Raw genomic sequence first — 144,179 nt, 5'->3', positions numbered from 1 at the left:
AATATCTGCTGCGCTGTTTGCTATCTCCAATCTAAGGATCTTTTCCTCAAATCGAAAACACGTAGTTTGTACATTAATGAAGAACTGGGTTTGTTTTTGTAAATTTCCTAAACACTGTTTTTGAATAAAAAGTCATTTTCATTCCTCTCCTTCATAAAGTGCTCATATAGATAAACAACGGGATAGAGAAACGGTTAAATGCCCATAAATGTCACTCATTTGCTTGGTAAATCATTTATTTTGGGTCAAGTTTACCTCGTGGAACATTATAGCAATTCTTGAAAATGATGTTATCCTATAGACAGACCAATAGTTTAGTTCAGAGATGCAGAATGGAAACAGGCCCTTCAGCCCTTCAAGTCCATGCTGATCATTGATCACCTGTTATCTCAAGCTCTATGTTACTCCAATTTATCATCCACTCCCTACGCACTGGAGATAATTTTACAGTGGCCAATTAACCTGCAACGCCTTTGAAATGTAGGAGAACGCCAGAGCACCTGAAGGAAACCCACGCGGTCCCAGGGAGAGTGTGCAAACTGCACGCAGAAAGCACATGGGCCTCTGTGCTGCGAGGCTCCAGGTCTACCAGCCGTGCCGCCGTGTTTGATGGATTTATTTTCTGCCAAGTGGAGTAATTGTTGACATTTAAGTCATTAGAATTTACCCAGAGAGAAAATTAGACCTTCTAATCCTGGACCACTCTTTTTGAGGCAGTGTTTCTTCTGTCCTTTGGATATTGATAAGATCCCTGTTTTCGCTCATTTCCCACATTCCCATGGTCTCTGCAATCAGTGCGTCAACATTCTCAAGCCTTGCCTGTGGCCTTCATGAAGCACTTGAGACACCAATATATATTCGTCGGGGTTATCATTAAGTGACAAATCTGTGCAAAAACACCACGCCTTGTAATTTAATCTCGAGAGATTGAGTCCAGATGAAGGGTGCCAATCCAAAATGTCATCTGTCCATTTCCCTCCGCAGATGCTGCCTGACCCACTGAATAGCTTCAGAAAATAGTTTGTTGCACCAGTTTTCCATCATCTGCAGTCTCTTTCGTCTCCAGGCAGAATGAATGGTGATTCTTTTCTCCTTCTCTATATCCTCAGAGACAGATCAGAGCTGCTCCTGAGCCCTTCTTGTTTACACCAGCACAGAACCGCGGCAGTGGCCATGGAAGAGAACACATCCCAGCAACCTCTCGTCATCTCCATCTCGAACTCGGCTCAGTTGCTGGGGGAGTTGACGGAGAGTGGGACAAGAAGCCTGAACCCCTTTGACAGCGATGACACTGAAGATGACGAATCCTCTCCAAGCCCATCAGGCACGTTGAGGAGTCAGGCCAGCAGGTCCACCATCTCCTCCAGTACAGGAAGTGAGTACATTTTGAAGCATTCCTATTTCCTGCTGCTTTCATTGCCTGCACCTCTCCATTATTTTTTTTTCTCCGTGCTTGTTCACTTGTTCCTAAAGCATCTGTCCCACTTTCCACCAATGAGAATTCGTGAATAACTCATGAGAATGTGTGAATAACTCGGGAAAGTGGGACAGGCCCTTAATTGGGATGATACAATGGACAATGTCTGGCTCACTCACAGCCCTCCTCAACGTTACCCTGATTGTCGCCTCCAACCTCAAACTCCAGGTATTTTCCAAGCAGGGTGTTGCCAAGCTGGAAAGGGTTCAGAGAATGCGAGGATGTCGCCAGGACTGGAGGGCCTGAGCTATAGGGGGAGGATGAGCAGGCGAGGACTCTATTCCTTGGAGCGCAGGAGAATGAAGAGTGATCTTGAGGAGTGTATAAGATTATGAAAGAACAAGATAGGTTAAATGCAAAGAATCCTTTACCCAGAGTAGGGGAATCAAGAGCCAGAGGATATAGGGTTAAGGTGAGGGTGTAAAGATTTAATAGGAATCTCGGGCAACATTTTTACACAAAGGGTGGTAGGTATATGGAACAAGCTGCCGGGGGAGATGGTTTAGGCAGGTACTATCTAAGGTAAGAGGGGGGAAATTTAATAGGAACTTGACGGACACCTTTTTCACTCAGAGGTTGGAGGATATATGGAATGAGCTACCAGAAGAAATAGTTGAGGCAGTTACTATAGCAACATTTAAAAGACATTTGGAAAGCTAGTTCAAGTTCAAGTTTGCATTTGTTGTCACTTAACCGACTAAGGTGGAATGAAATTTGAGTTGCCATACAGTATTAGTAAGTGAAAATAACACAATACACACATAAAATAAAATTTAACATAAACATCCGCCACGGTGGAATCAACATTCCTCACTGTGATGGAAGGCAATAAAGTTCAGTCATCTTCCTCTTTGTTCACCGTGGTCGGGGCCTTGAACCCTCCACAGTTCGCCGCTGCCGATTGTCCAAAGTCCAGGCCCTCTCGTTGGGATGATCGAAACCCGGTGTCGGGAAGGATTGCAACACTCCGTGGAGCTCCCGAATCGGCCACTTCTTACCGGAGACCGCGGGCTTCACGCTGTTAAAGTCCACAGGCCCCGCGGTTGGAGCTCTTCATCTGGTGACCCTCGGCAAAGGATCACCCGCTCCGCGATGGTAAGTCTGCGCCACGCTACACCAGCGGCTTGAAGCTCTGGACCGTTCTCCGGGAAAAACTGCACCAATCAAAGTTGTTAGGCCGCAAGGGGGGAGGGCAGAGATGCGAAACGGAGAAAATCACATCTCCGTTGAGGTAAGTGACTGAAAAAAAGTTTCCCCCCTAAGCCCCCCCCCCCCCAACCCACATAAACCAAGAAACATTAAAGACATACTTAAAATTAATAAAAACAGAGAAGGGACGCAACAGGCTGTTGGCAAGGCGGCCATTACAGGCGCCACCTGGTGGTCAGCTACATGGATAGGAAAGGTTTGGAGGGATATAGGTCTAACGCATGCAGGTGGGACTAGTGTAGATGAGGCATCTTTGTCGGTATGGTAAGTTGGGCTGAAGGGCTCGTTTCTGTGCTGGATGACGCTATGTCTTCAAATCTCGCAACAATTAAATTCTTACTGCTATAACAGGCCTTCAAATTTTAATTGTCATGTCAGTCGCATTTAGCACAATTAAAACGATTTGAATAAAATACTGCCGGGGGGGGGGGGGGGGGTGCAGCATAAGTAGAGGCAGCTGCCGGAAAGAAGCTGTAAGCAACAGTACACATATGAGAGCAGTCCTTGGCGATGCTGAGCGCCCTACAGCGCTGACACAAAAAGGAACCGGTGACAGTTCAACTAATGCCTTCCGGTCGGACCCCAAATGTGGCAGTGGTAAAATGATGGATCTAATGAACAAAAATTTAATTACTGTCTGTTTCTCTCCAGTCTAACAGCGGAAATACTTGCTCTCCACTTGTGTATCCATACAAAAAACTAGTTAACATGGTCACCAATCAACTCTTGTTGTTAGTTGGACAACTCTTGTCTCTTGTTGAGTTTCTCCAGCATTTTAGAGTACCTTAAACTCTTGTTGTTAATTGAATTCAATGTGGCGAATCCTCAGGGAACCAAACAGCAAAGATCAAACCCGAATGGTGGTGAAATGACAAAGTAATATTGGAATAATTTTGGAATATTCAAAAACTAATGATAAAATACTAATACGTGATGTGTTTCAAAAATGCAACATAATCTTTTGACATGGTGACGCAGGGGTAGAGTTGCTGCTTACAGCGCTATAGATCCAGGTTCAATCCTGACTACTGGTGCTGTCTGCACGGAGTTTGTACATTCTCCTCATGACCGCAGTGGCTTTCTCCGAGATCTTTGGTTTCCTCCCTCACTCCAAAGATGTACAGGTTTGTCGGTTAATTGGCTTGGTATAAATGTAAAATTGTCCCTAGTGTGTGTACGATAGTGCAGGGACCGCTGGTCGGTGCAGACTCAGTGGGCCAAAGGACCTGTTTCCCCGCTGTATCTCAAAACTAAACTAAACTAAACTTTCATGGTAATATTTGTTCCATTAAGGAACTATGAAAGAAAGTCATGCATTTTCTAGGACGTTTAAAATCCTAATCAGAAATTGACTTTCTGACCCAATGAATATCTTTTAAAATGTGATCACAATTGTAATGTTGGAATTGCAACAAGTTTACATAACAAAAAATAAATAAAAGAGGAAAATGACAATGAACCAACTCTTCCTACCTCACCTTAACACATTCTGTTGTTCTAGGTTTATTATTGTCACATGTACCGAGGTACAGTCAAAGCTTTGCTTTGCATGCTATCCATTAAAATAATCCAATCCAGTAGAATAATAATACTATACATAAACACAGGCATAACTGTACCTAAAGTCCGTACTGAACTGGGGAAAAGGGCATTTAGTTATGCTGCTCCCTTTGCATGGAACCAGCTGCAGAATGAACTGATACTTAAGGAGCTGGTTTCTATAAACAGATTTAAATCCCTTCTTAATGATGTTGAAGCGGGCTCTTCTGTCTGTACATGCTTTGTTTGATGATGTTCTGACTGTGACTCTATTTATATGTTCTCTGTTGTTTTAAAATTATTGTCTGTAACTGTGGAACTGTGCTGCTGCCTGTCTTGGCCAGGACTCTCTTGTAAAAGAGATTTTTAATCTCAATGAGACTTCTCCTGGTTAAATAAAGGTTAAATAAATAAAATTAAATACAATTAAATACAAATACAATGGATGGAACAAAGAGAAAGATGCAGTATATAGTTCTCAGCATTGTAGCACACTTGTTCCATAGACAAAGTTCATTGTCTGCAATGGGGTAGAGGTCACATTCTTGTTCATAGTATTCTTCATGACTCAGAGCAATGGTTCATAGTATTGGATGTTAGTCATTAGTAGTCGGTTCATGTGTAGACTGGATGTGGAGAGGATGTTTCCACTAGTTGGGAGAGTCTAGGACCTGAGGCCATAGCCTTGACCCAACCTTGTTATCTCTAGGTGCCCGCTCTACCACTCACCAAATGGCCTGGCAGACATTGACGCAGAGACAACAACCTGTCTGCTCAACATCCGGCTTGAGACCTAATTATTTCTTTGGTTTATGTTTCATTCGCAAGAAGAAGAGGCCATAGCCTCAGATTTTAAAAATGTATCTTTAGAAAGTAGATGAGGAGGAATTTCTTCAGTCAGTGGGTGGTGAATGTGGAATTAATTGCCACAGAAGGCAGTGGAGACCAAGTCAATGGCTATTTTTGAAGGCGGAGATCGATAGATTCTTGATTAGTACAGGTGTCAGTGGTTATGGAGAGAAGGCAGGAGAATAGCATTGAGAGGGAAAGATAAATCAGCCATAATTGAGTTGCGGAGGAGACTTGATGGGCCGAATGGCCTAATTCTGCTCCTATAACTTATGAACTTGTTGTTTTGTTCTGCAGATGAAGAGATGTTGAGCTCAAAGGATTTTGCAACGGAAACAACGAGTTCAGAAGAGGAGGCGGAATCTGATTTTGTTGCCAACCCCAGCACGCTCTGTCAGACGAGGAACAGGGACAGTCCCATGGATGGCCGTGCCATGAGGCGCTCCAGCCGCGGCTCGTTCACCAGAGCCAGCCTGGAGGAACTTCTGAGCATTGATCCTGAAGCCAACCAGAGCTCAATGTGGCTAGGGACGGAAGATGGCTGGTAAGTGATGGCCCATTCATTGGGAGAAGCCACTGCGGCAAATTCACGGCCAAGGAAGAGAGTGGAGTCCATTACATTCCAGGCCATGCTTAACTGAGAGAGCAAAACACAGGTCTCCCCAGCTGATTCTGCACCATTACATCCGAGAGATGCAAGGAAGATTTCCCTGAGATTTAGCCTTCGCTCATGAATCTATGGAAAAGGTTATTACTTCTAATTGCAGTTAATAGTTTGTCACGCAACACATTCTAAGGGCATGGCTTTAAGGTGAGAAGGACAAAGTTTAAAGGAGGGGTGGAGAGCAAATGCTTTTACACCCTGGGCGGAGAGTGCCTGGAACACAGTGCTGGGCGTGAGGGTGGGAGCAGATATGATAGTGGCATTGAAGAGGTTTTTAGATAGCCACATGGATATGTTGGGGATTGAGGGCTGTAGACCATGTGTAGGCAGATGAGATTACCTTATTAGACCATTATGTTAGGCACAGGCATTGTGGGCTGAAGACTGGCCCTGTGCTGTAATTATATGTGTATCCTAAAAACGTTTTCACCCAGAGAGTTGTGAATTTGTAGAATTCCCAGCCACAGTGGAGGCCAAATCACTGGATGGATTTAAGAGAGAGTTAGATAGAGCTCTAGGGGCTAGTTGAATCAAGGGATATGGGGAGAAGGCAGGCACGGGTTATTGATTGGGGATGATCAGCCATGATCACAATGAATGGCGGTGCTGGCTCGAAGGGCCGAATGGCCTCTTCCTTTACCTATTTTCCATGTTTCTATGAGCAGCAGGAAGTGGCATTAAGTGCCATAAGCCAGAGAAGTGTCTGGTATTGTAAGACCAAAGAACCTCAGATGCTGGTTTATACCAAATATACTGTAGGCGCAAAGTGCTGGAGCAACTCAGCAGGTCAAGCAACATATAACCATATAAACCATATAACAATTACAGCACGGAAACAGGCCATCTCGACCCTTCTAGTCCGTGCCGAACACATAATCTCCCCTAGTCCCATATACCTGCACTCAGACCATAACCCTCCATTCCCTTCCCATCCATATAACTATCCAATTTATTTTTAAATGATAAAAACGAACCTGCCTCCACCACCTTCACTGGAAGCTCATTCCACACAGCCACCACTCTCTGAGTAAAGAAGTTCCCCCTCATGTCACCCCTAAACTTCAGTCCCTTAATTCTCAAGTCATGTCCCCTTGTTTGAATCTTCCCTACTCTCAGTGGGAAAAGCTTTTCCACGTCAACTCTGTCTATCCCTCTCATCATTTTAAAAACCTCTATCAAGTCCCCCCTTAACCTTCTGCGCTCCAAAGAATAAAGCCCTAACTTGTTCAACCTTTCTCTGTAACTTAGTTGCTGAAACCCAGGCAACATTCTAGTAAATCTCCTCTGTACTCTCCTCTGTACTCTCTCTATACCTCCTCATTCGTCACCATCCAGGGACCCAGGCAGTCAAAGGTTCATGTGACATCTCTGGAGGAAAAGGATAGGTGACGTTTCGGGTCTGGACCATTCTTCAGACTGAAAGTATGGGGTAGACCCAAGACCCCCCTACTCATCTCCGGCGAACCCATATCCACCACTGACTCATTCAAATTTCTTGGCACTCACATAAGCAATAACTTCAAATGGAAAATCAATTCAGATCACATTTATAAAAAAGCCAACCAAAGACTTTTCTTTCTCCGCCAGCTCAAGAAGTTCAGAGTGAGGAAACATCTCCTAATCTGATTTTACACAGCCATCATCCAAAGCATGCTCACTTCATCGATAACAGTCTGGTACAGCAGTTTAGACACTCACTCCCGTAATAAACTACAGCGCATTGTCAACAAAGCATCCAAAATCACCAGCACTCCCCTCCCATCAATAGAATCACTCAATCTCAAACGGTCCGTGTCAAGGGTGAAGAAAATCATTTCTGATCCCTCCCACCCAGCTCACCGCATCTTCCACCTGCTGCCGTCAGAAAGGCGCTACAGCTCACTGCCCGCCAAAACATCACGATTTAAAAACAGTTTCTATCCACATGCAATTCGAATTCTGAACACTCTATGACAACATCACATAGCCACCTCGTGCATGTACTGTATACTGTGTTTTATGTTATGTTTGACGGGAATCAGCCTATTGTGTAACATCCTGTACTGAACCTGAATTCCACCAGCTTGACTGTGTGGTCATTAAATAATCTAATCTAATCTAATCTAATCTAATCTAGAACAGGGGGATTGCACTTATCCATACGGCCCAAGATGGCCCATCACGGTTGACAAATAACCTGTGGATCTAAGTGCCTGAAGGGTGCCTCTAAAGCAGTTGAACTCAACATGGTGTAATGATGCTGATCAAGGGGTTTCTTATCAGGAACAATATAAATTGTCATTATTGAGTTATAGTCACACGGCATGGAAATAAGCCCCTCGGCCAAACTTGTCCGCATCGACCAAGATTGACCCATTAGACCCATCTAAGCTTGTCTATATTTGGCCTATATCTCTCGAAACCTTTTACATCCATGTACCTGTTCAAATGCTTTTTCATTTTAAATTCTGATATAGTATCTGCCTCAATTACCTACTCTGGCAACTTGTTCCATATAACCCCCGCCCCACCCCTCCCCCTAGGTGAAAAAAGTTGCCCCTCAGATTCATATTAAAACTTGCCCCTCTCACCTTAAACCTATGTTTTTTGATTCCCCTGCTCTGTGGAAAAGTGTGATCGGGTAGTTGAGGGGATGGGAATGTGTATGGCAGTAAATAGAAATACAGTTTTGAGGCATATCTGAAATGAAAGGAAGAAAGCAAGCACAGAGTCATTGTGAATAATCAATCATTGTTCAGCAGCTAAGACTTGGCTTTTTAGTTGTGGACATTGTCGTCAACTCTGCAAAAAGTATATATGGTCAAAGCTTTGGGCAGCACAGTGGTGCAGTGGTAGAGTTGCTGCCTTACAGTGTCAGAGACCCGGGTTAGATCCTGCTGGCTGTACTGAGTTTGCACAGTCTCCTTGTGACCGCATGGGTTTTCTCCAGGTGCTCCGGTTTCCTCCTATACTCCAAGGACGTGCAGATGTACAAGTTTGTAGGTTAATTGGCTTTGGTAAACATTGTAAATTGTCCCGATGTGTGCAGGATAGTGTTAGTGTATGGGGTCATCGCTGGTCCGCGTGGACACAGTGGGCCGAAGGGTCTGTTTCCATGCTGTCTCTCGAATGTAAAGCCTAATGTTTTAATGCCAGTGGTGAATATATGAACTTGCCATGGCCATGCACACAAACCCCCAAAATTATTTTCTCCAGGTCCACCAGTGTCGACTCTGGTGCTGCCTTTGGAAGACCATATTTTCCAAAGACATGGGTTCTCCAAACAAACGTGATTCAAGTTTCAAGCAGTGCTGCAAAAGGAATGTTGCTTTGGGAATCCCAAGAAATCCTGTCTGGGTGCAAGAGAGACTTACCCCTCGAATATCCAGTTGGGTTTCCAGAACAGGTCAATTCATTTGACTCTGCGGGATGGCAATTTTTCAGTTGCACTTTTCTGGCAAAAATTGTGTTGTCCAAATACAACTTTCTAGGCCTATTATCTACAAATTCATTTTGTGATACAGAGAATTATACACTCAACCTCCAATTGACTAAATGTAACATTGCAGCACGATATTCTTGAATATGGAGGGATTTTTAATAGGCTTCAGGCACAGGGGAGTAGTTGCACTTTTCTGGAAAAAATCCTTGTCGAACATATTATAAACTGATAAAACTTAAACAGAAGATAGACACAAAATGCTGGAGTAACTCTGCGGGACAAATAGCATCTCTGGAGACAAGGAAAGGGTGACATTTTGGGTCGAGACCCTTCTTCAGACTTTAATCTGAAGATTCAGGTCTGAAGATTGAAGGTTGAAGTCTGAAGAAGGGTCTCGACCTGAAAAGTTACATTCCTTATCTCCAGAGATGCTGCATTTTGTGTCTTATTGACAATAGACAATAGGTGCAGGAGTAGGCCATTGGGCCCTTCGAATCAGCACCGCCATTCAATGTGATCATGGCTGATCATCCCCAATCATTACCCCGTTCCTGCCTTCTCCCCATATCCCCTGACTCTGCTATTTTTAAGAGCCCTGTCTAGCTCTCTCTTGAAAGCATCCAGATAACCTGCCTCCACCGCCCTCTGGGGCAGAGAATTCCACAGTCTCACCACTCTCTGTGAGAAAAAATGTTTCCTCATCTCCGTACTAAATGGCTTACTCCTTATTCTTAAACTGTGGCCCCTGGTTCTGGACTCCCTCAACATCGGGAACATGTTTCTGGCCTCTAATGTGTCCAAGCCCTAAACAATCTTATATGTTTCAATGAAGGTACCCTCTCATCCTTCTAAACTCCAGAGTGTACAAGCCCAGCTGCTCCATTCTCTCAGCATACGACAGTCCCGCCATCCCGGGAATTAACCTTGTAAACCTATGCTGGTCTCCCTCTTATCTTCGATTTAAACCAGAATCTGCAGTTCTTTCCCACAAACTTAAACAGAACATGGTTAGGTGACGTTTCAGTCTGGAGAAGAGTCCTGACCCAAAATGTCACCTATCCATGTTCTCCAGGGATGTTGCGTGACCTACTGAGTGTCTTTAATTGAAATTGAATTTGTTTATTAGAATGTCTCCATTGTCATCCCCTGAATTTCAGTGCAAATTGAGTTGTGCGGGGGGGTTGGGGTGTCCCACAAAATGTGACAATGTTCTTGATCATCTTGATCTGGGAAATAGTGCTAATTAATCTCAAAGATACGCCAGAATTTTAGATGAAAAGCAGGCCAGAAACTTGGGGGTCTGTAAAAAGGTCAGTGAAGGTTTAATAGAAAAGGGGAAAAGCCAGGCAGCCCTCAGTTTGTGACAGCGTTCTTTCTGTTCCTGAGAATTGTCCATAATCTGATGTTTTCGGAAGTCGGAATTGAACATCAACAATGTGTGGGAGAGGGTCACAAAACCAGTGGAGTCGGGAAAGCGAGCAGGCTCCGGAAAAATGGCCATCTCCTTTTCTGTACCTATTCGTATCTGTAACTGTTCCCATATCTCTAGTTTTCCTCTCCCCTGGCTCTCAGTCTGAAGAAGGATCTCAACATGAAACATCACCTTTTCCTTTTCTCCGTGGATGCTGCCTGACCCGCTGAGTTACTCCAGCATTTTGTGTCTATCTTCGGTGTAAACCAGCATCAGCAAGCTCCTTCCTACTCACTCTAGGAATGGTTAAGGGTGTGTGATTTTTGGCACTAAAGTAACTCATGAAATGGGTGCAGGATGAAGCAGGATTGACGCACGCGCTATCTGCAGCTGTCTGCGAGCTTGTTGGTTTGGTCACCATACTGATGCAAACCCTTTCTCTTTCAGCATTCATGTGTATCAGTCATCTGATAACATCCGCAACCGTAAGAACAGCATGAAGATGCAGCATTCAGCAGCAGTCATGTGCATCCTGTAAGTGCAGAGACAATATTTTCCATTTACTTTTAGCCCGCACCTTTTATTAATTTGTTTACAAGGTCTGGACGTCATTGGCAATGTCCGATGACAGTGGCATAACAATGGGCAACATTATTATTGGCCATTACTAATTACTCCTGAACTGAGGAGACAATTAGAAAGCCACTACATTGGTGGGTGTGCAAGGCCACATAATGCAGTTTAGGTGAGGGTGCTAGATTTATTTCTCTGAAAGATGTTGGGGAGCCTAGATAATCTTCCAACAACACAGAGTCATGATTATTGAGACTTAGATTTAGTTTCAGAGATACAGCATGGAAACAGGTCCTTCAGGCCACCGACTCCGCACCGACCAGGGATCCCCCGTACACTAGTTCTATTCTACACACGAGGGACAATTTACAGAAGCCAATTAACCCACAAGCCTGCACATCTTTGAAATGTGGAATGAAACCGGAGCACCGGCATAAAACCCACGCAGTCACAGGGAGAAAGCACCAACTCTGTACAGAAATCACCCGCAGTCAGGATTGAACCGAGGTCTCATGTGCTGTGGGGCAGCAATTCTCCCGCTTTCCTCAAATCATAAGAAAATTAATAGTTTAAATTCCCTAGCTGTATGGTGGGATTTGAATTGAAGGGGAGAGGGCAGGAGAATGGAGTGACAGTGAGAAGGCAGGAGAATAGGGTTGAGAGGGGAAAATAGATCAGCCCTGATCAAATGGCTGCGGAAAGAATTTAGATCATGCAATGTGCGCCATATTCAGCCTAGTGTTCATATTGCCTTCTGGTTGGTTTCACGCCTGAAATTGCATCCTTCATTAGAATGACAGCAGTCCCCATTTTATGAATAGCTGGGACACTCCTTGCTCAGTGAATTTCCAAGAAATGCTTTAGCACAAAGGAACCAGAAATGACAGGGAAGGGAATTTTAGTGGGTGGTTTAAAACGTCACAAATATAATTGTATGAGTCATTTTCACAAAGTCCTAATGCTTTGAATAATGGCATACACCCACTAAATATAATCATCTCTTTACTCAGTAAAAGGAGTAAATTTAGATTATTATTTTTTCTCTTTGCTCTACCAGCTGTATCTGTGTATGGCTTGACTGTATTCATGTGTATATTATAGAAACATAGAAACATAGAAATTAGGTGCAGGAGTGGGCCATTCGGCCCTTCGAGCCTGCACCGCCATTCAATATGATCATGGCTGATCATCCAACTCAGTATCCTGTTCCGGCCTTCTCTCCATACCCCCTGATCCCCTTAGCCACAAGGGCCACATCTAACTCCCACTTAAATATAGCCAATGAACTGGCATCAACTACCTTCTGCGGCAGAGAATTCCAGAGATTCACCACTCTCTGTGTGAAAAATGTTTTCCTCATCTCGGTCCTAAAAGATTTTCCCCTTATCCTTAAACTGTGATCCCTTGTTCTGGACTTCCCCAACATCGGGAACAATCTTCCCGCATCAAGCAACAATCTTCCTGCATCAAATTCTAATTTAATTCGATAGCAGCCATACAAAAACTTTTCACAGTTTCTTGGTCCACGTGATAATAATGAAACTATTCCAATACCAAAAATGTACACCTTTAAATCCTCGAATCCACCAATATTTTCTTGATAGACACAAAAGGCTGGAGTAACTCAGCGGGACAGGCAGCATCTCTGGAGAGAAGGAATGGGTGACGTTTCGGGCTGAGTTACTACAGCTTTTTGTGTCCAAAACGTCACCCATTCCTTCTCTCCAGAAATGCTGCCTGAGTTACTCCAGCTTTTTGTGTCTTCGGTTTAAACCAGCATCTGCAGTTCCTTCCAACACAATATTTTGATGCCTGCCATTGTAATATGATCAAGAAGGCTCTGATCAAGAAGGCTCATCAGCGTCTCTTCTTCCTGAGGAGACTGAAGAAGGTCCATCTGTCTCCTCAGATCCTGGTGAACTTCTACCGCTGCACCATCGAGAGCATCCTTACCAACTGCATCACAGTATGGTATGGCAACTGCTCTGTTTCCAACCGGAAGGCATTGCAGAGAGTGGTGAAAATTGCCCAACGCATCACCGGTTCCACGCTCCCCTCCATTGAGTCTGTCCAAAGCAAGCGCTGTCTGCGGAGGGCGCTCAGCATCGCCAAGGACTGCTCTCACCCCAACCATGGACTGTTTACCCTCCTACCATCCGGGAGGCGCTACAGGTCTCTCCGTTGCCGAACCAGCAGGTCGAGGAACAGCTTCTTTCCGGCGGCTGTCACTCTACTAAACAACGTACCTCGGTGACTGCCAATCACCACCCCCCCCCCCCCCCCGGACACTTATTATTATTATTTTTTTTTTTAATTCAAATCGTTTGCTATGTCGCTCTTCAAGGGAGATGCTAAATGCATTTCGTTCTCTCTGTACTGTACACTGACAATGACAATTAAAATTGAATCTGAATCTGAATCTGAATAAAACAATTTCCATGTGCTTGCTTAGTGTATGTAACAGTAAAGCAACAAATGTCATGGGCTGTTTCCTTAAATGATGAACGTTGCTGCTGCTACTAATATTGTATGTGAGAATTGAGAGGAGTTTAAAATCAGTGTTCTGTAAATAGCCCAAGTGGGCAGTGGGACTTTGATTAAAAACATTGTGGTTAACCCTTTTATCTTTTGACTCCACTTCCTTTCCATCCCTCACAGATACCTCGACAACAAGGTTTTTGTCTCACTAGCCAATGGCGAGCTGATGGTCTATCAAAGAGATGCAGGTTTGTTCTTCGGCTGATTTTGAACGGGATCTTCACTAAAACAAAATCTATGAGAGAATTGTCTGGAAGGACCATTGGAATCAATATTTACGCTTGTCTCTCCTTGATCGTGTTAAAGATCTATGTTACACATAAATATTGATGTAAACCCTCTAATTCACCAATTGCTGATTTTTGATCACCAATAATCCATGTGCAGGTAAATAAACGCACTTGGTCTTGGCATCATGTACGGCACAGACATTGTGGACCGAAGGGCCTGTTCTTGTGCTGTATTGTTTTACGTTATAAATTTTTCCCACCGGTTACTCATTAACTCTCTCAAAGTACATCCCATTTACAAAACAAGTACCAGGAACTGTGGCACAGTAGAGTTGCTGTTTTACAACACTGGAGACCCAGGTTCGATCCTGACTATGGGTACGGTCTGTATGGAGTTAATACGGTCTCCCTGTGCCCGTGTGAGGTTTTTTACGGGTGCTTCAGTTTCCTCCACACTCCAAAGACATACAGGATTGTAGGTTAATTGGCTTCTGTAATTTGCCCCAGTGTGTCAGATCGTACTAATATATGGGTTGTCGCTGGTTAGCATGGACTCGATGGGCCGAAGAGCCTAAATCCACGCTGTATCTCTAACGTCTAAACAACTAAGTAGCTAAATTGTTATTTTCTCATGTCCATATAACCATATAACAATTACAGCACGGAAACAGGCCATCTCGGCCCTACAAGTCCGTGCCGAACAACTTTTTTCCCCCTTAGTCCCACCTGCCTGCACTCATACTATAACCCTCCATTCCCTTCTCATCCATATGCCTATCCAATTTATTTTTAAATGATACCAACGAACCTGCCGCCACCACTTCCACTGGAAGCTCATTCCACACCGCTACCACTCTCTGAGTAAAGCAGTTCCCCCTCATGTTACCCCTAAACTTCTGTCCCTTAATTCTGAAGTCATGTCCTCTTGTTTGAATCTTCCCTATTCTCAAAGGGAAAAGCTTATCCACGTCAACTCTGTCTATCCCTCTCATCATTTTAAAGACCTCTATCAAGTCCCCCCTTAACCTTCTGCGCTCCAGAGAATAAAGACCTAACTTATTCAACCTATGTCTGTAACTTAGTTGTTGAAACCCAGGCACCATTTTAGTAAATCTCCTCTGTACTCTCTCTATTTTGTTGACATCCTTCCTATAATTGGGCGACCAAAATTGTACACCATACTCCAGATTTGGTCTCACCAATGCCTTGTACAATTTTAACAATGTCCTGAGGATTTTTCCATATGCAACAATCAGCCTGTGGAATGGACCTCTGAATACTCAAGTGGTCATCTGTGTGACCCTTGGTCTGTGTGTTGGAAACACCTTTGAGTGTGAGATGTCCTGTGGCAATTTTGTCAAATTCTATCCCCTCAGTAATGCGGACAAGCAGATTTTCAAACAAGGCCCACTAGATGGCACCATCTTGACCCCCGCTGTGTTACTAAAACACTGCCAACATTAAACCAGCTGCTTCATAGTATGCAGAAAATTATCCACAAACCATCAGTCCATGCAGGCTAACCAAGCCTGTCTTTCCACCCAACTAATTTGACGTGGTTGATTTTGCGGGCCGGTGTAATTGAAGGGATGACGGATACACCACTCTTTGTAACTCTCTGGTATTCCTTTCAAATGTGCTTCAGTGGTCTGGCTCACCCACTTTACACTTTAGCTCAATGTCAGAGCAACCTCCTCTTAGTGACACTCTGCCCTCGATGCTGATTTCATTAGTAAAGGAATTTTATCTGTTAGCACTCAGTCCTTGAATCTGCGGTGCAAAAACGTCTAATTGAATCTTTACCAAAGTGGTTTTAAAAAAAAAAAAATGCCTTTTATCTTGTTACCACGAGTCCACATTTCTCTAAGGACAAAGTTCTCATCTCAGGAACTTAATTCAAAAAAGACTTTGTGGAAATTCCAAAATCTTGATAGTGGTTTCCTGCTGTCAGAATCTTGGCTCTTTTTGAAAGCAGATAGACTGGACACATCATTGCATATTAAACTGTAACCTTCGACACAAACCGCCAACGGAGTCACTTAATTTCCTCAATCACTCAGTAGGGCCTTTAGATCTTTCTGGCCATAAAGATAACGAGCAATGGAAGGTTGATTAGACACTGGAATGATTAAATGCTTCCTCTGCTTGTCAGAACAAATCTCAATGTTTTATTTTTTTTTAATCTATGCCTTTGACACCATGCATTTTTTTTTATTGTCTGTCTTGCACTTTCTCCCCGCACAGGAAGTTTTTGGGATCCGCAGAACGCGCACATGCTGTGCTTGGGATCGCCGGGGAATCCCGTCACCAAAATGGTGCAGGTGGCGGGGAAGCTGTGGTGCGGCTGCCAGAACCGAATCCTTGTCATCAATACAGCCACGCTTTGCCAGGAGGTGAGTGTGCAGTGTGGGCCCAACAGCGCAGTGCAGTACAAAGGTGTAGTCTTGGCAACTCAGCCAGTAAACTACCATCACATTTAATACCAGCCAGCATACAATAGACAATAGACAATAGATGCAGGAAGGAGTAGGCCATTCAGCTCTTCAGGCCAGCACCGCCATTCAATATGATCACGGCTGCTCATCCACAATCAGTACCCTGTTCCTGCCTTCTCCCCATATCCCTTGACTCTGCTATCTTTAAGAGCCCTATCAAGTTATCTCTTGAAAGTATCCAAAGAACCTGCCTCCACCGCCCTCTGAGGCAGAGAATTCCACAAGTCTCTGTGTGAAAAACTGTTTCCTCATCTCCGTTCTAAATGCCTTACCCCTTATTCTTAAACTGTGGCCCCTGGTTCTGGACTCCCCCAAATTCGGGAACATGTTTCCTGCCTCTAGCGTGTCTAAATCCTTATAGTCTGAAGAAGGGTTTCGGCCCGAAACGTTGCCTATTTCCTTCGCTCCATAGATGCTGCTGCACCCGCTGAGTTTCTCCAGCTTTTTTGTGTACCTTAATAATCTTATATGTTTCAATAAGATCCCCTCTCATCCTACTAAATTCCAGAGTATACAAGTCCAGCCGCTCCATTCTCTCAGCATATGACTGTCCCGCCATCCCGGGAATTAACCTTGTGAACTTACGCTGCACTCCCTCAATAGCAAGAATCTCCTTCCTCAAATTAGGGGACCAAAACTGCACACAATACTCCAGGTGTGGTTTCACTAGGGCCCTATACAACTGCAGAAGAACCTCTTTGCTCCTATACTCAACTCCTCTTGTTAGGAAGGCAAACATGCCATTCGCTTTCTTCACTGCCTGCTGTACCTGCATGCTTACTTTCATTGACTGATGAACAAGGACCCCCAGATCCCGTTGTACTTCCCCTTTTCCCAATTTGACACCTGTTAAATAATAATCTGCCTTCCTGTTTTTGCTACCAAAGTGGATAACCTCATATGTATCCACATTAAACTGCATCTGCCGAGCACCTGCCCACTCCCCCAACCTGTCCAAATCACCCTGCATTCTCATAGCATCCTCTTCACAGTTCACACTACCACCCAGCTTTGTGTCATCTGCAAATTTGCTAATGTTACTTTGAATCCCTTCATCTAAATCATTGATGTATATAGTAAATAGCTGCAGTCCCAGCATCAAGCCTTGCAGTACCCCACTATTCTGAAAGAGACCCGTTAATCCCTTCTCTTTGTTTCCTGTCTGCCAACCAATTTTCTATCCATGTCAGCACTCTATCCCCAATACCGTGTGCCCTAATTTTGCCAACTAATCTCCTCTGTGGGATCTTATCAAATGCTTTCTGAAAGTCCAGGTACACTATATCCACTGGCTCTCCCTTGTCCATTTTCCTAGTTACATCCTTAAAAAATTCCAGAAGATTAGTCAAGCATGATTTCCCCTCCGTAAATCCATGCTGACTCGGACCGATCCTGTTACTGCTATCCAAATGTGCCGCTATTTCATCTTTTATGATTGACTCCAGCATCTTCCCCACCACCGATGTCAGGCTAACTGGTCTATAATTCACTGTTTTCTCTCTCCCCCCCCCTTTCTTAAAAAGTGGGATAACATTAGCTACCCTCCAATCCACGGGAACTGGTTCACGATCCATGTTCTCCGAAGCTAGACATGATCCTATCTCCGAAGATAGGAACCATTCCCTTAAGTACCCTGGGATGCAGACCATCAGGCCCTGGGGTTTTATCAGCCGTCAGTCCTATCAGCCTACCCAACACCATTTCCTGCCTAATGTGGATTTCCTTCAATTCTTCCGTCACCCCAGATCCTCTGGTCACTAGTACAGCAGGAAGATTGATTGTGTCCTCCTTAGTGAAGACGGATCCAAAGTACCTGTTCAACTAATCTGCCATTTCCTTGTTCCCCATAATAAATTCACCTTTTTCAGTCTTCAAGGGTCCAACTTTGGTCTTAACTATTTTTTTCCTCTTCACATACCTATTGCCTATTGAATCTAATGACCTATTGCAAATGTTAGACACAAAAAGCTGGAGTAACTCAGCAGGACAAGCAGCCTCTCTCTGGAGAGAAGGAAGGGTGACGTTTCGGGTCGAGATCCTTCTTCAAACTGTTGCCTCAGTTACTTTAGCACTATACCAGGCTTTGTAAGATTGGAAAATCCCCGTTTCAGAAATAAAAAAATATAAAAATTAAATTATAAAAATGTATTGAAAGGACAAAGTGCTGGAGTAACTCAACAGGTCAGGCAGCATCTTCAGAGAACTAAAGGGTCTGAAGAAGGGTCTCGACCCAAAACGTCATCTGTTCGTTTTCTCCAGAGATGCTGCTTGACCCACTGAGTTACTCCAGCCTTTCATGTCTATCTTCGGAGAACATGGATAGGTGACGTTTCAGGTCGAGAAAGCTTTTCACTGTACCTCGGTACACGTGACAATAAACTAAATGGAAACTTCTTCAGACTCCAGAAAGCGAGCTGTCTGCTGTTCGGGAATCTGCAGTGTGACGTTTCCTATGTCGCTCATTGTCGACTTCAGGAGGCACAGCACCGACTTAGTCCCCCTACATATCAACGGCGAGTGTGTGGAGAGGGTCAACACCTTCCGGTTTCTCGGCGTCCATATCGCTGCTGATATCTCCTGGACAGACAACACGACAGCAGTCATCAAGAAGGCTCAGCAGCGGCTGCACTTCCTGAGGGTCCTCAGGAAGCACAACCTGGACTCTAACCTGCTGCTGACCTTCTACCGCTCGTCCATCGAGAGCCTGCTGACATACTGCATTACAGCATGGTACGGCAGCTGCACCATGGCAGACAGGGAGAGGCTTCAGAGGGTAACTAGGACAGCGCAGAAGATCATTGGCTGCCCTCTCCCCTCCCTGATGGACATCTACACCTCCCGCTGCCTTAGCAGGGCAAAGAATATCATCAAAGACAGCTCCCATCCTGCGTTTGGACTGTTCGACCTGCTGCCCTCTGGAAGGCGCTATAGGTGCATCAAATCCAGGACAAATAGACTCAAGAATAGTTGTTTTCCGAAAATTATAACTACTATTAATTCAAATTCACACATGCACTGACTTCACTGCCCAACCCCCGGACTTCCATCTGTATATATGTATATAGCGCCGCAGAATTGTGCACCTATCCCCCCCCCCCCTTCTCCCTTCTGTTTTTGTTGTCTGTTTCTTGTTTTTTGTACTAAATTATATGTATGCACTGAGTACGAGCAGCTTTTAATTTCATTGTACATGTATAGTGACAATAAATGGCATATCATATCATATCATATCATGTCTCTGCCTTTCATGACAGCACATGATTCAGATCGGCCAGGACAGCAACCGGTGTGTGACAAGTATGGTGAGCTCCAGCCTAGGGGTTTGGATTGCAATGCAGAGCAGCGCTCAGGTCAAGCTGTACCATGCAGGCACCTACGAAAACCTGGCCGAGGTCGACGTTGCGCCTGCAGTCCATAAAATGCTCGCAGGTAGGAGGATGTGTTTCACATTGGTACATTGCTCATGTCCTTCAATACAGCTGAAGTGAACGGAATGGATGGGAGCTGTGAAATAGTGAGGAGTCTTCACCTTGGATTAAATTCCAGCTGCCTGACTGATTCTGTGGAATTCATCACCACGGGCACTCTGGGGGCCAATTCACTGGGCATTTTTAAAGCAGAGATTGGCAGATTCTTGATTAGTAAGGGTGTGAAAGATTATAGGGAGAAGGTAAGGGAACGGGGTTGAGAGGAAACCAACAGATCAGCCATGATTGAATGGCAGAGTAGACTCGATGGGCCGAAAATTTGAAAACAAAAAGGTAGAAACTTTCAACAGATCAGGCCCGTCTATGGAGAGATAAACAGTCAGATTAATTACTTGTTTTGAAAAAAGTTATTAATCTGAAAAATTGATTCTGTGTCTGTCTTACCTTTCTTGTAGCATCACTTAACCTAGACTAACCTCAGTCTCTCCCAGCTTATGCCATCTGATCAAGTCAAGAATTATGCTCTTCCTCCACCTTCTCCAATTTGGTTTAGAAAATAGGTGCAGGAGTAGGCCATTCGGCCCTTCGAGCCAGCACCGCCATTCAATATGATCGTGGCTGATCATCCAAGATCACGACCCCGTTCCTGCTTTCTCCCCCTATCCCTTGATTCCGTTAGTCCTAAGAGCTAAATTTAACTCTCTCTTGAAAACATAGAAACATAGAAATCAGGTGCAGGAGTAGGCCATTCGGCCTTTCGAGCCTGCACCGCCATTCAATATGATCATGGCTGATCATCCAACTCAGTATCCCGTACCTGCCTTCTCTCCATACCCTCTGATCCCCTTAGCCACAAGGGCCACATCTAACTCAACATCCAGTGAATTAGCCTTCACTGCCTTCTGTGGCAGAGAATTCCACAGATTCACAACTCTCTGGGTGAAAACATTTTTCCTCATCACAGTCCTAAATGGCCTACCCCTTATTCTTAAACTGGGGTCCCTGGTTCTGGACTAGATACAGGAACATTTTTCCTGCATGTAGCCTATCCAATCTCTTAAGAATTTTATATGTTTCTATAAGATCAATCCATCTAAATTCTGGTGAATATCAGCCCAGTCGATCCATTCTTTGTTCCTTCATGAATGGTAATGTCCATAACTTCCCACTCCGAAGCTGAATCCGGCATCAGGACAAACACAGTGTCCAACAGCCAGGGATGAAGGTAAAGCAGTACAGGCCTTGCAGACTACCAGTCGAAAAGTGGTTGAGAAAATCAGTTAAATCAGCAATTTTAGCAAAAGAATTGTGACAGTAAAACATTTGATACCTTCAGCCCTTCTAATAGTGAGCTGCTGGCAGCAACATTTTGATTGGATGCAAAGAAATGCAGAAGTTGCTCTTTGTTGCAGAATGAGTTGTCAACACACACTAACTGTAACATCACAGCCATGATTCATTGCACCGTACAGTCAGAAGGGAGCAGAGGATGATAAAAAAACCAGAAACAGCATCACTGAACCTTCATTATCTATTTCCACGTGATGTGCTTTTGCGCACTGAATGTTTGACAACATTGTTTGAGGCTGTGTGCCGTCATTCTGTGCTTTGTGCCAGCTCTGTCTTTAGTCAGGTTAGTTTAGAGAATCAGCGTGGAAACAGGCCCTTCGGCCCACCCAGTGCGTGCCGACCAATGATTCCCGCCCACTAACGCTATCCCACACACACTAGGGACAATTTACAATTTTACCCAGCCAATTGGCCTACAAACCTGAACGTCTTTGGAGAGTGGGAGGAAACCGGAGATCCCGGAGAAAGCCCACTCAGGTCACACGGAGAACGTACAAACTCCGTAAAGACAGCACCCTTAGTCGGGATGGAACCCTGGTCTCTGGCGCTGTAAGGCAGCAACTCTACCTCTGCGCCATCTTGCCACCCTTGTTCGACAGGATTGATCGTTAGGAGGTGCTTCAGAATAGCGATACATCTGAGGCCAACATATCTGAGCAGTAATTCGACTGAAAATTTTTGTTTAGATATTTTATTAAATACTTTATATGGACATTTTTGTTCTATTTAATTTGGAAAGAACACTTACCTTTTTTGATGCCTATCTGCTCATAGCTTGGCGCAACTGACAAGCAAGACTTACTGGACATAAACTCAGTGTACACCGTGGTTTGTGTATCTTGCTAAGATTGGAAAATCCTGCCAAGAGATTTTTATCGACATATTTTCAGAGTGAGGCCACTTATTTTGATTCAAAACCTGCTTTATCGAATTCCAGTGTTTCCCTGAGCAGAATCCACAGCTGCTGCCCACCACAACCTGTTTCCCCTCTGTCCTCCAACACCTGTTTAAACTAGGATCAAGATTTAGAAATGGCCTGGCCCTGAGTTCCCTGCCAATGCTGCTGTAACAGCTATTGCCAAGCAGGTAACTTGGCTTTGGAGAGAAAGGAGAGATGGCGCAGGGCTAGAGTTGCTGCCTAATAATGCCCCTGTCCCACTTAGGAAACCTGAACGGAAACCTCTGGAGACTTTGCACCCTACCCAAGGTTTCCGTGCGGTTCCCGGAAGTTGCAGGTGGTGGAAGCTGGTAGGGAGACTGACAAAAACCTCCGGGACAGGGGCACAGTGTGCCAGAGACCCAGAGACCCAGGTTCGATCCTGAGTACAGGCATTATCTGTACAGAGTTTATACGTTCTCCCCGTGACCAGGTTTATACATTCTCCAGGATCTCCGGTTTTCTGCACACTCCAAAGACATACAGGTTTGTAGGTTATTTGGCGGTATAAATATAAAATTGTCCCTAGTGTGTGTAGGATAGGATAGTATAGGTGTGCATGGATCGCTGTTCAGCACAGACTCAGTGGGCCAAAGGCCCTGTTTCCGTGCTGTATCCCTAAACTAAATTAAAGCAAAAAGAAGGCTCCTATTCCATGTGGATGTTCCTCCCCCAATGGAACAGGAGCCATTTTACAACAATAAAACAGCAACTTAGATTGCAAGCAGCACTTACAACATCAAAGGTTCATTATATATTAACAGTAAATTTAAAACGGTTCCCACTCAACTTCCCGTTTATTTATCTGTTAGCAAACTGCAGAGAGGAAGAATACAGAGAGCAAAGCTACGCATGCTTTCTAGATAATGATAGATGATTTGGTATTTTATGCATTGGGAAATTTCACCTTTGCATGCGACTCCATGCAGCAAGTGTGGCCTAAAGCCCGCAGCTGCCTCAACGCCGTACGCACGGAGGTCGAGTGAGTGACGTGAAGTTCAAGCGAAGTCCGACGGGCGTACGGCGTCGAGGGGCCGGTTCGTACGTCATCGAGGAGGCGGGACCAGCTCCGCACAACTCCATACGGCTCCGGCGATCGAAGTGGGACCAGCCCCGCGAGGCCGTACGGCTCAAGCGACCACGTTAGGCCGTGCTTGCCGCATGCAGGCGCATGCTGGTGGGACCAGCCCTTTAGGTCGCGCTTGCCGCATGGAGTCGCATGCTCGTGGGACAGGTCCTTTACCACAGTGCGCCAAACCTCTTGAATTTTGAATAAAGCTCATTCTCTCTTCAACAGGTTCTGACGCCATTATTCGACAGCACAAAGCTGCCTGTTTACGGATTACTGCCCTCCTTGCCTGTAAAGACCTTCTCTGGATTGGGACCAGTGCTGGTGTGGTGTTAACTCTATCCATTCCCCATGTCACTGCCAACACCACGTCGCTCAGGATACCTCTAACGCCCATGGGATCGGCTCACGGACACACGGGACATGTTCGATTCCTCACGTCCATTGAGCTGCCCGAGATCTTTGATCTGACTTTCCAACCAGCAAGGGAGCCAGGCAAGTATATGTAGTTTTGTTTTAAAGATCTTTGCCCAAGTATTAGGGCTGTGGAAAAACCGCACTTTCTTTGTCTTTTTGTACATTCACTGCCTACAACTTTCCATTTCTAAAGCCTCTCTGCCCCAGATGTATGTTGAAGCTAACTCATTGGACGTATTTGAAATGGAGATAGATGATTATTTTTTAAAGATCTGAGAATTGATGATAATAAGGAACTAGCACAGAAGAAGTATTGAGGTCTAGAGCGGTCAGCCATGATTGTATTGTATTGTATTGTATATCTTTATTGTCATTTCCTGAGTATTCGCATACCCAGAGGAAACAAAAAAACGTTGCTCAACCAGTGTCCATTCAGTGTGCATGAAAAAATAAATAGAAATAAAAAAATACATGTCATGAACAAATTTAACACTCTACTAAACATTCAACAGCCGTTCCGACCGGCAGCGGCACAACAGTGGCTCTGCTGCAGTGTGGGGGTTTGTGCGCGATATTTGGCAGGGGGCAAAGTCCATTTAGCAGTCTTATAGCCTGTGGGAAGAAGCTGAGGAGCATCCTGCTGGTTTTGCAGCTAATGCTCCTGTACCTCTTCCCAGATGGGAGGATGGAGAAAATGTCAGGCGATGGGTGGTAAGGATCTTTGATGATGGAGATGGCTCTGTTGATACATCTCTTCCTGTATATGTCCAGCAGGAAGGGGAGTGGAGCACCAATAATCCTGCTTGCGGTCTTCACTATCCTGTCCAGTTGGTGCATATTGAACGGAAGAGCAGGTTCTCATTCGCTTGTGTTGTCATGCCATGAACTATATTCCTAGATCGGTGAAATCTTTATCATCTATCTATCTTTATACTTATAAAACTCTGATCTTGGATGTGTATTTATTTGTATGATGTTCGTGTGCGTTTCACATCTCCTCGAAAACACGATGCGCTAACGGTGACATTTTTACATATTCCGACAGAGTTTTACGCCGTGATGTCAAAAATCGCCTTATTTGAAAATTTGATGCATTATTTCTCGAGTTATTTATGAAAATGTTCAAAACTTTCAAATAACTTGGAAAATAAACGAGATGGTCCCGCTGATGACGTGACAATGGCTCTGCTCCTCGCAGCGTGCTGCCCTATGTTCCATGCGCAGCGAGTGACATCAGTCCCCTCCCCCTCCCCCCATCACCCCTCCCTCCCCGGTTCTTCAAAAGATGCAGAAAGAACGAGCAAGTGGGCTCTGTACTGCAGCTCCCGAGCGTTTCCGAGGGCTTCCGAGGTCCCCTGAAGTCCTGATCGCTCATGAGCACTCCTTAGCGCTCACGAGGGCTTCCGAGGTCACGAGCGCTCACGAGCACTCACGAGCTTCCCGGCTTGCTTTTCCAGAACTTTCTCAACGGTCATTGTATCACTTTGATGAACGAGGTTCAATGCTGACTTCCACATCTCTAAAGATAAGAGTCCAATTGAACTTAATTGTTTTGGTTTAACTTCGAAAATGTTGACTTTTTTGTTCTTTAAAGACTTTCCGGTGTTTCACTTAACTGTACTAATTCTTAAAGATAACATTTAATTTCAAAGACTGTGCTTTTTTAATTTAATAATATATAACTAACATTGCTTTTCCTCGTTTGTTACTTCCCGTTGTTTTTCCGGTACTAATTTCTTTACAATTTTTTCGCGGTTATTTACTCCGCGAATTTTGACAGATTTTTTTACCGCTCCCACCGGGCTCTCTGTCTCCCACTAATCCACCACCCTCTGGGCTCTCTCTCTCCCCCCCCCCCCCCCCCCCCCCCCTCTCTCTCTCTCTCCCCCCCCCCCCCCCTCCCTCCCCCCCCCCCCCCCCCCCCTTTCCCCCCCCCCCCCCCCCCTCCCCCCCCATCCCTCCCCCCCCCCCCCCCTCCTCCCTTTCTCCCCCCCTCCTCTTGCTCCCCTTCCACAAAACCTCTCATTTCTTTTTATGTTCAATGTGTAATGTTAGGTTGCTCAGCAGATGCATTTCTAATTTTGTACATTGACTCTTATTTTCAGAGCAGGATTGGCTTAAAGTACATCTAACATTGTTGATTGAACATTTCTGCACAGCATCTCCTAATGATGTCCGACCATCTACTTACCCTTCCAGGTCGGCCCAGCACAGGTGGGGAAAGGCTAGTCGGTTCACAAAAGCGGGACTCCGCAAGACGCCGATCGTCTGCCATTATTCCCTTGAAAACCAACATGCTAGTGATCAGCGGAGGAGACGGGTATGAAGACTTCCGGCTTACCAACAGTAGTGAGACCGTCGGCCGAGACGATAGCACCAACCATCTGCTTCTGTGGCGCGTTTGAGAGGAATGAAGCAAGGCGTTGGCTACAAGACTACTGTTATTGTTTGTCTGCCAGTGTGCTGTGTCTAATGCTTGGGCATTGAGTCTCTGTGTGCATTGTTTGTCTTTTACTGTACACAAGCAGGACCCCGAATGAATGATCAGCAGTCTTAAGACGTGTCTGCGAGCTACGAGGTGATCCGCCCTGAATTTTGGTTGCGATGTTATTTTCTTTGTCACCCAGTGTGTGTCGTGGATATGAAATGGTAGATGATCACGGGTAACTTTATGAATGAGCAGTGGAACATGCAAGGATAGTCCATCTATCACCATCTCCGTTTATTATGACTACCCATTAATGAAAAAAAAAAAACATCACTGAGTTTGGAACGAATATATGTGGCACAGTGTGTCACATGAGGTTGAGCACATACCAAGGCAGGAGATTGTGGGATTCACACTTTTGTACAGGACGTCTTCATTTGTGACACGAGATCCCAGCGTTATCCCTTACCTTTGTTCCCAAAACTTGGCATCATCTTTGTAGCAGCAATCATGAGGAATCCACTTCATAGCTTCAAGGTGATGGCACTGTGATTATGTTTCAAGTCACCACAAATTAATAATTTCCACTGAGATCTTCGGCTGTGGCAACCTGTATAAAGACAGACTTGATGGTCTGCATGGATATTGTGACAGTGTTGTCGCGCTGGTTGTTTGAAATGAAGAGGCCTTTCAGGTCAGAAGACCTCTGTCAAATGTGTCATATTGATATGAATCACGAAATGGAGTGCATCGTGGGCATACGTGTATGTATTTACACATCTAAGACAAATGTTCGTGAACATCATTCTCAGTGAATCTGTGCATGAGAGAGAATTATGTTTGGACTATTAATCCCTTTTGGACACCACACAAATGTCTATGTGCTTACACTTTCAATCAGAGGACTGATCAACTGCATTGTATGTACCTCAGTGTCTACCAACAGCTACAATGTTCCGTAGAGTGAGTGAGTGAGTGTGTGCGCGTGTGTATGTGTCTCTGTACGTGCACTTGGTTGTGTTCTACTGCCTTCTTTGTAGAATGGAGCCAGTTTATATAGAAACCAGAGCGCGTGTGTAAAATGACAATGTGCAATATGTGGCCAAGACCTGGAGGACCATCAATTTTCAGAAACATTTAACCAGAGGACATTCAAACATTTTGCAGGAAGACCGGTTTAATTAGTGCCACATAAAAACCTCAATCTGCCAAAGGCCGCAATTATAGTCAAAGCTACCTTTTGGAAGGTAGAATCTAGAAGGTGAACTGATATTGGTCCTCCTGTACAGTATTTATGTTTATTTTAACTTAGTTATCTTTCACAGCACTTAATTTATGCATTTATCTTTTTTTTTTTAAATATCTCTAGAAATTTGACAAAGTTTGTTTTACATTTTGTGGCTTAATCTAGTTGTTCATTCCGCGTGGCAAGATTTTGTGAAAGGAAGAGTTTGCTGAACTATGTGGATCTCGACCTTAGTTAACAGAATGTATGATATTTCCCTGGTACTGTACTCCCAGGCCCTCGTGCACTTCATTTCAGCTTCCCACCTTCACTAAACTTGTAATAAAAGAGCAGTTACCTTGCGAGATGTTTGGTCTTAACTCAGCTCAACGCAGGAAATTCAAGAACAATGAATGATTGGGTTGATGAAAAGTGCGTATCCAAAACTTCACAACCCCCCCCCCCCCCCCCCCCCCCCTTTACTGGCGATGGCCCTTTTCTGGCACTGGTGGTTTTTAATTAATAATGCAAAAGGACATGCCACGAAGTCTGTTTCATCTTATGTCATTGTAAGAGGACAACCTTGAGGGTCAGAGATACTGAGATTCCAAGGTGTCGCAAGTAGGCAACTTGACTCCATTGCTGATGTCAACATGCCTTTGGCATTGGCCTAGATTCCTGGCAATCCTTTGCAGGTCTTCACCATGCCAAATACTCATCTGAAACCTCGTCCTTCATTGCAATCACATGAAATTAAATGGACTTCTTTGGTACTTCCCCAACACTAAAGCTTAGCACCTGGGTTGTGAAGACAATAATTTAGCGTAATAGCCGTTTATTTATATTCAGTGAATTGGAAGTTAAGCCGTTCAGATGTGGGGTATGTAATTAGGCGTTTTCACCCAGTAATTATCCCCTCATAGATAAATTGCAAAAGATTAAGGTTAAAATTTGGAAATGGCGACTGTGTTTTTAGTCTGATGCTTCACATCTGTCACCTCCATCCCTTCACCAATAGCTCTTCCACTATTACCCCACCCCTAAACCCTCCCATTTCTTAAGTCCACTGTGTTTACAAAGTACACTTAACCTGTTCTATGTGCTGATGAATGGCACAAGCATGGAGTACACCTTTAAATGCATGCAGCACGTTACAAGGTCCTTGTAAGTGGGGGTCCAATAATCAGTACGTAATTCTTTGTGCTCAACTCCAGTCAGGATACGATAGCTCACTTAAAGTTCGTTACTCCAAAATCATTTCACTGATTAAATGTGATTTTGTTTTCCTTCGTACAAAGTTTTAATTTTGCATCCCAAAAAAATAGTATTGCCTACCAAATGGTCTTACCTGATTCAGAAAAGCCAAAGATTAGAAGACGTGTATGGTACGTAATGAATGTTCTTTTCTCCTCTGTTTACTTTCCAAAGTTATTTTTACAAAAACAGGTCAGGCAGCAAGACACAGGTTTTCAATAGTTAAAATAAATGTTTAAAGCTAAAATACTTTTAATGCTAAGACAAAAACAAAAAAACCTTTTAGGCAGTTCTTGACACCGGGATTAACTCCGCACAAACAGGGTGAGATCACCAGGGATTTTACTTCATTGAAAAATGCAGTTTAAGTGTGAGGTGAAAATTCTTTCCTGCTCACCCTTTCCTTGGTTTCTTATAAATGGGTTGACATCAAACAGTAGGAGAATGCATTGCAATAATATTTAAATAGTGATTGTGGGACCCAGCAGCATTGGAACAGGGGTTCTGGAATGAATGCACCATTTTATACCTGAGATAGTAAAATTGGTTTGATGGCCCTGTGCTACTCAATGTAGACACAGCCAAATTCTAATCAGTACCTACATGGAGTGTGTTCTGCTGTTTGTAGTGCATGCATTGGGCCCAGTTAAATCAGTGGGCTGCCATGTTTAAAACAATATTTTATCCACTTTAGAGGGTTTCAAGAAATTCAGTCTTTTATACGTGCAGATCAAACCATTGAAGTATTGTGACTCTGACTCATGTTGGATTTTAGTCGGTGCTTGGTTGAGTGCACGAGTTGCCAATTCTAAGACGAGTATGCAGTGTCCATTGACCTATTCAGAATTGCATCAAGTCCCCACCACATGCACGGAGCTTCGCCATGAAAAAAAATTGACCTCTGCAATTGGAAATGGTTATTTTAAACCAAGAAATAAAATTGCCTTATGAATATTCTGAGCTTGATAGAAGTCCCCATTGGTTTTGTGGCATTATGTTTGTGAACAGTGGGAATGTTTTGTGCTGCTAATTAAACTAATAGTGTTCTGAATAGGGTGGAATCCTGAATTATATTTACAATCGAAGTCTTAAGATCACACAGCTGGAACATTTTTGAATATGTGTGATGCACAGTCCATGTTGGACCATGGCTGTGTGAATTTGTTTTAGGAGCAGTAGAGGTGGGTAGAAATAAGCATGTTGATAGATTATGTGTTTCACACATTTTGTATCGATGCAACATCATTTCTAGAAATGCAGACAGTTCTCAGCTACAGGATTAACTCCAAACAAACATGGTGGGATCATCGGGGACTTCACATCGCTGAAAAAATGCAGTGTAAGTGTAGCATTATCTACCATAACACTAGCCTACTGATATCCTTTAATCACACAGCATAAAGAATTCCTCACATACCACTCACACAATGGTACAGAAAACTGCTTGACCTTTACTTCTCTTTAAGTTTCTTCCGCCAGTGAAGCAATGTTTGCACAAATGTTTGCTGATGATGCTGATGTTTCCTCCCAGAATGTTTACACATCATGAGGGGGAAAAAAGCTTTTGGCCTATGATGATATCCGGGACTTTTAAAATGTCTTGAGTAGGTTGGGGTGGTGTGGAGCTGGAGTGAGTTCAATAAAGTTAATGTAATGAGATCAAAGGAGACTGCATCAGTCTAAAGTTCTGAAGTCACTGACTTAGTGAAGGCAGAGCTCCAACTGCCTAGTATAAACAGTGAATTATAAAGTGCCTAGACTAATGTTAGATGTGAAATTAAACGGATCAACAAATTAATGGGAATTATGTCAGCTGTAAATTATTTTAAGAGAATCCAGTAATGTAAGCCAGAAAAATGATCTCATGGATTATTTAAAACATATTTTATATGGTGCTGAAGGACTTCGAAGAGAGAACTGATATTTAGATTGGAGAAAAGTTTTCAGTTCAAGTAAAAAATGGAAAGGAAATACTGAGTGGCTGTAAAATTGGAGGGTCAACAGATGTGCCTAAATGTTTGTGGCATGCATCAGAATTAAGAAGTTTGTTGAAATTTATAACAGGAGATTGAATCACTAAAATGTCAATGTCTGTGGTATTTACATTTCTGCTTCTAAAACTTCTATGAAGTTATATCAACCAAGAGGAGAAAGAGGGGTGTTTGGGAAGTCAGTGTGTGGCCTTGTGGATTGTAAAAAATCACACTACAGAAACTCTGTTTTTCAGCAGCAGTTATCAACCACATGCTGAAACCTGTGTAAGAAGGAACTACAGATACAGAAGGTACACAAAATTGCTGGAGAAACTCAGTGGGTGCAGCAGCATCTATGGAGCGAAGGAAATAGGCAACGTTTCGGCCCGAAACGTTGCCTATTTCCTTCGCTCCATAGATGCTGCTGCACCCGCTGAGTTTCTCCAGCAATTTTGTGTACCTTCGATTTTCCAGCATCTGCAGTTCCTTCTTGAACACTACAGATACGGATACTGGTTTAACAACAACAATGGACACAAAATGCTGGAGTAACTCAGCGGCTCAGGCAACATCTCTGGAGAAAAAGAATAGATGACGGTTCAAGTCGAGTCTGATGAAAGGTCTCATCCCGAAACGTCTACTATTCCTTTTCTCCAACGATGCTGCCTGACCCGCTGAGTTACTCCAGCATTTTGTGTCTACATGCTGAAACTTAACTGGCCCATGAAGCACTGCTCTTACAACAATGACATTTCAGTTCATTGAGTGGAGCTTAAATAACACCGTTTTGGGGTGGAGTGGGAGATTCATCAGAACTTAAAGAGGTAAATTGCAACGTTTTGGGGCTTCTATAAACAGTTACGGAAATTGTGGGGTGAGCAAGTTGAGTTGTTTGACTTTCAGCAGTGGAGAATCCAAGCAAAGACAGTGTAGTCTTAAAATTAGAATGAAAGAAAATAAAGATGATCAGATATCTGAAATGCTCTCGCTCTTTGGAGATGAGGCTAAATTTTGGTTTTGTGAGTGAAATAGATAGACTTTTAAAATTTAGCAAGAGATATGCATCAGGGGAGGTTTAATAGTAGAACGGGCTTAGGATTGTAGTCCGTTTCTGATGCCGCCAACTTTAAATGCCCTGGCTGGGCGTGTTCCCAAAATCCATTAGTATGTCTACAGAATGAGAGCAGATTGCTGTGGGTGATGTTTTGCGGTGACTAGTGAAACAGGACCGCAGGTAACAAAGAAACAGTGGGTTGCTATGGGTTAAAAGAATGAACTGTTTATGCTTGTTAATTGGGTAGGGCCTAGAGTTAGAAGGAAAGAACATATAGTATGTACAGTTGCAAAGAAAACATGGCAATGGTCTAAATATAGATCCAGAATGAATTCTGGACATTGAAACCAAATGGATCCTCCAGTTCTAATGCAGTATGGTTCTCCCTGTTTACAGATGGAAGTTCTGAACTAGAATGAAGACTTCAGTGAAGATGGTATTAAATTTTACAAATTAGAATATAGAACGTGAGCATATAGAACATTTGTAAAATTGCAATTTCCCCAATGGAAGGTAACTTAAGAGAGCAGGGAGATCTGAAAGCTATATTAGTCTTTGAGGCGTTCTGACATGTACTAACCTGAAGTATGCTACTACTTAAGGTTTAATTAGAGCTGGAAGAGTTTGTAAGACTTGTTTGTAAGAATAAAATGGCTTGTAGGAATGGGTCAGTGGAAGTGTGGGAAATAGAAGGTGATTCCTTGGTAGCAGAGAGGATAATTTAGGGAAGGCTTGGACTTCCCTTGTGAGGATGTCTCCATAAATAATGAAATACACTTATCTTGAAGGGCTCTTCTGCCCATCACAATCGCAAAAGCTCCTTCACTCCTGACTAAGCAAAGACTGTAGGCAAATCCCAATGATATCGTTGGATTCACATCTGCATATTTAAACCAAGTACAAGTTTGGTGTCTTTGTTGAGATATCCTTGATGTTTTCAATTTTTAAAAGTATTGATTGAATATCATCATCTGAGCCTTGGATTGTACACCCACCCTTTGAACGTACAGTTAAATAATAGTTGCTAGTCCACTGTGTCTCTTCCAGAAGGCCGACGCTGACTTTGTTCACCATGCTCAAAAGTACCATTATTGCTTTCATGCACGCACTGTATTAAGACATATCTGACTAAGTAGCAAATATCACTGCAAAAGAATTAAAAACCTTTAGGTTGAAAAAGGTGTGTAAAAGAAATGCACCAGATTTGAGAAAAAAAAAACACTGAGTAGATGTATTTCTTGTTCCTACGTATGGAGAGCTTACTTTAATATAGTGCCAAACTGCCTGGGGACAGGCTAGGTTCCTACTATGATCAGAAATTGCTTTACAAGTCTCAATTTGGACCCACAGCACACTTCAGTGGCAATTACCTAGAGCTATTGCCAGTGTGGCCACTCATGCACCTCTCATCAGGAAGGTTAGCTTTATTGGTTTCTGAGTAAAGTCAAAGATTGCCATTGTTATACCAAGTGGCAGAGCCCCTTTAGAACCAAATGGACCGGTAAAGTGGAATTCATGAGGCATGAGAAATAATTAGTGTTAAGGGATGGCACTTCTGCTCGAAACACCTCGCTGTATTTCTATTCACGTTCTCTTCATACAGTTGCAAGTCTCTTTTAAGTGTTGATTGAACGAATAAACGTTAACTCTTTCATCAGCCGTTCTATGTTGGCCGATTGTCAAGGGTAGCAGTATCTTCAATGTCGTGTCAATTTGATATTAATTAGGGTATCGCTTTGTAATCATCAGCCTGCACTGAAATTAACAATCCATTCACTCACCCTGCGCTGAGTTCAAGAACTAATAGTAAAACAAACCACGATATAAAATTATACGCCGAAAGAGAAGAAAAGTTTGTTTCTTCAGAGTGCGAATTGCTTGGGCAATGGGAGAAGCCACCTTTTGAGTATTGTAAATAATGGTACATATTTCCTCCTCTGTACATACTGTTCTCAGTCTTTAATTGTTGATATGAATTTAATGGCATATTTTTATATACGTTTAAGTTTCACTGGTACAAATACTGTTGGGCCAGGACATTTAAATTATAACTACTACAGTACTTGGAAAACTTTTATTCTGACCCATTAAAAGTCAAGTGAGGTTGTCATGTTTATCACGTATTCCTGTTACGTTTTGTCACTGTGGGATCTTTGTTATTAAAGTTCACTGGTGTCAGATATTTACATTGTGTAGAAGTGTGCTTTATTTCCGCTGATCTTTTATATAAAAATATAATGTAAAGCGGTAAAATTTCAGGAGAAAACGCATGCAGTTTTTATTTTATGAAACAGTTATCTTTGTTTAATAGCAATTCATTGGCATCACTGGCAAGGCCAGCATTTGATTGACATCCCTAATTCCCCCTGAGAAGACACAGAGTGTTGTAGTACCTCAACAGGTCATGCAGCATCTCAGGAGAACATGGATAGGTGATGTTTCGGGGTCAAACTGGGTCTGAAGAAGTGTTCCGATCCGAAATGCTGCCTATCTGTGTTCTCCTGAAATGCTGCCTGACCCGCTGAGCTACTCCAGCACTCATTTTTAAACCAGCATCTACAGTTCCTTGGTTCTGACCCTAGTTTCGTTGAGGTGTTGCAAGCCTTTTGCATCATTGCAATTTTGGTGTGGAAGGCCCTCCAGCACCATTGTGGAGCAGAGAGTTACAGTATAAGATTGAAGTAGGGGGTGATATATTAATAAGACAGGATGGTCTGAAACTTAGAGAGGCACTTGCAAGTGATGATGTGCCTGTTCCCATGTGCCTGTTGCCCTTGTCCCTGCTCCATACAGCTGTGCTGCTGCATCCTGTGGCACTATGGACAAAATAAAATTGCAAGTTTAGTAAATAGTGATTTATCATTTCGAAATTAATGAAAATTGGTAGATAGATGGAAGATAGAATGCCTTTATTGTCATTCAAACAAACAGAGGTTTGAACAAAATTTTGTTCCCTGCAGTCATAACATAACACACAATTAGCACAGTTTCACAGGGACATCCATCACAGTGACTCTCCAAACACCTCCTCACTGTGATGGAAGACAAAAGTCTTATCTCTTCCCTGTTTGTTCTTCTCCCGCGTTGAGGCGATCGAGGCTCTTGATGTTTAAGCCCCCGGCGGGCGATGGTAAGTCCCGCGGCCGATTAAGCCGCACCGGGCGATGTAAGGCCCTGCAACGGGCTGATTCAAACCCCGCGATTCGGGGCGGGTGAAGTTGCTGTTGCGGGAGCTCCCGAAAATTGGTCTCCCACCAGGGACCTGGGAGCTCCCGATTTTACCGCCCACAGGGACTGCGGCCGAAGCCTCCGAAGCTCCGCAGTCGGGTCGTAGCCGCCGTGCCGATTCTTTACAAAAGTTATGCATTTAACGCTTTTAGTATAGGTTTAGGTTTATTATTAGTATAGATTATTGGCGGCATGGTGGCGCAGTGGTAGAGTTGCTCCCTAGCTGCGCCGGAGATCCGGGTTTATTCCCGACCATGGGTGTTGTCTGTAAGGAATTTGTACGTTCACCCCGTGACCACGTAGGTTTTCTACGAGATCTTCGGTTTCCTCCCACACTCCAAAGACATAGAGGTTTGTAGGTTAATTGGCTTGGTATGTGTAAATTGTCCCTAGTGTATGTAGGGTAGTGTTAATATGCGGGGATTGCTGGTCGGCGTGGGCCAAAGGGCATGTTTCTGCGCTGTATCTCTAAACTAAAACTAAATTATTGTCACGTGTATTGAGGTAAAGTGAAAAGTTTTGATTTATATGCTGTGCAAACTGATCGGATATACTATACATAAACACAATCAAATTAAACTAATTTGCCATTGAAAACAAAAGGGTCACTGCTGGAGTAACTCAGCAGGTCAGGCAGCTTCCCTGGAGGACACGGATAGGTGCCGTTTCGGGTCAGGACTCTTCTTCAGACCTGCTGAGTTACTACGGACAGCGGGTGCTGTCTGTGTGGCATTTGCACGGTCTCCCTGTGACCTTTTTTAGTAAACTAGCATCTTCAGTTCCTTTGCTGTTGATCCTCATGGTGGTTTCATCAGAAATGTTCAAAAGAGGGGCACAGAGAGTGTGGAGCATGAATCGAACTTCATGCTGCAATGTTGGTGAAAGGCATCAGTCGTTCACTATCAGCAGTGGAAAAGCAAGCAGTGTGAAGGATCCTAACCACGCACCCCTTACTCAGTGCAGCAGTGAAGTTAACAGAGATCATCCATTCATGCCCATTTGCTATTTTATTGCTGATGGTGGTGAGATCTTCATGTAATGGGCTAATTGGCGGTCTGCGGTGTTACTATGGTCCTGATGGAATTATGACTCGGCTTTCAGCTAGGATACAACTGCAGTTTCCCCAGTGGGCTGGAACAAGTTGGCAGCAGATGAGAAGGATGATGTGCAGTATAATGCGGATAAATGTGAGGTTATCCACTTTGGTGGCAAAAACAAGAAAGTAGACTATTATCTGAATGGTGGCAGATTAGGAAAAGGGGAGATGCAACGAGACCTGGGTGTCATGGTACACCAGTCATTGAAAGTGGGCATGCAGGTGCAGCAGGCAGTGAAGAAAGCGAATGGTATGTTGGCATTCATAGCAAAAGGATTTGAGTATAGGAGCAGGGAGGTACTACTGCAGTTGTACAGGGTCTTGGTGAGACCACACCTGGAGTATTGGGTACAGTTTTGGTCTCCTAATCTGTGGAAAGACATTCTTGCCATAGAGGGAGTGCAGAGAAGGTTCACCAGACTGATTCCTGGGATGTCAGGACTTTCATATGAAGAAAGACTGGATAGACTTGGCTTGTACTCGCCAGAATTTAGAAGATTGAGCGGGGATCTTATAGAAATGTACAAAATTCTTAAGGGGTTGGACAGGCTTGATGCAGGAAGATTGTTCCCAATGTTGGGGAAGTCCAGATCAAGGGGTCACAGTTTAAGGATAAGGGGGAAATCTTTTAGGACCGAGCTGAGAAAAACATTTTTCACACAGAGAGTGGTGAATCTGTGGAATTCTCTGCCACAGAAGGTAGTTGAGGCCAGTTCATTGGCTATATTTAAGAGTGAGTTAGATGTGGCCCTTGTGGCTAAAGGGATCAGGGGGTATAGAGAGAAGGCAGGTACAGGCACCTATTTTCTATGTTTCTATGAAGAAACCTCCTGCCCCTCTCTGACCACCTTTCAGCCCCCCAACTCTCTTAGACATCCTTCTCAAAAAAGTACATTTACTTTCAAGCCAGGAGCTTACATTCCAGATCGGGGCTGCATTGAAATTGACTCTGGGTATTACAGTTGCATTCAGACCTAACGTTTCAGGCCATTGCCCACCTTGCCTTAACCAGCCTGGCTTTTCCCAGAACTAAAACTGTGAGAGAACACGATTCAGTGAAGGGGGTGTGAGACTGAAGGGGTGGGTGAAAATGGAAAACACAGACTGGAATATCTCAAATAAAAACTGATTTTTTAAATGAAATTCAGTATCTATGGCACAGTGGCACATCTGTAGAGCTGCTGCCTCACAGCACCAAAGACCCGACTTCAAGTCTGACAAAAATAAAAAGATGGGTAAGATAGACTGACAACATATCATAACAGTGTCACAGTAGCCACATTGAAAATCTAACTCTGGCAATAAATATGTGATGTTTGAAAGAATTTTGGTCCAAAGAACAAAATAGCTGATGGTATGTTCTTGTCACCTCCACACTCATATATTCCACTGCATTCCTGATTTACCCTAGAGAGACTTCCATTTATCCAAATCCTGCTGTGTATTTTCTAACCCTCGTCAGGTCCCCGTCATTGATTAACACCGAGCTTACTTATCGGTTCCCAGTCAAACAAAGTCTTTATGTTAAAGGTACACAAAAAAGTTGGAGAAACTCAGCGGGTGCAGCAGCATCTATGGAGCGAAGGAAATAAACTTGTGTTCTGTGCCAGATTCCAGCATCCGCAGTTCCTTGTGTCCTATTCTCTCAGAGATTAGTATAAATGGGTACTTTGAAGGTCAGGTGGATGGGGTTGGGTGGAGGACCTGTTTCTGGACCATATTATGACTCTCTGACTCTTGTTTCGAAATCCTTCCAATGCTTTGCTCCCTTATGCCTCTCAAAAGACCTCCCCCCTTCCAGTCCTCGAAGATAGCTTAGATTAGAAATACAGTGGGGAAACAGGCCCTTTGGCCCACCGAGTCTGCGCCGACCAGTGATCCCCGTACGCTACTACACCATACACCGCCTCATAGATACCCTCCCCAATTTCACAATATCCAACATCATAAGATAAGCATTTTAGTTTTTGTGAATGGTTTTGTCCAAATTTTATTCAAATCAATGTGGACTTTACATAACAGAAAAGAGAGTTGAGTACATCACAGACAGATTGGCTCACTTTTGTTAACAGGAAAATTCAAGTCGTCATCCTCATAAGTTTGTGATGTTAATTGTTGGCTGGATATTTCTGGATCTCTGTAAGAATCCTGCACCAAATAGCAAGACTACTTGGCAATGGTGCAAAATAGATCACAGCTTTGATGCCATTTCCAGGCAGTGGTGCCCCCTTCTGGAAGTAGGGGTCATAGTGTTGTAGAGTCATACAGCACAGAGACCCTTCAGCCCACTAAGATCATGCCAGCCCATTTACTTATCTATATTAATCCCAATTGAGGAAATTCAGAGTGTCTCCGAGGATCCTCCAGTGCTTCTACTCAGCGGCTGTGGAAAGTATCTTGTCCGGAAATATTACCATCCGGTTTGGGAATTGCTCTGCCCAGGACAAGAAGGCTCTGCAGAGAGTAGTGCGTTCGGCCGAACGCACTATGGGAACTTCACTCGCCCCCCTGCAGGGACTATACATCAGGAGGTGCAACTCTAGAGCCAATAAAATCATGGGAGGCCCCTTCCACCCCTGCAACGGACTGTTCCAGCTGCTGCGGTCAGGCAAACGCCTCCGTTGCCATGCTGTGAGAACGGAGAGGTTGAGAAGGAGTTTCTTCCCAGAGGCCATTCGGACTGTAAACTCCTATCTCACCAGGGACTAACTTTACTGAACGCTTTTCCTTCCGCCCACAATATTTAATATGTAAAAGAATATGTGATTCTGTTTGTAGTTTGTTTGGTTGTTTGGTTGTTTGTCTTTTTGCACAAAGTCCGCGAGCATTGCCTCTTTTCATTTTACTGCACATCTTGTATGTGTATGTGACAAAGAAACTTGACTTGTCTTGACTTGACTTAACTTACCAGCACTTGATCTGTACACTTTAATGCCCTTGTTAATTATGTCGTCAGGAAGGTGACCATCATTTGGGTAAAAATAATTATTTTTTCTCTGGAGTGTAACAGGTTGAGATGTGAGCTTATGGAGGTTTATAAAATCATGAGAGACAAATAATAGGTGAATAGGCATTGTCCTTTCGCCAGGGTAGGTGAATCCGGAATTAGAGTGCGTGGGTTTAAGGTTAGAGGGGAAGGATTTAAAAGGGACGTGAGAGGCTTAACATAGAGGGTGGCGCATAATGGAACGAGCTGTCAGAGTAAGTGGTGGAGGCAGATACAATTAGAAACATTCAAAAGACAAGTACATGGATGGGAAGATTTGGTGGGATTCGGGCCAGGCACAGGGAAGCAGGACTAGCTCAGTTAGGCAACTTGATCGGCATGGGTGAGTAGTGCTAAAGGGCCTGTTTTCATGCTGCATAGCTACATAATTATGTGACTCTAATTTTCATTTCACCTCATTGATTGTGTAGAAGATTGATGCGAGTAAATGAATTGTTATATAATCTACAAGTGCAATTGTGAATGAGATAAAATAGTTCCTTTTCCAGGACTCATTTTGTACTGCTCTATTTTGCCACTTGAGGGCAACAGTAGATGATCTAAAATTCATTGTCTGGAAATATGCATCCATTTGTACCCATTTTTCAAATGCAGACCATGTATGAAGTGATTTAACTTGGGTTAGATCACACTTACGACCAGCTCAAATTAACCTCATTTAATCAATGCAACCAGATTCAGATTCAGATTCAGATTCAAGATTCAATTTTAATTGTCATTGTCAGTGTACAGTACAGAGACAACGAAATGCATTTAGCATCTCCCTGGAAGAGCGACATAGCAAATAATTTGAATAAATAATAATAAGTGTCCGGGGGGCGTGGTGATTGACAGTCACCGAGGTACGTTGTTGAGTAGAGTGACAGCCGCCGGGAAGAAGCTGTTCCTCGACCTGCTGGTTTGGCAACGGAGAGACCTGTAGCGCCTCCCGGATGGTAGGAGGGTAAACAGTCCATGGTTGGGGTGAGAGCAGTCCTTGGCGATGCTGAGCGCCCTCCGCAGACAACCAGTTGACCTAGGTAGCATATTAGTACATGAGAATGACTCAACCAGCCCAGCTCAAACTACACTATACACTTCATGAGTACATGGACCCAAGGTCAATCCGGGAGAGCTAACCTACAGTCTTACCTTTAGTATTAGACAATACAACTTGCTTTCCAGCACTGGCTGCGGTCTGTGCCAATGGTGTAGAGTTGAGAAACCATAGGAGCCCTGAATTTAATGCCATCACGTCAAATCAGGTGAAGGAAACCAGCAGATTATCATTTCCCACCCCACCATACCTGCCGAACCAAAACTCTTTTATGGTGAATCTTGACTGGGAGTACTGGTGGGCGACATTACCAAGAGTGGGTCAGTAGCACTGAAAATATGGTTTTCTTTGCTACTATCCCTCCCCGTTAGATTGCAACCTTGTCGTGGTCGGGGGACTTGGGTGTCTCAGTGACCCCCTAGAGCTATGCCAGCGGGAGATTCATCTCCTGTTAGGGTCTCCCATGCTGGACAGGTCGAAGGGTAGAGGCCAGACGAAGAGCGATCCACTGGTCCTCCAGGTTGGAGGTTGAGCTCAGGGCTAACAACCCTGTCTTGTAAAACAAATACGTCACGGAAACAGCAACTGAAGGAATCAATAAGGACCTTTGTTACTGCCCTACATGCCAGGAGGCATAATAGGCAGTAAGTAAGTTTGTTACTATCCAGCAAATTGGACTTGTTACCAATCCATTTGCTTGTTGCTGAAAGTAAAGGCAGACTTCCATCCATCAAGCGGATGTTGGGCGTATGGAACGAGCTGCCAGAGGAGGTAGTTGAGGCTGGGACTATCCCATCGTTTAAGAAACAGTTGGGCAGGTACATGGATCGGACAGGTTTGGAGGGTAATGGACCAAGCGCAGGCAAATGGGACTAGGGGAGCTGGGACATTGTTCGCTGAAGGGCCAGTTTCCACTTTGTATTAATCTATGACTGTGACTCTAAGTCCTCTAGTTTTCCACCCTGTCTCCCATCCTGTATCCCCTCCTTTTAAGAGCTTCCCTAAAAAGCACAACAATCATTAAAAAATTTATCACTGCTCACATATCGTCTTCCTTGGCATTAATGTTGTGTAGATTAGAAGTGGTTGGAGTTATAATTTTTACAAGAAATTACAAAATGGGCTAAACTTCTAACAGCCTAAGTAGAATTGAATGGGCAAACAGGGCAAACAAACTTGGACATAAATATTCCCTGGAATGAAACTATCCAAGAGCAGTTAACTGGTAGGAAGCCATGTGTGAAATTTGTATCAGGTGCACTGTGTGAAGCTGGTAGAGTGCAGTGAAGATGTACAAGGGAGTTGCCAAACTCAAAGACCTGAACAATAGGGAGAGACTGGGCAAGGTAGGACTTCATTCCTTGGAGTGCAGGAAGCTAAGGGATGATCTTATAGAGGAGCGTAAAATCAAGAGGGGAATAGTTAGGGTGAATGCACAATCTTTTACCCAGCGCATGGGAATCACAAATTAGAGGACATGGGTTTAAGTGAGAGGGGAAAGTTTTAATAGGAATCTGAGCGGCAACTTTTTCACTCAGAGGGTGGTGGTTATATGGAATGAGCTGCCAGAGGAGGTAGATGAGGCATGTATTATACCATTTAAAAGACACTTAGAAAAGTACATGACTATGGGCCAAATGCAGGCAAGTAGGACTAGCTTAGATGGGGCATCATGGTCGGTATAGGTGAGTTGGGCTGAAGGGCTTGTTTCTGTGCTGTGTGACTATGATTATCTGAATGCTCTTCTGCATTGTGATACGGCCATGTTTCTGGCACAAGCGCTGAGGTCCAATTTAACCTCCAATAGAGCCCACCAGTGGCGGGACAATCAGCTCACTGTTACTGCCGGCCATGGTCCTTCGTACAGAATAGACCAAAGCTGATTCAGATGACTAAGCCACTGGTTTTGGATAATAGTCAACTAAAGGGCCTGTCTCACTAGGGCGTCGTTTGCGCGTCACGCAGATGGCAGGCGAAGATTTTGTACATCCCAATATCCTGGGACGTGTTTCACTGCCTACGTCACCAAACTCCATGCGTGCGTAATCAATCAATCAATCAATCAATCAACCTTTATTGTCATCTTGCAAGCAACAGTTGTTACAGTGCAAAATGAAAAGACGTTTCCCAGTGAATAGCGGAGCATCGCACATGAAATTTAAAACACTTCACACATAATAACACTAAGAAACAATCCAGTCCCTGATGGAACAGTATAAATAGTTAAAAGCAGGTAAAAAAAACACAAATACAGTTAAAATACAATAAACCAATCATAAAAAATGTCCGGGGCCGCTGATTTGAGTGGCCAGTGCCAGTTATTAAAGTGTCCGTGCCAGCCGCAGAGTCAAGTCAAGTGACTGTGGGTGCAGAGTGACTGTTTAGCAGCCTCACAGCCTGTGGTAGGAAGCTGTTTAGCAGCCTCGTAGTCCGGGCTTTGATGCTTCGATATCTCTTGCCTGATGGCAGGAGATCCAGGTGTGTGTGGAGGGGGTGCAGTTTGTCCTTGGCAATTCTCTGTGCTTTCTTCAGACAGCGGCTCTGGAACAGTTCTTGTACCGAGGGTAGGGAGACGCCAATGATCCTCTCTGCTCCCCTCACTACCCTCTGCAGAGCCTTCCTGTCCGAGCAGTTGCAGGTGCAGTACCACGTATTTATGCAGTACGTGAGTACAGACTCCACCGTGCCCCTGTAGAAAGTCCTGAGGATGTTGGTGGGGAGTGAGGCCTGTTTTAGTTTCCTCAGGAAGTGCAGTCGCTGATGGGCCCGTTTGACGGTCCCAGTGGTGTTCCTGGACCAGGTGAGGCTGTCCGTTATTTGCACACCGAGGAACTTTATGCTCTCCACTCTCTCCACTGCAGTGCCACTGATGTTGAGCGGTGTATGCTTTGGCTGCGCCCTCCTGAAGTCGACAACCATCTCCTTAGTTTTGTCGACATTCAATTCTAGGTTATTTTTGCCGCACCAGTCCACCAGTTGTTCTACTTCCTCCCTGTACCTTGTTTCGTCATCTCCACTGATGAGTCCCACCACTGTAGTGTCGTCCGCGAATTTTATGATTTTATTTTCCCTGAATCTGGCAGCACAGTCATGTGTGAGCAGAGTGAACAACAGCGGGCTGAGCACACAGCCTTGAGGGGAGCCGGTGCTCAGCGTGATCGAGCCTGAAGTGTTCTTGCCAACACGGACTGACTGCGGTCTCTCTGTCAGAAAGTCCAAGATCCAGTGACACAGTGTGGTGTTGAGGCCCAGCAGGGTTAGTTTCTCCACAAGTCTCTGTGGGATGATGGTGTTAAACGCTGAGCTGAAGTCAATGTACAAGATTCTGGCGTATGTGTTCTTGTGTTCCAGATGCGCGATTACTGTGTGCAGCGTGGTAGAGATGGCATCCTCTGTAGAGCGGTTGGGGCGATAGGCAAACTGTAGGGGGTCTAACGATGAGGGGAGGCTGGCAGTAATGTGGGGTTTCACCAGGCATTCAAAACACTTCATTATTATTGGGGTCAGGGTGACAGGGCGGTAGTCATTTAGGCAGGCAACCACTGGTTTCTTCGCTATGGGGATTATCGTGGAAGTTTTGAGGCATGTGGGGACAATGGCCTGACTAAGGGAGATGTTAAAGATGTCTGTTAGCACATCTGCTAACTCCTCAGCACATTCCTTGAGCACACGTCCTGGGATGTTGTCGGGTCCGACTGCTTTCCACGGGTTGACCTTAGGCAGGATTCTCCGTGTGTCCATTGAGTCTATGGTCAGGACTGGCTGGTCGGTTTGTAGGCAGGGGCTGGCTCTCCCCTTGGGTGTGGTGTTTGCTGCATCAAAACGTGCAAAGGAGTTGTTCAGTTTATCTGGGAGAGAAGTGTCCGTGTCGGTTACCTGCTGCCTTGCCTTGCACCCCGTCAGTGTTTCGATTCCCTTCCACATCCTCCTGGTGTCTCCTGTGTCGCAGAGGTGTCCCTGGATTTTCCCCGCGAAGGCACGTTTCGCTGCCCTGATTCCTTTTTCCAGTGCAGTCCTGGTGGATCGGAGAGCGGCTGTGTTACCGGCTCTGTAGGCTGCATCACGAGCCCTCAGCAGCGAGCGCACCTCTGCTGTAATGCGCACCATGCGTTGTGAGTCGTGACGCGTAAATGATGTTGCATAAATGACACGCAAATGACACCCAAGTGAGACAGGCCCTTAAGGAAGAAGAAGTGGATTCCATTAAAACACAACTGCAACATTCCACAACTGAGCTGGTATGGTTCCTCTCAGCTAAATTAAAATTACTTGTATATTTGGTAGAGTTAGTGAGGCAAAGGTTGTAATATCAGGCGGGTAGTAAGTTTAATATGCCAGGGTACTTAATATCTCCATAACCAAAGGTCTTGGGCCCTATATCAAATGTGCATCACTGGTCGATCTCAAGTTATTTTAAGCTGCAAGGCCACAAATGGGCCCCGACCTCGGGTGTTTCACAGAGGAAGAGGACCTTCTGGTGCCTTTCCCCACAGTGGAAATTTTTGATTCTGCTGTGGGGGGACGTTTGTGTTGAACTCTATAATGTGTTGTGTTAATTTTCTTTATTTTTTAACCTTTTTCTATGGTTTGTATGGAAACTTATTATCTATTTTATGTAAAGCAACTTTGGTGTCAATGCGAGTTGACTTGAAATGTGCTATATAAATAAAACTTACTTACTTACTTATAACCATATAATAACCATATAACAATTACAGCACGGAAACAGGCCATCTCGGCCCTACAAGTCCGTGCCGAACAAATTTTTTTTCCCCTTAGTCCCACCTGCCTGCACTCATACCATAACCCTCCATTCCCTTCTCATCCATATGCCTATCCAATTTATTTTTAAATGATACCAATGAACCTGCCTCCACCACTTCCACTGGAAGCTCATTCCACACCGCTACCACTCTCTGAGTAAAGAAGTTCCCCCTCATGTTACCCCTAAACTTCTGTCCCTTAATTCTGAAGTCATGTCCTCTGTGTTGAATCTTCCCTATTCTCAAAGGGAAAAGCTTGTCCACATCAACTCTGTCTATCCCTCTCATCATTTTAAAGACCTCTATCAAGTCCCCCCTTAACCTTCTGCGCTCCAGAGAATAAAGACCTAATTTATTCAACCTATCTCTGTAACTTAGTTGTTGAAACCCAGGCAACATTCTAGTAAATCTCCTCTGTATTCTCTCTATTTTGTTGACATCCTTCCTATAATTGGGCGACCAAAATTGTACACCATACTCCAGATTTGGTCTCACCAATGCCTTGAACAATTTTAACATTACATCCCAGCTTCTATACTCAATGCTCTGATTTATAAAGGCTAGCATACCAAAAGCTTTCTTTACCACCCTATCTATATGAGATTCCACCTTCAAGGAACTATGCACGGTTATACCCAGATCCCTCTGTTCAACTGTATTCTTCAATTCCCTACCATTTACCATGTACGTCCTATTTTGATTTGTCCTGCCAAGGTGTAGCACCTCACATTTATCAGCATTAAACTCCATCTGCCATCTTTCAGCCCATTTTTCCAAATGGCCTAAATCACTCTGTAGACTTTGGAAATCCTCTTCATTATCCACAACACCCCCTATCTTGGTATCATCTGCATACTTACTAATCCAATTTACCACACCTTCATCCAGATCATTGATGTACATGACAAACAACAAAGGACCCAACACAGATCCCTGAGGCACCCCACTAGTCACCTGCTTCCAACCCGATAAACAGCCATCCACCATTACCCTCTGGCTTCTCCCATTCAGCCACTGTTGAATCCATCTTGCTATTCCTGCATTTATACCCAACAGTTGAACCTTCTTAACCAACCTTCCATGAGGAACCTTGTCAAAGGCCTTACTAAAGTCCATATAGACAACATCCACTGCCTTACCCTCGTCAATTTTCCTAGTAACCTCTTCAAAAAATTCAAGAAGATTAGTCAAACATGACCTTCCAGGCACAAATCCATGTTGACTGTTCCTAATCAGACCCTGTTTATCTAGATGCTTATATATATTATCTCTAAGTATCTTTTCCATTAATTTGCCCACCACTGAAGTCAAACTAACAGGTCTATAATTGCTAGGTTTACTCTTAGAACCCTTTTTAAACAATGGAACAACATGCGCAGTACACCAATCCTCGGGGACTATTCCCGTTTCTAATGACATTTGAAATATTTCTGTCATAGCCCCAGCTATTTCTACACTAACTTCCCTCAATGTCCCAGGGAATATCCTAGAATACTTATCTGAAGTAGATAGAGTTATAGAGCATGGGAACATGCCATTTGGCCCAACCATGCCAACCAGGATTAGTCCCATTTGTCCACATTTAGCCGATGTCTCTCAAAACCTTTCCTATCCATGTACCTGCCCAAATGTCATTTAAATGTCATTATTAAATATAAAGTAGGTTTACTTTCAATTGAAGGAGTAGAGAAGACTGTAGCTATTACTTGGCAACACTACATTCCATTAATTTAACACATTTCAGTGGTTTCTTAAAATAATTAAATTTGGCCTGTGTCACCCACCTTCCTCAGTGGCAAGATGACCAGTGTATACTCCTGAGTGGCACCAGCAGTAGACTTTTAACTAAATGGCTCATGTCCTGTGGGATAACAATTTAGGGACTCTATTGGTTCATAAATAGGAGTTTTGTCCTGGTTTTTATATAATTTGTATCCTTACCACCACTGCAACTAGTAACATTGTTTTAGAGTGAAGAAAGGTCTCATTCATCTGAACACTGGGAGCTTATTTGAATTGTCTCTGCTGCAGAAATTGTTACTTTTGTTGTTACTTTTCTAAATGAATGAATAGGTAAAAGTGCTTTGTGATTTCCCTGTTTAGTTGCTGACAAGTAATTGTGGCTGAGAGTTAAACTGAGAGCATCAAACTTTCTTTACCTTGAAAGAATCATTAAATATATCCAATTTATGTCCAAATAACTCTGACAAAGATAGTGTTAAAAGTATGTTTATGAGAATTTGTAATTGCTGGATACAAGATAAGCAAGTACAATGGTGTTGGAATAGAATTTTATAGGGCAGACTAGACTAAGTGGGACCCGTTGGGTCCCTGTCACACAGGAGCTCTGGTCCCCCAACGCAATATTCCACCACTCACCGGTTCCCCAACGCAGCCCGTTCCCCCAACGCAGCCCGTTCCCCCAACGCAATATTCCGCCACTCACCCATAGCCCAAAACTGCCAGGCGCGGCTCATCTCCCCTCATCCCCAAGCACTCCCTCCCCCTCCTCTTCATGTGTGAGAGAGGAGGAGGGGAGGGGGGTAGGGAAGTGGGGTGTGTGGTGGAGGAGTGTGGGGTGGGAGGGGTGTATGTGGACGGGGAGGTGTAGGGGGGGGAGTGGGTGATGTGGGGGAGGGGGGAGTGTGGGGGAGGGGGGTGTGTGGTGTGTGGGGTGGAGGTGTGTATGTGGGTGTGAGGATTTGTGGGAGGGGGGTGTGTGGCGGAGGGTTTGTGTGTGTGTGGGGAGGGATATGTGAGTGGGGGGAGTAGTGTCCTGAGCGGGGGGAGTAGTGTGTGAGCGGGGGTTGGTGTGGGGGCGGGGGGGTTGGGGCACGGGAGAGTTGTGGAGGCGTGGAGGGTAGTGTGGGGGGAATTGTTGTGGGGGCAGAGGGGGGGGTTGTGGGCAGGGGGGATTATGGGGGCAGGGAGGGTGTGGGGAGGGGGGTGTGGGGGGAGGGGTGTGTGTGGGCAGGGGAGAATTGTGGGGGGAGTTGTGGGGGGAGAGGGGTGTGTGGGTGGGGGGGAGAGAGCTCAGGGGAAAAGACGGGGGTAAGAGCCATGGGGGAGAGGGGGGCATCACGGTGGAGGGGGGGCGTAGCCAGCGAGAGTCCCTCCGAAAGTCTGGTTGGAAACCTCCGCCGGCCATCCTTGGCTCCAGTAAAGATGTGATGTCGCAGGAAGGGGCGGACCGTTTCGGGGAATGACGGGAAGAGACTAATCGATGCGCCACTGACTGGCAGGAGAAGAGGTCGATCTGCGCACGTGCGGTTTTTAAGATTTTTAAGCCTCGCTAACTTTTACGATATTCAACCGATCAAAACAAAGCTTGGTGCACTCGTAGCACTGGAGAATGGTGAGTGAACTGGCATAAAATCGTTATGCTATCGCAAACTGTTTTTGCACGAATAGAAAGACCACCAAACCGGAAGTTAACAAGATCAGTTTTAAAAATAGATAGATAGATAGATAGATAGATAGATAGATAGATAGATAGATAGATAGATAGATAGATAGATAGATAGATAGATAGATAGATAGATAGATAGATAGATAGATAGATAGATAGATAGATAGAGATGTATAATGGATGAAGAATCAAACCAGTCTACTGAAAGTTATCAAATGAAAAAAGTATGGAAGATGTAACAAAAGTAGACAAAAAAAAAGACAGTGTAGAACACAGGGATGATTATCCAACTGACCATATAACCATATAACAATTACAGCACGGAAACAGGCCATCTCGACCCTTCTAGTCCGTGCCGAACACATATTCTCCCCTAGTCCTATATACCTGCGCTCAGACCATAACCCTCCAACTGAACCGAAATAAAACTGCAGATGCTGGAAGTCTGACACAACTAACAGAAAATATCCGAAACAGATCAGGCGGCAACTGTGGGGAAAGAAACTGAATCAACTTTTCAGGTAAAGAACCCTGTGTCATCATGTAACCCTGTGTCATCATGTAACCCTGTGTCATCATGTAGAAACAAAGCAGGTGCTGGTTTACCAAGGAAAGACACTTCCAGCTTTCTTTTCTTCCACACTTGTAATCAGTCTGAAGAAGTGTCCCAACCCGAAACATTGCCTATCCATGTTCCAGGAAGCTGCCTGACCCGTAGAGTTGAGGGCTTGTCCCACTTGGGCGACCTAATCGGCAAGTTAAAAAGAGCGTCTTCGACCTTCCAGCTTGAGGGCACTCGCCTGGAAAGCCACGAGCTGGATTGACCTGGGAGAAGGGGGGGGGGGGGGAGGTAGGAGAAGGGGGGGAGGAGGGGGGGGGGAGAAGAAGGGGGGGGAGAGGGGGGAGGAGAAGGGCGGGGAGGAAAGGGGGGGGGGTGAAGGGGGGAGAAGGGGGGGAGGTGCAGGGGAGGGAGGAGAAGGGGGGGAGGGGGGGGGGGAGAAGAAGGGGGGGAGGAGGGTGGAGGGGGGGGGGGGGGGGGGGGGGAGTTTAGCAGGCATTTTGCTGCCGGTAAGTCTTCCTTGGTCCTGAAAACTCCAGTGCCCTCGAGTGCCTGTAACTAAATAGCAACCCCACTCCACTGCACTACGAGTTAAAAACAAACATGCTGACCAAATTTTACTCGCGGAGAATTTTTCAATATGCTGAAAAAGATTCCCGCGACCTAGCTGAGGCCGCGAATATTCGGGAACTTCCCTCGAGCATGAAGGAGAGTTCCAGCGACCTCACAGGACCTCCTAGGACCTCGTGTCGACCATGCTGCGAGTTTGAGTCGAGGGCAAACTTGTCTAAACTCACAGAATAAGTCGCCCAAGTGGGCAGGCCCTTAACACCAGGATTTTGTGTCAACTCTTTATCACAACTGGAAAAGGGAGAAAGCAAGTGTGATTTTAATAACATAGACTGGGAGAAATAATGTTGTGATAGGGCGGTGACCCAGGTTTCCCTGGCAACTGAATAAATGTCAGTGCCATCAGTGTGAGAGAGATAGACAAAGAACTAAGGAGCATGTTGGTTGGAAATGTGAAACCCATCTGATCAACCGGCATCAGTGGAGAGAGAGATTAAAAATAAATTAATATTAGAAATGGATGAACTTACATGGGAATTAGCCACTCTGACACAAACAGGAAAGACCGAACACCAAAATTTGTGGAATTCAATTTTAATTCTCAAAGGCCAATTATCCTTAAAAGGTTCAGGCCCAGCTTCCCTGTCGTGACTTGTCCCCAGTTCATTTCAGTTAAGATCTCCAGGAAAGAGCTAGAGACTATTAATAAATATTCTGCTGTTCAGCTTGCTACCTGATTATGGCTTAGAAAGTACCTGATTCATGTCTGCACCTTACCCCTTTCATTACATATTGGAACCATGGCAACCATTTATGGAAACTCCACCCATGTTACTGAAAACAATTGATAATTGCTTGGGGAAAAACCTTTTTCTTAGTAGATTGCAAATTATCGCTTCTGCGGTGTTCTCCAGCTGCCCAAGGAAACAAAAGGCAGATAATTGTCTAAATGGTGAAATATTGAACATGAACACAGAAAAATCTAGCTGTTCCAGTGTATGAATCACATAAAAACCTAGCAAGCAAGTCCAACAAGTAGCTAAGCGACAAATAGCTTTTTTGGGACTTTATTTTTAATTGCAAAGGGGTTGTAGTTTAAAAAATAGGGAGTTTTGTTGCACTTGTACAAGGTGTTGATGGGACCACATATGGAATATTGTAGATAGGTTTAGTCCCCTTAGCTAAAAAATAGATATAGTAACATAGGAGGCAGTACAACGTGGATTCAATGTGCTAATTCCTAAGATGTGAGTGTTGTCCATCCAAAAGAGCCAAAATAGTTTGGGCCCGTATCCCGTATGGGGCTTTGAAGAATGAGGGGTGATGTTATTCAAACATATAAGCTCTAAGGAGGCTTGGCATGGTAGAAGAAGGAAAGTACTCGGATATAATTACATCCAGTCATTTAACACCAAGGTACGTAGAAGTTTCTTCTTGCAGAGGGTGGTCAGTCTCAGAAATTCTCTGCCCCAGCTGGTGGTGGAAGTTGGATCTGTGGAGATGGCGGTGGATCAATATTTGATAGCTCAAGGGCTAGCGAGGTATGGAGAAGGAGTTGAGGCCAGCATAGATCAGCCATGATCATTTTGAAAGGTGAATTGAAAGGCTTGACAGCCTACTCCTCAATGGTCAAGGGTGCTTTATTTTCACATGTGAAATTCTTTCTGTGCCTGCAGTTTAGTAAAGTGTTGCCATACCTAAGCACAGTCCCTGATTAGCAAAGTGTACAGAAATAGCCCACTGAGACCGCATGCAGGAGGTGCCAAGATTTGGTACCATTTTCAAAGTCTAGCCCGCACTCTAGGACTTATGAGCGGTGCCCGATCCAGGCGAACCCCAGGCTGCTGCAGGGCCTCCAGCCGTTGTCTTCCTTGGACGTCAGGATCATTCAGTGAACCAACGACCCTCACCTCACCCATCCACCTCAGTCCCTACGGGGGTGCTTCCAACAGACGACCTTGTGGGAGTGGAAAGCCAAGCCTTGGTTCACACTTGTACCGGCTTACCTGTCCCACGAGCTTGCGAGTCCATGCAGCAAGCGCTACCTAACGTGGTCGCTTGAGCCTTACGGCCTCGCGGGGCCGGTCCCACTTCGATCGCTGGAGCCGTATGGAGTTGTGCGGAGCTGGTCCCGACATCGCGCGGGGCTCCGAAAAACTGACCATGTTCAAAAATTCCGCACGGCAACGGCCTGCCGGCCCGCAGCCGCCTCAACGCCGTACACACCGCCTCGACGGGCATGCGCCGCGTCTCGACGCCGTTTGCAGCGTCTTGACGCCGTACATCACGCGCGAACTTCCCGCGGACTTCACTCAAACTTCACGTCACTCACTCGACCTCCGTGTGGCCCCCACTTCCGGTTTGATCGCGCTTGCCGCATGCAGTTGCATGCTGGTGGGACAGGCCCTGTACGGGGATCACTCGACCTCCGCGCGGCCCCCGCTTCTGGTTTGGTCGCGCTTGCCGCATGCAGGTCGCATACTCGTGGGCAGGCCCTTTACTCCTCACTTCTGTCATTGCCACCTCCCTTCTCTCCAGCCTCTGGTCATCAGGAGGGGCCGTCTCAGTGGCTTCCCCCTGCAGGCCGCGGTCTTGTGCATCTATTTTGTTGTGTCCCTGCTCTTGTGCAACCTCAACCCCATCCACCTCTAATTCCACAGCCTTCGGAGCAATGAAAAAAGAAAATGAGGTTAATTTAGGCTAAATATAGGGTATATTCCTTTCCTAATTAAAAGAGGATTCAAGAAAATTCCAGCAGTCTTGAATGACACGTGAAGTCTTTCTACTTCCAGTCACTACCATCTATATCATGGACCTTCCTCGTCTGTCAAGTACCAACACAACTTGCTTTCAAATTATTGGAGATAAACCACATTGAGTGCATGTTTCAATATGTTCAACCCATTGATCACGGTGAAAGGATATTCACTTATGAGTAAAATCGTCATCATGTAGCTGAATGAAATTGGAGACCATATATCATATAATAGGGAGCAGGAGCAGTGAACTTTTCACGTTTGCTGATTCTTTGTTTTACTCTTGTTTAATTTAACTTCTTATTTCGTGGCAGTGGTGGTATGAAAACATAGAAACATAGAAATTAGATGCAGGAGTGGGCCATTCGGCCCTTCGAGCCTGCACCGCCATTCAATATGATCATGGCTGATCATCCAACTCAGTATCCTGTACCTGCCTTCTCTCCATACCCCCTGATCCCTTTAGCCACAAGGGTCACATCTAACTCCCTCTTAAATATAGCCAATGAACTGGCCTCAACTACCTTCTGTGGCAGAGAATTCCAGAGATTCACCGCTCTCTGTGTGAATTTTTTTTTTCTCATCTCGGTCTTAAAAGACTTCCCCCTTATCCTTAAACTGCGATCCCTTGTTCTGGACTTCCCCAACATCGGGAACAATCTTCCTGCATCTAGCCTGTCCAACCCCTTAAGAATTTTGTAAGTTTCTATAAGATCCCCCCTCAGTCTTCTAAATTCTAGCGAATACCAAAGGGTGGACCAAAGGGCCTGTTTCTATGACATATAACTCTGTGACTGTGAAGCATTGGATCAGAAAGTTCATTTGAACACCTTTCTGGTGCCATGCTTCACAGTTTAGTTATTATACTTAACCCACAGTCCACAGAGCATCAGCACCCTACGGGATGTGGCAGACATTCCAGGCAACAGTCCAAGACACAACCAAGCACATCGTAAAGCGGAGAACATGCAAGGAGGTAAGCCGTTGGTGAAATGGCCAAAGTCTTACAGCAAGGAGTGGGAAACCATCAATGCAGATGTGAGCCTAATCTTGTGGAATCAAGGGATCAGCAGAAAAGAAGTTGGAGTAGATGGGTGGTCTAGTCTACAGCTATGGAAAGGAGAAATTTGATGAGAAGGAACAACTCTGCAGCAAAGATAGGCTTCCTCCCCCCAAGTCCCGTCCTCTCGAGGAAATCCAACGACTTGTTAAAGAAAGAAGAGGCCTGAGGAAGGTGTGGTAAAAAAGCAACAGCAGAAGAAAGGGAGGGCATCAACCTCCTTCAAGAGGACCTAAAACAGAGGCAGAGAATTTAAGGAAACAACGTAAAAAGAAGTAAAAAGCAAGAACAGACTTCTACAAAGATCCCTTTAAGTTAGTGAAAGGCATTTTCACAAAAGAGAAAAGCGTATCCCTGCAAGTGTCAAACAAGGAGGTTGAAGGACACATCAGAACCATCCACACTGATGAGTTAAAAGATGAACCGATGTTTGTCCTCGCTGACATCCCACCAATCTCACCCCCACAACATCAATTTGACATCAGCCCTCCCAAGCTGAGTGAGGTAAAATGAGTAGTGAGGATGGCAAGAACGACCTCTGCACCAGGCCCTAATGGTGTTCCATATTGTGTCTACAAGAATGCCGCGGATATTCTGAAATTCCTCTGGCGGAACATGAGGGTTGCGTGGGAAAAGCAAGTTATCCCCAGAGCCTGGCGAAGAGCGGGGGGGAGTGCTGATCCCAAAAGAAAAATAATTGTCCACCATCGAACAGTTTCGGCAAATAAACCTTCTTAGCATAGAAGGCAAGATCTTTTTCAGAGGGGCAAAAAGACTTACAAAGTATCTGAAACAAAACCATTTCATTGATACGTCAATCCCAAAGGCTGGCATAGCAGGTTTCTCGGGATGCCTTGAACATACCAGCGTCATATGGAATTAAATCCAGACTGCTAAAAAAGAACAAAATAATCTGCATGTCATGTTCCTCGACATGGCCAACGCCTATGGATCAGTTCCTCATTCGCTGCTGTGGGCTGCTTTTGAATTCTTTCAGGTGCATGCAATAATAACAAATCTGGTAAAAAACTACTTCCAGCATCTGCAATTTTTCAAAACTCTTTATATTCTGGAGTAGTTCCTGAGGACTGGAGGGTAGCTAATGTAACCCCACTTTTTAAGAAAGGAGGGAGAGAGAAAATGGGGAATTACAGACCAGTTAGTCTAACATCTGTAGTGGGGAAACAGCTAGAGTCAGTTTTTAAAGATGGGATAGCAGCACATTTGGAAAGTGGTGAATTCATTGGACAAAGTCAGCATGGATTTATGAAAGGTAAATCATGTCTGAAGAATCTTATAGAATTTTTCGAGGATGTAACTAGTAGAGTGGATAAGGGAGAACCAGTGGATGTGTTATATCTGGACTTTCAGAAGGCTTTCGACAAGGCCCCACATAAGAGATTAGTATACAAACTTAAAGCACAAGGCATTGGGGGTTCAGTATTGATGTGGATAAAGAAGCAAAAGGGTCCTTTTCAGAATGGCGGGCAGTGACTAGTGGGGTACCGCAAGGCTCAGTGCTTGTACCCCAGCTATTTACAATATATATTAATGATCTGGATGAGGGAATTGAATGCAACATCTCCAAGTTTGCGGATGACACGAAGCTGGGGGGGCAGTGTTAGCTGTGAGGAGGATGATAGGAGGCTGCAAAGTGACTTGGATAGGTTGGGTGAGTGGGCAAATGCATGGCAGATGCAGTATAATGTGGATAAATGTGAGGTTATCCACTTTGGTGGCAAAAACAGGAAAGTAGACTATTATCTGAATGGTGGCCGATTAGGAAAAGGGGAGATGCAACGAGACCTGGGTGTCATGGTACACCAGTCATTGAAAGTAGGAATGCAGGTGCAGCAGGCAGTGAAGAAAGCAAATGGTATGTTAGCATTCAAAGCAAAAGGATTTGAGTATAAGAGCAGGGAGGTTCTACTGCAGTTGTACAGGGTCTTGGTGAGACCACACCTGGAGTATTGCGTACAGTTTTGGTCTCCTAATCTGAGGAAAGACATTCTTGTCATAGAGGGAGTGCAGAGAAGGTTCACCAGACTGATTCCTGGGATGGCAGGACTTTCATATGAAGAAAGACTGGATAGACTCTGCTTGTACACGCTAGAATTTAGAAGATTGAGGGGGGATCTTGTAGAAACTTACAAAATTCTTAAGGGGTTGGACAGGCTAGCTGCAGGAAGATTATTCCCAATATTGGGGAAGTCCTGAACTAGGGGTCACAGTTTAAGGATAAGAGGGAAGTCTTTTAGGACTGAGATGAGAAAATAATTTTTTACACAGAGAGTGGTGAATCTGTGGAATTCTCTGCCACAGAAGGTAGTTGAGGCCAGTTAATTGGCTATATTTAAGAGGGAGTTAGATGTGGCCCTTGTGGCTAAAGGGATCAGGGGGTATGGAGAGAAGGCAGGGATGGGATACTGAGTTGGATGATCATCCATGATCATATCGAATGGCGGTGCAGGCTCGAAGGGCCGAAAGGCCTACTCCTGCACCTATTTTCTATATTTCTATGTTTCTATGTGAAACAGTGTCTTGGACTTCCACAATGCTTAAGTGCTGTCGGACTGTACGGGAGTGGCAAATTGGAATTACCCATTGCAGGATTTGTGGAAGAGTTCAAATGCACTAAAGCAAGGTTGGTCATGACCCTCACTGAATCTGAAGATACTGTTATTCGAACGGCAGCCCCCCGTGTGGCAACAGGGAGAAAGCAGACCCCATCTGAAGCCGTTCAGAGTGCTAAGTCTGCTCTTCATTTCAGGGATGTGGTTGGCCAAGTCCAACACAGGAGAGCTGGGCTTGGGCTCGTCCCAAAAGCTCATCAATGGCACAAGGCAACATGAGTGGCGAAGAGACGGCTCGTGGTGGAGGAGGTGAGAAGAAGGGAGGAGGCAGAGCGACACGCCAAGGTGGTCTCAATGGCCAAGCAGGGGCAATGGACTAACTGGGACAGCCTGGAAAAGAGGAAACTCAGCTGGCATGACATCTGGCAAATGGAGGGATCTCGGCCAAGTTTTGTCATCAGAGCCACTTATGATGTTCTACCATCACCCCAGAACCTGAAGCAGTGGTTCGGAGAAGAACCCGCTTGCTCTCTTTGCCAAGCACCTGCATCACTAAGGCACATTTTAACAGGATGCCCAAGGGCGTTACACTTGGCGGCATAACCAAGTTCTCAGACAGCTGGCATCAATCCTGGAACAGAGGCGTAAGATCACAAATGCTTTCCCACAAACATTTGCAGGAAATGTCCACTTCATAACATTTATAGACAATAGACAATAGACAATAGGTGCAGGAGTAAGTCATTCGGTCCTTCGAGCCAGCACCGCCATTCAATTTGATGATGGCTGATCATACCGTTCCTGCCTTCTCCCCATATCCCGACTCTGTTATTTTTAAGAGCCCTATCTAGCTCTCTCTTGAAAGCATCCAGAGAACCTGTCTCCATCACCCTCTGAGACAATTCCACAGACTCACCACTCTCTGTGAGAAAAATGTTGTTTCCTCATCTCTGTTCTGAATGGCTTACTCATTTGTACCAGAAGGCCAACCTCCAGAGCACCGGATAACATCAAAGGATGCAAGCCTTCTGCAGCCTGCTTGGGATTGGAAAATGGACGTGGACTTGGGGAAAAAACGCTTGTGTTTCCCCCAGACATTGTGGCTGCAACACTCCGGCCAGACATGGTCCTGTGGTCCACAACAGCCAAGTTGGCGTACGTTGTGAAATTGACAGTTCCATGGGAAGATGGTGTTGTAGATGCGAGGAAAAATACCGTGTACTCTGAACTGGCATCACTGAAGCTGCCCAGAATGGCTGGAAGACCAAGATTTTCCCTGGAGAAGTGGGATGCAGGGGATTTGTTGCTACATCCATGACCAGTCTATTGAAGAAAATGGTGGTGAGAGGTCGCTCCCTCCACTATCAAATTCAGCAGAAAAAAGCAGCAATTGGCTTTTGATCAAAAGTGAAAGACACCAATTGGGCTGCAAGAAGAAGACATGAGGGTATGGAACTGAGGGGGGCGTACCTGGGACACCAGGTATCACCGTTGAGCCCTCTGGAGACGTTGTGGGCTTATCAATGAAATGTCAAAGAAGGAGTGTGCCCACCTCATGACCCCAACGATGTACCTACCCCACCTTTCACCACTCCAATCCTACTGCCAATGTCAAGAGTGCCGACCTACTATTGGGATTGAAGCATCAAGTCCTATTAGCTCTACATACTTAACTTCATGGGTAAAGTACAATACTGTGATGATAAGATGCTGACGGCTCTAAAGTGATGAATCTTGGAATAAAACTGAAGGAAAATGAACGGTACTTAGTCTGAACAAGCCCATCTTCATTACCATGAATCAGCACAGCACCATTACCTTTCTAGATTTACCATGTTCTTTGCAGCCAAACCCTTGACAAACGAAGAAAAGGGAAAGGAAATATGGGGAATAAGGAGAAAGACTCAAACTGAATAAATATTAAGACCAGATGACCTCTCTTGCTGGGAATTTCAACTTCAGTGTGTCAGTTGTTAATACAGTATATACATCAACTAATTGAAAAGCAGTATCTTCAGTAACAGGTAATTATAGGAAAATATAATTAAGTGTTAAAACAGGAGAAAATCTGGCATGAAATAATTACAGATGCACCTGGAGAATGACTAGAGAAGTATTTCTGATGTTGCATTGTCGACTTTGAGGCTGGTGCTCATGTTTGTAGCACAACAGAGTGCAGAGTTTAATGGTTAAACCAGCACTGGATCTCTTGTGATGACCAAGCGATTCAAAGCTCGGTAGGTGGTGTGCTTGGTTGCACAGGTGGGCACATTGGCTTGATATGCTCGTCTGGGCCAGCTCTTGCCAGGAGACAAGATTTTTCCTTGTGTTGGAGCGAGAGAGAAATGTCAAAGTTGCTGTTTCTGGTAGCCATAACTTGAAAGTGCACACGTAGCAATGTTTGGGTGAGAACTGAACTGTGGCATTTGACAAAACACCACACTAGAGGGGGATGAAGTCAGCATTGGGAGCAATCCTTACCTCTGAGGCAGAGACAAACACATAACATGACACAGAGACAATAACAGAATATTACACCGGCATCTGTCTAATACTACAGGAGTGTCGCACCATGAAAGGTGCTGCCTTTCAGATGAGACATCAAATCTAGGCTCTATCTGTTGGGATGCAAAGATCGCTTGCAATCATTTAGAGATGGGTACTGTATATGTCATAGAAACATAGAAACATAGAAAATAGGTGCAGGAGTAGGCCATTCGGCCCTTCGAGCCTGCACCGCCATTCAATATGATCATGGCTGATCATCTAACTCAGTATCCTGTACCTGCCTTCTCTCCGTACCCCCTGATCCCTTTAGCCACAAGGGCCACATCTAACTCCCTCTTAAATATAGCCAATGAACTGGCCTCAACTACCTTCTGTGGCAGAGAATTCCAGAGATTCACCACTCTCTGTGTGAAAAATGTTTTTCTCATCTCGGTCCTAAAAGATTTCCCCCTTATCCTTAAATTTCCCCCTTATCCTTAAATTTCCCCCTTATCCTGCCAAACATTTATCCCCTGATGTTTGTAGAACCTCCTGATAGGGAAAAATGGGGAAGAGGTCTCTGACTGTTAAAGAGTGACGTGTACAGTATATAATTTTGCTTTAAATATGCTTTTCTTTGGATCCAATGGCAGTTGCCATGGCATGGAATCTCAGATGGGGCGCATGTGCGTACACACGCTGGGATGTGGAATTCTGTGGAATTCTCTGCCACAGAGGGTGGTTGAGGCCAGTTCATTGGCTATATTTAAGAGGGAGTTAGATGTGGCCCTTGTGGCTAAGGGGATCAGAAGGTATGGAGAGAAGGCAGGTACGGGATACTGAGTTGGATGATCAGCCATGATCATATTGAATGGCGGTGCAGGCTCGAAGGGCCGAATGGCCTACTCCTGCACCTATTTTCTATGTTTCTATGTTTCTATGTATTAATACATAATCGGTATCTTAAATTTCCAGAGCCAGTATACTTTGTGTAAGGAAATTGTTACCATGACTGAATACTAATTGGAGCAAAAAATTTAAAAAAAATTAAAAGCTTGAAGGCACATATGACCAGGTTCAAGATGCCCCGTTATTATCAGACATTATTTATAATCTTGACCAACCCTCGTCCAGTGCTGAAACAGTTATTTTTTACAACCTCTCATATGTTAGGGGTTTGTTGTGATCTTCCAGTCTACCTCATTTTGGCAATTGCACTTTTTTTTATCAGCACGTTCGCTGTAGGTCTATCACTACATTCTGCACTCTAATTATTTTTTCTATTGCACTACCAAATATGACATGTATTGTATGATTTGCCTGGATAGAATGCAAAACAAAGTATTTCTCTATATCTCTGGGGTCAAGGAAATAGCGTTTACGTTACGGCCCTGTTTCCACCAATCTTTGCACCACCATGCACAAGAAGCATAAGAAGCACAAGGCAGACACCATTGTGTGGATGCCGAGAAGTGTAATTCAGTTGAACAACTTCTAATCTTGTATGTGGACTCGATAAGGAGACTATATCTCTGTATATGTGACAATAATAAACCAATGGCAATAACAATTCCAAGAGCATAAAGGGGCTGTCCCACTTGGGTGACCTAATTGCGACTTTAGAAGAGATTAGGAGAGTTTGAAAAAACGTAATGTTGAATCCTCCTTGGACTATGTAGAAGACCTTGTTTGACCTCTTTCAACTATGTTGAAGACTAGCTTCGACTGGCTATGACCAGCTACAACTAACTTCGGTAAAATTGGACACTGAATAGTGGAGAGTGAAGACGGCCTCCTTCGATTTCCTTTGACCTCCACTCGACCTCCTTTCGACTCTGATGAAGACAATCTACGACTACCTTTGACTACCCTCGATTATCTACGACCAACATGACAACCTACTACGGATTACTACGACTAAACTTACGAGTAAAAAAAGTATCAATTTTTTCCATGGCGACCTTTTTTTACTCGCGGGCATTTTTCAACGTGTTTTGGGAATGTGCCAGTTATTTTCAGGAATACACCTGGCTACATTTCTTCATTTTCCCCTCATACTAGTCTCTCTCTCTCGCTCTTGAGAGATGAACTAACTCTGCTGTATCATCACTTCTCATCCATTTTCCCTTACTTAAAGGAACTTACTTAAAGGAGACTACTCTCGAGCATGAAGGAGAGTTACAAAGACCTCCTACGACCTCGTGTCAACCATCCTCTGAGTATGAGTCAAGGGCAAACTCGCCAGAACTGGCGGATTAGGTCGCCCAAGTGGGACAGCCCCTCAAGTCCCTGAAACTATTTTTGTGTAGTGAGAATAGTTCAATTGCCTGATAGCAGCTCCAGCTCCCTTCCCATGCCCCAAATGTATGGATTGGTCTTTAAGTCAGGAAAAATGGATGAGAAGTGATGATACAGCAGAGTTAGTTCATCTCTCAAGAGCGAGAGAGAGACTAGTGTGAGGGGAAAATGAAGAAATGCAGCCAGGTGTATTGCTGAAAATATCTGGCCACATTCCCAAAATGGTCTCATGCTGATCCTTGCCTGCAAAACTGGAACTAAAACTGAACTTCATCTTTGTGCATTCTCTGCAGCTTCTAACTGCTTATTTTACAGAAAACAGATTGAATCCCTAGACTAACACTCCCTGTAGCTGAAATGAAATGAATTATTTTAAAAGAACTATAATTAAGAGCTTTAGCCACAGTGCAGACAAAGATTACAGGGCGAATTTTCCAAAGGATTCAGACGGTCGAACACAGTTGTGGATTCTGGGTTTTTTCCACAACTGTCACTTTTAGCTAATTTTTGTCTGAGTTGTGCATTTAAGGTGCTGAATTGTGGGATTTCAGGATTATAGCTATATTAAAAGAATTGTGTTTTTTTTGGCTGATATCCAAGGGTAATTTGGATTATTACATCTTTCATATTTCAGATTTGTTGGCCATTGCCATTCTTGATGTCTCTAAAACATTTCATGGGAGCATTAGGGATATTCAAGCATTTAGGTTTAGTTTTTAGTTTAGAGATACAGTGCGGAAACAGCTTCTTCAGCCCACCGAGTCCATGCCAACCAGCGATCCCCGCACATCAACACATTCTAGGGACAATTCTAAATTATTCCAAGCCAATTATCCTTCAAACCAGTACGTCATAGAGTCATAGAAACATAGAAACATACACACATAGAAAATAGGTGCAGGAGAAGGCCATTCGGCACTTCGAGCCTGCACCGCCATTCAATATGATCATGGGTGATCATCCAACTCAGTATCCTGTACCTGGAATAGTTACCTCAGGAATAGTTGTTTTCCGAAAATTATAACTACTCTAAATTCACACATGCACTGACTTCACAGCCCAACACCCGGACTTCCATCTGTATATATGTATATAGCGCCGCAGAATTGTGCACCTATCTCCCCCCCCCCCCCTTCTCCCTTCTGTTTTTGTTTTCTGTTTCTTGTTTTTTGTACTAAATTATATGTATGCACTGAGTACGAGCAGCTTTTAATTTCATTGTACATGTATAGTGACAATAAATGGCATATCTATCTATCTATCTATCTATCTATCTATCTATCTATCTATCTATCTATCTATCTATCTATCTATCTATCTATCTATCTATCTATCTATCTATCTATCTATCTATCTGTCTATCTATCTATCTATCTATCTATCTATCTACTCTCCCTTTAGCCACAAGGGCCACATCTAACTCCCTCTTAAATATAGCCAATGAACTGGCCTCAACTGCCTTCTGTGGCAGAGAATTCCACAGATTCACCACTCTCTGTGTGAAAAATGTTCTCCTCATCTCGGTCCTAAAAGATTTCCCCCTTATCCTTAAGCTGTGAACCCTTGTTCTGGACTTCCCCAACATCGGGAACAATCTTCCTGCATCTAGCCTGTCCAACCCCTTAAGAATTTTGTAAGTTTCTATAAGATCCCCCCTCAATCTTCTAAATTCTAGCGAGTGATACAGTCATAGAGTGATACAGTGTGGGAACAGGCCCTTCAGCCCAACTTGCCCACACCAGCTAACATGTCCCAGCTACACTAGTCCCACCTGCCAGCGTTTGGTCCGTATCCCTCCAAACTTATCCCATCCATCTTACGTCTTTGGAGTGTGGGAGGAAATCTGTGATCTGGGAGAAAACCTATGCAGGTCACGGGGAAAAAGTACAAACTCCATACAGGCAAGCACCCATAGTCAGGATCAAACCCAGGTCTCTGATACTGTAAGGCAGCAACTCAACCGCTGCACCACCGTGCCACTCCTCTGGGGGATTCTGAGGGGAATTAACAGGGTCAATGCTGAGGGGGAAGGTACTCCAGCTGGAGAGCCTTAGAGCACCAAGCATTGGCTCAGGATAATTAACCCCCAAGCACTTTGGACTGAAATGAGGGGAAATTGCTTCAAATACTGAGTGTGTACATTTTTGCAATTCTCTCGCTCAGAGGCCTGTGGACATTCATTAATTGAGTGTCTTCAGGTATGGGACGGATAGATTTTGGTACATTAAAGGATTCAGAATAGATTGGATTGGTCAGGAATGACATGAGTTGGGCAGTGATCTCATTGAATGGTGGAGTTGGCTCGAGGGGTTGCTGATCTTCTCCTGGTCCTGTTTATAGATCTCTACGTTAGTTGCAAGCCGCGCATCCTCTTAGGCTTCCATCATTCAATGGCAACTCTTCCCCTTAGGTCCTCATTTTCTCCATGCCCTTGGTAGTTTTACTTCACAATAATCAATTTCACTCTTGTAAGTTTCAGTTGTTTCATATCCATAGGCAGTTCCAATCTTCTACTACATTCTGTGTGAAAGTGGCATTTTCATATCTGGTCCAGTTTTGATTCAGTATCGTCTCCTCAGAATAATGGAGTCGTAAAGCATGGATGTAGCCCACATGTCCACCACACACAGTGGGCACCCCTCTGTAGTATTACCTTCTTCCAGCACTTCAATGACTCATTGACACTACGCCTGTAGCTTGTAGACAAGTTCAGTTCAGTTCAGTTTAGTTTAGTTTATTGTCACGTGTACCGAGGTACAGTGAAATGTTTTTGTTCCCTGCTAGCCAGTCAGCGGAAAGACAATACATGATTCCAATCGAGCCATTTACAGTATTTAGATACATGATTTCACCCAATAAACAGCTAACAATGGTCTAGCTTCTCGTTTTCACCCAACAAACAGCTAACAATGGCCTGTTTCCTTTATCATCATTCCCTTTTTGCATATCTTTTGCATTCATTGTTCTTTATCTCTCTACATCATCGACTATATCTCTCGTTTCCCACGTCCCTAACCAGTCTGAAGGAGGATCTCGACCCAAAACGTCACCCATTCCTTCTCTCCAGAGATGCTAACTGCTCCGCTGAGTTACTCCAGCTTTTTGTGTCTATCTTCGGTTTAACCCAGTATCTGCAGTTCCTTCCTACACATAAGGGAATAGCGTTTAGTGCAAGGTAAAGCCAATAAAGCCCGATCAAAGATAGTCCGAGATTCACCAATGATGTACATAGTAGTTCAGGACTGGTCTCTAGTTGTGATAGGATGATTCAGTTGCCTGATAACTGCTGCTCATGGATAGACACTTCTTAAATGCTGTATTGTTTGTGATTCCGTCCACCACAGTGGTGTCACCTGCAAATTATTAGATGGTGTTGGAACTAAATTTGGCCGTACAGAAATACTGTACAAATTCAAGTAGTCATTCATTCTTCGGTTTTCTTGGAGAAGGGGTAATTGAAGTTCAGGCCTGCCTGTTCATAGTCGACCTTTTCGAATGAGTCAGCAACTCCAATTCAAGAGAAGTCAGATTATCATCTAATTTCCCAATGTTGATCTTATATGTTGACTAAATATATCTATCACAAATAAATGTTTAGTAATGAAATACAATAAAAACAAATAGATCCAATGATATGATATCCTGTGTAGGAAAGAACAGCAGATGCTGCTTTAAATCGAAGGTAGGCACAAAATGCTGGAGTAACTCAACGGGACAGGCAGCATCTCTGGAGAGAGAAATGGGTGACGTTCGGGTCGAGACCCTTCTTCAGACTGATGTCAGGGGAGTAGGCGGGACGGAGATAGAATGTAGTCGCAGACAGTAAGATTGGTGGGAGAACTGGGAAGGAGGAGGGGATGGAGAGAGAGGGAAAGCAAGGGTTATTCGAAGTTAGAGAAATCATTGTTCATACCGCTGGGGTGTAAGCTACCCAAGGGAAATACGAGGTGCTGTTCCTCCAATTTGCGCTGGGCCTCACTCTGGTTTAACCCAGGAGGCTGCAGTTCCTTCCTACACATAAGGGAATAGCGTTTAGTGCAAGGTAAAGCCAATAAAGCCCGATCAAAGATAGTCCGAGATTCACCAATGATGTACATAGTAGTTCAGGACTGGTCTCTAGTTGTGATAGGATGATTCAGTTGCCTGATAACTGCTGCTCATGGATAGACACTTCTTAAATGCTGTATTGTTTGTGATTCCGTCCACCACAGTGGTGTCACCTGCAAATTATTAGATGGTGTTGGAACTAAATTTGGCCGTACAGAAATACTGTACAAATTCAAGTAGTCATTCATTCTTCGGTTTTCTTGGAGAAGGGGTAACCAAGTTCAGGCCCAGCCTGTTCATAGTCGACCTTTTCGATGATGAGTCAGGATCCAATTTAATAGAAGTCAGATTATCATCAATTTCCACAAAGTTGATCTTGGTGACTGGATATATCTATCACAAAGGAATGGTTAGTAATGAACTACACAGCATTTAACACAATAGACCATTGCATGGATAGGATATCCTGTGTAGGAATATGGAACAGCAGATGCTGCTTTAGGTCGAAGGTAGGCACAAAGGACATGGAGTAACTCAACGGGACAGGCAGCATCTCTGGAGCTGAAGGGGTGTCCCATCGGGTCGAGACTCCTTGACTTCAGACTGATGTCAGGGGAGTAGGTCGGGACGGAGATAGAATGTAGTAGTCGCAGACAGTAAGATTGGTGGGAGAACTGGGAAGGAGCTAGGGGATGGAGAGAGAGGGAAAGCACGGGTCAATCGAAGTTAGAGAAATGGTTGTTCATTGGACCTGGGGTGTTAGCTACCCAATTGAATGATAATAGAAACTGTTCCTCCAATTTGAAATTAGGGCCTCAGTAGGACAATGGAGGAGGCCCCTGGACAGAAATTCAATTTGATCATGGCTGATCATCCAACTCAGTATCCCGTCCCTGCCTTCCCTCCATAGCCCCGGATCCCCTTACCCACAAAGGCCACATCTAACTCCCCCCTTAATATAACCCATTAAATTGCCTCAACTACCCTCTGTGGCAGAGAGTTTCCAAGATTCACCACTCTCTGTGTGAAAAAGGTTCTTCTCATCTCGTGGGAAATCCTCAAGGATTTCCCCCTTATCCTTAAGCTGTGACCCTTGTCCCAGAGGACTTCCCTAACATCAGAGGAACAATCTTCCTGCATCTAGCCTGTCCAACCCCTTAAGAATTTTGTAGGAATCTATAAGGGTAACATTCAATCTTCTAAATGGTCTAGAGAGTATAACCAAGTCTAGGAGGTCTTTCCTCATAGGACAGTCCTGACATCCCAGAAACATTTAGACAATTGCATGGATGCACTCCCTCTATGGGATATGGACCTTCCGCAGATTTGGAAACTAGTGCAGAAACTGTACGCAATGCCCCAAGTTGGTCTCACCAAGGCCCTGTACAACTGCAGTAAACCTCCCTGCTCCTATACTCAAATCATTTTGCAATGAAAGCTAACATACTGAATGAAACAATGAAAGCTTTCTTTACTGCCTGCTGCACCTGCATGCCTACCTTCAATGACTGGTGTACCATGACACCCAGGTCTCGCTGCATCTCCCCTTTTCCCAATCGGCCACCATTTAGATAATAGGGATGATGTCATGCCTCAAATCTCCACTCATTATGGCTTTATCGTAATTGATAGGCCACATAATGGCACCAGCATTCAAAATGGCTGCATTTGGAAGCAGCTCTAATGTTGGAGATGTTTTGCTCATATTTTAGCATTTGTTTCTATGTTCCCAAAGTGTCCAAGAGAACTTGGCTTGGCTGTGGAAGCCTTCGATGATCTGACCTAGATCCGAGGCCCAGACATTCTGATCAGTTCTGCAAACGACAGAGAAAATGTCAAGAAATTGGGTCTCAATACATTTTGGTGTGGTAAACGGGCATTACATTCTCTCCAGACAAATTTGGTATGGCCAGATAAATTGCTAATTTGGGTAAGCCATCCTTTTAAGAAACCGCCGTCCAAATGTTCTTGTTTAAAATCAACTTGTGCAGTAAAAGGTAAATGTTGGTGCCAGAGTAAAGGGGCTGTCCCACTGTGGCGACCTAATAGGCAAGTTTAGAAGAATTTAGGAGAAAATGTCATGTTGAAGACCTCCTTCAACTTTGTAGAAGACCTCCTTCGGCCTCCTTCGACTACGTTGAAGACTAGCTTTGACTAGCTACGACTAACTTCAGGAAAATTGGACACCGAATAGTGGAGAGTGAAGATGACCTCCTTCGATCTCCTTCAACCTCCCTTCGACTATGATGAACACTATCTACAACTATCTTCGACTACCTTCGACTACCTTCGACTACACTCGATTACCTACGACTAACATGCCGACCTACTACGACCTACTACGAGTAAACCTACGAGTAAAAAAAGTATCGATTTTTTTCCATGGCGACCTTTTTTTACTCGCGGGCAATTTTCAACATGTTGAAAAATACGCCGCGACCTAGCTGAGGCCTCGAGTACATGGGGACTGCTCTCAAGTGTGAAGGAGAGTTAAGGGCCAGTCCCACTTTCACGACCTCTGCCGAGTTTGCCCTTGACTCAAACTCGCAGCATGGTCGTCACGAGGTCGTAGGAGATCGTAGGTCGGTAGGTCGTAGCAGGCCGTGATGCTAGTCGTAGGTACTCGTGGCATCAAGTAAGTCGGGGCGTTTTTCTAGCCTGATGTAAAATGTCCACGTGTAAATAAGGTGGTGTAAGTGGGACAGGCCCTTTACAAAGACCTCGTAGGACCTCGTGTCGACCATGCTGCGAGTATGAGTAGAGGGAAAACTCGCCAGAACTCGCGGATTAGGTCGCCCAAGTGGGACAGCCCCTTTAGCTCTCTTGATGGCACTGACCTGGATTGCTATGTGATGTATATGGGGGTGAGAAAGTTGAGCATGTAGAAGGGAGGGAAATCAAAGGAATGGATTGGATTGGGGAGAAAGGAAACCAGAGTAAATGTCATAGAAACATAGAAACATAGAAATAAGGTGCAGGAGTAGGCCATTCGGCCCTTCGAGCCTGCACCGCCATTCAATATGATCATGGCTGATCATCCAACACAGTATCCCGTACCTGCCTTCTCTCCATACCCCCTGTTCCCCTTAGCCACAAGGGCCACATCTAACTCCCTCTTAAATATAGCCAATGAACTGGCTTCAACTACCCTCTGTGGCAGAGAGTTCCAGAGATTCACCAATCTCTGTGTGAAAAAGGTTCTTCTCATCTCGGTTTTAAAGGATTTCCCCTTTATCCTTAAGCTGTGACCCCTTGTCCTGGACTTCCCCAACATCGGAACCAATCTTCCTGCATCTAGCCTGTCCACAATAAGAATTTTGTTTTCTATAAGATCCCCTCTCAAAGCTTCTAAATTCTAGAGAGTATCAACAAGTCTATCGACTCTTTGCTTCATATTTCAGTCCTGACATCCCAGGAATCAGTCTGGTGAACCGTCTCTGCACTCCCTCTATGGCAATAATGTCATCTTCCCTCAGATTTGAAGACCAAAACTGGAAGGAATACTCCAACTGTGGTCTCAATTACCCTGTACAACTGCAGTCATGCAATGTTGGAATCCCCACACTAATAAGTCAACTGATTGGGGCAAATCACAGTAATTACTGAGACTTCAGATCATCTAGTGTACAGATGCTGCAATCTTTGTCAGTGCTCTATGTCTGCAAAAAAGAAATTGGAAATATTATGGGAGAGCGGGATAGGAAAAGGAGGGCAAAGTTCAGTGGAGCTTTAGGTATATGGGACTTTACTTTCTCCACATGTGCATTTCTTTCTTTACTCTGGAGGCCCGAGATCACCAGTTCACGACTGCTGCTTGCAATTTCTGTCAGTTATATCAGAAACTGGTTATCACACTCAGGGAGGTGTCATCCCCTAAGTGAAAGAGATGGAAGGAGAACATCCCCAAGGGAGGCCCAGTTGGTAGAGCTGCTGCCTCACAGCACTGGAGACCCAGATTCGATCCTGACCTCGGGTGCTGTCTGCCTGGAGTTTGCATGTTCTCCCTGCGTGGGTCTCCTCCAGATGCTCCGGTTTCCTCCCACATTCCAAAGACGCATTCCTTCTGCAGTTGTACAGAGCCCTAGTGATCCTTCTGCATTTGTACAGAGCCCTAGTGAGACCACACCTGGAGTATTGTGTGCAGTTTTGGTCCCCTAATTTGAGGAAGGATATTCTTGCTATTGAGGGAGTGCAGCGTAGGTTTACAAGGTTAATTCCCGGGATGGCGGGACTATCATATGCTGAGAGAATGAAGCAGCTGGGCTTGTACACTCTGGAGTTTAGAAGGATGAGAGGTTCTCTCGTCTAAACATATAAGATTGTTAAGGCGCTTGGACACGCTAGAGGCAGGAAACATGTTCCCGATGTTGGGGGAGACCAGAACCAAGGGCCACAGTTTAAGAATAAGGAGTAAGCCATTTAGAACGGAGACGAGGAAACACTTTTTCTCACAGAGAGTGGTGAGTCTGTGGAATTCTCTGCCGCAGAGGGCGGTGGAGACATGTTCTCTGGATGCTTTCATGAGAGAGCTAGATAGGGCTCTTAAAAATAGTGGAGTCAGGGGATATGGGGAGAAGGCAGGAACGGGGGACTGATTGGGGATGATCAGCCATAATCACATTGAATGGCGGTGCTGGCTCGAAGGGCTGAATGGCCTGCTCCTGCACTTATTGTCTATTGTTCAGGATTGTAAATTAATTAGCCTCTATAAAGTGCCCTAGTGTGTAGGGAGTGGATGAGAAAGTGAGATAATATAGAACTAGTATGAATGGGTGATCGATGGTCAGCATGGACTCGATGGGCTGAGGGCCTGTTTCCATGCTGCAACTAAACCTGCATTACGATAAGTGGTGAGAGAAGTGTCTAGTCCAAGTTTCTGTGAAGTGGGTTTGACCTTAAACATTAACTCGTTTTCGTTCTCCACTGATGCAGCCTGTGCTGCTGGGTATTTCTGGCATTTTCTTATTTTAATTTTCTATTTAGATTTCCAGCATCTGTCATTTTTTTTTCTTTTTCCAGACTGACAGGATGTTGAGGAGAAATGGGCATAAGTGTTTCATAACAAATACAAAATGCTTTTCAAATCCAGTCTTGATTTTTTTCCATCACTTTCACTGTTGAAAGTTGGCGTTGTATGTAATAATACCCAAGGTAAGTCTATTCTTGCATTGCCAGGTGATATGCTTCTTTAGGAAAGCTGGGATATTCATTCATTTTGGGTTCCCATCAAAACAGCAATAAAAAGATGGCTGGATCACTAACTAGAACCACATAGTTGTAAACACCTTCTGTGAAATAGAAAAGGATAATAATCCATGATTGTTCAATTGTAGCAACTAACTACTCTCCACATGAATGCATGACTTGCTTTCAGTTCTCGTGCGGTTGCATTGCCTGCCAGCTTTGACCAGTATTTGCTGCAATCGCATTTTAACATCAGTATGGTCGGACAGACATAGCCACAAGAGAAGACTACCATGCCTTAAGGCATTTTGGGCAGAGCAGAGAAAAAAACATAGAAACATAGAACGTAGGTGCAGGAGTAGGCCATTCGGTCCTTCGAGCCATTCAATATGATCATGGTTGATCATCCAAATTCAGTGCCCTGTTTGCCAAACCATGCTAACTGATTTACTCACATTGTGTTTAGATGCTGCATCCCATTCACATTTTCCATTCAAAATTGGTATTGGAAGCATATTTGGAAAGACCCAATTAATTGAAGAATTGAAGAAGGATCCCAACCCAAAGCATCACCTGTCAAGTCTGAAGGAGGGTCCCGACCCAAAACATCATGTTCTCCAGGGATGCTGCCAGACCGTGGAGTTACTCCAGCACTTTGTGGCGTCTTGTGTAAACCAGCATCTGCAGTGAGGCTCATGTCGCCGACCTCCCCGTAGTGAGCCCTGTCAACAGTTAGATAGATAGATAGATATAGATAGATAGCCTTTTATTGTCATTCAGACTTAGTCTGAACGAAATTGCAGCAGTCATACATATAATACAATACAATAAAACAACAATAAACACACATTAACATCCACCACAGTGAGTCCACCCAGCATCTCCTCACTGTGATGGAGGCAAAAGTCTTAGGTCGCAGTCTCTTCTCCCTCTGCGCTGGGGCGATACCCCCCCGCCCCCCCCCCCCCCCCCCCGGCGATGTTAATAACAGTCCCACGGCTCAAACACCGCGGCCCGGGGTGGTTGAAGCTGCCGCCCACCAGTCCTGCAGAAACAGCTGCTGGCCCGCGGCCGAACCCCGGACTCAGGCCACCGCCGCCAGAACACCGTCCCAGCCACCCTCACGTGAGTACTGTGCCGTCTTCAGCCTCGGGCTGGGCCGCCCCGACTTGGGCGCCGAACCTCCCCCGGACCGGGCCGCCCCGACTTGGGCGCCGAACCTCCCCCGGACCGGACCGGGCCGCCCCGACTTGGGCGCCGAACCTCCCCCGGACCGGGCCGCCCCGACATGGGCGCCGAACCTCCCTCGGGCTGCCAGCGCCGCACCTTCCCGAGCTCGGCCGCTCCGACGAGAGCCTCGTTCCACCCTCGGGCTGGCCGTCCTCACGGGAGCGTCCCAAACCTCTTCCAGGCCTGAGCCGGACCACCCTCACGGGAGTGAGCTCAGGGCGAGTCCTGACGGTGCTCTGCCTCCGGAGCCTCGAGGTCGTCAGCTCCATTAGGCCTCAGCGCAGACGGAGGCAGAGAAGGGGAATACGACAAAAAGGTCGTATTCCCCCGCAGGGAGAGACTGCAAACCCCGTTTCAACCCCCCCCCCTCCCCAAAACACAAACTAAAACTAAAAAACTAAACTAACCAAACAAATAAACAACATAAAAAACACAAAGACAACGGGACCGCCGGTAAGCCGCTGCAGCCAGAGCCGCGCCGCCACTCCACTGAGTCAGGCGAATGACAACAAACAGAGACACAAGCAGCGCATGCTAAAAGTAAGCCAGGTTATACTCCTGACTACATGCTCCTGACTACACCTTTTCTGAGATTTATTCAAGTAAAATCAGCTATAATTAGATTTGTATAGAAAGGAACTGTGGTTGCTGGATTAAACCGAATGTTTGAAGGGGGGTCTCGACCCGAAATGTCACCCATTCCTTCTCTCCAGAGATCCTGTCCGTTCCGCTGAGTTATTTCAGCATTTTGTGTCTATTTTCAAGTTAAAAGGGATAATGGACTGAGGGAGTGCAACGTAGGTTTACAAGATTAATTCCCGGGATGGCGGGACTGTCGTATGCTGAGAGAATGGAGCAGCTGGGCTTGTACGCTCTGGAGTTTAGAAGGATGAGAGGGTATCTCATTGAAACATATAAGATTGTTCAGGGTTTGGACACGCTAGAGGCAGGAAACATGTTCTCGATGTTGGGGGAGTCCAGAACCAGGGGCCACAGTTTAAGAATAAGGAGTAAGCCATTTAGAACGGAGACGAGGAAAAACATTTTCGCACAGAGAGTGGTGAGTCCGTGGGATTCTCTGCCTCAGAGGGCGGTGGAGGCAGGTTCTCTGGATGCTTTCAAGAGAGAGCTAGATAGGGCTCTTAAAGAAAGCGGAGTCAGGGGATATGGAGAGGAGGCAGGGGTATTGATTGGGGATGATCAGCCATGATCACATTTAATGTCGGTGCTGGCTTGAAGGGCCGAATGGCCTATTCCTGCACCTATTGTCTAATGTCTATTGTCTATGCCAATAAGAAGATACCTCTGTCAGAAAGACAGCCCAATGCACTAATTGGCAGGGAAGAATATCCGCTAGATTTTTTGCTTTCCTAGTTTAACTTGAGTGAAGCTTACTTTATTTTTTATCAATTGGGTGTGTATATTCCTGACAGAATGACTGAATGGCAGTTTTTTTCCCAATTCTCTGATATTTCCACTGACCCATGTAGATGGCATGTTAAATGTTAAATGGCAGCAGTTCTAATGTTACCTCTTCTTAATTCTGTTTGATTTACTCCACAGAGCACCTTTCTTAAATCAGTGCTGTTCTTTTAATGAAGGTACTCCTGTATAATGGTGAGCTGGCAATCAAACATATTGCGTGTGGTATATTTAAATATCAAAATATCTCACTGGTGAAATATTACTTCAAATATTTGTTCTCAATTCTAATGTGATTTTCTATGTATTGCTGTTGTTTGAATTGTATATGTTTTGTACACAAACTCTAGAGGTCAACCTAATTAATGGACCACTTATCAGCTCCTTGAATAAAGTGTGATCTTTCATTTGAATACAACATCTCAAATGCTATTGTTCAAAGAGGAACATGAATAAGGAAAGAAAAAATGTTTACCATGAGCATGCATGTTCCTACTGTTACAAATTACAGTCTACTTCAAATATGTCTTTTTATGGGCCTGTCCCACTTAGGCGATTTTTCAGGCGACTGCAGGAGACTATGCAGTCGCCACATGTTCGCGGGCAGTTGCCGGGGAGTCGCCTTCATGGTCGCGGGGAGTTCCTGCATTCTGGGAACTAGTCGCGGCCTCATTATGGTCGCTGTGAAGGGGCGGCTAGAATGAAGCTGCCGTGGAGAGTAGCGAGAATTCTCGTGCCATACGTGGGTCGCCAGGAGGTCCTAATGGGTTGCCAGGAGGTTGGTTCTCGGAGGTTCTCGTAGGTTGTAGCCGGTGCTGACCGGTGAATTTCATTGACTCATTGGGGAAAAAAGGTAAGCAGTAGTTTTCAGAACCAAGGATAGTCGACCAGTAATGTTAAATCAGTATTGATGTGGATAGAGAACTGGCTGGCAAACAGGAAGCAAAGAGTAGGAGTAAACGGGTCATTTTCACAATGGCAGGCAGTGACTAGTGGGGTACTGCAAGGCTCAGTGCTGGGACCCCAGCTATTTACAATATATATTAATGATCTGGATGAGGGAATTGAAGGCAATATCTCCATGTTTGCGGATGACACTAAGCTGGGGGGCAGTGTTAGCTGTGAGGAGGATGCTAGGAGACTGCAAGGTGACTTGGATAGGCTGGGTGAGTGGGCAAATGTTTGGCAGATGCAGTATAATGTGGATAAATGTGAGGTTATTCATTTTGGTGGCAAAAACGGGAAAGCAGACTATTATCTAAATGGTGGCCGATTGGGAAAGGGGGAGATGCAGCGAGACCTGGGTGTCATAGTACACCAGTCATTGAAGGTAGGCATGCAGGTGCAGCATGCAGTAAAGAAAGCGAATGGTATGTTGGGTTTTCATAGCAAAAGGATTTGAGTATAGGAGCAGGGAGGTTCTACTGCAGTCTACTGCATTTTGTCAACAAAATAGAGAGAGTACAGAGGAGATTTACTAGAATGTTGCCTGGGTTTCAACAACTAAGTTACAGAGATAGGTTGAATAAGTTAGGTCTTTATTCTCTGGAGCGCAGAAGGTTAAGGGGGGACTTGATAGAGGTCTTTAAAATGATGAGAGGGATAGACAGAGTTGATGTGGACAAGCTTTTCCCTTTGAGAATAGGGAAGATTCAACCAAGAAGACATGACTTCAGAATTAAGGGACAGAAGTTTAGGGGTAATATGAGGGGGAACTTCTTTACTCAGAGCGTGGTAGCGGTGTGGAATGAGCTTCCAGTGGAAGTGGTGGAGGCAGGTTCATTGGTATCATTTAAAAATAAATTGGATAGGCATATGGATGAGAAGGGAATGGAGGGTTATGGTATGAGTGCAGGCAGGTGGGACTAAGGGGAAAAAAAGTTGTTCAGCACGGACTTGTAGGGCCGAGATGGCCTGTTTCCGTGCTGTAATTGTTATATGGTTATATGGTTAGTTGTACAGGGTCTTGGTGAGACCACACCTGGAGTATTGCGTACAGTTTTGGTCTCCAAATCTGAGGAAGGACATTATTGCCAATAGATGGGAGTGCAGAGAAGGTTCATCAGACTGATTCCTGGGATGTCAGGACTGTCTTATGAAGAAAGACTGGATAGTCTTGGTTTATACTCTCTAGAATTTAGGAGATTGAGAGGGGATCTTATAGAAACTTACAAAATTCTTAAGGGGTTGGACAGGCTAGATGCAGGAAGATTGTTCCCGATGTTGGGGAAGTCCAGGACAAGGGGTCACAACTTAAGGATAAGGGGGAAATCCTTTAAAACCGAGATGAGGAGAACTTTTTTCACACAGAGAGTGGTGAATCTCTGGAACTCTCTGCCACAGAGGGTAGTTGAGGCCAGTTCATTGGCTATATTTAAGAGGGAGTTAGATGTGGCCCTTGTGGCCAAGGGGATCAGAGGGTATGGAGAGAAGGCAGGTACGGGATACTGAGTTGGATGATCAGCCATGATCATATTGAATGGCGGTGCAGGCTCGAAGGGCCGAATGGCCTACTCCTGCACCTAATTTCTATGTTCTATGTTAATTTTTCTATGTTTCTAAATGTCCGCCGAGCTTCACAGCCGTGTATCTCTGGCTTCTTAAAAGTTGTCTCCACTCCTTCTCCCCCCCCCTCCTTTTTAAAAAGTCTTACCGTACACAGTGCTTTAACTGTCCTAATTACAGCGCCAATCTTCCTGTTCATTGCTGTGTGTGCCTGTCCCACCTTGGCTTTGCTCCCTGTGAATTTTTTACACAACGCTTCCCCCCGCTTGCCCTGTCTCCGCCTGCATAACGGGCTGGTGAAGGAAGCAATGTGTTTGTGTGTGTTCCACTCTGACAGTCGCCGTTCAACTTGACAGTTGCCGGCATTCCGCTGAAAAATCGCCTAAGTGGGACAAGCCCACTCTTTTTTTTCTATCCTGAAGGAAGACTCTGCAATTGTTCTACCTGTCAATGAGTAAATAGAAATGAGTATATTAGCTTAACGCTTAAATCTGCAGATCAGAATTGTTAATTCTTTGACATGAGTTCAAATCTCAAAATGACAGCTGAGGAATTTCAATGTAACTAAATCAATTAAACTTGTTATAATACAGCACTAGAAATATTAATGATGGGATTCAATCTCTTACACATTCAGCTTTATATCTGACTCTAGATTCACTGACTCGTAACTGCCTTCCGAAACAATTAGCACTGGACAATAATTGATGGCCTTGCCAGGAATGCCTGCACCCTATTGATAAAACAAAGCAAGCTGCAATTGATCATTTATCCTTGAGTATTACATCACTCATCATTACTCAGTGCTTTCTTTACTGTAACATTGATTTAAGCATATGCAGGCAATATAGTGATTCCCAGTTAGGGTGTGTTTTGCCATGAATCACCAAAAACACATTGAGGTAATTTTCCACCCAGCACAGCCTGTGAGGTGGTTTTGCTGAGCAGATTGAAATCAGTGACAAGAAAATCAGATTGGATCAACTCCTATTTACATTTAATATCAGGCAGTGTTAATGTAATTACTGATCTTCAATGCCGGCAAAAACAAATCTCCACTAACATGGCTGACAGTCTCTGCTTGATGTGGGTTCAGCTGCAGCACTGAGTCAGATGATTGTGGCTTCTCAGTCCTATTGCAGAGATCTGAGCATGTAATCCAGACCGACATTCTTGTGTAACGCACAAGGAATGTCACAATGTCAGTTGTGAACCTTCAAATTAGTTCTTAAAAATACTGAGGCGATGTCTATTTTTCCAGGTTTACTTTTTAGTTTTAGAGAAGCAGCATGAAAACAGGGCTCTCAGCTAGACCCCCTTCTCTACTCTCTCTATAAATTGTGTACGCCATGTGTGCTCCAGTCTAGACCCCTACCAAATCTACTCTCTCAGAGTATATCCAATCTGATTGAATGTGTACGCCTTAAGGGGTGATTGACATAGCTTTTCAACGGGGACATGACATGAGAATTAAGGGACTGAAGTTTAGGGGTATGAGGGGGAACTTCTTTACTCAGAGCCAACGATTCAAAGGTGGTGGAGGCAGGTAATGATGAGTCAGAGTACAGGAGGGAGATTGAAAATCTGATTGAACGGTTATATGGTGTCAGAACAGTAATCCTGCTCTCAACATAACAAGATCAAGAATCCTTCAAAGCCAAAGATCTACAAACCTATCTTCATCAAAGAGATGGCAGTGGAGAGAGTCAACAGATTCAAGTTCTTGAACATTCATATCTCTGAAGATCTGTTCTGGGCCTAGTACATCGATGCAATCACAAAGAAAGCTCATCAACGCCTCCGCTCCCTTCGAAGACTGAGGAGAGATGGTAGGTTAATGAATACTCCGTTAAAATTCTACGTGTACAATAGAGAACATACTGACTGGTTACATTACAATCTCGTTTGACAATCAAACCCCCAGGAACAAAGAAGGCTACAGAGGGTGGTGGACGCTGCCTGGTCTATCATAGCTACTGACCCTCCCATCATCGAAGGAACTTATAGGAGGTGCTGCCCTGAAAAGGCAACCAATATGATCAAAACCCCACACCACCTTGGCCATGCTCATTGCACAACTCCAATCAGGAAGAAGGTACAGGAGCCTTAAAAACCATGACCACTGGATTCAAGAACAACTTCTTTCCAGAAACCATCACGTTCTAACATCACTAACCTCAGCAATTATAATCTTTGATGAACTGTGTCTTTGGTTACATTACGGAAATTAGTTTTGTACTATTATCTATTATGCCTAGTATCACAATTATTAATATATTGTTTTTCTGATTTGTATATAAAATCTATGTGTTATAGCATATATATATGGGCCTGTTAAGCTCTAACCAGTAGGAATTTCATTGTTCAGTTGTTCGAACAAATGACAAATATACAATCTTGCCTTGATATTATTGTAAGAAGTGAGACTAGAGTCCTCGTCCATTCATTCAACCAGACCAAACACAATACAGAATAAACTAGTTATTTGTGTCATTGCTAATTTTAGACATTAGCTTTGTGAAAATTGTCTGTCATGCTGACACTTTAACACTGACAACACTTCAAAAGTGATTACTTGGCTGCCGGGCATTCAGAATATCCTGAAGTCAGGAAAGGAGATACATACATCTACCTTCCTTTTATATTTTAGCTTCTATTTTTTCTTATAATGGTTGAGCTCATGAGAATCCCACCTAATGAGCTAACAAAGCATCCTGCCCTTGACGCAAATCCAATGCAGACATTTTTTAGATAAATTCCTTCTTAAATGAAGCCATGCAGTGGCTGATGAAACTCAAACTTAATGTATAACAGTTACTTCAACCATAATGGAATAGGAGCTTTCTAAAATTCATTTGTGGACTGACTATAGGGGCGGTGGTACAGCGGTAGAGTTGCTGCCTTACAGCACCAGAGACCCGGATTTGATCTGGACTACGGGTGCTGTCTGCATGCACTTTGTACATTCTACATTGCCACTTTCATTTCACTGCACATCTCGTATGTGTATGTGACAAATAAACTTGACTTGACTTGACTTGACATGTGACTGCGTGGGTTTTCTCCGGGTGCTCGTTTCCTCCCACTCTCCAAAGATGTGTGGGTTTGTAGGTTAATTGGCTTCAGTAAGAATTATAAATTGTCCCTAGTGTGTAGGATAGTGCTAGTGTACAGGGTGAGCGCTGGGCGGCATGGACTCGGTGGGCCGAAGGGCCTGTTTCCACATTGTATCTCTATATTAAACAAAACTATGTTTACCGTATAAAAAATACATTTACAGAGCACACTGTGACAACCATTTTATATCTGCTGCAAGCCTGTTCATTAAGATAAATTGTTCTCAACTTCACCGTATTTGTGAGGCACATTTGTTGTTCTTCAGAGTCGCAGATGGCATGCTTCCATTCCAGTTCCATGGATAGTGACATGCCTGTTGGAGATGATGTGAATCCAGTGGACTCTGCCGTAGATGAGGCAAGAGGTTCTTGATGGGGCAGACAGGTAGATGGAGGTGCAAGCTCCTTCCACTATTTTCACTGGGTTTCTGATTAAGTAATTTGAAGTTCTTGATGTCTTCTGAGTGCTCCTTCACCATTTTGAGCGTCATGGACCAGGGATTTGCAAGAATATGTGGGAATGGTACACTTTTTCTCTATCCTCCTGGCACCATTTTACTGGAATGGAGCTCAGGGTGACGTGCCTACTTTGGGAGTCAGGCCTTGGACATGAGTGTTGAGTTCAGTTGAGGAAGCCCTGATGGTCATAAGGTCAAAAGTTGTAAGAGCAGAATTAGGCCATTCGGCCCATCAAATCTACTCTGCCATTCAATCATGGCTGATCTATCTCTCCCTCCTAACCCCATTCTCCTGCCTTCTCCCCATAACCTTTGACCCCCAGCAGGTAGAGTGATGATTTTGGTTTGCTTCTTCCACCAATGGATTTGGGAGATTTTGTGGAGACAACACTGGTCAACCCTCTGTATAGGTTTCAAGTGTCCATTGTTGATAGACTACTTTACCAAAGCACGCAGAAAGCCAGGGATGATTGCACGCTAGTACACGGTGAGATCGGTGCAAGGTTTGAAGGTTTGATCGTCAAGCAATCTTTCGTCAGATGCCTTAGGCAATGAAGGCAATGGTGACATCACCATCAGTGTTCACCCTCGCTGAGAGGTGTCTCCCAAGAAATGGAAAGTGGTCGACATCCTCCAGGGTCTCAGTGAAGCCATTTATCATTGATGGAGCGGATATTTAGTATAGACAGGGTAGGATTTACGTATAAGCTAGACAAGCTTAAGCGTAGGGCCTCGAGATCTAGGGGGGCCTACTCACCTCGCTGCCTCACCAGACCCGTCAAACCTCGCCGCCCCACCTACCATCCGCCCACCAGGACCTCCTACTCTCTGCCCACTGAACCTGGCCACTCCACCGCCCTCCAGCAGCCCGCAGCCGTCGCCGTTGCCTTACCTGCAGCCAGGCCTGAAGCTTCCACACTGCAGACTCCCACTCCCCTGGGTTTGACTGCACTGGGTCGTAGCGCTATGCCCCCACAACCCTGGTAATCTCAGTGGCTGTTCCACTGGGTCTTCCCCATTCCCCTCAAACCATGTGACCCCAGCTCTTCCCCACCCACACTACAGTCCTCATACCCCCCTACCTCCTGAACACCCACCAACTCTCCACCAGACATTGCCTTGGCCTCAGTCCGCTCAGCTGCCTTCCTCCGGCCCCAACCCCCGTCCTTGCCGTGTGTTCACCGTCCCCCCCTGACCTCAACCTCTCAGATACCGAATGGTCTGTCCTCAGCAGAGGCCTCACCTTTGTTCCCCTCTGTCCCCACCTCAATGAGTTCCGCGCCTGCCACGATTTGGAGCTCTTCTTCCGTCGCCTCTGCGTTCTTCCATGCGAAGGAGTCCTCGCCCCCATTCATGATCCCTTTTCCAGTCTCCAACGGATCCCCTCCTGTTGGACCCCCCCCCTCCCCCATGGCCATTGGTACAATGAAATTTGGGGATCACCATCCGACTTCGGAACTGGAGAACATTCTCAACGGCTTGGAGTTCCGAATCGGCCACTTCCTAACGGAGACTGCGGCTCCCGAAGTCCACAGGCTGAGCTGGGTGGAGATTCACGGTGGCGGCCCTCGGCAAAGGGTTCTCAGGGCTCCGCGATATTAAAATCAGCACAGCCCGAGGCTGGGAGCTCTGCAAACCACAGCTCCATGATGTTGAAGCAGCAGGCCCAACACTCCAGAGCTTCAAACAGCGATCCAGGTAAGGCATCACCCGCTCCGCGGCGAATCCAATATGGATTTTAAAACCAACTGTTTAATGACAACATACAGTAGGATCTAAAAGTGTCACACTGTCACTGTCGGGTTGTCATGGTCCTCTAGTCGTAGGGGCAAGGCATTGGGAGGGGGGGGGCTCACAAATTAAATAGCTTAGGGCCTCTCTTCATTTAAATCCGGCCCTGAGTATAGAGCCCTTTCTCCCATACACTTCACTGATTGAGTCAACCATGACTTGGAGCTTGGCCTCTGAATGCATAGTAGGCCCCCCTCGGTCATGACTGACCATGGGTGATGCATCCTGGTTCGTGGTCAGATGCAAGCCTGGGCGATGTCATATGGAGGACAGGCTGTTGCCCATGCAGCACATACCCCCTCTCCACGTCGCTGATCGATCCAAAGGAACAGCAGGGCCATTACAGTTTGGCACTAGCGCCATCGCAGGAGCTGCCAGAGTGAGGTTGTAGACAACGACGAACTGCCTTAGGGGGGCTCCGACTCCGGATTTTCTTGAGGTTTACTCCTGGAGCCTTTTCCATGACTGGATATGGCCACAAGGCAGTGGAGGTTTTAAATCAGAGTTTTCCCTCTCCAAGATGGACTGCCTTCCCAGGCTGACGAGCCCCATCTGCCCGAGACTCATGGGGGCGGGAGCGTCTACCTTCCCGTGCAGGTCTATAGCACCTGCCCACTGCCCATATGAATGCATGCACATCCACATATCATGTGCAATACCGCAGCTCAATGACTGAGGTTGAAGTGACCTTAGTTCTGGTGTGGAGCGACGTCAATGAAACAATTTCCCATTCATCCTGTAGATTAACACCACTTCAGGGGGTCTAAGCAAACTAAGTAGGCATGTCACAGAGTGGACTTGAAGAGTTGTGTGAGGGATCCTTCAACATTTTGCAACGTGAAATTCAAACTTTGATTGCATATTACCCTGTGCTGATCATTGTCAATATTAATAGTTTTAATACTGGAAACATGGGGACATAACTCTGGCACTGACAGCACCTGATGTGAATGACTGCACCTTTGTTAACTGCTAAGCCCAAGTATTTTTGTGCTACTTTCTATCAAGACAGCTGCTGGCTAAGTGGCAAAGATTTTTTGATGATGTTGATAGTTTCTGTTGGGGTTTATGTTTTTGCTTGTCTTGGTTCAGATTAAGAGGCTGTTGACAATTCATGCTATTTGATCTTGAATTTGTGCAACTTGTCTTTTGAATGAAAATAGTTTGTCACTAATCTCACTGTTCTGAAGATACAATCTAATTACAGATAAAATAGAAGTTAAAGTTCTAAATTGGGGTAAGACTGATTTTACTAGGTTAAGAAGTAATGCTGCATTTTTTAATACATATAAATGACGTGTTAAATGTAGATGAGTTGGTTATTAACTTTGCAGACTACACAAAAATTAGTGAAGTTGCGATCAGAAGAAGGCTGTCATTGGATAGAGTGGGATTTAGATCATCTGGACAGAGAAATGCCAGATGGAGTTTAATCTGAGAAAGGTGTGTGTGTTGCACTTTGGGAGGTTGAATGTTGGGGATAAATATACAATTAATGGCAAGACCCTTAACGGTAAGGGTGTAAAGAAAGCTTTTGGTGTGCTGGCCTTTATAAATCAGAGCGTTGAGTATAGAAGTTGGGATGTAATGTTAAAATTGTACAAGGCATTGGTGAGGCCAATTCTGGAGTATGGTGTACAATTTTGATCGCCTAATTATAGGAAGGATGTCAACAAAATAGAGAGAGTACAGAGGAGATTTACTAGAATGTTGCCTGGGTTTCAGCAACTAAGTTACAGAGAAAGGTTGAACAAGTTAGGTCTTTATTCTTTGGAGTGCAGAAGGTTAAGGGAGGACTTGATAGAGGTGTTTAAAATGATGAGAGGGATAGACAGAGTTGACGTGGATAAGCTTTTCCCATTGAGAGTAGGGAAGATTCAAACGAGGACATGACTTGAGAATTACGGGAAATTGTTTGGGGTAAGAGTGGGGAACTCTGCGAGGAAGGCAGTACCTCAGTCAATGAGGAAATTCAGATTGTCTCGAGGATCGGGGTTCTTGTCCGGGCGAAGCGACCATCGGTTCGGGAATTGCTATGCAAGAAGTGCGTTCGGCGAAACGCACTATGGGAACTTCACTCCTGCAATTAAGGGACAGATGTTTAGGGGGTAACAGGAGGGGGAACTTCTTTACTCAGAGACTGGTGGCTGTGTGGAATGAGCTTCCAGTGGAAGTGGTGGATGCAGGTTCGATTTTGACTTGACTTGACTTTACTCAGAGAGTGGTATAAATTTTTATCATTTAAAAATAAATTGGATAGGTATATGGACGGGAAAGGAATGGGGGGTTATGGTCTGAGTGCAGGTAGATGCGAGTAGCGAAAATTAAGTGTTCGGCACAGACTTGAAGGGCCGAGATGGCCTGTTTCTGTGCTGTAATTGTTATATGGTTATATGGTTAGTGACACTGAGGGATCTTTGGGCCCAAATACATAGCACCATGAATGTGGCAACACAGTTAGATAAAATGGTAAGGATCTGAACAAGGGTCCCAATCCAAAACATAGCCCATCTATGTCCTTCAGAGATGTTGCCTGACCCACTGATGTACTCTAGAACTTTCTGTTCTAGGTGGAATGATAAAGAAAGCGATTAGTATTCTTGCTTTCATTAGACTGCACATAGAGTAACATTTCAAAGGTTCAAAGGTCAGTTTATTGTCACGTACCAATGAAGGTACAGTGGAACATTTGGGTTAGGTTGCATTTGCAGAATCATGTGCAATGTTGGTGCCCCATTTCAGGAAGGATGTGGAGGATTTGGTGCAGAAGAGTTTTACCAGAAAATTGACCGGATTACAGGATATTAGCTATAAGGTCAGGCAAACGTCTCCAGTTTTCTCTGGAGCATCAGAGGTTGATGGGAGACCTGATAGAAGTATATAAAATTATGAGAGATATAAATAGGGTAGACTGTCAGTAATTTTAAACTGAGAGAGGCAGAGTTTAAAGGAGATGTGTAGAGCGTTTTTTACACATGGATGCATGGAATACGCTGTCGGGGTTGGTGGTTGAGGCAGATAAGTTAGTGGTATTTAAAATACTTTTAGATAGGCACATTGATATGCAGGGAATGGAGGGTTATACAGTAGATCATGTGCAGGCAGAGGAGATAATCTTAGCTTGGCATCATGTTCAGCATAGATGTTGTGGGCCGAAGGGCCTGTTCCCGGTTCTGTACTTTCCTCTCTTCAAATGTTGAGTAGAACCAGCAACTAGAAGATAAAAAAATTGAGCACTGAGAGAAGAAGATTCAAGAGTTTTATGCCATTTGTGTTTTCTACAGAGAGAATGATTGGAACTTGCCAAATCTAAAGTACCCTGGATGAAATGTGCGCCAAGGGTAAATTAAGGCAAAAACCAGAAGGGTCTGTGAAGCATCCAGAGATTAATACGGCAGAAAGCTTGAAAGAGTATTGAACACGCAGGAATGAATGTTCGTCCGGTGGCGCTGTTACTAGCTGCCTCTGCCTGCGATCTGGTTTTCTTCTTTATTTTTTGTTATGTTTAGCGTGTGTTTTTTTTGTTTTTTTCAGTATTTTATGTGGGGGGAAGCAGATAGGGTAAGGGGGGAACCGTCCTTCATTCACTTCCCGGCGAGGATGCGACTATTATTCGAGTCGCGTCCTCGATCGATCCCCCCCCCCCCCCCCCCGCGGCCTACAAACTGGATTGGCGCGGCCTTTCCTGCCGAGACCACATCAGAGCTTCAGCACCTGCGGCGCTGCGCTTGATACATCACGGAGCGGGCAAGGCTTTACCTGGGATCGCTGCTTGGTGCTCCGGAGTGTTGGGCCACTGCTCCAACATCGCGTAGCTGTGGGTGCGGAGCTCCCAACACGGGCCTGCTGACTTTAACATCGCGGAGTCCTGGGACCCTTTGCCGGGGTCGTCAGCGCGAATCTCCGCCCAGCGCGGCCTGTGGACATCGGGAGCCGCGGACTCTGGTGGAAGGTGGAAGGTGGCCGATTCAGAGGTTGTTTTCCCGTTCGACGTCAGGGTTCCATCGTTCAGGCGAGAGGGCCTGAACATTGGGCCACCCGTGGTGGCGACTACGGGGTGCTCGGGAGGCCCCGACCAAGGGTGAACATTGGGGAACATCAGCGAGGAGGTTGACTGGACTTTGGTTCCTTCCCTCACAGTGGGGAACTCTTGTGCCACTTTGGGGATGTTCGTGTTGTGGACTTCTGTGTTCTGTGTTTTTGTGTTTTTTAAATTATATTTTTTGTATGACTGTAAGGGAAAAATAATTCCGTTGTCTCTTAATTGAAGACAATGACAATAAATTAAATCAAATCAAATCAAATCGAAAGTAAAGAGAAACTAGGAATTGAGAGAAAAGGCTAAAAATATGTTGGCACGTAAAATAAAACTAAAATTAAAGATTTTTTATGAAGAGTAAAAGAATGACTAAGGTCGATTTGAAATGAAAAAGATGACCCATGTGTGGAAACAAAGAATGTGGATAAGATTTTGAAGTTATAACATTGTCCCCTCTTTTGTGATGATATTTACAGACTATATAAAATTACGCAAAGTGCTGAAGTAACTCAACCGGAGAGGCAGTAAGTATCTCTGGAGAACAGGAATAGATAACATTTTAAGTCAGGATCCTGGCCAGACAGTATGTTAAGAATCCTATCTGCACCCTTTGTAGTTAAGAATGACAAGTATGAAATATTGGATGGGATAAATGTTGTATAGGAAGACGAATAAGGAATTTTGTGTCTTCGAAGGTGGGAAAGTCACCAGTTCCAGACAAAATATATCCCAACAAGTTAAGAGAAGTGAGGAAGGAATTGTGGAGTCTCTAACAATTATATTTCAAGCCTTTCTTGCTGTGGAGTGGAACCATATGTGAAATGCACAGTAGCACCAGGACATTTTTTAGAAAGTTTGCCCTCTTTGGTGTAGTGTGCTAGTGTAATTTCTACTTTAAGTTACCATCTGTCCGCTAGCATCTTATTTGGGGACCTGTTTCTAATTCTCCAAAATCTGACTTTTCAGAATAGATTCTCCATACTCCCTACGCTTGAGCAGCTTACAACCCAGCGGTATGAATATTGATTACTCCAACTTCAACCCGTTTTCCCTCTCTCTTTGTCCCTCCCCGACCTTAGTTCTCCGTCTAGTTTCTCTGTGCTCCTGATTAATGTTACTGTTTCATGCCTAGTTGCCACCTCCCACTCAGCCAACAATGAACCATTCTACATTTCCCAGAGCAGCGACTGCTTTCATCCATCATTTTCACACTTTACCCCTCCATATCTCTAGTCTCCCTCTCCCTCGACTCTGTCTGAAGAAGGTTCTCGACCTGAAACAGCAGCAATTCTTTCTCTCCAGAGATTTTCCCTGTCCCGCAGTTACTCCAGCATTTTGTGTCTTTCTTCGGTGTAAACCAGCATCTGCAGTTCTTTCCTACACATTAGGTTACCATCTGTTGGCTAGCATCTTATTCGGTGGCCTGTCTCTAATTCTCCAAGATCTGACTTCTCAGAATAGATTCTCCCTATTCATAACTCAAATATTAAAGCTTCCAATTTATTATTAGCAGCAGCCGAAAGAAGAGAAATGCTTGCAGGGACCTCTGCTAACTAACAAGGATGTTGCCAGGACTAGAGGGTCTGAGCTATAGGCAGAGATTGAGTAGGCTGGGACTCTATTTCTTCGAGCGCAGGAGGATGAGGGGTGATCATATAAGATCATGAGAGAAATAGATCGGGTAGATGCACAGAATCTCTTGCCCAAAGTAGGTGAATCGAGGACCAGAGGACATAGGTTTAAGGTAAAGGAGAAAAGATTTAATAGGAATCTGAGGGGTAACTTTTTCACACAAAGGGTGGTGGATCTACGGAACAAGCTGCCAGAAGAGGTAGTTGAGGCTAGGACTATCCCAACATTTAAGAAGCAGTTGGACAGGTACATGGATAGTGTTCAAGAAGGAACTGCAGATGCTGGAAAATCGAAAGTACACAAAAATGCTGGAGAAACTCAGCGGGTGCAGCAGCATCTATGGAGCGAAGGAAATAGGTAACGTTTCGGGCCCGAAACCCTTCTTCGGACTGATGGATAGGTACATGGATAGGACAGGTTTGGAAGGGTATGGACCAAATGTTGGCCAGTGAGACTAGTGTAGCTGGGCGGTGTGGGGCAAGTTGGGCCGAAGGGCCTGTTTCCACGCTGTATCACTCGACAACTCCACACAACAGTGAGTGAGTGACTCACAAGAACCATGACGAAGAGCAGGACACAGCGCGAGGGGCAGGCCCTGTGATTGACAGGAGGGGGGCGTGTCAACGATCGTGTTGGGTGGGGCCGTGATGACGCAGGGCCCGAGGGAAGGAGAAGGGCGGGGGGGGGAGGGGCCCTGGGGGCGGGGGCGGGGCCAGGCCGGGCCGGGGCGGCGGGGGAGGGGCCAGGCCTGGGCGGGGGCGGGGCCAGGCCGGGCGGTGTCAGCACCTACGTCATGAGCCGCGCGTGCTTCTTCAGCGGTGGCCGGGGGCGGGGCCGAGCCGAGCCGGGGGCGGGGCCGAGCCAGGCGGGGGCGGGGCCAGGGCGGTGCCAGGCCGGGCGGTGTCAGCACCGACGTCACGAGCCGCGCGTGCTTCTTCAGCGGCGGCCGGCGGTTGACATCCAGCAGAGGCGGGAGAAGGAGCGTCGTTGCAGCACCGGCTCGGAGCAGGACATCACGGTGGGGACAGGCGACAATCGGCCAGTGCACGGAAAAACTGTCAGGTAAAGTGCGTTCTATCATTCAGAATATATAGCAATATTTTCCATTCCTACTGATTGTTTTATGTATGTGTTTGTGTACATATATATCTACATATGTCTGAAGAAGGGTCTCGACCCGAAACGTCACCCATTCCTTCTCTCCAGAGATGCTGTAAAAGTAGCAGATGCTGGCGTTAAATCTAAGATAGACACAAAAAGCTGGAGTAACTCAGCGGGACAGGCAGCATCTCTGGATGCTGGAAACTTTTTTTTCTTGTCGACAGAACACCACGTCTACATTATGTGGTGCTGCTGCAAGTAAGAATTTCGTTGTTCTATTTGGGACGTATGACAATAAAAACACTCTTGACTAGATAACCACGTTGCAATGATATCTCCAATGAATGAAGATGCCGGCTGAGCTGGGCTGGGAGCTGGTCAGGCGCTTTGTCCACCCCCACAACTTCTCTCTTCCTTCCCCTTAAGTTAACTACGATAAGTGTCCCGATCCGAAACGTCGCCCGTCCTTGTCCATGTCCTCTAGATATGCTACTTGACCCGCTGATTTACTCCAGCATTGTGTTTTTCTCTCCCTCTCTTCCTCAGAAGGAGCGGGGACATTTTCAGCAGGAGGTTGTTGGGAACCCTATTCCCCGCAATATCCTTGCCCAGCTTCTTGCACCCTATGCTTGAGTCTCTTTAGTCGCTGGTCTACCTTGTATCTAGGGCGTCCTCTCGCCCTTCAGCCAGAGGGGAAAGAGATCCGGGGTCAGAACTATTTCTTTATAAAGATCTCTGCCATTGTATTAGCTTGAGGCGCCGAGTGGTCTCCTCCTAACTCGTATGCCCCTGTCTTATGAAAGAACAGTCACTTGTATTTTGATCCCTGACTCACCAGCTTTAGCGGATTAGATTAGTTCCTGATTCATAATATCTTGGATGGGTCGCGCTTTTGAATGATATTTAACATAGACAGATTGTTTATTCGTCCGGTTCCTTGTTGAAAGCCAACAATATCGAAGTGTGTCATATGTGCTCAGGCTTAATTGCAAGTATTTGGAGGGAATTATCTCATTCGGCCTTTCTGGAGGGGAAGTACAGCGGGAAGGGAGATCAAATTGAGTACCGGTTTGGGTTTTTTTTTAAACCCGGAAATTGCCCCTGAAGGAATATACGCGCTGTTACTCGCGCTGCAGATTACGATAACAAATACAGACCGTTTGTGATTGTCGGATGTGTAATAAGCAGCCCACTCGAGATGATAGGAAGTTTGACTAAGCAGGGCTGTTGCCTGGTGTGTCGAAGTTGATCCTCTAGGCAGGGCAATGGGATTCATTCGATGAATCTCCGTGTATTTTGTGAGGGCGGCTATGGGAGGATATGTAGAGTTAATATCCTTTGATATCATTGCTAAAATAGAACAGATTGATGAATGATTGATGGTGAAACCAAAATAGATGTTTAAAACTTGAAGCTATTGTCTGTGCCTGCGAGCCACAAAGGAGAGATGCAAGACATTTTGAATTAGCCCACTGTCAGGCTAATGTACTCTGTTCATGTAGAATGCACTGTTTAGTTGCTACATGTCAAAGTGAGTTGTGGTGAAACCATCTAGTAATCTAGACATCCTAAGGTAGACACAAACCATCTAGAAATTTTAAGGTAGACCCAAAGTTGTGGTGAAACCATCCAGTAATTTATAAATCCTAAAGTAGACACAAAGAGGCACGTAATGTCAGACAGTATCTCTGGAGAAGATAGACACAAAATACTGGAGTGTCTCAGCGGGTCAGTCAGCATCTCTAGAGAAAATTGACACCAAATACTGAAGTAACTTGGGGGTTCAGGCAGTATTTCTGGAGATAATGGACAGGTGGCGTTGTGGGTCAGGATCCTTCACTGATGTTTTGGATTGGAACCCTTCAAACCGGCCAGTCTGAAGAAGGGTTTTGGCCCGAAACGTTGCCTATTTCCTTCGCTCCATAGATGCTGCCGCACCCGCTGAGTTTCTCCAGCTTTTTTGTGTACCTTTGATTTTCCAGCATCTGCAGTTCTTGAAAACTAGAAATCTTGCCAGCCTGCCCATTATTTCACCTAATTGACTCAAATTCTACTATGTAGGTGAACACTACACTGGATATGGTTTCCATAATAACCTGTCACCCATATCAACAAATAATGAAAGGTCAAAAATTGCCCAAGCATTGAAGGCTGCAGGCCAGCTATTGGAAAATAGGGTAAAATGGCCCGTTTTCATGTTGTATGACTAAAAGCAAGATCAGCATATATTTAAGGTACACAAAAAAGCTGGAGAAACTCAGCGGGTGCAGCAGCATCTATGGAGCGAAGGAAATAGGCAACGTTTCGGGCCGAAACCCTTCTTCAGACATATATTTACATTGGTTTAATTTAGAAGGTGGACCTCCCTTCTGAAAATCCAAAATTATCAATCTGTTTTGCAAGACCAGCTAAGAAATACTTCGAAAACATCTGTGCTAATTCACATCTTTTTAAAACTAAAACAAAATGTTGTGTTTGAAGAGGATGGCCTGCACTCTGCCCACACACTAAGCTCCATTGGATAAATTAGATTTTCTACTGATTTCCCCTGAGCTAGCTAGTTTTTAAACTCTCTTTACATTATGACAGGAAGATGGGGAAATTGTCTGTCCCCTTCTAACATGCTCTGGGGAGAACACTGTATTTGTGTTGCAGTAACACAGCGGGACAAGCAGCATCTCTGGAGAGAAGGAATGGGTGACGTTTTGGGTCGAGACCCTTCTTCAGACACAGTCTTCCTACATTGTAATTGTGCTGTGGTATTTTGCAGCAGATGTGCAACCAGATGTGACAAGTTAAAGGGAATATTGGGCAATTGCCATGTTTGGGACAAAGGATCACTGATTAAACTCCTTATCCTTTGTGCATGATCCACCAATTCTGAATTGTCCCTCATCGCTCCATTCATTTCCAGGTGAATTATGTTGAAGCCAAATTGAGAAAATCTTGATCTGTACTTGCAGGAATTTGGAAGAATGATGTGATCAGACTGAGACATATGAGATTAACAGGATGTATAAACAGAAATGATTTTGCTGAGTGGGGAATCCAAAATTTAAGAGATATCATCTCAAGATAACGGGCTTCAATTTGGGATTAAAATAAGGAGAAATTTCCACATACAGGGAGTTGTACATTTTTGTAAGTTTTTACGCCAGGGACCTGAGAGTTCCCCTGGTCCTTGCCTTCCATCCCACCAACCTCTGCATTCCATAGATCATCTTTCTCAATTTCTTCGACCTTCAATGAAATTCTTTCACCAGTCATAACTTCCTCTCCCCCTTCAGTGATCCTTGCCAAAATTGCTGTTCAAGTAACAGAAAGTCATGCCTTACAGAAGTCACAAATCACTATCCCAATATGAGATATGAAATAAAATTTACACTTGACAGAATGGCCATTTTTCTGCAAAGCAAACTATAATAATCTCTCTTAATGAAAGCAGGAGAAAAGTCCATTAAGTTTGGTAGGAATGCTGCAATGTGACAGCTAAGACACTTGGGAAGAGAAGCTGTGATTGACTAGGCAGGCTGAGCATTAACTCTATGCTTTCTTTTCTTTTCCTTAGTTGTCAATCTGTGCTTGAGGCGAAGACTGTAGCTCCCATACGTGAATAGTGAACATAGACTGTTCCAGGTCTGTACTTGAGATTTCTTCATGTGCCTCTTTCCATGTCGCTTTTACTTGTATTTTGATTTTGATTGAATCTTTTTTTTCTCAAGTCTGCTCAACGTTGAAAATGAAGAGGAACTCTCTGAGATGCTCCTTGTTTTGTTACCTCATTGTGAGTATCATCTTTTGCAGTTGAATATAATTATATTGGGCCAATTATAAATGATTGAGCTAAAGGTTAAACGTCCAGAGTTTTTAATTCCACATAGTTTGAAAGTCATCTCTCTCGTGGTTAGACTGAATCCTTCTTTGCTGCACTAAAAATGTTGGGGGTGGGGTTGTGAGGAGGGGAAACCAAAATAGTGCAAATTACTTTGTATTTATGTAGAGCACACATGAGTATTAAGATTGTTTTCTTTTTTGTTAAAGCTCTAATTGTTAGACCCAACTTTCACAAAGGGGACTGGTGTGTATAGAAACAGAGAAAATAGGTGCAGGAGGAGGCCTTTCGGCCCTTCAAGCCAGCACCGCCATTCATTGTGATCATGGCTGATCGTCCCCAATCAATAACCCGTTCCTGCCTTCTCCCCATATCCCTTGATTCCACCAGCCCCTAGAGCTCCATCTAACTCTCTTAAATCCATCCAGTGATTTGGCCTCCACTGCCCTCTGTGGCAGGGAATTCCACAAATTCACAACTCTCTGGGTGAATCCCCCCCCCTCACCTCAGCCTTAAATAGCCTCCCCTTTATTCTACGACTGTGGGCCCTGGTTCTGGACTTGCCCAACATTGGGAACATTTTTCCTGCATCTAGCTTGTCCTGTCCTTTTATAATTTTATGTGTTTCTATAAGATCCCCTCATCCTTCTAAACTCCAGTGAATACAAGCCTAGTCTTTTCAATCTTTCCTCATATGACAGTCCTGCTATCCCAGGGATCAATCTCGTGAACCTATGCTGCACTGCCTCAATCACAAGGATGGCCTTCCTCAAATTAGGAGACCAAAACTGTACACAATACTCCAGATGTGGTCTCACCAGAGCCTATACAACTGCAGAAGAACCTCTCCTATACTGAAATCCTCTTGTTATGAAGGCCAACATTCCATTAGCTTTCTTAACTGCATGCTGTACCTGCACGCCATCTTTCCGTGACCGGTGTACAAGGGCACCCAGATCTTGTTGTACCTCCCCCTTACCTAACCTAACCCCATTGAGATAATAATCTGCCCCCTTGTTTTTGCCACCAAAGTGGATAACATCACATTTATCTATATTATACTACATCTGTAAACGCATCAGCCCACGCACTCAACCTGTCCAGGTCACCCTGCAACCTCCTAACATCCTCTTCACAGCTCACACTGCCACCCAGCTTTGTGTCATCCGCAAACTTGCTAGTATTGCTCCTAATTTCCTCATCATTAATATATATGGTAAACAGTTGCGGCCCCAACACCGAGCCTTGCGGCACTCCATTCGCCACTGCCTGCCATTCTGAAAAGGACCCGTTCACTCCTACTCTTTGCTTCCTGTCTGCCAACCAAAAGTGACACTGGTGGATTACAGTGGTTTGGAATTGTTAGAAGCTGAACCTTCAAACCCAGTTCAGGGAGTAATCAGTTCTACCATGTTGGTATTTAAAAAATAAGAATCATCCATATTCATCACAAAATTAATATGGGACATTGCCTGGGTGATTTCAAGGAATCTCGCACTCGGCCCAGATTTGCAATGGTTCAGCTTCTAACAATTCCAAACCACTGTAATCAGAGACGACAGAGGCAGCGTGGAGAGCATCGTGACAGGCTGTATCTCCACCTGGCATGGCAGCCACGCCCAAAGGGCCCTGCAGAGAGTGGTGCGGACGACCCAGCACATCTCCAGGCGGTGTGTTGGAAAGCAGCTATTCTGCCTGCTGCCCTCAGGCAGAAGGTACCGGAACATCAGCTCCCGTACCACCAGACACTCGAACAGCTTTTTCCCACAGGCAATCAGGCTGCTAAACCAACCAGCCCTGAAACTCACCTGAACTGGACTCTGTGTATAATTTAACATTCACTATATCATTTAATGCATGCATTTTATCATTTAATGTCAAATTTACTGTATGGAATCCTCCAACACAAGATTTTTACCCAGGATTGTACCATGTTTGGAACTGGCGTGACAATAAACCTCCATTAATTACTAGAATGCAGAATTCTCAAAGAGCTAAGGGAAGTTATGAAAGTGGGAAATGTATTAGTTGGGTTTGAACAAAATGGCAAAAAGAACGCCATTTTGTGAGTACTTGTGTGATGGATAAATAGAACATAATGTGAGTTAAGTGGTTATGTTCCAAACAGAGGGGTATTGAATAAAGAATCAACTACATGCCCTGTCTCTGAAATTAAAGGAGGGGGGGAGGGGTTATATGGATATAGAATTATAAGAATTTTATCCTTTTGCCAGTTAAAAAGCCAGATAAATTAAAAAATCAAGGTTGAAGTTCTGACTTGCCTTACCTTTCTGTTTATTTAGTTGTTTCTGTTTCATCATATACTGCTATGTTATTTTTTTTAAGTTGGACTCTAGTTGTAAATATCAGACGGGTACAAAGCAAACACCTGTTCATTATTTGCTGACATTATTGCAGTGAGTGTATCTCCATTATGTGCACTGTTTTCCCAACAGCTCTTTCCTTTTTAACTTTATCAACAGGATAAATCTAGACACAGTATAACCTATTGCAACCAAGAGCCTTTACAGGAGCACTAAGTTGCTGTAATCGGGGGAAAATAATGGGGTTAATGTTCCTGGCAGCAGCGGCACTATTATTAGCTTGCACTTGGTGGGTGATTCTCAGAAATCACAATTACATGGATGTGGGATTTGCCACCCAGATCATTAGAACAAAATTAGGGTCCAATTTACTTTGCCCTGATCTCCTTCAATTCTTTGCCTGTTCAAATGTAAAACCCATTGAATGGACTAATGAAAATGTTTCCTAAGATCATTTCTATACCATTTCCAGCAAAATTCCTAGTTATCCTCTGTTTTCTTCATCGTTCAAGCCTGATGGGTCAAATGTTTAGTGGAGATTTTTTCAATATGTCATTATCTGTTTCATAGATTTCATATGGCATGTAATGCAGAGTCAGACATAATTATTTCTAGAACTATTTCACATAAATAAATTTTGAGACCAGCTGTAACAATGCAAAACATTTTATCATTTTTCAAATTTGTTTATTTTGATATCTAATATGCTGCTCTGAATTTGTTTCAAAATTTTCATTACAACCAAATCCACGGTGTTAACGTGGGTTAGTTTTAATTTCCTGACGCATGCATTTTCTTTCATTCACTCATTGGATGAAAACATCACGGACATGGCTGGCATTCCTATGCCATCCCTCTTTATGTTGAGAAGATTGTGATCATAACGCAATGGCACACTAGACAATTATAAGGCGACCTTGTTGTGCACCTGAAGTTGTGTAAAGACCATAAGATGGTGGATTTCCTTCTGTAGGGATCTTCTGTGAACCAAATGGGATCCTTGTGATAAGATGAAAATTTGGCAATTACCATTACTGATAAGTTTTTTTAATTCTTCAACTAGGGTGTTGGTATGGGCATCGGGAAATAAATTCCAATCTACCATCTGCCAAGTTTCACCAAGCAAGCTGTGTAGTAGGTAGTCTGTTCTAGAAGGTGGATTGGCATTTTGGATATGAACTAAGTTTGGATGCCTCCTGATTTAAGCTGTTTGTGTTGTTGCAAGCTTCACGAAGAACTGCCAGCTTTCTTAGGTTTGGGAAACATGGCTGATGAAATGAAGCAAGTCGGTTTTGGCAAGATGTTAAATGAGTTGTGGGTCAATAAGAGTGGGAGTGTTTCCTTGATGTTGGGCCCCAATATCAGATTGCTTTTGCCCATGTCCCCTAGGGTCAGTGTAGTTTAGAGATACAGTGAGGAAACAGGCCCTTTGGCCCACTGATCAGAAATTTCCTCACACATTAACACTGTCCTGCACAAACTAGACAATTTACATTAATGCCAAGCCAATTAACTTACAAACCTGTACGTCTTTGGAGTGTGGGGGGAAACCGAAGATCTCGGAGAAAACTCGCGCGATCACAGGGAGAACATGCAAACTCCGTACAGATAGCACCCATAGTCGGGATTAAACCCGGGTCTCTGACACTGTAAGGCAGCAACTCTATTGCTGCACCACAGTGCCACCTGATTTTGGTCACTGGTTTCAAAGTCTCCTTCCATTCCTTTGTCATATTGTGTTTAATTCTACTCTGAAGTACCTTTGTACACTTTACCATACTGAATGTGCCATGTAAATGTAATAGTTGTTTGCAGTCACTAGGAATCCAGAGTAGTTCTGTTTATAAATCATTGATTATTATTTTCCATGAACTGAGAAGTTGCTGTGGATATGGAGGAATCTTTGCTCTGATAGATTTGATGTTAGTCTGGAATGCTGCACCTGGAAGCAGAAAGAAACGTTTCATATCGTTAGATAGAACTACAGAGGTCCATTGTGATGTCCCTGACTGTCTAATAAAGAAGGATTGGGGTGGGCAGACACTGACAGAAAGTGATAGAGCACAACTGACTTGAAAGCATATCTCAAAGTACGAATGTTCTGAACTCCTATGATAAAGGTTTTTGAAAAAATCTGCAATTTGAAAATCATCCATTGTGAAGTTACGAGGAAAATAATCTGTGGCTGTGTTAAATGGGTGGGGGAGGCATCAGGATGGAACTGAAACAATCTTCAAATTCAAAGTTTAAGAACATGAATACTATCAAGCAATTCTCTTCCTCCTCATTACCAAGTTCTGATTGGAAGCCCATATGAAATGATAACTGTTTTAGTAGATGGGCATCTACAAGTAGCATTTTTGAATAATTTGAAGCTGTTTTGGACTTGAAGTTGCAGTGGTTGTCGAGGGGAAAGATTTAAATAGGTTGTGGGGGGCATGTTTTTTCTGCACAGATGGTGGTGATTGTATGGAAGAAGCTGCCAGAAGTAGTAGAGGCTTGACAATTGGACAAATTCGTGGATGGGAAAGACATAGAGGAGTTTGGGCTAAATGCAGGCAAATGGGACCAGCTCAGGAAGGCACATTGGTCAGAATGAACAAGTTAGGCTGAAGTGCTGTTTCCTTTCTGTGTAACTCAAGCTCTATGATTCTAGTGTCAAGCCATAAAAAGTGTCTTGTGATATTCCTTGGTTAATGAGGAAGTGAGCATATTTTTAGTATATTTGTTATTACAACAAAGAAAAGTACAGAACAGACACTGCAGCCCACAATGTCTGTGCCACACATAGAACTAATCTCATCTGTCTATATCAGATCCATACCCCAACATTCTCAGCATATCCATGTGCCCATTTAAGTCTCCTAAATTTAATTATCCACTGCCACCCCTGGCAACACATACCAGGCATCCACAACTCGCTGTTTTAAAATTAATATTTGCCCTGCACATCTCCTTTCACTTTAATGCTATTAATTTTGTATAATTGGATTTTATGAATGTGCATTAGTTGTTCAGTTCCCAGGCCAGATTTACTTTAGTGGACTGTGTGGTAATCTGTGGAAAGAAAATAATCCAGTGGATGCAGTAGCAATTAAATTCACTCCAAAGACATACAGGTTTGTAGGTTAATTGGCTTGGTGCAAATGTAAATTGTCCCTAGTGTCTAGGATAGTGTTAATGTGCGGGGATTGCTGATTGGTGCGGACTCGGTGGACCAAAGGGCCTGTTTCCGCACTGTGTCTCTAAACTACAACTAAACCAAAAAAACTAAATTGCTGAGCTAGTTATCCAGAATTTGGAAAATGAAAGTGTTTGCCAGTTATTGTATCTACTGTCATTAAAAACCTACCTGGTTCATTGGCATCCTTCACCCAAATCTGGCTGATTTGTGATTCCTGTCCAACGTGATGTTGTTGATTCCCAACTGTTTGCTGAAGTGATCTAATTAGTCTGTTTGTTGTGGGTGCTGCAAGCTCTCTGATCGATTGAATACTGAAATAAGAAAGGCTGAACATGGTGTGCACTTAATGGCTGAAAATCCCACCCGTGGGTTAATTGGTTTTGTGATTCTCTCCCCGACATTTGTTTCCATTGATTGCACAGGCGATGGTCCCATTATTTTTAACATCCGAGAGACGTCTAGTGAAAAGTAGTGTGATTCCTGGTAGTGAACAAGCACCAGTCCCTATGACTGAGGAATATCTGGGGAAGGAGAACTGAGATTTCAGCACACGGAAGGTTAATGGAATGGTTATTCAGCTGTTTGGCAGAAGTCAGTCGCATTTATAAGCTGCCTTTATGAGCAATTCGTTAGGGCCCCAGTGAGGAACGAATGATTATGTGTCACCAACAGTGTGTGTCTGCTCCCTCACAGTTGCTGACCTGGCAAAGTATAATGATGTTGCAGTGTGGCAAGCAGGAATTTGAGGACAACCAAAGTCGCTGTGTCCCCTGCTTTCCCTGTCCTCCAGGGCAGCAGCCTGATAAGGTAACACTCACTCTTTCTAACTTCACAACCTTAATTTAATACGTTTGCTTGAATGATGAGCTGTGCGGTTTTCATTTGTCTGCAATTTTGTTTGCTTTATTTTTACAAAGATGGTAAGCACATGAAGTTAAAGCTTTTAAATGTAGAAAATATGAAAAGAGGAGGTAAATGTTATTCAATATTTGTGTCTACCCTGCCATTCAGGCCAATCGTGGCTGATCTTCTATCTTGGTATCAAATCCCTACCCTCTCTTAGGCATACAAACCATGATTACCCATTCTCTCCTTGATTGGCTGGGGGTGGGATGTAGGGTTGCCAACTTTCTCACTCCCAAATAAGGGACAAAAGGTCAAAATACGAGACAAATTCCCGACGGCAATTCGTTGACCGACTCGGCTGTGGCTGAGTGAATGATGAGCTGGCTCGGGTACGGGACGCGGTGCTCTGACCCATCAGTCCCCTTGACCCGAGTAGTAGCAGTCAAAGTGTTTAAGAAGGAACTGCAGATGCTGGAAAATCGAAGGTACACATTTGATGTCCAGCATTTTTGTGTACCTAGTAGCAGTCAAAGACGGGAAAAGGGCGGTCCTGTACGGGACAAACCAATTTGGTCTGAGCGCAGGTATATGGGACAAAATATGGGAGGTCCCGGCTAATACGGGAGGTCCCGGCTAATACGAGATGGTTGGCAATCCTAGTGGGGTGGAAGGCGGTGGTGGCAGGACCAAGTCTGGTAAATGATTGAGCGATTGGTCGGATTTCTTGATCTGTTTCCATTACCGGGAACTGACAAATACTGCTATTCTCAATTTCTGTCTGCACTGCTTCTTCACCAAGAGGAGGCTTTCCATTCTAGGACAAACGAGAAGTCCTCTTTCTTTAGTAAACTTGGCTCTACTGAGCAAGCGATAAGGATTTGCATGTGTGTCTGATTTATCTCAGCGGGATCCAACTGCAATTTTAACTCTGACATGTAAGGGCATGCTCCTGTTAGGTTTTCCTGGCGATGGAAGATGCCAGGCCAAAAATAGGTCGCATTTTGATTGATTCCTTAATGAGGTCAACAAAGGTTCCTTCGGTAGCCACAGGCTTATAAAGCTAGTAAATTAGCTGATTTTGTGTTTCCTGTATCTCTCCCCAGCTACTGGGGTGATCGCTAGGTTATCTTGAGGTAATTAGAATTGGGATTTTGTTTGATCTAAAATGGGTTGCTAATTTGATAACGCTCATTAAACTACTGCCTAGAGCTAACATTACAACCTTGATCTAGGTCAACATGGTAGTGCCCTGAAGCATAATTTTAAAGTAAATCCGAACAACATTTCACTGTTGTTCTAATAGCAAATCATTAATAATTCCAATAACTGGTTATCAACAGGAACAATAGATGAGATAACATTTAATTGAGATGGACTAGATTCTCCAGCAATTTTGTGGACTAGATTGGGCTTTGGTTGCAAAATAAAGGGATTCAGGACATTTTGACAGGCTTGAATGTCGAATATAATCTGTTTATGTGAATTGCATTTACTCTGAAGATTGTACTATTGCTGTTCATTAATAATTTCTATCTCATTTCAGGCCTTTGTGGCCGTTCTCATCACTTCAAGAGATTATCTTTTAGCAATAAGAGCAAATGCAATAAAATATAAATTTGCTCCAAACGTTATCATTGTCTTCCTAATCATGTAATGATAAATGTGTGAAACTGCTTTAGGACGGTTGGTTTGGGAAAGTTGTTTCTTTTTTAATCATATTAAAATGTAAGCTGTTTCTGTTAGGAATGTGGTTACGGAAAAGGTTTTGGAATGGTCTGCAGAAGCTGCATGCCGAGTACTTTTAAAGATGGCCATGGCTTTGGCTCCTGTAAAGCCCACAAGGACTGTGCGGGTTTGATGAAGACGTATAGCCATCTGGGGACAACAATGACAGATGCTACCTGTGGACACTGTTTGCCGGGGTAATTAACCTCTAAATCTCCCCCTTGTAAATCCTAGAGTGTTCCAACCACTCAAGACTTGGCCTTGACCTACATTCACCTTTTTCTCCTTTTGCATGCTAATATGAATAATATTTACCAGAATGCTGCCTGGTTAAGAGGGTATTAACTATAAAAAGAGCTTGGGCAAATTTCAATTGTTTTCACTGGAGTGTTGGATATTGAAGGGAGACCTAATAGAAGTGTATAAAATTGAGAGGTATGGACAGTCAGAACCTCTTTGTCCCGGGGTAGAAATGTCAAATGTCAGGATAGAAATGCTCCCCAGCAAATGGTGTGAAGAAGTCCCAACCAAAATAATCACCTATTTATGGCTTCCAGAGATGCTGCCTGACCTGCTGAGTTACTTCAGCACTTTGTTTCTTTATAGAAACCAGTATCTACTGTTCCCCAATGATCAGAGTAAGACCTCCCCAATGCCTTGTACAATTGCAATGCAATAGCCTAGCTTGTATAAGGTCCTGACTGATAAAAGCCAATGTGGCAAAATACATCTTCACCACCCTGTACAACAGTGGTGTCATATTACAAGGACCATATACAGTGCCTTCCATAATGTTTGGGACAAAGACCCATTTATTTATTTGCCTCTGTACTCCATAATTTGAGATTTGTAATAGAAAATCATATGTGCACATTGTCAGATTTTAATAAAGGCCATTTTTATACATTTTGGTTTCACCATGTGGAAATTACAGCAGTGTTTATACATAGTCCCCCGATTTCAGGGCACCATAATGTTTGGGACGCAGCAATGTCATTTAAATGAAAGTAGTCATGTTCAGTATTTTGTTGCATATCCTTTGTATGCAATGACTGCTTGAAGTCTGTGATCCATGGACATCACCAGTTACTGGGTGTCTTACCTGATGATGTTCTGCCAGGCCTGTATTGCAGCTATTTTTAGCTTAAGCTTGTTTTGGGGACTAGTCCCATTCAGTATTTTCTTCAGCATATAAAAGGCATGTTCAATTGGGTTCAGATCGGGTGATGACTTGGCCACTCAAGAATTGATCATTTTTTAGCTTTGAAAAACTCCTTTGTTGCTTTAGCAGTATGTTTGGGATCATTGTCTTGCTGTGGAATGAAACGCCGGCCAATGAGTTTTGCGGCATTTGTTTGAACTTGAGCAGATAGGATGTGGCTATACACTTCAGAATTCATTATGCTACTACCATCAGCAGTTGTATCATCAATGATGATAAGTGAGCCAGTTCCTTCAGCAGCCATACGTGTTCAGGCTATAACATCCCCACCACCGTGTTTCACAGATGAGGTGGTATGCTTTGGAACTTGGGCAGTTCCTTCTCTCCTCCATACTTTGCGCTTGCCATCACTCTGATGGGTAGACTGATGGGACTGAAGTCTGATAAATCCCCAGGGCCTGATGGTCTGCATCCCAGGGTACTTAAGGAAGTGGCTCTAGAAATTGTGGATGCATTGGTGATAATTTTCCAATGTTCTATAGACTTGGGATCAGCTCCTGTGGATTTGGAGGGTAGCTAATGTTATCGCACTTTTTAAGAAAGGCGGGAGAGAGAAAACGGGGAATTATACACCAGTTAGCCTGACATCGGTGGTGTGGAAGATGCTGGAGTCAATTATAAAAGATGAAATAGCCGCTCATTTGGATAGCAGTAACGGGATCGGTCCGAGTCAGCATGGATTTACGAAGGGGAAATCATGCTTGACTAACCTTCTGGAATTTTTTCAAGATGTAACTAGGAAAATAGAAACATAGAAAAAAAAATAGGTGCAGGAGTAGGTCATTCGGCCCTTCGAGACTGCACCGCCATTCAATATGGTCATGGCTGAAATGGACAAGAGAGAGCCAGTGGATGTAGTATACCTGGACTTTTGGAAAGCATTTGATAAGGTCCCACATAGGAGATTAGTGGGCAAAATTAGGGCACATGGTATTGGGGGTGGAGTGCTGACATGGATAGAAAATTGGTTGGCAGACAGGAAATAATGAGAAGGGATTAACGGGTCCCTTTCAGAATGGCAGGCAGTGACTAGTGGGGTACCGCAAGGCTCGGTGCTGGGACTGCAGCTATTTACAATATACATCAATGATTTGGATGAAGGGATTCAAATTAACATTAGCAAATTTGCAGATGACACAAAGCTGGGTGGCAGTGTGAACTGTGAGGAGGATGCTATGAGAATTCAGGGTGACTTGGACAGGTTGGGGGAGTGGGTGGATGCATGGCAGATTGTTTAATTTGGAGAAATGTGAGGTTATCCACTTTGGTAGCAAAAACAGGAAGGAAGATTACGATCTAAATGGCGTCAAGTTGGGAAAAGGGGAAGAACAGCGGGATCTGGAGGTCCTTGTTCATCAGTCTATGAAAGTAAGCATGCAGGTACAGCAGGCAGTGAAGAAAGCAAATGGCATGTTGGCCTTTATAACAAGAGGAGTCGAGTATAGGAGCAAAGAGGTCCTTCTGCAGTTGTACAGAGCCCTAGTGAGACCACACCTGGAGTATTGTGTTTAAGAGGGAACTGCAGATGCTGGAGAATCGAAGGTTACAAAAAAAGCTGGAGAAACTCAGCGGGGGCAGCAGCATCTATGGAGCGAAGGAAATAGGCAACGTTTCGGGCCGAAACCCTTCTTCAGACTGAAGAAGGGTTTCGGCCCGAAACGTTGCCTATTTCCTTCGCTCTATAGATGCTGCTGCATCCGCTGAGTTTCTTCAGCTTTTCTGTGGAGTATTGTGTGTAGTTTTGATCCCCTAATTTGAGGAACAACATTCTTGATATTGAGGGAGTGCGGCATAGGTTTACAAGGTTATTTCCCGGGATGGCGGGACTGTCATATGCTGAGAGAATGAAGCAGCTGGGTTTGTACACTCTGGAGATTAGAAGGATGAGAGGGTATCTTATTGAAACATATAAGATTGTTACGGGTTTGGACACGCTGGAGGCAGGAGTCAGGTTCTCGATGTTGGGGGAGTCCGGAACCAGAGGCCACAGTTTAAGAATAATGGGTAAACCATTTAGAACGGAGACGAGGAAACACTTTTTCTCAGAGAGTTGTGAGCGTGGAATTCTCTGCCGCAGAGAGCGGTGGAGGCAGGTTCTCTGGATGCTTTCAAGAGAGATGGATTGGGCTCTTAAAGATAGCGGAGTCAGGGGATATGGGGAGAAAGCAGGAACGGGATACTGAATGGAGATGATCAGACATTGAATGGCGGTGCTGGCTCGAAGAGCACTGTAACTCCCCAGGGTCCTATCAATCGCTATGAAAGTCCTACCCTGGTTTAACTACCCAAAATGAAACCTCTCTGATATAAAATTCATTTGCCCTTGCCCAGCCTATAATCTTTGTAAATTCCATCACAAAACTAAAGTGATGTCAATCCCTGCCCTGATGTAATTTATATCTTCAATTGCATCAAAGAAAACATTAGATTTGAACCTTTTTTTGGTATTATCGTTGTGTTCTATAGAGTATATGGAATATCTGCAAGCATAGAATATGCTGTTCTTGCTACAGCATGTGGCTATTCAAATTGCAATCTTTTTCGACGGAGTGTGTTTACTTTGTACTATTTAACAATTTGAAACAATAGTCTATAGATGCGATGGGTAAATAGGATATTTGGCAGAATAAACCTTTAGTGGCAAGTTTGGTAGTTTACTTCTGATCTGTGGAAGAACATGACTGAGTCCAGTATGGCAAGTTATGGGTGAGTTGTATTTTTGCATGTCTTTCGGACCACACACGGAAACATGTTTTATCAAAGACCCCTGTGTGTTGTATTCTATTCGAACACAGCATAGCAAACCACAATGATAAGGCACAGTGGTGTGATTCGTCACCTAGTTCTTACTCAGTAAGTTTAGTCTGTTGAATATGAGTTGGACAACATGGCAGAACTGAATGGGATAAGGAGCTATCCTTGTATGACCCAGCTTAAACCATTTAGCTCCTATATATTCAATGAATGGATGTGTTCTTTCAGTGAAAAGTACCCTGTGGTTTAAGAAGAATGTGATTGAGATTGGTGAATGTAAAAACATGGCATTGGGCTAGTTGCATACCGCATGTAACAAATCATATGTCACACAAGACAAAAGATGTCATGTTTAAAGATTTTTTTAGTTGCAGAATCTGAATGATTAATTCAAAGCCTTTAGAAATTGCTGAGAGCTGTATGTTTAGGACGAGGAAACTTATTCAAGAATTGTGTAGGAAGGAACTGAAGATGCTGGTTTAAATTGAAGATGGACAAAATGCTGGAGTAACTCAGCAGTCAGGCAGCATCTCTGGAAAGAAGGAATGGGTGATATTTCGGGTCGAGACCCTTCTTCAGACTCGAGGATTGTCTTTCATTTGGAAGAATTGATAATTTTGAACCCATGCATTGTTGTTCATCCTCTGGTTCAAGCCAACTTACTTTCTTCCCTGACAAAATTGACTTTTGTTCCTTTGAATCAAAATACAGGAGGTAATTGGATATTTATAGGCATTTCCAGTTGAAAGGCGACTCTCAAGGCAGCCATGGAATGATTGAATTGTTTGAAAGGTACAACATTCAGCTAACCATATCCATGCCAACTACCATTCACACTAATCCCATGTTATCCCATTTTTGCATCCACTCCCAACACACTAGGATCAATTTACAAAAGCCAAATGACCTACAAACCTGCCCATTTGATAAAGGAGGCCGGTTACGCAGAGACCTAGGCAAACAATTTTAATTGAAATGAAAGCCAGACCTAAAAACATTTTACATTTTCCCACATAGTTTATGCAGAACAAACCCTTGGCTGTAGTTTAACACTGTCTTTCTAGGGTAGCAAGATTCTGCAGTTTGGGGGCTTAACAGTATTGCTATATGCCCTTGTTCTTGCCTCTTTCCCCTCCCCCCATCTACAGAAGAGGTGGCTGAGATGGGTCACTGAGGGTATTCATGTCAATCGTCACTTAAAGGAAGTTTGTTCAACCGAGAGCACCATGACTGGTTGCTCAGCTTTTAATAGGCATCAGTTATATCTATGTGGTGCAAGATTTGCCAAGCAAGCTGACTCCACAGGGAGTTGGGCAAGGATGAAGGATTAGTATGTTTGGTGGATGTCATTATACAGACAAGAGCTGGTGAATGCTGGTGTTCGCAGTCCGACTGCCTTCAGCATGACTATGTGCCAGCTCTGATTTGTTCTGTACCTTTTCTTACCTCTAGTTTCCCTCTCCCCTGAATTTGTCTGAAGAAGGGTCTCGACTCAAAATGTCACCTGTTACCTTTGTCCAGCGATGCTGCCTGACCCGTTGAGTTACTCCAGCATTTTGTCTATCTGACTGTTTTCTTCCTACCCTGCCTGTCTCGAGAATCTGCACAGCACATTTTTCTTTATCTCTCTTACAGGTATCTGATTTGTTGTTTGACTTGGTGTCCTTATTTTCTGTAATACTGAAACCAATAAACTCAAGTGTTTTTTTAAATATGTACTGGAATCAAAGGAAATACTGCTTGTGATCTCAATTCAGTTTCCATTATTTGAAACCTATATGTTGACAGTTCTTTCAGCTCAGCAATTCAATCAGGATACATTTCTAATGTATTAATTGCAATAATACATGTGTTAATGGATTAATACAATATCAGCATTAATGCTGATACACATCCCTTGCCCCATCCCTTCTCCTCGCCTCTTGATACTGACCATCTTCCCTCTTCTCATTCAGTCCAGATGAAAGGTCTTGAATTGAAACGTTGACAGTCCATTTCCCGCCACAGATGCTGCCTGACCCACTGAATTTGTTTTGGCAGCTTTTTTTGGGTTATTTTTGTTTGCTTCTTGGGAATGCCAGTACTTTATCACCCAGTCATTTTGGATGACATTTGCTGTAGAGGATTCTCAAATGTCCTTGCTGTAAATGAAATTCCTTCTTTATCATCACTGGCATTCTTTTCTGTGACTTTGAGCTCCCATGCTATTTGCTATCTGCTAGTGGGGGATTAACCATTTCAAAAGTTACTAGAATTTCGACCCTAATGCAACCAGTGAGAGCCTTAAATTGCACGTGGCAGCAAACTATTGCACTGGAATCAAAGCTGTTCTACAATGATGGATCTGCAGTAAATATACACTCTTTACATTGTAATTGCCAAATCTAGTCCCAGCCAGCAAAGGCTGATCTAATGTTTATTGTCTGCAGTATTTATAACATCTGTTAACTGATCTCTCTGTAACTATGTCTGGCAACATTGAAATCCAAATTCTTTAACAGAAAAACTTTAAAGCATATAGTCCTATTTTTAAATATTCTCCTGTTAGAATGATGTACATTGAGCAATGTTCCAGCAATTCCTGCAGCCACAAGTTGGATTTAGAATGTTTTAATGATAATTTCCCGTGAAGTGATTCTACTGTTTTGAGAATGAAGTACGATTGCTCTGAGAATCTTTTAGTTTCTTGCCAATTAATTTGCTGTTTCTGGAAAGCGAAGCTTTGGAAATGAGAGCAGGGAATCTGTAAACACTTCCCTGTATTCCTTTCACAACAAAGTGAGGAAGCAGTTTAATTGAAATGAAATGTGATCGCTGTCTAATATAAATACAGTATGGTCTCAGCCATTTTGCATCCATGGGATGGGTGGGTTGTAGGGCGAAAAGTCAGTTGCTTGGTTATGTCAGTTGCATAAGAATTGCTCAGAAAAAAATAAAATACATCTCCCACTGGTATTCTGTGCATAAACTGTGAAGTAAATTGCCAAACTGTCTCCTGGCCTTTTTACCTAACAATGTTTTGTATCTCTTTAGTGTAAAAACTCCTTTTAGTGGATTTGGCTATGATCCATGTGTAATTCCATTCACACTGAAAGATTCCAATTGGGGAAGTATGTTATTTTTTTTTGCTGTCTAGTCTGAGCTCCAAGAACCGTGCAATGGTGTAGGGGGGGAAGGAAAGAGGCCTCTGTTTTTTCTTTGCACAAGTTGTACTTGAAACAAAAAGCTAAGGACTGGAGGAATTCAACGCATCTGTAGAGGGAATGGACTATGATGTTTCGGGTTGGGACCCTTCAGTCTAAGTCTGAGGAAGTGCCTCGACCTGAAACATTGTCTGTCCATTCCCTCCTGCCTAACCCACTGTGTTCCTACAGCGGTTTGTTTTTGGTTTTTTTGCTCAAAGATTCCAGATTCTGCAGTCTTTTGTCTCCAACTGTACTTCATACATTGTTATCATGCATATTTTCCCTCTTGTGACATGCTGAGGATGGCTATGTCATTTCACTGGGCCATCTGAGTCCTCTATAACAGATATGACATCCGAAAAGTCCAGGCAACAGAAAAAATTGAGCAATACAACTCATTCCTAAATTCTTATCTCTGTAACTCTGTATATGGTTATAACCAGTTGCATGTTGATAATTTGTTCCTGTTTTTGGTCTACTCCTGCCCAACTGCAAAAACCATTCTAGACTTCTGGTTTTTAAGTTTTTGGTAAATTTCCATCAAGGATTCATCTTAAAAAAATATATATATAGACCACAGTGAGTTACTGTCACCATTGCATAAGTGAGGAAAAGGAGTGGCTTAATTAATGCAGGATGACAGAGCAGGAGCTGCTGGAAAGAATCACCCGATATTGACTATGAATCATACACCCTCAGCTTTCGAGGAGTCTTTACAAGTGTTGCTCTAGAGTTTTTCATGTCTTGACTATTTTGTATAACTGCAAAACCAGCACACCAACCTGACTCTCAATATCAGTAAAACCAATGAACTGATTGTGGACTTTGGAAAAGGAAAGATGAGGACCCACAATCCTGTTTATATCAATGGGCCAATGGTGGAGAGAGTCAAAAATGTAAAATTCCTGGGCGTGCATATATACGAAGATCTTTCCTGGACCCAGCACACTGATGCAATTATAAATAAAGCACACCAACGCCTCTACTTCCTGAGAAGATTACAGAGATTTGATATGTCAGAGAGGATTTTCTTGAACTTCTACAGGTGTCCAGTGAAATGTAGAAACATAGAAAATAGGTGCAGGAGGAGGCCATTCGGCCCTTCGAGCCAGCACTGCCAGGAGAGAGCATATTGACTGGTTACATCATGGCCTGGTTCGGCATCTTGAATGCCCTGGAGTGGAAAAGACTGCAAAAAGTTGTGAACACTGCCCAGTCCATTACTGGCTCTGACCTCCCCATCATCGAAGGGATTTATCGGAGTCGCTGCCTCAAAAGCAACCAACATCATTAGAGACCCACACCATCCTGGCCACACACTCATTTCACCCCTGCCATCGGAAAGAAGGTACAGGAGCCTGAAAACTGTAACGTCCAGATTCAGGAACAGCTTCTTCCCTACAGCTATCAGGCTATTAAACACAACAACCTCAAATAAGCTCTGAACTTCAATAGACATTATAATAATTATTATTGCACTACTATTGTACACACGCACGCACGTAGTGCAATAATAATAGTCTATTGAAGTTCAGAGCTTATTTGAGGTTGTGTTTAATAGCCTAATGGCTATTGGGAAGAAGCTCTTCCTACATCTGGACGTTACAGTTTTCAGGCTCTTGTACCTTCTTCCTGATGGCAGCGGTGAAATGAGTGTGTGGCCAGGATGGTGGTTGCCTTTGAGGCAGCGCCTCCGATAAATGCCTTCGATGATGAGGAGATCATAGCCAGTAATGGACTGGGCAGTGTTCACAACTTTTATTTATGTGTATGTATATATGTATGTGTATATATATATATGTGTGTATATGTATGTGTGTGTGTATGTATATATATATATATGTGTGTGTATGTATATGTATATATATATATATGTGTATGTATATATATATGTGTGTATATATATGTGCACACACACACATATATATATATATATATGTGTGTATGTGTATATATATATGTGTGTGTGTGTGTATATATATATATATGTGTATATATATATATATATATGTGTATGTATACGTGTGTATATATATGTGTGTTCTTGTGGGTGTGTGTGTATATATACATACTGAACCTTTTTTCTTGTTTATTATATTATATACGGTGTACTATGTTTACATATTCTGTTGTGCTGTATCAAGTAAGAATTTCATTGTTCTATCTGATAATAAGACATTCTTGACTCTTGACCATATAACAATGACTTGTTTAACTAATTACAGTCTTCTCTCGTCTTTTGTAGGCATTACACCTTGGCTGAAGAAACCTCTGGTGCAGAGAAATGTTTGCCATGTTCCTCTGCTCCAATGGGAACTGTGGGATGTTCAGGTTAGTCTATTGCTGGTAAAAGAGGCATACTCATAGTAACATGATCTACACCAAGCGTTTGCTTAAGTTGGCTTGTTTTTCTGGATTAGTGTTTCCCCCAATCAGTGATGTCCTGTATGATATACTGGCTTCCTTTTCCAAGAGACACTTAAAAGAAAGTTTTGTCACAAACACGTTGTTAAAGCTCTAATACTGTGTGTATATATACGCAGTATGCTGCTCTTTTATTAATCACAATTGAGTGCAGAGGTCACTCCTGATGTTGGAGGTCAGACTGAAAGACATCTGCATGTTGCTCGCATATACCATGGTCAGTTCCATTGATTTGTTTATCTCAAGTGGTAGCAGACAAATACTTCACTGATTCCTTGTTAGAAAACCATTTTCTTGGCACTTTGTCAGGAACTGTTCAAATATCTGATCTAAATTATTTAAAGTGTCAGAGAGCATAGAAAGAGGCCCTTCAGAGCCCATGAGCCCACAGAGTTCATGGCGAACATTAAGTGCCCATTTACACAAATCCTAGATTGATACCATTTCATTGTCTCCACATTCACATCAACTACACCCAGATTCTGCCGCTCACTTGCATATGGTTATAGAGCACCTGTCAAGAAACCACTCTGCTGCCCCAATTCTCTGATCTCTGAACTATTATGTGATTCCAAGGGTGTCGGGTAAAATCTACTTATTTAATGATCGGGTCAATGAGCTTTATCAACTCACCGGATAAACTTGCTGAGCTTTTGTTGGGGACAGTTCTTTCTTTAATCTTTAATTGTGCTCAAATGCTAATTGGCACCCATGACAAAAGCATTGTGATGATTGTGAAAAGATACTGTGAGGGCCCACAGCACTATCCTAAAATTTGGCATGTTACGTTGAGCACACTGCAGCTGTCATGTGGCTCTGTCGTACTCTTCATTGGATTAATGGGTATTAATTATCTGAGTGGTGATTATGTAAAGGTATATGTGTGTTATGATTGTGTTTATAGTTTGTTTGGTTGTTTGTCTTTTTGCACAAAAGTCCGCGAGCATTGCCACTTTATTTCACTGCACATCTCGTATGTGACAAATTGACTTGACTTGAAGGACGCAACATTTTTGTTTGACCACACAACAAAAGCAACTCAATTCCTCTGCCTTGTGCAGTGTAGCCATTAACCCAATGCCTTGCCTTTTCTGCTTTGGTATATATATTTTTTTAAAGAGCATTTTTGTTTGGCTCCTTTTTGCTGCATGTTCATTACATCATGAAATGAATTTGTCTGAATGGTCAAAGCATGGGATACCTGTGTTTTGCTTTTTCCAGATTAGCTTAGATACAGTGTGGATACAGACCCTTCAGCGCACTGGGTCAGTGCTCACCCATACACTAGTTCTATCCTACACACTTGAGACAATTTATAGAAAGCTGCACATCTTTGGGCTGTGGAAGGAAACTGAGCACCCGGAGGAATCCCACGCTGTCACAGGGACAGCGTACAGAGAGCACCTGAAGTCCAATTCAAACCCAGGTGTTTGGCGCTGTAAGGTAGAAACTCTACCGCTGCACCTTTGTGCTGCCATTGGCTGTTTAACTAAAGGGTCTGTCCCACTTAGGCAATTTATTTGGTGACTAGGCTTTCGCCATCGCCACATGGTCACGGGGTGACGCCTGTATGGTTGTGAGTTGTCAAGTTAAGTCGCCTAAAGAGTCGTAACTTTTTTCTGGTCGCCGCTGTATTTTGAAATGTTCAAAACCTTTCGGCGACTGTGGGCTTGATGGAGCTTGTCTTCTCCTGTCGTAGGTTGTCGCCAGGTGACGTAGGTTGTCGCCGTGTGATGACTTGGGTGAATTCCATTGCCGACTACCTACGTCAACCGTTGACGGGTACCGGCGACTGAATTGTCTTCAGTTGTCGCCGACAGGGTCGTAGCTTGACTTTGGTTATCGTAGGTTCTCGCCTGTGTGGTCGTAGGTGGACATCCTAATGGGTCGTCGGTTGTCGGTAGCTTTCCATAGCTTGACATCGACTAGCTGGTAGGTTTTCGTAGTCATTGTCATAGAGAGGGTCCAATCGACGTTTTTTTTGGTGACCTGCGACTGTGACTATCGCTGGCAGTGACCAAAAAAATCGCCTAAGTGGGACAGGCTCTTAAATCTGCTCAATACACAACCCATTGTAAAAATACCTTTGAATTGTTCAGAATTGTGACATGAAGATTGTTTGGATTCTATTTTGGTTTCCAGTGTATAGTGAGGCTGGTCAGTTTACTGTAAGGCTACAAGTCAGTAAATATGTAAATAAATCTACTTTGGAGAGATTGAGAGGTTGATGGAGAAAACACTGTGCTGTGTCAAGTGAACGGTGTGTGCTGGTCTTCAGTAACATGGTGGCTTTAGTTATTTGATCAACATCAAATGCAAGTATTCACTTTTATGCTTTAATTAAACTTCAGTGCTTTGTTAATTAAGTTCCAACCTTTAATTGAAAACAAGAGTTCACAGAAAGCTAGACATGGTGCAGTGTGGGTTATACTGTTGGTGTAATAATCCACAGATCAGGTATATTCCAGAAAACATTGAAATTCAGTTTGCTTCTCTAGAAGGTCTATTTGAAACTATTTGGCTGCATTTCTTTTGTTTATTTTATTCCATTGTGCCTGGGGAGCACTATGTCCATGAGTGCATCGCTTCATGGTCCCATTGCACCAGATCTCTCTCCAACACCTGCTTGGGGATTAACTGCTTCTTGTCTGCACTGTATCAGACCCAACAATTAAAGTGGGTGCCAGAGCTTGCACTAGGCCTGGGCTGTTTCTGAGAATTGTTGGGTGTAGTGTAATGTTGAATTTTCCCACTATAGCAGATCCTCTGGAGTCTCCAGCTGCCCATTGTCATTGGTGACTAGAGAGCTTCAGTTATGGTAGCCGCAGACCTCCTCACCCAGCAACTTCCCGCCTTCCTTACCCCTCCCACTTCCCTGTACAAAGCCAGATAAAGAAAGGTCTAGGCTGTAAACTATGCAGGGAAGAGAGAAAACAGATGAAAATTAACACAATTCCAAGTGGTTAAATCTGCAGGTCTAGCCCATATTACTTATCACTAGTCAGGGCCCATAGGTTAAAATTAATCTTTGGCTTCAACTGTTGTAAGGTGCTGGGAGAAAAGTTTCAAGATGCCCACTAGAAATAAAGCAAATATAACAATCATAATGACCCACCTAATGAATGGTTTTCTTTATGACCATTTGTATTTTTAGAAACATTTGATAACATTTCTATTTTTACCCATCAAAAATATTTGAGAATCTGCAGTCAATCAATGCCAAGTGATGTATACAGTTTCAAAAATAACTGCTACCCACTTCAACCGGATAAATATTTCCACATACGTCATTAATGTAGTTGCAATCTTCGTTATGATGCAAATGGCACAAACGTGGAAGACTTCAAGGCTGAAAACAATTCTTCATGTGATTTTGACAATCATTGCTGAATGCATAAGAACTGCAAGGCTTCCATTGATCACTAACGTATCATTCTGTTGCCTTTAAAAAGCAATTTTATTTTGCAAGCGCCTTTGTTTATGCCAATGTAAGTAAATCTCCTTTACTTGACCAAACGATGGAAGCCCAAGCAAGGACAAAGTCTCATTTTAATATCAGTGTAATTCCCTTGGATGTTAACAACCACACTTGCTATTTCCAGCATCGCTGGTCAGATCTGACCATTTAAATCCAAGACTGAATATTTTTGTCCAACTATGGCAGAGAAGATGACAAGAATGTAGCATGGTGGTAAAGCCTGGTGGTTACACTAATGTCCTTTAATCCAGGGTCGAGTAATAAAATGACCCAGAGTTGAGTAAATTATTGATAATGGTGCAATTATTGATAATGAAATCAGTCAATTTTAAAACCATTTCTGCATCTCTAATGTTGAGATTAAATCTGTCCTCGCTAGGGCCACTGCATTTGTAACCCCAGACTTGCAGTGATGTGGTTGACTTATGGCTCAACAATGGCCAAGCAAGCCATTGGGTTGTCAATAGGATGGTTCACTGGCACTTCCAGAGCAAAAATGGAAAGACGGTAAATATTGGTGTATGTCGAAACAAGGAACTGCAGGTACTGGTTTACAAAAAAGACACATGCAGGTGTAACTCAGCATCTCTGGACAACATGTATGGGTGACATTTCGGGTCTGGACTCTTCTTCAGACTGATTCTGAGGGTGGAAGAGAGAAAGGGCAGGACAAAGCCTGGCCAGTAATGAGTCGATACGGGTGAGGGAGGGTTTATAGGCAGATGGATGGACAAAAGCCAGGGATTAAAAGATGGAAGGTGCAAAACATAAGTATTGAAGAGTTCTTATCCCATAAATGAATGAAGCAGAAAAATTGTGCCATAACAATGCTGGATGATTAAATGACAAATTATCTAAAGCATGTCAACAAGTTAAAGGTGTAAAATTATGAACCTGATTTCTGACTAGCAATTAAAATCACTTTTTTTTTGTGCCAGGGCTTTATTCACGAATCATGCGTGTGGCACGGAATACCCAGCATGCACTGCAGGCTGGCCTCGCTAAGTCTTCCAATGAGAGCAAAGAGGTGGCACCAGAAGAAAAGAAGACAGAGTACGTTGTCTTTGCATTGGTGCCAATCTTCTGCATCGTGGGCTTGTGCGGGATTTTTATCTGCAACTTCATGAAGAAGAAGGGATACCGCTGCATCTCGGAAAAATCTGATGAGGAAACCTCCAATGGAAAACTGGGCAAGTAAAATCCCAAGTGACGTTACTGTTCAATTTTGTTTTGGTTTGTTTTGCAGTAAAACTATTGCAATGCAAGCCCTTAAAATTAAACAACGAGCACCCTTATTTTGTGGCTGTAAATTGGGTGCAGAGCATCTAATGTTCAGCAACAAAAACATTGTGCAAATATCTCTGTGCCAGGCTCTATTTTAATGCCTATTCCTTTTTAATAGGCTGATAGTGTTGGACATTAAAATAGATATCTCTGTGATGTCGGTGTGCTAAGAGCATCTTCCAGTTGGGGCCAGCAGATCTAAAGATAACCATCCAGAGTTTTCTGCTTCCTAGGAGTGTCTCAAAATAGGATTGTTTAGTTTAGCAATACAGCACGGAAATAGGCCATATTGTCCACCGAATCCATGCTAACAAGCGATCCCCATACACTAACACTATCCTACACGCTTGGGACGGTTTACAATTTTTACCAATGCCAATTAACCTACACGCCTTTGGAGTGTGGGAGGTAACCGGAGCACCTGGAGAAAAATCCATGTGGTCATGGGGGAATGTAGAAACTCCGTACAGACAGCATCTGAGGTCAGGGTCTAACCCGGGTCTCTGTCTCTACTGCAGCGCCACTGTGTCATCCCGGTTCTTTCCTTTTCAATTAAATTCGTGGCTACAGATCTTGCCTTTCCAATTAAGAGCATCAGCTCAAAAGAGGAAATTGCTTGGGTGAGCAGTTTTTCTCTCTAACCCTGGATCTTAATTGACTATTTGTAAATTTCTTTTAGGTATTGGTGTATTTCTATAGGTAAAATAGTTGCTTGGAAACCCTGATCTTTTGGGTGCTAGTGTGTTCTGATTTGCCTGCTGTCACCACTCATGGCCGAGTACTGCACATTGTTTGACAGGGCGACACTTTTATTACTTGAATTCATGAGATTAGGGAGTTGGTTGCTAGGCTAGCAGTTATTGCCCATCCTTTGAACTGAAAGGCCATTTAAGAGCAATTAAAATGTAATAATCTGCAACAGGATGTTGCCATCCAATACCACTTCCTCTCCTGTTGTAATATTCCAAAGGGATAATCTCCTGGTTCACTCTTCCACCTTCACCTGCCACTCCCTTCTCATGCACCTTCCCATTGCAACTGCAGAAGATGCAGCACAGGCATTTCAGAACAATCTTAACTATCTGCAAAACCACCCACTTCGGTAGCATCAGCAAACTGATTAATTTTGCCATGCATGTTCTCATCCAAATCATTGATCATTGATATAGATAACAGATTGTAAATAAAGATTGCAGCACGGATGTTTGTGTGTATGGGAGTGTACATATATATGTATGTTTATCTTATGAGTTGGATGAAAAGTGAAAGATTGATATAGATAGAGTGAATGCATATTGCTTTTTACCCAGGGTTGGGGAATCAATAACCAGAGGGCATAAGTTTATGGTCAGATGGAAAAGATTTAACAGAACCTGAGAGGCAACTTTTTGACGCTGAGGGTGGTATGCCTCTCTGGTCCTATTAAGTATTTTCCAAAACTGCTCATAATAGGGAGGTTTCACGGCAGTTGGGTCACGACCCATGACCCGTACTGTTGCTACGCTACTCCAAGTGGAGTACACGCGATGAACTGCAGGGAAGCACTGACCACTGTTTCCAGTGTAGCGGGCCCATTAAAACCCGCCAAAATTGTCAATTTCTGTGCTGTAAATAATTATGGAAATCGGGATAAGCGTGTGAGACATTTAGCCTACTTCAGAATTCCAAAAGTGAGGAGAAATGACGGTAGATAGAAGCGAGAACTGAAGGAATAACAACAGCCAGAGTGCTTGGCGACATTGGCCATTTGCTCACTGCATTTCATCAACTAAGGCATTATTTGTGTTTTTTCTTGATTCCTTTGGCATCTAAAAAGTTTCAGAAGTGATAAATCTGGCTGTAAAATTTTAAAATCGCCCATGGTTCTCAAGTGGATTTTTACATACAAAAAGAAAACTCCTCTTAAGCAAAATTTACAGCCAGATTTATCACTTCTGAGACTTTTTCGATACCAAAAGAATCAAGAAAAACCACAAATAATGCCTTATTGTTGATCCAATGCAGTGAGCAAACGCGATAATTCCCAATATTTCCAATTCCGATATCTGCACGGCCAATGTTCGCCAAGCACTTTAGCTATTTTTGTCCCTTCAGCTCTCACTTCTCTTTACCTACAATTCACTTCACTTTTGGAATTCTAAAGTTGGGTACATGTCTCTCACACTTACCCCAACTTCCACAATTTTTTTTCAGCGCAAAAATTCAACATTTTGCCATTTTTTAACAGGTGGGAAAGTACGCGTTTCTAGCATTAATTACATATACCGGAAGTTATGTATGTCCTCCAGATGGATTGAGCTGCTCCGTGCGTCAAGCCCTATGACCGAGTGACCTTGCGTGCAACCCCCCTATACTCCTAATGCAGTCTGACCAATGACTTAAAACTTCAGTATTACATCCCTATTTTTATATTCTAGTCCTCTCGAAATAAATGTAGCATTGCATTTGTCTTCCTATTTACTAATTCGACTTACAAATTAACATTTTGGGAATCCTGTACCAGCACTCCCAAGTCCCTTAACACCTCCGATTTCTGAATTCTCTCCCCAATTAGAAAATAGTCTATCCTTTTATTCCTACTACCAAAATGAATTGCTCCACATTTTGCTACACTGCATTCCATCTGCCATAATTGCCCACTCTCCCAACCTGTCCCAAGTCTTTCTGCAGAGTCCTTGGTTTCTCTACACTACCTGCACCTCCACCCATCTTTGTGGACATGGATGAGTTGGGCTGAAGGGCCTGTTTCCATGTCCTATGACGCTGTGAAAATGTATTTGGGTTGGTTATAAGTTTGCATACCAATTCCATAACCAAATAATTTTGCTATCACATCCTGTTTGCACAGCCCAGGAAACCTCTCAATGGATTTTTCCCACTATACAGAGACAATAAAAACTCCCTCCCCACTCCCTGATCTTTTATCTTCTGATATTATCAGAAGCTTAACCTTTTTGTGTGTGGGAGAGAGAGGATACAAATATTTTGAAGTTAAACAATTTAGAAGCTGTGCCAAGTGTGAATATTACATTGGTTATTCATATTTCTCCACAACATTTGCAATTGGGGGAAAAAAGGTGTTGTGCCCCTTGGAGTAAATCCACTGGGAACCACAATTTCAGCCTGAGCTAGGCTGCCACTTCCTTGCATAATAGATGCAGCTGAGGTAATTAGTTTTGCAAGCTCTGTTTGTTGATACAGTTCAGATCTGTGAGGCATGTTGCTGAACTGACTGGCAGTTGGAATGTAGAGAGCATCCATTGATTTGTTAGTTCAGTGTTAAATTTGAGAGCATCTACTGTACATCCAGCCTAATTGCCTGGAATTGTTCATAAAATACCAGTGTTTGGTTGATTCAGGCTAAAAATAGAGATTGGATTTCTCCTGCCACCTATTATTAAATGTAATTAGAAGCTTTCCTCCACTCCTTTCTCAGTCAACATGATATCAGCAGCAATCAGCCTTTGGGTAGAAAAAGGGCAATATTCTTGATTGCAGGACTAGGGGAAAAAAAAGTTGTGGCTTCTGTTCGTGATTTGTTACCTGATGAATTCTACATAATGAATCTTAAGTGATGAGTGCCATGATAAAATGACTCATTGATCAGGTTGGATTGCTCGTAGCCACTGATGGTATCCTATCAAGGGATCACTGCCTTCAAAAGGTGGAAAGATAATAATTATTAAACAAGTCTTTTATAAATATGACATTGTAATGTTGGTAGCAATAAAGCTGTATAGCCACATAGTTAAATAATTTCCCAAGGAGAAGCATGGTTTTTATCAAATTCCCTTCCAATATTTACATACACTTAAAATATTCTTAGGTCGGGGGAAATCCAGTACTGTATAATTACTTTTTGTGCAGAATTACAGTAGATCAATCAGAATATTCAGTGCCTGGGTAGTCCCTCGGGATTATGCCACTTCCGGCCTCTATTATGAAACTAGCAGGAGTTTTCTGTTTCTTGGCCTCAAACCGGCTTGAGTTTGAGTTTAGAACCAGTGGACACTCCAAATGGAGCTCATTTTTGGAAACCTGGTCAACAAAGAATAGGAATGCAGCCACTTTCCAAAGAGTTGTACAAAAGCTGGCGATAGACACAAAATGCTGGAGTAACTCAGCAGGTCAGGTAGCATCTCTGGAGAAAAGGAATAGGTGATGTTTTGGGTCAGATCCTTTCTTTGGACTTTACTCCAGCATTTTGTGTCTATCTTTGGCATCTGCAGTTCCTTCCTGTTCAAAAACCAGCATTGGTTTATTCTTCTTGTGCACTGAGATACAGTGAAAAACATTTTGATGCTATCTAAGCAAATGATGCCATGCGCAAGTACAACAGCTAGTACAAAAAGAGAAAGGAAAATAGAGTACAGAATATAGTATTACAGCTACTAAAGTACAGATATAAAAAGGGAAGAGATTTGGAGATCCAGAATACCTTGGTACATCAGGTGTTCATGAGTTTGATATGTGGGTAAGAAGCTGTTTTTGAATCTGGTGATAGTGCTTTCAAGCTTTTGTACCTTTTGTCCAACGGAAGAGTGAAGAAGGACTAATCAGAATATGAATGGCCCATGATTGTGTTGGTTGCTTTCCCGAAGCACTGTAAAAGTGTAGATGGAGTCGATGGAGGGAGGTTGGTTTGTGTGAAGGACTACGCTAGGTCCACAACTATGGGATTTCATGCAGTCTTGGGTAGAGCAATGGCCAAACCAAGCTGCAATGTATCCCAATATAATTATTTCTATGGTCCATATGTAGAAATTGGTAAAAGTTATTGGAGACATGGCAAAGTTCCTCAGTGTACTGAGGAAGCAGGTGTTCATGTATTTTCTTGGCAGTAGCATCTAGAGAGATATTTTTATTTTTAAATATTGGTGTATTATTTCATTTCAATCTCAGTTCAGTGCAGCACAATAAAGTTCATTTTGGAGACCCAAAACATGGGGGGGGGGGTGTATGTGTGCGGTTATTCACATGGTGACTGGATGTTCTCAGAAATTCCATGAAGAGTAGTCATCTGTTGGCTATGTGGCTAAACTACCTCTCGGAGGTCCTGAGGCAGAACCACCCTGTTTGAAATGTGTGATGCAGTAATATTTGCGTGTTAAGTGCTGCTTCTGAAATTTGGTTCCAATGATGACAACCAAATTGAATTTCAAAATCCTGAGTTCAATTGATGTACGTCATTATATTGTTTGGTATTAATAGAGGATGAACTTTATCAGTCTATTAATACAATACATTTGAGAAACATTTCTAAAACTGAATGCCACTGAATTGCTATGAATACCCAATGATCTCACTCGTATACTGATAGTCCTGCTAACCTGGTCCACTCTACCTATCAGAGTCGTGGAAAAATACAGAATGGAAATGGTGCCTTCAGCCTATTGTAGACCACCTAACTGCACAACTTGGTCACAGTGATATACAGCATGGAAACGGCCACTTCGACCCAACTTGCACACAATGACCAACTTATACAATCTAACCCCGTCCTATCCATGTACCCATCCAAATGTTTTTTTTATATGCTGATTTAAAGTGCCTGGCTTGTCTGGCAGCTCATTCCATATACCTACCACACATGTGTAAAAAATAAAAAGATAAAAATGCCCCTTAGATCCCTATTAAATCTTTTGCCTCTCGCCTTAAATCTCCCACCTCAACTTGCATTAATTTTATTCAGCTTACATTCTCAGCAACTATCTCAGCAACTTCCACTGCTCTCCTCCACACTAGGAACCATTTAGAAGGCAATTAACATGCATCGACCTATCTTTGGTCCTTGAAGAAATCAGAAAAATCAGATTTAAAACCCAATGGCGGAGAACATGTAATCTCAACACAGACAAGATAGAAATCGGAACCTGGGTCTCTGCTGCGAGCTGCCCATATGTGATGTCATTCCCACATTACATGGTTGGCACAATGTTCTTAGGATAACTAAATTTGGGCAGGATGTACCAAATTACTGGTTTCGCCCAAATCCCAAAGTCAAATAAAAATTCACCCAATGCAAGTTTATATGCACTTGTCAGTATTTAATCTAGCCACTGCCCAAATCAAGATATTGGTTTTGGCTGTACCCTCAAAACCCTCACTACCCTTGGAGTATTTAATCTTGCAGGTATTTGTGCAGTGTGAAGTATTATTTTAGCTAATATTTGTGACCTATCATTTCCTCCTATATGGAGAACACTTGTAGCAGTGGATCTTATTAACCACAAATGGACACGTTTTCCACGTTCAATGCTGTCAGCCATGCACTCATAATTTCCCTAACCATGCACTCTGCATGAGGTAGCTCATGTTCATGTCTATGAACACCGGGTATTTTGATCAACCCTGCAGTGAACAGACAAGCTGCTTATAAACCACCTCGGTTACAAAGGGACCTTAATTTTTATTTCTTCTTTTCTTCTTTTACTGCAGCCATTAATACGGTTCCCTTCAGTACAGATGAGAGCAACGAAGACACAATCGGCGTGTTGGTGCGGCTAATCACGGGGAAGAAAGGTTAGTACTGATTTATTCATTCAATTGTCTTTCGCGGTGTGTGGTCATGATTGAATGGTGGAGTAGACTTGATGGGCTGAATGGCCTAATTCTGCTCCTATGTCTTATGGTCTCATCAATATAAAGATGTGGGAGGAATGCAATAACATCATGTAGGCCTTGCTGTTCTTGAGCCAAGTACACTACTTTTCTTTGTGTAGGAAGGATTTGCAGGTGCTGGTTTCCAGCAAAGCTAGACAAAATGCTGAAGTAACTCAGCAGGTCAGGCAGCATTTCAGGCTGAACTATTCTTCAGACTGAAGGATCTCGACCCAAAACATCACCTATTCCTTTTCTCCAGAGATGCTGCCTGACACACTGAGGTACTATTCTTTGTTCATTATTGAATGCCTGAAGCCAACAGGAGATGGTTACTCAGCGATATGTCTATGTAGTCAGATCCATCAGAACCTCGGGGTAAAGAATATGGGAGAGTGAAAATAAGACCTATGTTTATTCAACAAAATGTGCAACGTATCTGCTGAGAATTGTCATGAACATTGCCTCCGTGCACCATCACTGCCAAAATCATAAACAGGATGTTATAGGGAGGGGTACAGAACAAGGACACTTGTTGTATCCAATTTACACGTCACTGCAAGCACCATTAATTCTGTTGTGTTACTGCTGTTAGTTTGAGACATAGTTTGGCTTTGTTCATTGTGCTAAGAAATTTCAGTCTAAGTTGGTTCCAGATTCACTTCTAATTCATCACACCAACTCTTAATATTAGTATATAAACAATTCAAGAGTGTGGAACTTTCTTCCCACTCAATATTTTTGATTGACTCCCCAATGAAGAATAAAATATTGAACGAGTCTCTTGGATAACAGCCTGGGCAGCTGCCTTTGAGATTGTGAAGCAGGGTATTGTCCGATGTTATCAGTGTTGCAATGCAAAGCGTTTATTTAAAAAATATTATAATTGTGATGTGCTTGTTAATAACAGAAAACGCCGTAGCCTTGCAGGAGATGTTAAAGGAGCATGAACTCTTGAAGGGAAGTACCTCCAACAATATGACAGAAATCAGTAGAAATTTATCAGAAAGGTAAGTTTTCAATATATGCACTTTAAAATCTGTGACTATTTGGCTTTTTTTCCTGAAGGAATCTGAACGAGTTTGTGATGGAACATATTTTTATGCCTCTTGTCATTTTTGCTCTCCTTTGATGACAACATAGAATGAACAACTGATCCAATGATGATCTTGACCTTCTTCCCCTTCCTCCCTCCCCAGATCCTCCTGCCCACCCAATATATCCTACTTGTGAGGTACATCCCTTCATTATACTACTCATTGAACAAGGTTGCCTGGACTCTAAACGGACAAAACCTCTGCCAGAAAACATTGACATTTCAGCTCAATGTACATTCAAAACAGAATGAAGTGGCCACCACCATTTCATTCACAAACATTCCTCCCACACAATCTGCTAGTAAGCCATCACAAAAGGATGGCTTAAAGGGCAAGGACAAAGGACATTTATCACGTACACCAAATGGTGTAGTGAAATTTGTCTTGCATGCAGCACACAGATAAAGATTAGACATAACATTAAAGAAATTTAACAATAAACATAAATACATGTCCAGTCCCTGAAATTGCCACCTGAAAGCAACCTGCCACCTGATATGCCACCTGCCACTATGATGACCTCATCAACATCGAGGAGTACGCAGAGACTGTAACCAGCTACATTGCCAAGTGCACCGAGGATGTCGCTATCATGAAAACCTTCACTGCACGTGGAAACGAAAAGCCATGGATGACAGCAGAGGTGCGCTCGCTGCTGAGGGCTCGTGATGCAGCCTACAGAGCCGGTAACACAGCCGCTCTTCGATCTACCAGGACTGCACTGGAAAAAGGAATCAGGACAGCAAAACGTGCCTTCGCGGGGAAAATCCAGGGACACCTCTGACACAGGAGACACCAGGAGGATGTGGAAGGGAATCCAAACACTGACGGGGTACAAGGCAAGGCACCAGGTAACCGACACGGACACTTCTCTCCCAGATGAACTGAACAACTTCTTTGCACGTTTTGATGCAGCAAACACCACACCCAAGGGGAGAGCCAGCCCCTGCTTACAAACCGACCAGCCAGTCCTGACCATAGACTCAATGGACACACGGAGAATCCTGTCTAAGGTCAACCCGTGGAAAGCAGTCGGACCCGACAACATCCCAGGACGTGTGCTCAAGGAATGTGCTGAGGAGTTAGCAGATGTGCTAACAGACATCTTTAACATCTCCCTTAGTCAAGCCATTGTCCCCACATGCCTCAAAACCTCCACGATAATCCCCATAGCGAAGAAACCAGTGGTTGCCTGCCTAAATGACTACCGCCCTGTCGCCCTGACCCCAATAATAATGAAGTGTTTTGAACGCCTGGTGAAACCCCACATTACTGCCAGCCTCCCCTCATCGTTAGACCCCCTCCAGTTTGCCTATCGCCCCAACCGTTCTACAGAGGATGCCATCTCTACCACGCTGCACACAGTACTCGCGCATCTGGAAAACAAAAACGCATACGCCAGAATCCTGTACATTGACTTCAGCTCAGCGTTTAACACCATCCCACAGAGACTTGTGGAGAAACTAACCCTGCTGGGCCTCAACACCACCCTGTGTCACTGGACCTTGGACTTTCTGACAGAGAGACCGCAATCAGTCCGTGTTGGCAAGAACACTTCAGGCTTGATCACGCTGAGCACCCACTCCCCTCAAGGCTGTGTGCTCAGTCCGCTGTTGTTCACATTGCTCATACATGACTGTGCTGCCAGATTCAGGGACAATAAGATCATAAAATTCGCGGAATTCACTACAGTGGTGGGACTCATCAGTGGAGATGACGAATCAATGTACAGGGAGGAAGTAAAACAACTAGTGGACTGGTGCGGCAAAAATAATCTAGAATTAAATGTCGACAAAACGAAGGAGATGGTTGTCGCCTTCAGGAGGGCGCAGCCAAAGCATACACCGCTCAACATCAGTGGCACTGCAGTGGAGAGAGTGGAGAGCATAAAGTTCCTCGGTGTGCAAATTACAGACAGCCTCACCTGGTCCAGGAACACCACTGGGACCGTCAAACGGGGCCCATCAGCGACTGCACTTCCTGAGGAAACTAAAACAGGCCTCACTCCCCACCAACATCCTCAGGACTTTCTACAGGGGTACGGTGGAGTCTGTACTCACGTACTGCATAAACACGTGGTACTGCACCTGCAACTGCTCGGACAGGAAGGCTCTGCAGAGGGTAGTGAGGGGAGCAGAGAGGATCATTGGCGTCTCCCTACCCTCGGTACAAGAACTGTTCCAGAGCCGCTGTCTGAAAAAAGCTCAGAGAATAGCTAAGGACAAACTGCACCCCCTCCACATACACCTGGATCTCCTGCCATCAGGCAAGAGATATTGAAGCATCAAAGCCCTTACTACAAGACTGCTAAACAGCTTCCTACCACAGGCTGTGAGGCTGCTAAACAGTCACTCTGTACTTACAGTCACTTGATTCTTTGGCTGGCACGGACACTTTAATAACTGGCACTGGCCACTCAAATCAGCTGCCCCGGACATTTTTATGATTGGTTTATTGTATTTTAACATTGTGTTTTACCTGCTTTTAACTATTTATACTGTTGCATCAGGGACTGGATTGTTTTTAGTGTTATTATGTGTGAAATGTTTTAAATTTCATGTGCGATGCTCCGCTATTCACTGGGAAACGTCTTTTCATTTTGCACTGTACAACTGTTGCTTGCAAGATGACAATAAAGGTTGATTGATTGATTGATTGATTGATTGATCGATTGATTGATTGATTGATACAGCAGCTACTGAATTCAAATAGACGTGCATTAATAAGAGCTGTGGAAAGCAGCAGCATTGATAATCTCCATTTCTTTCATTGCAATTATTGGGCTTTTCTAATTAATAGCAATAGCTAAGAATTTAATCTGTGACTGTATAAAGCAAACTGATAAGACCCAGTTAATTTAAAGAAATTATCCTGATTTTCCCACAGATGAATTGCAAGGCCATTTGTTCTGTGTAATTAATATAATGGTGTGATGCACATTATGGAATAATTCCATATCCACACAGACCTGTTCTATGTTTATGGATAGACTTGGTTTATACTCTCTAGAATTTAGAAGATTGAGAGGGGATCTTATAGAAACTTACAAAATTCTTAAGGGGTTGGACAGGCTAGATGCAGGAAGATTGTTCCCGATGTTAGGGAAGTCCAGGACAAGGGGTCACAGCTTAAGGATAAAGGGGAAATCCTTTAAAATCGAGATGAGAAGAACTTTTTTCACGCAGAGAGTGGTGAATCTCTGGAACTCTCTGCCACAGAGGGTAGTTGAGGCCAGTTCATTGGCTATATTTAAGAGGGAGTTAGATGTGGCCCTTGTGGCTAAGGGGATCAGGGGGTATGGAGAGAAGGCAGGTATGGGATACTGAGTTGGATGATCAGCCATGATCATATTGAATGGCGGTGCAGGCTCAAAGGGCCGAATGGCCTACTCCTGCACCTAATTTCTATGTTTCTATGTTATCTGCTCTTTCGCATCCTCTCCCTACACCCCAAGGTCAAGTTACAGAGGTCAAATAACTTTCATGTCTTTGGGAGGTGTGAGGAATCTAAGAAACCCACGTGGTCGCAGGGAGAATATGCAAACTCCACACACTACCTGTGGTCAGGATTGAACCCAAGTCTGGAGCTGAGACAGCAGGTCTGCCTATTGCGCCATTGTGCTGCCTATTTCTCCCCGTGACCCCGTGGATTTTCTCTCGATGCCTCAGTTTTTTCCCATATTCCAGAGATGTGTGGGTCAATGGGTTAATTGGCCATTTGTAAATTGCTCCTAATGCAGGTCTATGGTAAATCATTGAGGTTTTGGGAATGTGGGGAAATGAACCCTCGATCACCCATTCGACCTAGTTCTATGTTATCCCACTTTCACATTTACTCCCCACACACTTTACAGAGGCCGATTAACTTACAACCCCACACGTCTTTGGGTTGTGGGAGGAAACCGGAGCACCCAGAGGAGACCTATGTGGTCATGGAGAACGTGCAAACTCTATTCCATTGATGGTCTATTCCATTGGAATTGACTTTATTGGTAAAATTATCCAAGATCAGATCTCAAGCCTGGGGCACTTGGATAAACATGACTTCATCGGACAGAACCAGCATGGTTTTGTGAAGGGGAAGTCCTGTTTAACGAATCTGCTCGAATTCTTTGAGGAAGTAACAACCCGGGTGGATAAAGGGGAACCGGTGGATGTGGTATACTTGGACTTCCAAAAGGCTTTTGACAAGGTGCCACATAAGAGACTATTGCTAAAAATAAAAAATTATGGGATTGGGGGTAATATATTAGCATGGGTAGAGGATTGGCTAACAAATAGGAAGCAGAGAGTGGGGATAAATGGTTCATACTCGGGATGGCAACCGGTAACTAGCGGGGTTCTGCAAGGGTCGGTGCTGGGACCCCAGTTGTTCACAATTTATATAAATGATTTGGAGGAGGGAACCAAGTGTAATATATCAAAATTTGCGGACGATACAAAAATGGGAGGAAAAGTAGGGGATGAGGAGGATAGGAAGAGTCTGCAAAAGGATATAGATAAGCTAGGTGAGTGGGCAACAACTTGGCAGATGAAATTTAATACTAATAAATGTGAAGTCATTCACTTTGGGAAAAAAATGATAGGGCAAGTTATTTTCTAAATGAGGAGGAGCTGCGTTGTAATGCAACGCAAAGGGATCTAGGGGTATTAGTACATGAATCACTGAAAGTTAGTATGCAGGTGCAGCAAGCAATCAGGAAGGCCAATGGAGTTTTGGCCTTTATTGCTAGGGGGATTGAGTATAAAAACACGGAGGTCTTGCTGCAGCTGTACACAGTATTAGTGAGACCACATTTGGAATACTGTGTACAGTTCTGGGGTCCATACTTAAGAAAGGATGTACTAGCCCTGGAGGCAGTGCAGCGAAGGTTTACAAGATTAATTCCTGCAATGAGGGGATTGACATATGAGGAAAGGTTAAGTAGGCTGGAACTCTACTCTTTGGAGTTTAGAAGAATGAGAGGCGATCTCATTGAAACATATAAGATCGTGAGGGGCCTTGATCGGGTGGATGCACCGAGGATGTTCCCAATGATCGGGGAAACTAGAACTAGGGGACATAGTTGCAGAATAAGGGGGGGCTCTTTTAAAACTGAGATGAGGAAGAACTTCTTCACCCAGAGGGTGGTTAATTTATGGAATTTACTGCCCCAGGGAGCAGTGGAAGCAGAAACTTTATATATATTTAAGACTAAAATAGATGGTTTTTTAGCTGCCAAGGGGATAAGGGGCTACGGGGAGAGGGCAGGGATATGGACCTAGGTATGGTTAGTATAGTAAGACCTGAGTGATCTCCTGGACAAGTGTCGATCGCCTAGATTGGGGTCGGAGAGGAATTTCCCGGATTTTTTTCCCGAATTGGACCTGGGTTTTTATCCGGTTTTTTGCCTCCCCCAGGAGATCACGAGGTTCTTGGGGTGGAGAGGGGTGATAGCGGTATAAAGGGGAGGGTAGTGTCTTGGGTTCTGTGTCTTGTGTCTACTGTTTGTGGGTAAGTGTGTCTGTTTAGTGTTCAGCCATGAGCGAATGGCGGTGCGGGCTCGATGGACCTGGTGGTCTGCTCTCGCACCTACTTTCTATGTTTCTAAGCCCTTTTGTATTTTCTACAGGTTTGTTCCATTGTTGTCTATTCCCAAACTATGTAAACATCATCACGTCCACACGGTACAGACCTCTGCAACCCTGTTGGGTTCCAGCTGTACTAGGTGCAGTCAGAAGAAGTGGCCGGAACTGCTGTTGAATCCACCTATCAGGAACACCACCAAATCCGTCAAAGTGGGAAACAGGGTCAGTAGGCCTGGTGAAATCACCATCCTATGTATTGGCAGGTAAGCATCTTGCTGCACTGAAGACCATGCCTTCTAATTTTGGAGATCATCTAAAGTTTTCGACAGTATACAAATTACTCTGCCACACATTTACATCACATTAATGATAAACTTTTCATTTAAAATCATAAAATGCTTAACTCCAACAAGTCAGACAGGAAACAATGAGTAGGGATTAACGGGTCCCTTTCAGAATGGCTGGCAGTGACTAGTGGGGTGCCGCAAGGCTCGGTGCTGGGACCGCAGCTACTTACAATATACATTAATGATTTAGATGAAGGAATTAAAAGTAACATTAGCAAATTTGTAGATGACACAAAGCTGGATGACAGTGTGAACTGTGAAGAGGATGCTATGAGCAAGCAGAGTGACTTGGACAGATTGGGTGAGTGGGCAAATGCATGGCAGATGCAGTATAATGTGGATAAATGAATGAATAAATTTGTTGGCCAAGTATTTGCATACAAGGAATTTGCCTTGGTGCTCTGCCCGCAAGTGACAACATGACATACAGTGACAGTTATGAATGACACATTAAACATTAATAATAATAAAACATAAATGTGAGGTTATCCACTTTGGAGGCAAGAACAGGAGGCAGATTATTATCTGAATGGTGTTGGGTTAAGAAACGGGAAAGTACAATGAGACCTGGGTGTCCTAGTACATCAATCACTGAAAGTAAGCATCCAGGTACACCAGGCAGTGAAAGCTAATGGCATGTTGGCCTTCATAACAAGAGGAGTTGAGTATAGTAGGAAAGAGGTCCTTTTACAGTTGCACAGGGCCCTGGTGAAACCACACCTGGAGTATTGTGTGCAGTTTTGGTCTCCTAATTTGAGGAAGGGCATACTTTCTATTGAGGGAGTGCAGCGTAGGTCCATGAGGTTAATTCCCGGGGTGGCGGGACTGTCATATGAAAGAATGGAGCGATTGGGCTTGTATTCACTGGAAATTGGAAGGATGAGAAGGGATCTTATAGAAACATATAAAATTATTAAGGGATTGGACGCACTAGATGCAGGAAACATGTTGGGGGAGTCCAGAAACAGGGACCAACGTTTAAGAATATGGGGAATGCCATTTAGAACTGAGATGAGGAAAAACTTTTTCACACGAGTTGTGAATTTATGGAGTTCTCTGCCTCAGAAGGCAGTGGAGGCGGGTTTACTTGATGCATTCAAAAGAGTTAGAGGGAGCTCTTAGGGCTAGTGGAATCAAGGGGTATGGAGAGGAGGCAGGAACGGGGTACTGATTGTGGATGATCAGCCATGATCACATTGAATGGCAGTGCTGGCTCGAAGGGCCGAATGGCCTACTCCTGCACCTATTGTCCACATATCTATGTAGGATCTTCGGACAGAGAAAGAGTTAACAATTCATGAATTTTGATGGAAATTCATCAATCTGAAAAGTTAAATCTTTCTCTCTCCACAGATGTCAATGGCCCTGCTGATTATTCACATTTTTTTGTTTCCTGTTATTACTGATTTCTGTCTCTTTTCTCTCCTCATGACCCGAGTCAACTTTCACATTTATTATACAGCAAAGAATAGGCCATTTTCTTCAACTACACTGTGCCGTTGTTTAGACTCTACACAAGCCTGACCATCTATGAATAGTTCTAATTACTTCAAATGTAATGTTTCATCAACTCTTTCCCTTCTCCAAGTCACATGGAGCAGTGTTTCCATAATATGTCAGCAATATGTCGCTTTACCATTCCCAATTGCCCATCTTCCATCAGTGACTCCATACAATGAACACTGGCTATTTATTTAATCAATCGTGGTTGCTCACTCTAAATGGAATTGACTGGATATTGTGACTGTTTTCACCCAGGTCGGGGAAGCTGAGGACAATTAAAACATCACTACATTCTTCTGGTCTGCTGCACATGTCAATTGAATTAACATTTTCTACCACTGTTCCTAAAATATAATGCTTAATCAGCACATTGAAATGCTCTGCTGTAGAATGTACAGACAGCCAATGGCACACAAATGAATAAGACCTTTAACAGAGTTGTTTGTTGTATACAATTAACTACCATTCTACCTCATAATAATGAATTTATCCTGGTTCAGTGTTGACATAATTGTGTAATTTTCAAAGACTAATATTTTACTGGGCAATCCATCTCCAATTCACATGCCCCCAAAGAGAGCATGTCTCCTATATGTCATTTTCTCTGACTATATGTCGATGATTCAAAATGACTGACATGGCCTGATTTTCTACACTGTTTCGAAGCACTGTAGTATTTCTTTTTTTTTTACGCACTGAAGTCGGGGGTTTAGTGTTGGGCTGTTGACATTTCTGCTTGAGTAAATCCTCGTCTGACCTGCAACCTATTCTGATTGAGGAAATTTTAATGTTCAAAGAGGCTTAGGTGTCTTGCCTCTCAATGAAAGCTCGCATGCAGTAAGTAATTAGGATAGCAAATGGTATTACAAGAGAATGAGATGACAGATGTCCTTCTACAATTATATAGGGCCTTGGTGAGAGCACACCTCTGAACTAAAATACTTCCATGATCTTTATAAGTCTCCTCTGGCCTTCACATTTTTCCTGTACTGTGGTGAACAGAGCTGAATGATGTAGCCATGGCCTAATTGATCTAAGATAGACACAATGTTGGAGTAACTCAGCGGGAAAGGCAGCATCTCTGGAAAAGAGGAGGTGATGTTTCGGGTCGAGACCAGTCTTCGGACTGAGTCGGGGGAGAGGGAGTCTAGAGATAGAAACATAGAAATTAGGTGCAGGAGTACGCCATTCGGCCCTTCGAGCCTGCACCGCCATTCAATATGATCATGGCTGATCATCCAACTCAGTATCCCGTACCTGCCTTCTCTCCATACCCCCTGATCCCCTTAGCCACAAGGGCCACATCTAACTCCCTCTTAAATATAGCCAATGAACTGGCCTCCAGAGATTCACCACTCTCTGTGTGAAAAAAGTTCTTCTCATCTCGGTTTTAAAGGATTTCCCCCTTATCCTTAAGCTGTGACCCCTTGTCCTGGACTTCCCTAACATCGGGAACAATCTTCCTACATCTAGCCTGTCCAACCCCTTAAGAATTTTGTAAGTTTCTATAAGATCCCCTCTCAATCTCCTAAATTCTAGAGAGTATAAACCAAGTCTATCCAGTCTTTCTTCATAAGACAGTCCTGACATCCCAGGAATCAGTCTGGTGAACCGTCTCTGCACTCCCTCTATGGCAATAATGTCCTTCCTCAGATTTGGAGACCAAAACTGTACGCAATACTCCAGGTGTGGTCTCACCAAGACCCTGTACAACTGCAGTAGAACCTCCCTGCTCCTATACTCAAATCCTTTTGCAATGAAAGCTAACATACCATTCTCTTTCTTTACTGCCTGCTGCACCTGCATGCCTACCTTCAATGACTGGTGTACCATGACACCCAGGTCTTGCTGCATCTCCCCCTTTCCCAATCAGCCACCATTTAGATAATAGTCTGCTTTCCTGTTTTTACCACCAAAATGGATAACCTCACATTTATCCACATTATACTGCATCTGCCAAACATTTGCCCACTCACCCAGCCTATCCAAGTCACCTTGCAGTCTCCTAGCATCCTCCTCACAGATAACACTGACCCCCAGCTTAGTGTCATCCGCAAACTTGGAGATATTGCCTTCAATTCCCTCATCCAGATCATTAATATATATTGTAAATAGCTGGGGTCCCAGCACTGAGCCTTGGGGTACCCCACTAGTCACTGCCTGCCATTGTGAAAAGGACCCGTTTACTCCTACTCTTTGCTTCCTGTTTGCCAGCCAGCTCTCTATCCACATCAATACTGAACCCCCAATGCCATGTGCTTTAAATTTGTATACTAAGATATGGAGGGGTAAGGTGTGTAAGCGACAGATCAAAGCAGACGATGCTAAGGAAATGTAGAATGGTTCATTGTTGGCTATGGGGAAGGTGGCATGGAGGCGTACAATTAGAAGGACAGTGAAACTTGTTGGAGAACTGGGGTTGGGAAGAGATGGATGTGAATGCTGTGCCTTGGGATAATGAGCATCATTATCTGAGCCGCTGCTGATAAGAATCTCTCGCTGTTCATTCTGTTCGCCATTTCACGGAACGGAGCACATGAGTTCATCAATAGGAATCATTTGGAGGTTTACCAGGATGCTGCCTGGATTAAGGGATATCAGCTATAAATAGTTTCCACAAACTTGGATTCTTTTCTCCGGAATGTCAGGCTGAGGGATGACTTAATCGATGTGTATAAAATGATAAAGATGTGTGGACAGTCAGAACCTTTTTACCAGGGGTGACATTGTCAAATACTGAAAGGCAGTGCTATACTATAGGGGAAACTGTTTAAAGGAGATATGTGTCATTATTTTCCACATGGTACTGGGTGCCTGGATCCTGCCGCCAGCAGTGGTAGTGAAAGCAGAAACAAAAGTGGCGCTAAAGAGGCTTTAAATAAGCAAATGAATATGGAGGGATGTGGATCGCATGCAGGTAGAAGGGCTTAGTTTAAGTAGCCCATCGTGCTTGATGCAGGCATCGTGGGCTGAAGGCAGGAGAAATGCAACCCAGAAGCAGGTTCTTCAAGGTCCTCCCCCACCCCAACCAAATCTCTTTTTAGGTGTCAGCATTTAATGGAAATTCTAACACCCAATTATTTTTCTTTTACTAAAATACTTTAATTGAAAGATGCGTGAAGATTTTTGAAGATGTATTCATTATTATAATGCATTTTGCTAGAGCTACAATAATATAGCCAAAATTCAAGGACATTTAAAAAAAAAAAAAAATTATTGTGTTTTTCAACTTTTCGTCATTTTCTCCTTACTATGACAGGTTTCGCGTTACTCAAATTCCTGAACAGAAGCCGAATTTAACTGATGGGAAATATCTCCCATTGTCAATGAAAAATGATTTGGAGGACATTACCTGTGACAGTTCAATGGACCAAAAATCTCTGCTGGACTCAATGAAATGCTTAAAACACATAGACAGCCAGCAAGAGGTAAGAGTGTGTAATCCCTGAGGTGCTTGAGTTGCATTTGATTCAATTCAATGATACTTTATTGTTGCATGTACCTAGATATCATGAAATGTTTTTTGCATCAATCTGGTAAAATCATACAGCAGACCTGTCTCCTAATTTTGGTCTCCTAATCTGAGGAAAGACATTCTTGCCATAGAGGGAGTACAGAGAAGGTTCCCCAGACTGATTCCTGGGATGTCAGGACTTTCATATGAAGAAAGACTAGATAGACTCGGTTTGTACTCGCTAGAATTTAGAAGATTGAGGGCGGATCTTATAGAAACCTACAAAATTCTTAAGGGGTTGGACAGGCTAGATGCAGGAAGATTGTTCCCGATGTTGGGGAAGTCCAGAACAAGGGGTCACAGTTTAAGGATAAGGACCCAGATGAGGAAAAGATTTTTCACACAGAGTGGTGAATCTCTGGAATTCTCTGCCACAGAAGGTAGTTGAGGCCAGTTAATTGGCTATATTTAAGAGGGAGTTAGATGTGGCCCTTGTGGCTAAAGGGATCAGGGGGTATGGAGAGAAGGCAGGTACAGGATACTGAGTTGGATGATCAGCCATGATCATATTGAATGGCGGTGCAGGCTCGAAGGGCCGAATGGCCTACTCCTGCACCTATTTTCTATGTTTCTATGACCTCATCTAGGCAGTACATAAAGAATCACCACGTTTCTGGCACCAACAAAGTTACAAAATGCATGTTTCCCTCTCCCCTGACTCTGTCTGAAGGGTCTCGACACCAAACGTCAGCTATTCCTTTACTCCAGAGAGCGGCCTGACTCCACTACTCCAGCTTGTTGTGCCTATCTTTGGTTTAAACCAGCATCTGTGATTCCTCCTGCTCACAATTAAATTATTGGCTGCATCATCACCAGATTGCAGTTTAAAGCGGGCTGACTGATAGAATGCTTACACAAGGCAAATCTTCGTATTTCTCCACAATTCCTTCATTCTCTGACACTTAAAGATTTTTCTCACTGAAGAAGGTTGTATCTGAATCTTTTAATGACACACTTTTATTTATTTATTGCTGTCAATATCAACCGTTACTGGTCATTCTTGATTAGCCCTGAACTGAGGAGGGCAGAAATGGGCCCTTCAGCCTACTGAGTCCGTACCAGCAATACCCAAAAACTGTCCTACACACAGTAGGGACAATTTACATTTATACCAAGCCAATCAATCTGCAAGTCTTTGAACCAAACTGTTCTCTGTACTGTTTTCAAAACATCAACATTTTGCAAGGAGACCAATATTGCTCCCAAATGTGATCTCACCAATGCAGGCATGCAATGTGAAGATCAGAGTTTGAAAATACCCATAAATACAAAGAATAGTTGAAACATTTGAAGAAAAATATATTTAACATTGAAAGTTAGTTATTGCAGAGTGGTGTAGTGGAGAACTACAGGACTCTCAATCACATATTGCAGTAACCTCTTATTTGCCCACTGCAGACTTTAAAACACCTTTTTCTTCTATTAAACAGGTTGGTGACTGAGTTTATTGAAGATCCTGAAATGGTCCAAGTTACCCCTGGTGTGGGCTGTAGAAAAGGTGGACAATGCAAGCCTTGAAAATATGAACATTTGAGATGGGGGGGGAAAAAAAAATCCCTTTCCAAAATACTGTGGGTTATTAGGTGCAAAAGGTGAGGAAATGTGGTCTACCTAAAAGGAATGCAGGGAAGCTGCCTTCAGTCATGTGAACACAACTGGAAAACTGAGATTCGAGGAACAAGATGCCATCAACAGCTGGAATGTGTACCCTCTAAATCAATCTCCCATCGTTTGACTCTTGTGTTATTTTTCAAATATTAACTTGTTTTGTAAAAGTTGTAACTTGAACTGCACATAAAGGTGCTGTTTATCTATTTGTTGACCCTTAATTTTCTTTTAGACTGATTCATTTGTTTAATCAAGTTTCATGCCATCTTGTAGATTTTTTTTAAATTCTATTTTGAAGACCACCAGAGTCCTTCTGTGGAATTAAGCATAACAGCATCCTTGTGATTACACATGTAGTACTAAGCTATGCAGTGAACCTGAACAAGGCTAGGTTGTAGGAACAACAGCCGGCAAATAGCAGGGAGAGTTAACGCTGCGTAATTTTAAAGAAAAATGCAATAAGCACTTAGATGATAAGCAGCCACTTCCGAACATAACGTGAAAATGTGTGATTAATAGGAGTGTCAACATTCATTTGTTGCATTAGTTATTTTTTAAATAAGGACCAGCGTTTGAAGCTCTCTCGGGGTCCAACATTACCCAAAGAACAAGTAATGGTGACAGAGCTCTTTAAAAAGGGGACATTCCCTAGATGTAAGTAAATCAGCTCAAAACTGGCCACCTAGCCATTTTAAAAATTAAAGGCAGGAACACTAGAAATATCTTTTGACATGGTCAAAGATCTAAATTGTTTTCTCTATCTTTTTAATTATGGCATTGTAAAGAGATTTAAATGTTATAAAGCAATAATACCCTTTAAAAAAAAAAACGAATAATATAACAAATTATTTTGCTACCTCCACAAGTAAATTGTTGCTATCTAGGCATGGCTTGGCTGCCATTTATTTAAGAAAAGGGAGGGTATTTTGTGATATTTAACTTGGTGTTTGTTGTGTACTAACAGCACACACCTCTCATCTGTCAACTTGCTGCTAGTTGTGTGGTTGTGGTTAATGCCAACTCTTGCAACAGCTGTGTTTCATCCAGAAATTGGCAAATCACACATTGTGGAACTGCAGTTTATCCAAGTATGTAGAATGAACTGGCTGCGAGTTCATTGAATAGCCACTAAAAATGCTCTGGGAAGGGGAAAATACAAGGCAGATAATCCCAAATGGTAGAAGTCAGCATTGACGCTGCTACTGCTGGCTTCGCCATTTATCTTTTGTGTATTACTGATAGCCCTATGAATGCTAAACTCATTTGCAAATAAAATGAGTCTGTGCAATAAAATATTGTCTGTGCAATAAAAATCAACCAGTTTGAGGTGTATTTACCTGGTGCATACACCAGAGGGTCGAATGCACAATAATAACTAGAGTTTGAAATAGTCCTGGTGAATTCTGTCCCTATTGTGACTCGTCCGTCATGAAGAGATTCTAGTCGGAAAAACAGCCCATATACATCTGATTAGAGCCTTTAGTTTTGGAGGTAATTGTGATAAATACCCCACCATCCCAAACCATCAATTATTTCACAAACCAACCATTAATGGTGGAACGGAGTAATATTATATTTCTAAATTGTTAGATACAACTTTAGGTAGATTGCATTCCATTGAGGAGGATTGGTTCCACTGATTTGGAGTAGTGACTTAATGGCTTTCTTAACAATTTTTGTTTTTATTTTATTGCTGTCCCCTTGTGGAATGTTATTAAAATGTAAGTTTTTAAAATAAAATGATAAATTAACACCCATTGACTTGCAGTAAGGATGGTTACTTTGGCTTGTACACATAGTTTAAATTCTCTTTGGATTTTTAAGTGGGCCAATTGTTCAAATAAGATATTTGTTAAAAAATAAAATCACTGCATTTTTACATGTAACAAATTTGAACTTAATATTCAATTGGCCAAGAGGATTTTTAAGAGCAAGTAATATCATATTCCAGTGCCAGCATTCAACAGCGATCTGGGATTTATACATTGCTTCCAGTGGCAAGAGAAAATGGGAAGCTTCCCAGGGTAGATTTACCATCATGGCGAATGTGAGGAGTTGCTTCTCCAGTGCCAACCAAGGACAGAAGCAAGCACACATTAAGGACATCTGCACCAACGTTGTCTCTGAAGCTTTACTCTGTAATCGTTAAGTATTTTGCAACTTATCCTGTAAAACAAATGGAATGGCCTTCATGGCAGAAAGGGCTACCCTGGTATGGAACTTGTACCCTCTGTCTGATCTCGCCAGTAAGCAAGTTTGATTTTAGCAGAATCTACGGCTTCTGGCTTATTTTAAGGGGAAGCTCTGTCCCAGTCAACCAAAGTCTTAAAAACTTCTATTTCTGTGCACAAAAGTCCGCGAGCATTGCCACTTTCATTTCACTGCACATCTCGTATGTGTATGTGACAAATAAACTTGACTTGACTTGCTACCGAGAAGTGGGACCAACATTATAAATAAATCATGTATGACAGATTGAGACCACTATTAGTGTGTTTAACTGAGTAATTAAATAAGGAATCTGTTGTGTAACTGAGAATTAGATTCCTGATTCTATCCTCTTTTGTAAAACTTGTTTACACCATTTTAATATTGGGTGAAAATTTACACATTGCTGCCTTTTTAAATGTGTTTTAATGGTATGTTATGTGAGTGTTTACTTAATTTATTCCTAGTCATAACAGTTTTAGGACATCTAGTGGATGCACTGAATATAAGACCATGTTTGTGTCATGGGTGGTATTTATCTTTGGTTGGTTATGTTGCAGCATTTTTACTTGGGTTCTGGCTAATGAAATAAAGTTTGTTATTCTGACGTACCATCAGAGATATGCACAAGTTTCTTTCCTAATGTTCTGAAATTGCCACCAGATTTTCTCCTAACTTGATTTAATGACAACATCAGAAATAACCTCCCCCTCCTCCCCCCCCCCCCCCCCCCCCCCCCCCCCCCCCCCCCCCCCCCCCCCCCCCCCCCCCCCCCCCCCCCCCCCCCCCCCCCCCCCCCCCCAAACTACAACGTTAAGGTCCAAAAGAGACCTAAATTGCTGAAGAAACCTAATAGCTGAGCAGTGATTTGTACACACTGTTCAACAGTATGTGTGGTTTCCTTTACCAGACTTGACCTTTCAATAACGCAGTATGTCCACTCCTCAACATTGTTTTTCCTGGGGCCAGTTTGCTGTAGAGCAGATTATTCAGTCCACTAGCCATTGTACCTGGCACATTGCAGGTGACATTGTTGTGATCCCTCTTTGTGTGATTATAAATGAAGGTTAAATCTTGCATTCTGTTTCTGTGGCAAAACAGGGTTAAAATGTTACAATGAGTGTTTAAAGTGCCTTGTCTGATGAGGAACTCTGTTATTTTGCCTTCCCTCCTCCATCCTTGCCAATCACTCCTGCAGAGTTGTGGCTTTACCCCAACTAGAGGATTAGTTTGTCTCTGGGAAGCATATCAAGTTGGAAGAGAAATCCTCCTTGGTCTTCGCTGTAGCTTCCATGGTTGGGTTATATACACTAACCTTGAATCCACGGAAAGTAACTGGTCTGGATGGAGTCCTTGACTGTGTCTTTGGGATCTGTGTGGATCAGCTGGCAAAGGGGTTTGGAGACATCTTTAACCTCTCATGACCCATTTTGCAGGTCTCCACCTGCTTTAAAAAGACCACCATCATCTCAGTGCCAAAGAAAAGTAGGGGATGCTCATTATGGACCCGTTGCAGTTCGCATATCGTCCGAACAGGTCCACGGACGATGCGGTCTCCCAGGTCTTGCACACCGCTCTCTCCCATCTGGACAGCCAGAAGGGGGGCTACGTGAGGATGCTGTTCATAGACTACAGTTCAGCCTTCAACCCGATAGTCCCCACCAGACTGGCCGGGAAACTAATGGAATTGGGGTTCAACACCTCCCTGTGTGCCTGGGTCCTGGACTTTCTCACCGCCAGGCCCCAGGTAGTCAAGATGGGAGGGAATACATCGGAGTCCCTCACCCTGAGCACAGGATCACCCCAGGGTTGTGTCCTCAGCCCCCTATTGTACTCCCTGTACACACATGACTGTGTGGCTAGGTTCAGCTCCAATTCAATAATTAAGTTTGCTGATGACACTGGTGGTGGGCCTGATCTCAGACAATGATGAGAAGGCCTACCGGGAGGAGGTGGCTGATCTAGCACTCTGGTGCCAGGATAACAGCCTCCTCTTGAACATCAAAAAAACGAAGGAGCTGATCATGGACTTTAGGAGGGCACATCATCCAAGGACGTACACTCCATTGAGGATAAATGGGGATCCTGTGGATAGGGTGAACTGTTTTAAATATCTGGGAGTCCACATCTCCGAGGATATGACATGGGCATCACACGCCTCAGCACTGGTGAGTAAGCAAGGCAGCGCCTTTACCACCTCAGGCAATTGAGGAAATTCAGAGTGTCTCCTAGGATCCTCCAGTGCTTCTACGCATCGGCGGTGGAAAGCATCTTGTCCGGGAACATTACCATCTGGTTTGGGAATTGCTCTGCCAAGGACAAGAAGGCTCTGCAGAGAGTAGTGCGTTCGGCCGAACGCACTATGGGAACTTCACTCGCCCCCCCCTGCAGGAACTATACATCAGGAGGTGCAACTCCAGACAAATAAAATCATGGGAGACCCCTTCCACCCCTGCAACGGACTGTTCCAGCTGCTACGGTCAGGCAAACGCCTCCGTTGCCATGCGGTGAGAACGGAGAGGTTGAGAAGGAGTTTCTTCCCAGAGGCAATTCGGACTGTAAACGCCTATCTCACCAGGGACTAACTCTACTGAACGTTTTTCCTTCCATTATTTATTATGTAAAAGAATATGTGTGTTATGATTGTGTTTATAATTTGTTTGGTTGTTTTGTTGTTTGTCTTTTGCACAAAAGTCCGCGAGCATTGCCACTTTCATTTCACTGCACATCTCGTATGTGTATGTGACAAATAAACTTGACTTGACTTGACTTGACTAATGACTACCACCCAGTGCACAGACATCCACCATCATTAAGTGCTCTGAGAGAGCTTTGCCTGGTGGTGGCACACATTAACTCCAGAATCCCAATCAATCTTGATCCACTACAGTTTGGCTTACTTTCAGAACAGGTCCACGGCAGATGCTATCTCCCTGGCCCTAAACTCATCTCTGAAACACCTAAACAACAAGTACTCCTATGTTAGACTCTATTTGTTGACTATACCTCTGCTTTCGATGTCTTAATCCCATCCAAACTCTGGAAGTCATGTTTGTACAAGTTGACAGACGCCACCACCATGGTGGGCTGAACAAGGTGCGGCTGAGTACGGTAAGAAGATAAGAGAGCTTAGTGACATGGTGTCAGAACAATAACCTCTCCCTTAATGTCAGCAAGATTATTGACGTCAAGGAGCACATGCCCCAATTAGCATTGATGGTGTGGATTGGAAACTACACCAATGCCTGTACTTCCTGAAGACACCGAGGAGATTCAGCACATCTCCAGTGACTTACAAATTCTACAGTTGCACCACAGAAAGTGTATCGTCTGGTTGCATCTAATCTTGGTTTGCGACTAGCTCTTCCCAAGACCGCAAGATATTGCAGAGTTTTGGATGTTGCCAAATTCTTCATTCAGACTAGACTTCACACCGTTGACTCCATCTACACTTCATACTGCCATGGAAAAGCAGCCAATGTAATCAAACATTTGTCTCACTCCGATCATTCCTCCTCCCTGTTCCCATCCAGCAGAAGGTACAGAAGATTGAACCATCACTCTGGAACATCATCTTCCCCTCCATTATCAGGCTTGTGAATGGTCCTTCCATAAGCTAAGGAACTGGTTGAGTCACCTCTTCCCCATTGAAGGCATTGGACTTTGTCTATGGAACTAACGTACTACAAAGCTGAGGACAGTATTCTGCGCTCTGTATCTCCCCCTTTACTCTCTCCATTGAATTTAACTTATTCTATCTATGTGTGGTATATCTAATCTGTTTGAATAACATGCAGAAAAAGCTTTCAACTGTATGTTGGTACATGTGACAATAATAACCAGGTTCTTGAGTCCCATCTATGGTCCATCTATCTACGCATTGATTGTGTTGGAAAAGACACTTGAGATGCCAAACTAGTTCATTCTGGATGGGAAACCACGCTCTGTTCCTCTTCCAGTTTACCTTGACCTTGAAACAACCTCTCATCATGTCATTCAGCAGCATCAATATGAATGCATCCGAGTCCACAGCAACCACAAAGCAATCTTTCACTCCAAATCAACAGCCTATATATGGCATCCATTGTGATGTAGCCACCAAATCAACCATTCTACGTGCAAGACTGTAGGTCCTGGGAAAGGTCATCCTGAAAGAATTGGCAAAGCTTTTGAAATTCAGAGAGGGTAGATTTAAGACTCATCATTTATTCCTGACCTTGTCCCTAGTGTGCTCAAACAACCTGTTCCGAGGCACACGTCTATGGAATTACCTTAATTATTGACTCTAAAATGAATCTGAGCTTAAACTATTGTCACAAGGCAGAAGAGAACGGGTTCTCTCCTCACGACTTGATTGGAATTGGTGCCAATCCAAAAAACACAATAACATTGGCTTGATTTCAGAAAGACTGCATAGAAGGCACTGTGTTTTTATCATAGTTCTTGCTAAATGTTTTTTAAATCATGCCTCAGTCTGATACATTTGCACAACACCCATTCAAAACGTGAGAGGTTGATTCACATAAAGTTTACGCACTGGATTGTTTGCAAATTAAATAAATTTGGTTGTGAGTTCTAGCCAATGTCTAAGCATTGAGGCCTCCTCCATGACCAGAGTGAGGACAACCGTAAATTGGAGGAGCAGCACCTCGTATTTCGCTTGGGTTGTTTGCACCCCAGCGGTATGAACATTGACTTCTCTAATTTCAGGTAGTCCTTACTTTCTCCACCCGTTCTCAACTCTCCCTCAGCCCACGGGCTCCACCTCTGCCTTTCTTCTTCCTGCCCCCACCCCACCCTCACATCAGTCTGAAGAAGGGTTTCGGCCCGAAACATTGCCTATTTCCTTCGCTCCATAGATGCTGCCTCACCCGCTGAGTTTCTCCAGCATTTTTGTCTACCTTCGGTTTTCCAGCATCTGCAATTCCTTCTTAAACACTCTAAATCAGATACTTAGGTTCCGAAACTATGAAAAATATAATAGTTGTGTGTGTGAGAGAACCATGGATTAAAGAAAGCTATCTTTGGTCGCTAACTCCACCCATCTGCCAATTGTCCCCTCCCCCCTCCTATATCCACCTATCACTTGCCAGGTTTTGTCCCAGCCCCACCTCCTTTTCCAACTTTTTCTCCCCTACTCCATCAATCTCGAGGAAAGGTCCCTACCCAAAACATCATCGTTCCATTCCCTCCACAACGCTGACACGCTGAGTTTCTCCAGCACTGTTTCCAGCAGCTGCAGTCTATTGTGCCTTCAAAATGTTAAACTAACCGGCCTAAAGTTTCCTGCCTTCTATGTCCCTCTCCTCCTGAACAAGGAATCAAATTTGCTATTTTCCAATCTTGTGGCAACCTCCTGGAATTTAGCAAGTTTTGAAAAATTTCAACCAACAAAAAAAACCAAATACTTCCACTGCCACTTCCTTTAAAATCCTCTGTGTCGGTCTTTTGAGACCCAGTCACACTCCACGTTTAGCCCCTTGAGTTGCTCTAATACTTTATCCCTTCTGATTGTGATTTTGCAAATTCCTTATTTGGAAATAGACCACTTTAGGGAATATTTGCAGTGTGGCCCTCAGATGCATACAAATTGATTTCATGCACCTGCCATTTCTTTGCTTCAAGTTATTAATTCACATCCTCATTCACTAAGATGGTGGCCAGTATATGGAACGAGCTGCCAGAGACCGAGAGACAAGTATGCCAAATGTCTTCTACTGTACCCAGTCTTCCTCTGTCACCACTTTCAAGGAACTATAGACCTGCACCCTTTAGTCTCGCTGTTCCACCAAATTGCCCATGGGCCTAAGGTTTATGGTACAATTCTTCCCTTGCCGTATCAAAACGGAGTGCCATGTATTAAACTCTGTTTCTTATTCCTGTTTATTGAGATCACCTTTTCACAGTCCATTACACCACCAATTTTAGTCATCCACCAATTTATTAACCAAGCCACTTACATTCACATCAAAATCGTTATAAGCTAGACAGGCTGGCAAAGAAAGCATTTGGCACCTTGGCCTTCATTGGTCAGGGTATAAAGAGTACGATAATTTAATCGGAGGAAGAGGATCAGTGGTTATTAATCCATAAATGGGACGTTTCCATGTAAAAACGGAGTTACACTATTATCAAAATAACGCGCATCTTATACATAGAGAATTTTAAATTTAATATTATTGCATGTAGTTTGTAGCAGACCAAATTACTGATAAATAGCACCATCTGTAGGTCATTGCCAATAGTGCAAAATATTACACATGCAGCGTCATAGAATAATAGCAGGGAGATAGACCCTTTGATACTCCTCATCCATGCCAACCAAGGTGTCCCATCTAAGCCAATACATTTGACCTGCATTTAGCCCATATCCCCCTTTTATTTCCTATCCACCTTATCAAGGAAAAAGATGCAGTTAATTAAACAAAAAAAAAAAGAATAAAATGCACAAAGCAGCAAAATAAGAGCTTGGTTTATTAGGACATGGTCGGTGAAGTATCCTCGAGGCAGGGGAGGAATGGGGCAAGAGCCAGAAAGCAATTGGATACAGGCAAGGAAGGGTTGATTGGTAGATTAGACAGATGGGGAAGGGTGAGTGACGATAGCAACAGAGGTCTGGAGGCATAGAAACATAAACAATACCCTGTGAAACATAGAAAATAGGTGCAGGAGTAGGCCATTCGGCCCTTCGAGCCGGCACCGCCATTCAATATGATCATGGCAGATCATTCAACTCAGTATCCCGTACCTGCCTTCTCTCCATACCCCCCCGATACCTTTAGCCACAAGGGCCACATCTAACTCCCTCTTAAATATAGCCAATGAACTGGCCTCAACTACCTTCTGTGGCAGAGAATTCCAGAGATTCACCACTCTCTGTGTGAAAAATGTTTTTCTCATCTCGGTCCTAAAACACTTCCCCCTTACCCTTAAACTGTGACCCCTTGTTCTGGACTTCCCCAACATTGGGAACAATCTTCCTGCATCTAGCCTGTCCAACCCCTTAAGAATTTTGTATGTTTCTATAAGATCCCCCCCCAATCTCCTAAATTCTAGCGAGGACAAGCCGAGTCTATCCAGTCTTTCTTCATATGAAAGTCCTGCCATCCCAGGAATCAGTCTGTTGAACCTTCTCTGTACTCCCTCTATGGCAAGAATGTCTTGCCATATAAGTGGAAAACAGAAGTTTGAAAATTTAAGGATCTGATAGGAAAGGAATAATGGGAAAAGCCTGCAATAGGAAGAACCAAAATTGCTTAAAGGTAGTGGTTACCAGCACGTCAAGGTTCTTGGTCTGTGTATCAAGCTACTTGTAGTAAGGTGGTAGGACCTGCTCTATGGACTAGATTTCTCCGACTAGGTTGAGAAAAACTGAGAATGTGGTAATAAGGAATGGCAGATGTTGGTTAATACACGAAAGGACACAGTGCTAGAGATATTCAGGAGGTCTGGCAGGAGGGTCTCGACCCAAAACGTCACCTATCCGTGTTCTATAGAGATGCTGCCTGACCAATTGAATTACTCCAGCACTTTGTGTCCTTTTGAGAAAAACTTAACTCGCATGATATAAAAGCAGAACATGAAAAATACTGGAAAAGCTAGGCAGGTTAGGCAACATCTGCGGAAAGAGTATCATTTCATGTTTCATAATGGGAAGTGATAAATCAGAGTATGGGAGAGATATTGCCACAACAACTTTCTTGTTCTCAATATTCGCTAGACCAAGGAGCTGATTGTTGACTTTAGGAAGGGAAAGAAGCGGATCCATGACCTGTTTTCATCAACGGGACAGTTGTGGAGAAAATGAACAGTTTCAAGTCCTTGGGCATGCATATCTCTGAAGGTGGTGGTATGGGCGTTTGAGAACTCTTGTGCTGTTCTATACGAACAATTTAGGGCAACATTATATATTTTAGCAAAGCGTAAAAAATAGACAGGTTACCATTTGTTTGATTAAAGGTGCATCAACATGGTTGAAGGTGACACCAATCCATCCTCTGAACCCTCTTTCATCGTTATATTGCATTTCTGGCCATTGGGAACCATCTGCCAACTGAGTGTCAAGTGGGTTTTTTTTCAAAGCACCATTATTTTGAACTACAAACTGCACACGTAAAGATTTATTACAAAGAAAGTCATAGAAAGATACAGCACAGAAACATATCCATTGGCCCATTGACTCTGCACAGACTGCCTATTTCTATTTTTATTATTATTTCTCCCCTTATTTCCATCAACACCCCCCCGGGGAATAATAGGTGGAATGGCTTTTGCAAAATTCAGTAACTTGTCCCTGTATATTCACCTTCAATCTGCTCAAGAAGCATAAATAACTGGGAGAGCCAAAGTGAAGCCATACAGAACTAACATTACTTAACGTCATGGAGATAATGTGGAAAACAAGGCAGTATTCCTCCTTTGAATTGCTGTAATCTGTGCAGTTGGTTAAGAACGTTGGCAGCAATCCTGGCCTGAAAGTTGTCCAGTTATTTCCACCAAGTTTGGACAGACTGCCAGAATTAGATTCAAGCTGGTGAACAGTATGTAATCCAGCCAGCTGCAATGATCT

At 43.7% G+C, this 144,179-nt stretch overlaps 2 protein-coding genes across 2 annotated transcripts in view; both read left to right on the top strand.

The window, feature by feature from the left end:
- LOC129697883 (rho guanine nucleotide exchange factor 17-like) overlaps nucleotides 1-27,720 on the top strand; it is a 405,774-nt gene extending 378,054 nt beyond the window's left edge. The window contains exons 14-21 of the mRNA XM_055636589.1: nucleotides 1,110-1,375; nucleotides 5,372-5,618; nucleotides 11,018-11,104; nucleotides 13,802-13,869; nucleotides 16,156-16,304; nucleotides 19,661-19,835; nucleotides 23,419-23,685; nucleotides 25,807-27,720. Of these exons, the coding sequence (XP_055492564.1) occupies nucleotides 1,110-1,375; nucleotides 5,372-5,618; nucleotides 11,018-11,104; nucleotides 13,802-13,869; nucleotides 16,156-16,304; nucleotides 19,661-19,835; nucleotides 23,419-23,685; nucleotides 25,807-26,012 (1,465 nt within the window). The 3' untranslated portion in view covers nucleotides 26,013-27,720. The remainder of the gene's footprint in view (nucleotides 1-1,109; nucleotides 1,376-5,371; nucleotides 5,619-11,017; nucleotides 11,105-13,801; nucleotides 13,870-16,155; nucleotides 16,305-19,660; nucleotides 19,836-23,418; nucleotides 23,686-25,806) is intronic.
- Nucleotides 27,721-86,727: 59,007 nt separating this feature from the next.
- On the top strand, nucleotides 86,728-136,221 carry relt (RELT TNF receptor). The gene is made up of 12 exons (XM_055636588.1): nucleotides 86,728-86,869; nucleotides 90,477-90,544; nucleotides 90,631-90,692; nucleotides 96,942-97,055; nucleotides 98,838-99,016; nucleotides 108,226-108,311; nucleotides 112,821-113,072; nucleotides 119,605-119,688; nucleotides 120,677-120,776; nucleotides 126,475-126,693; nucleotides 131,540-131,708; nucleotides 133,225-136,221. The coding sequence occupies exons 3-12, from the start codon at nucleotides 90,648-90,650 to the stop codon at nucleotides 133,234-133,236; spliced, it is 1,260 nt and encodes a 419-aa protein (XP_055492563.1). The 5' UTR covers nucleotides 86,728-86,869; nucleotides 90,477-90,544; nucleotides 90,631-90,647; the 3' UTR covers nucleotides 133,237-136,221.
- Nucleotides 136,222-144,179: the final 7,958 nt, after the last annotated feature.

The sequence above is a fragment of the Leucoraja erinacea genome, chromosome 6 (assembly GCF_028641065.1).
Source record: "Leucoraja erinacea ecotype New England chromosome 6, Leri_hhj_1, whole genome shotgun sequence".
Classification (NCBI taxonomy): domain Eukaryota; kingdom Metazoa; phylum Chordata; class Chondrichthyes; order Rajiformes; family Rajidae; genus Leucoraja; species Leucoraja erinaceus.
Note: the sequence above shows the minus strand (reverse complement) of the source record. Positions and strands in the feature narration are given on the sequence as shown.

Excerpts from the sequence above, each read along its gene's own strand:
- relt (XM_055636588.1), top strand. The coding sequence starts at position 90,648 with ATGAAGAGGAACTCTCTGAGATGCTCCTTGTTTTGTTACCTCATT. Across the intron at positions 90,693-96,941 it reads CCTTGTTTTGTTACCTCATT|TTGCTGACCTGGCAAAGTAT; the intron begins GTGAGTATCATC and ends GCTCCCTCACAG. Across the intron at positions 119,689-120,676 it reads GCTAATCACGGGGAAGAAAG|AAAACGCCGTAGCCTTGCAG; the intron begins GTTAGTACTGAT and ends TGTTAATAACAG.